The sequence below is a fragment of the Carcharodon carcharias genome, chromosome 16, assembly GCF_017639515.1.
Source record: "Carcharodon carcharias isolate sCarCar2 chromosome 16, sCarCar2.pri, whole genome shotgun sequence".
Classification (NCBI taxonomy): domain Eukaryota; kingdom Metazoa; phylum Chordata; class Chondrichthyes; order Lamniformes; family Lamnidae; genus Carcharodon; species Carcharodon carcharias.
The window spans coordinates 85,754,693-85,898,871 of NC_054482.1; the positions used below are offsets into that span (position 1 = coordinate 85,754,693).

The following is a 144,179-nucleotide window of genomic DNA, read 5'->3' on the forward strand; positions in this document are numbered from 1 at the left end:
TTCTTTCCCCCTTGTTTTCAATACTTTATATCCTGTGAAGAGAAATGTTCAAAGAAAATTTAAATAAGTCTTTTTTAATGTCTTGATTTTTTTTCAGGATTGCACATAGGAGTGTCCTGGAGATTGATCTTCAATCCCTGGAAACTCCAGTTCAATCCTGGAGGGTTGGCAATCCTAGGTCTTTGTAGATCAAGTGATTATTTACATATATATTTAATATAGTCTCAATCTTTGTATTGACAGGCTGAATCTCTTCTCTTGAGAAAAGGTGCCTCGGGGTGACATTTAAATTATGAAAGGTGAGTGATAGAGTGGATACAGAGCGATTTCCTCTTCTGGGGAAGAACATAACCAGAGCCCATCGATATAAGATAGTCACCAAGAAAACCGATGGGGAACTCAGAAGAAACTTCTTCACCAAGAGCGGTGAGAATGTGGAATTCACTACCACAGGGAATGGTTCAAGTGAATAGTGTAGATGCATTTAAGGGGAAACTAGACAAGCATGTGAGGGAGAAGGGAATAGATGATTACGATGGTAGATTTAAATGAGAAAAGGTGAATGGAGGTTCACTCAAATGGAGCATAAACACCAGCATGGACTGCTGAACCAAATAGCCTGTTTCTGTGCTGTATATCCTCTGCAATGTAATTACTTGATATAGTATACATACATGATTATTAATCATCCGCCCCATTTTGGAGGCATTCTTTTCATCAATTTCAGGAAAAATTCAGGAATATACATTGCAATCTTGTAACCACTCTTAGGTATTCATCATTTCCTTTCAAATTAATTTTTAAATAGCAGGAATAACTAAAGTTAATCTGTAATGTTCTGCAATTGTAATGAATTTTTGGAGACACTCCCTAGGAGTAGACTGTAGCCTCTTCAAAAGTATGAGAGTTAGTGTCAATGTTTCTTTAAGTGCCATGAATTTGCAGAGAAAGTTTATTTATGAAACAGAACATTGGAGACAAATTGGTAGAGAGCAGCATGAACGTGCAGGAGTCAGTGGTTAGGCTTGACTGCTCTATGTGGGTGGGCTGCTGGTTCATCCACACTGATTTCCCTGTGCATAGTGAATGACCCTGACTTATAATCTCTATGTCCTTAATGCTCTCTTATTTACATGTGTAGTTTGCCCCCCACCCCCCACTCCCTCATTTGCTTTTCATTTGTATGGCTTTTGGCTTCACTGACCATCAGGACAAGACAGAAACATACTTTGTTCATTCTCTTCTGTTTCTCTGGGAGAATTCCAATAGTGGTGACCCATCAAAACAAATGTTAACAAAGAAGAAAAATTAAAAGGGAAATGTAATCAGTTAAATTACCCTCTATCCTAATGGTTATTAAATAGAATGATTCTGAAGCTCAATGTTTCTTAGTTACCATTTCTTATATGTCTTAACCTTTAATCTGCCAGTTAAAGGCAGATTGAGAGGAGACATTTATGTGGAATTCTCCACTGCTAGGATACTAATTGGGCCTGGATTTCCCTCTGCGATGGGACTTGCATTGGGGTGGATCTTCTGCCTGCCAATGTGAATCATGCTCAGACCCCTACATATTTTCCAGGACCAGTATTAATCTGATATTCAGGATGACCTCCCAGTATCATTGGTTTCCTTATTGGAAGGGGCAGGGCTGCTGTTGCTGCTTTTAAATGGATTGTAAATTTGCAAGCAATTGTTATGGTGTTGCAAAAAAGTATTGCCTTATGATTGATAGCATGGCACAGCCTTAAATGTTTTCTGTCTATGCTCTGGCAGTTTTATTTGTTCAAATAAGGGAAAGGAGGAAACTGATATTTGAGACAGGGGTAAGCAAAACTAAAAGTGGAAAAGAACAGGCACACAGAGATGGCCTTAACCTTCAAGAAGTGTAATTAGTCTTCAGCAGTAGCGCAAAACAGGCAATAATGAATCGACAACCAGTTTTACCCTGATCTGCCTGATCATCTTTTCCAAAGAAGGCACTATATATTTGTGCCCAATGGCTACTCAGCTGTACATCAGAGCTCTGAGCACAGGCAAGCAGGCAGAGACCAGTCCCTTCTGAGTGGCTAAATAGGAACATTAATTGTAAAACGTAATGGAAAATGGATGAGCAACCCCCTCAGTTAGAATGCGATGTCATCCTGTCTGCAAAATGGACAGGGGCCAACCAAAAAATTGGGTGGTATAACAGAAAAGTGTAGTTTCATGCGTTATTCTAACATGCAGTGAGCAATACTGTTAATCCTCAAGTGGAAGATGGAATTCCTGTAATAGCCTGGCCTCCATGATTGTGAACCTCTCACTTGGTCAGCAGATGGGGAAGACTTCATCCTAAGTGTTGGAGACTTCTACGGTGTGTTAATATTGTTTCCAAAAATACACTTTCAACCGATCTGTAATTAAAAAATACAAAGTTAAGTGACATCCATTAAAACTTCCTATATCATCTCTATACTGCTCAATACATAGAAAACTGTCCCAGCGCAGGGCAGTCGATTGAACAGGAAAGTGAATTTCAGAAAGGAATAAAAACAGGTGGATCTTAAGGAAATTTTTGAAGGCAGGGAAGGAGGTGGCGAGGGTGAGATATTGAGAGAGATGCCTTAGGGTTGAAAGGTGGAAATGAGGGGCTGTTTGAATATTCGGGTGTTAGATCTTATGGAAGTATTCCACCTCCAGTGGAAAAATGCCTTGCAAGTTACCTAGAACTCCGGAATATTGTTAATAAACTTTAACAAGGTTTCCCATATTAACTTTCCATCCATCAATTTCCTGCATCTCAACTTCATGTTTGTTGCATGTCTAGTACAATAGCATTGGTGAGCTGAGCTGGAATAACTGGAAATATATGTAGGATTGCTGACTCTATCTGAAGCGAGCCTTTTTCATTCTACTCATTAAAACTGAAGAAACAAATATAGTAATTATACAATAGTTCTAAACAACTTAAAAACACAGATATTCAGTGGAACCTAAGAACAATAGTTTGATTGAACAATCGCTTGGCAATTGCTGCAATCGCCTGAGCTTTTGGGAAGGTCAACCATTCCCTACAAACAGGCAAGAGAATCATCTTTTTGTTAACCTCTCCAATTGTAAGTTTTACTGCATTAGTAAAAGCTCAAGGGCACCTGACAGTCTTCTTCAATTGTGGAAACATGACAGGAACATAAATAAAACAAACTCCATAAAATAAAACTCTAAGCTAGGAATCAACAGCTCATCATTACTGTTCCAGGCTGCCCACATTTAAAACACTTCTCCCTTCCTCCACACACACACACACACACACTGTTTTACCACTTTTCATGAAAACATGCTCAACAGAGCTGAGAAATCTTGCAAATAGGCCTCATGTGACCTACTCAGAAAGGAGTGATGTGGCATGTCTCCATGGATAAGGTAATCAATAGTATGCTTTACTGGTACTTGGTGAAAAGTCACCTGAAATGTAGGATTAGGAACCAAGTTCAACAAACAAAATCCAATCAGCCAAATCCATGTTAATCATAATAAAGTTGTACATTATAAAGTTATTCATTGAACTTCCAACTGCTACTTGTCTCTCCACTGGTGATTGAATTCAGAAACACTAATTGGAGAACCAGATGATCCCCGGCTACTTTAACTGCTTCCTACGGGGTACAAAGTCACAGCACAAGAATGCCCATAACTTTGGACCAAGCCAGCAAAATAGTTTTTCTCTTGACAAAGACAATCAACACATTGCACCATTAATTGCATTTAACATAGGCTTCCTTGTTTGGGTTCTTGCTTGCATATCTGATATTTTCCCATTAATTGCACATGTTACTTATTGGTCTAGTTAACTAAAGGATCCAAATCCTTCTGAATCTGGTTGCATTATTCCTTGTAACTTATTCCACTATCTGTTTTGGTATCATCTGTAGTTGTGGGAATTTTGCTTATGATTGATTCTTTTGTCACTTATACATATTAAAAATAATAAGGGTCCCAGGGCCAACCTTGGGCACAAGAATAGGGAGATTTCTGTCATTTATTTTACCTAAAATCATATACATAGGATAAATCCTTATTAACCTGCAATCTCTAGGGAAATCCCTTTGTTTTTTTGGCTGCAATGACAAATACACATAACTGGCCCGAGCTAATCAGTGTAATTGTGTCTTTGTTGAGAAATTGACTCAGGAAACTGCATCTGGCATCTTATCTACATAAGTGATAAAAAAGTTAACATTTTTGGCTTGATCATGAAGCAGAAATTTTTTGATCATCAAAGGGAGGGAACAAAAGCAAATAACTGCAAATATTGAAGAACTGCAGAAAGAATTAATGAAAATTTTGGAGACATTCAGCAGGTGAGCTGGCAATTGCGGAGAGAATAAAGAATTTAAAATATTTCAGGTGTAGACCCTTGAGAACTTTCTCATGAAGAGGCTATATTACAAATTATATTGTGTTGATTTTTTCCACAGTTTTCTGCCCTGCTGAGTAGCCCCAATGTTTTTAGTTTAATTAAAGAAATTTGTTTTCAGCATGACTGAGTATCCAGTAAACTGAAGAAAAGTACTGAAAGGCAGGTGTATGAAGATGAATCGACCAAAGACTCAATATATGTATTGTCAATTTGAGCCTAGGGAAGATGATCAGAGTGCAGGTGTAAAGATTATGGATGAAGGCTTGGAGAAAGTGAGTAGTTTCAAGTACTTGAGGTCAGTGGTGGCAGAAGATGCAAGTATAGAAATAGAAATTGAGCAACAGATTAGTTTGGAGTAATTGGAAGAAGTGCAGTGGTGTTGTGTGATAGAAAAATATCACTGAAACTGAAAGGAAGAGTCTACAAAGACAGTTGAAACCAGCCTTGTTATATAGTGCAGAAACTTGGGCAACATTAAGAGAGGAACAATGACTGGATACTAGTGAGATTCAGATGCTGATCTGGCTGTGTGGAGTGATGGGAAAGGACAATACAGGTTGCATATCCTTTATCTCGAATTCTTGGGGCTGATTGTGTTTTGGTTTTCAGATATTTTCGGTTTTCTGATCTATCATATATACGGTAGGCCAAGGCCTACTTACCATCGCCTAAGTCTAGGCTAGCTATAGTCTACAAATAATAGGTTGTTTCTCCATTTGCCAACTCTCATACACACTGCTTCTTACCTGTTAACACTTACTACACCTGTAATATATTACATTGCTTTATTAAAGTACAAATCAACTGCACAGCTGTTCAAAAAAAGTGTAAAGAAAATTCAGATTTTTAAAAAAATCTTATTTCACATTTTTACTAAAATTAAAAATAATGCCAAAGTGGCTGGTGACTTCAGCACCAGTGCAAGACCTATCTCACCCAGCTTTTTAATCACCTCCTCCCTCTCAATCTGCTTATTTTTGGAAGGGAGGGATGGCAGAGGGCCATTACAGGAACCAGTAAACTAGGAGGTCATGAAGATTGTGGGAGCATCAAAGAAGGTATCCAAGAGATTGAAATGGTATGGTCATCTGCTGTGGAGAGAGGGGAAATGTAATGAGGCAATTGATGGAGATGGGACTGCCAGAAAGGCGGCGAAGAGGAAGGCCCAAGACCAGATGGAAGGATGTGGTAGCGAGAGACTTAAACACAGCAGGGTTGGAACAGAAATGGGTAACTGACAGGAGGAGATGGAGATGTGATTAACCAGAAATGTGGCAACCGCAAGTTAAATGGAAGATGTGGGAGAAGAAACTTTTTTTTCAACAACCATATAAAATCAAGGTTGGTCGCTGATTTCCAGTTCCCTGCTTTTCTGTCTCTACGCATTGCTTTTGTGAAATCTTGCTATGACCAAATTGGCTGCTGAATTTCCTACAACAATGGCAACTTAATGACCTTTAAAGTACTTTGGGATATTCTGTGGTTGTGAAAGGACTATATAAATGCAAGTTCTCTGTAGGACAGGACAGTGAGTAGTCAAGAAAGATGCATTGTGATATTTCCCACCATTATTAATGGCTCTCTTCAGTTCCTTGATTTGGTAGCCATATCTAAGAGTGGGGAAAACAACTGAAGTCAACTGAAACGTTTAAAGAACAGGAATCCTCAAAATAGCCTGCTACTCATTATCAACGATGTCAGTGTCCTACAAAGCCTGTATTTGCCTAGTGATGGAAAACTGTACTCGTGCTTAATAAATAACATTACTTATCAGGACTTGACATTATTGAGGGTTACTGAACTCATTTTATTCCGTCAGAGTCAACTTTCTGGTGCTTTATCCAGGCTGTTAATCCTGCGCAAGATGATAGCAGCACCATGGATTTTGCAAATGCTTAAGTATACCTCCTTGTTAATGCTGGGAATGCAAGAGATGTTCTAGCTGCACCTCAGCTTCCGATATCAATGAAAAAAAAAAACAATGCAAAGAGCAAACTTTCCAATGCTACCTCAGACTCTGCTTTTACATACATTAGTTAAATTGAATACTTAACAGTTACAAAACCAGGGTTGGAACATAATTTAGGTTATATTATCCATAGTATAAGCACCCTGTAAGCATTCAAGCCTATGTTCAGCAAGACTATTATTCATTTCATAACACAATTGTCCTTGTGCTAATTGTTTCCAGCTATTGTTATGCTGCTCAACATGCACAAAAAGGCCACGTCAGTGTAAAAATGAAACTATCATACTGATATGTGTTTGGTGCTCTTCAGAATTTGAGATAGAGCAGAAAAGGCAAATCTTTCTAATTCTCTACTTAACCAATCCCTCAATGGGCGAGCAGGATGCTGTCAATGAGCATAGAAACACAAAATAAGTATTAATTCACCAACAAGGGAATCCTTCACCTTAAGTAAAAAATTTACACTTTCATATATAAGAATGCCAAATTTCAAAGAGAGTGACAACTTATACTGCTTGAGAAAAGGGTGCTGATTTGTTTGCAAGTCAACTCTGATTGGAGGAGGTATTGCCATGGAGAACTATTGCTCCCCCACATTTTTGTTTAATTCAAAAAAGGTGCAATGCCTAGTCCCTTTTACCTGCAGAAGGAAAGTCCCTGCATATGAATATATGCAGCTTCTATAAAGCATGGGAGACAATAGTTCTCTGGTGTATTCTCCATGGCAACATCTAGACCAATCAGGGTAGACTTGCCAACCAATTAGCCTTTTCTCAGACAGTACAAACTGTTGCTTCCTTTGAAATCTGGCATTCTTACGTCTGTCCTGATGAGTGCAAGATGAAAAGCTTCAACAGCGTGTCTCTTTTTCAGCAATACTTCCATTCATGTATGTAACAAGCACTTGTTTTAATTATCACATTAAAACCTTTTCTCCAAACATAATCTTCAAGAATCTTTATCCAGAGTCTGTTCTGTTGTGAAAGGCCAGTGTGCAACAGTTGCATTTTGTCATCAAAAGATGCCATAATTGTAACATCTAAAAGCACTTGGGCAATTCCAAAGCAAGTACAAACATTTTCTCATTTTAGGAATAATGCATGATTCAAGACTCAACTAGGAGAATGGGTGGGCCATTTGGGCAGTTCTTTTGAAGCTTTATAAACTACTAATATTTTTATCCAAATGGTTTATAAATAGCTATTCATTATTTTATCAATACAACAGCCAAACCCCTTGATTAGGTAACTACTAGTTATCCTTTAGCGAAAGATCAAAACCATGACATTCTTTCACCTTAGAGGGATAAAATTCTAATCATACTTTGCACAATTCTAAGATACAAGTTTTCATTGAATTATATTGGTTTCAGTTGGTCGTTTCAGTGACCCACTGAATTTTTGGCAATAATTCTTTTCTGGACCAACATCATGCTGATATAAAAATGTTTTGCAATGTGTCTTTGGGATATCCTGTAAATTGTATATATTACAAATCAAAGCAAACACCAAGCTGTAAACAGGTCTTTCTTTTATTGAGATAAATACAGGCAAGCTGTAGGAACCTTATAAATCTGTAATGTCAGGATTCGGGATGAGCAATAGGTTAAGATTTCATAGGCTTCTTTAGGGGAAGCTATTTTTAGTATTTTCTTGAAGTAGCCCATTCAAATGAAGAAAAATTATACCTGAATTTGTCTGTGAGATTAAGTAAATTGTAACATGGATAAATATTTGGTAACACGCTAAATGGCAGATACAGAAATTTTACTGAATCATTACTCATTTTCATACATGACATGTTAACAGGAGTAAAAATTGGAAGAAGACTGACAGGTTTAACAATTAAGTATCTTTACCATATTGTTCAAGTTCAATTAGCAGCACTGTCCTAATATTTAAACTTGATTGCCATGCAATAGGCAAGGTTCTACAAACTCTTGGGTAGGTTTGGTAATGGGTAAGCTTTACAATGATAAGAGTCATAACTCTGGTGTTGGGAAAGAGACCCATTCCACACGCCCCCCACCCTGCTTAGCATAATCCAGGTAGGTGAATATGGTGCAGCACTATTTGTGGAGAAATCTGGAGTTCAGATGATTCTACCTGGGGTCATGTTGCTTCACCCACTAGCCTCACTGGTTTTGCTTCCCATTGATTCTTGCAAACTTAAATGTAATATAATTTTTTTGGTTTACTTTCCCCTAATACTTGGCACCATTAACTAGGGAGGAAGTTAGATTTCTGAACCCCCTCACAACTTGACCAATGCTAAAAGACCATCAGATAATTTACCTGTTAATTTTCTTTCTTTCTGTACATACTTTACTTTTGTTAAGTGCCTTCTCCGGCAACAGATACAAACCCATCTCCTATCTCTCTAGAGCGAAGCACATTAATGTTAATGTGCTGACTTAATTCCTGCTGATACTCCTGCAAGACTAATAGATTCATATAATGATTCTGTACTCATGAGAAAGAAATTATGAATCAGAGAACACAACTTCAAAGCATGAGAATCTCGTTGACATGTCAACCACCTTCTCAAAGTTATTAGTGCATAAAATATTTTAATACTCTGATCATTTAGGGTTGTTTCAAAAGTAGAATTTTCATACTTTTTTTAAAAAAAGGAAAATATCTGCCATCCTCACTGATCTTAAATAGGTGCTATGTGAACTGGGGTCAGTAAGCCATTTATTAATAAGTCATTTTTGGCATTTCTCTAAGAAAACGACATCATCTTTTAGATGCCTGACAAATGGCTTTCCAAAAGACTCCGACATTAATCAACATCTTAGACAATAGAAATTTGCTTGTAAAGGGGCACAATCAATTCAAACCTAATGCCCATTCCTATTCAGCATTTAATATGCCTTGCGATGATCCAAGGAAGCTGTTCCATGCCTGATGATGTCCAGGTGAAGAACAACTACAATGATTCCAGGACATCAGGAAAATTATATCTCCATCAAGCTATCATTGCCTACTATCACTTCATTCACGTGTTTTGCTGCAAGAACAAAGAGAAGAAATATTGAGAATGAGAGGAAAATTTAAACTAGCAAGAATTTTATGTAATGATATTAACAGTAAGTGGTAACCCTTGTACTTGTCTGAAATTTCACCTCTGCTGTTACTGGTTGAAGACACGATATAATGTAACACATTTTTTAATGTAACGGTTTTCCAAATCAATATCATACCAAGGATAGTCTAGGTTTTCATTTTCAATTGAAATCAAATCACACCAGAGAGCTGAAAGCTGAATATGCAAGGACTGTTAAACAAACACTGATAATTAATGAGTGATTAATGAAGCACATTACAGACTAAAAGGTTGGAAGGCCACCTTTGATGTGGGAGTTTTAATCCCTTTTGGACACCTTCCTTTTCTAGGTAAAATATTTAGTCAGAGGCTTCCTTTGAGAATAATTTATTTTAACTCCACTTTAAAAATACTTTCAGCCATTTAGGTTCTGATTCCCTATACCAAGCACTATTCCCTAACCAAGATTAGTGACAGTCATTGAGGTATGTGTGTACAGTATTTATTCCTGCATCATGGGACTAAAATTACACTGGTAAAGGACCTGATGCTGAATTGCTTTGTTAAAAAGTATAAAGAAAGAGCATTTTTAGCCTTCTGTTGATAAGTCCAAGGAAATAATATTCCCCTGAGCTAGAGAGTTTTGTAGGCTTTCAGCTCAATTGCAGTGATACCAAAACAAACAGTAAATTTCAGTAATTAAGCTATTTAAATGTCACAAATAGCTTTATTACTGCCATAGTCAAACTCAACTGTAAACAGTTAAATGTGGCATTGACTTTTCTCCCCGTCGGACGGGCTGGGCGAGTTCAGGAGGGCAGCCAATTGGCTGCGCACCGCCATTTTACGTGAGCGGCCGATTAAGGTCCGCCCAGCGTGACGCGCAGCTGCAAGTGCTCAGTGCTCCCAGTGCGGGCGGGAGGAGGAGGGAGGGTTGGGGCCTGCGCGCAGAAATCCCCCTGAGGCACAGAGCTGCCTCAGAGAGATTTATTTCATTATGAAAACTTGAAAAAAATAGAAAAAATTATTCAGACATGCTCTCATGTGACAGTGTTACATGAGCTAGGACATGTCAATGAATTTTAATTAAAAATTTTACTTAATTTATAAACCTTTCATGAAACTTCATCCCGCCCGTGGATGAGGTTTCATGAAAAATGCGAAGGCCGCCTGGGCTCTTCGCCTACCTGCCAACCTTAAGGCTGGTGGGCAGCCTAGACAATCAGTTTAATTAGTTGATAAATGGCTTTAATAGGTTTTTGACAACTCGGCGCGCGCGCGCAGCTGATTCTGGTGCGTGCCCACTGAACTGAAGATCGGAATGACGCGCGGTGATGTCAGGACGCACGTCCGACGTCACTGTGCATCATTTTACACGTCGGCATGCGGGGCCCACCCCCGCACGTCGACCAGAAGATTCTGCCCGTGATTTCACTGGAAAAGAAAAAAAAGAAAAGTAATTTCTTTGCTCTTTTATTACTTGCCCTATTCTCAGTAGAAAATGGTAGAATTCATATGAAGTTGTAAACATGAGGTCAAACAGCATTTGGAAAAAAGAGGCAAAATGTTAATTTTTCCCCTTTCTGATGCAGGTTGACTTGCTGTGACTTTCTATTTTTATTTAAAAATGGGTTTTAATTGGTTATCAAGGAGCTGTGAATGATGTTTCATCTTAGCCCACTGAAAACCAAAGTGAGATGATTAATATGTTGCATATCAATTTGTAATGTTTTCACATGTCAAAACAATAAGGGTCTGCCAATGAACTGATGCACTCATCTGTAGCTCACAGAACAGTGCGCCTAAATAAATGGTTAAAATTAGCAGAAATAGATGTGTGAAAATTACATTCAGTGCTGCACCATCAGGAGTTCTGCCATTTTGATAACACGCTAATTAGGTGGATCCAAAAGATCCCATACCACTATTTTGAATCTCCTGGCCAATATTTATCTCTCAACCAACAACTTTTTCAAAGAAAGAAACTATCTGACCATTATCTTAGTTGCTGCTCGTCACACCTTTGTGTGTGCAAATTGGCTGCCATGTTTCGACCAACATCGATCCATCCATTACAACAGTGACTATATCGCTAAAGTACTTCATTGGCTGTAAAGTGTTTTGGGTCACCCATGATTGTAAAAGGTACCATATAAATATAATTTTTTTCTTATTTAAATAATTCATAGCATATACAATTTGACTTTTTGAAGGTGACACCTTTAAAAAGGATCTAAATCCGTACTGTTGGTTGACCTTAGCAACTACCATTGTATGCTGCAGTGAATGGAAACAATTTTGTTCATGGGCAATGATATTAGCCATTTTACATCAATTGAAAGTTTTTTTAAGCTCTTCATTTTTATTTTTTCCAAATTATTTAAAAAATTAAATAAATATACAAAGCAACAAATAACGCTTGACCAGCTATGTAGGCTGTCATTGTTCCTAACCTTCAACTTTGCTTGGAATTACACTAGAAATCAATCTTTCAGTAATCATTTAATATATAACAAAAGGAAATTATATTGCTCATTTCTCCTTCAAGGGTGAATGAATGACCGTCAAAAAGCATTAATTAAAAATGCATGGAATTTATTTGGCTGGTGAGCTCAATTATCAGTCTTTCAAACTTAACCTGCCATGCCAAGCTGTTATCCTCAATCAACTTCTCCTAAAGTAAAGGTGTACCTTGATTGATAATGACTGGGTTAATGACTTACAAAATTTTTCTTTTAAGGTGTAAATGGAGCTGCTGTGAGTTAATCATTGAGAGAGAGGGGGAAGATAGATTGTAGGAGAAACCTATGAATAATTCAAACCTAGTTGAGCTGGTGAATAACATTAATTAACAGTTGCTATAGGTTTAAAGGTGGGGGAGTTGTCGATGTTATCACAACGCGTCTAAGTCTTACCTTTATAATAAGTATAATTTTCATGTAATGACATAGAGATCTTCAGTATAAAGTCAAGGTACTTTACTGAATTTATCCTATGGGACTGAATAATTTTGTTGGCCTGCAGAGACATATATTTTCTGAATGTATGGATGTTCAAACAATAAACTTGGTCTCTGCAAGCCGATGAAAAACAGCATTTATATATATATCCTTTAAGAAAACTTAATTATGCAAAACTGCTTCTCCACTATCCTATGAAGTATTGTAAATCATTAATAAAAAATGCACTGTTTTACAAGAAAATCCCCTTGTAAAAGTCACTAAGTCAGCCTGAAATCCTGTTGTTCGACCCTGTAAAGGATAAAGGCCTTGTAGCTTTTGCCAGAATGGACACTGTTCCTGACAGATGTTAAGCTCATCTCGCGATGGATCGCGCTGGCTCAGGACAATGACCCTTTTGTATGAGATTCAAATGTCAAGACAACAGAAAGCTTAGTGTAAAGCCAACTTCCCTTTACTTGGGGTGGGGAGGAAGAGAAATCTGTTTGCAAGCTCAAGGATAAATTGTCGCTGCCTATGATAGCTTTTAGTGTAAAAGGTTAGTTCCTAGGCCAAGACCACCAAGGAACTCATTCCCCCAGGAATAATTGTTGCAGGTTGGCTTATGAGATTATACTGATTTTTGTGTATACAGCAAAAATAATAACAAAACATTGTCAGAAATAAAAATGATAATTTATCCAAATTTTTCAAGAGAAAAGGAATGACCAATAATTACATTCAATATTAGCAAAAGAATTTAAATGATAAAATATTCTATTATGACTGTATCGTACTGTTATATATTTTCAATTTTGAAAAGGATAACTTTTTATTACTCTGCTCACCTATCCTCATTTGTATTCTTCCACCATAATATACCCAATTTTGTACTAAGAAAAGGAAGGCAACCCATTTCTATGTTTCTGTTCACTGTTGTAGTGTAACCATCTACTTGAGGTGGTGACATGGTTAGACATGTATTCCAAGTTCCCCTCTCTCACCTCCCTCTTGGGGAAATCAGATTTTAAAGCAGTACTTTTAATCATTTTATAATTTGTTAGAGGTGTTATAAACTTGCTGTGAAATTAGTTCGTGTGGTGTTGCTTCTAGTAGCACTACAGAGACTTACATCAATTCCCCAGCAGAAGGTAGCACTGCAGGCTGCTACCCATGTGGAGTTCTTTATTGATATAATTGCATTTATGTGGATAATCCCGTTAAATTTCTGGTCAATGGTAATCCCCAGCATGTTGATGGTGGGGGATTCAGCAATGTCAATGCTGTTGAATGTCAAGGGGAAGCGGTTAGATTCTCTCTTATAGGAGATGGTCATTGTTACTTGACGCTTACCAGTCCAAGCCTGAATTTTGTCTATGTCTTGTATGATTCCTTATTCTGAGCGGCTTCAACCTGCACATGAATTTGCCCTGAACCACACCTGATTTCCCTGCCCCCCCCCCCCCCCCCCTTTTCATCAATCTCAAATTTTCACCTAGATTCATGACAACCTTCTTTAGCTTGCTGTCATGAAGCTTCACAAACTCCAAGGCTATTGTTTGGGTCATCTCTAATCACTCTTTTGCAAATGGACATACAGATTAAGAACAAGAGTAGGCCTTTTGGCCCCTTGAGTCTGCTCTGCCATTCCATAAGATCATGGCTGATCTGAGTGTGGTCTCAACTCCACATTCCCATCTACCCCTGATAACCTTTGACTCCCTTGTTAGTTAAGAATCTGCCTTAAAAATATTTAATGACCCTGCCTCTTCCACTCTCTGGGGAAGAGAGCTCCAAAGACTCATGACCCTCTAGAGAAAAAATTTCTCCACATCTCTATTTCAAATGGGAGACCCCTTATTGTTAAACTGTGTCCCCTAGTTCTAGTCTACTCCTCAAGGGCAAACATCTTTTCAGCGTTCATCCTGTCAAGCCCCTTCAGGATCGTGTAAAGAACATAGATTCTTATTTCTGTTGGACTGTTGATTAAAATTACAATGGCTGCAGTTTGAAAAACATGTCTACTGGAACAGTATGAGGGATATATACAATGTTGCTGTCCTGGAACAGAGTATGCCATGAAATACAGGATGGTGCCGAGGAGGAGTCTGGTCTAAAGGGGAACTGCCTGGCAACAACATTTTAATTGGCTCCTGACCAGGTGACCAGGGTTTATGTGAGAACAGTGTAGCAGAATAGCTCCTAGCCTGAAGGGAAAAAGACCTCTCCTGTGTGTGTCAAATTTCAGTAATTCTACAATAATAGCTAACTGGCTTTCTTCCTCATATCTCTATAACCTGCTCTCTTTCTCTGAAAACCCCTGTCAAGAGGCAAATATGAAAATCACTGTTAGAGACATTGAAAGGCAAGTGCTCAACCAGTGAACTAAAGACTAAAAGTGCTGGAAGACCACCTTGTGTCATCAACAAAGAACTGAAAGGAATTTGGAAAGCATCAATCTAAATGAACCCATCAAATCCTATACTCTTGAACCGTTTTATCCTAAAAATCCATGTTTTTGTGTGTCTTATGAATATTATATGTGTATGTATAGGGATTTAAGGAGGGGTAGAGTTTAGGTTATAGAGTTAGAAATTAGCAGTTCATACTTCTTTCTTTTGCTCCTGGTTGAAGACAATTTGTTCAATAAACAGTTATTTACTCTTGGGGGAGAATTTTCTCCCCATTGGGTGGGGGGGGGTTGTACGGGGGCAGGCTGATGCGCAGCCGATTGGCGCCCCCAATTGGCTGGGAGCCGCCATTTTGTGTGGGCAGGCCAATTAAGGCCCGCCCAGCATGACACGTGTCCAGAAGCACTGAGCGCTCCCTGTGCAGACGGGGGGAGTAGGTTGAGTCGGGGAGTGTGCTCTTTCGCGCATGAGCATGAAAGAGCGCAGAAATCTCCCTGAGGTACAGAGGTGCCTCGGAGATTAGTTTCATGTATAAAACATCGAATAAAGGGGGAACAAAGCTTTAAGGACATGTCCCCTCATGTGAAACTGTCACATGAGCTGGGACATGTCCATTAACGTTAATAAAAATTTTTTCCAACACTTTAAAAACGTTCATGAAACCTCATCCCGCTCGTGGATGAGGTTCCATTAAAAATGTGAAGGCTGCCAATTTTAAGGTTGGACAGGCAGCTCAGGTCAATGATTTAATTGATTGTTAAATGGCCTTAATAGGCTTTTGACAGTTTGGCGGGTGCGGAGCCGACTCGTCTGTGTGCCCACCAAACTGAAAATCTGAATGACGCGTGGTGACGTCGGGATGCATGCCATTTTATGCCTCAGCGAGTGGGAGCAGGGCCATTAAATTTACTAACCTGGTGTTTGTATTCTGTTAACCTAAATTAAACAATTAGGTGGGTTGATCAAACTTATCACATTTGTCGTGGCTTGGGGAGCAGTGATGCCTAATGGCCTGATATTGCAGTGCACTATCCCCATTGAGTCGTAACAATCTTATATGTTTCAATAAGGTCATTTTTCATTCTTCTAAACTCCAATGAATACAGGCCTAACCTGTTCAACCATTCCTCATAAGATAACTCCCCCATCCCAGGTATCAGTCGAGTAAACCTTCCCTGAACTGCTTCCAACACATTTACATCCTTTCTTAAATAAGGGGATGGTTATAAGATTAGAATATATTCAAGAGGTCTGAATGATGTGTCTCTCCCTCTCTGTCATTACTGGACTACAGACTAATGAGCATGCTGAAGTTACTGCCAGATTCTTCTAGTCATTTCAGGCAAGTGTATTTTTCCACAGCCTACTATAGCTTCTCTCATCTTTCATTCCCCCCCAAAAAAAAGCAGTGTGCTATTTTGTACTAAAATAATCTGCAGTCTCAACAGTTCCAGTAATCCTAGGCCACATAAATATCTAGAGAACAAATATGGTTAACCTACAGTAGCTAAATATTAGATTGGTCCCAGTGTTTTATATTAGCTCTGGGACAAGAAAAATTATACAGAGCTTTTCCCTTCTTGCAGATTATACTTCGGATTATTCAACTTGTTCAAAAAGGTAGGTGGAAGTCCAACACCACCTTCTCGAAGACAATCAGGGATGGGCAATAAATGCTAGCCATCCCTCCAATACCTACATCTCATGAAAGAATGAACAAAATCAGGCGAACTGGTCTGAACAGCTATTTTCAATTAGTCTTCCTGGGCCTTTTAGTCAGCACCAGCACTATCGCTAAGGCTCTTGGATCAACTTCTGATTGTTCTCTCTAAAAGTGTAATAAATCTTACACAAATAATCGTCTGAACACACGCATCATGCTTATCAAAAGATTTAACCTGCTGAAAACAGTAGGGATACAATCAAAGACTTTCTATAAAAAGGATACTAGTCAAGGCAAGACAATTGAGAGCGAGAAGCACGCAAGAGAGAAATTTTATTGCTCTTTGGGCTGCCTGAAGAATGTGGTAATGGCAACTCTGCCAGCTGTCAAATGTATTTACTGTAAACCAAATGTTTAATTGAAAAAGTTAAATGCCCTGAAAATGTTTTATACTGCAATGTTTAAACTAATAAAGGATGTTTAAAACAATAAAGCTTTGAATATTGTCTTTAAGTTGTAATTATTTGTATAATAAAATGCAACACATTTTCAATTAAACTAAAGTGTTTATGTGTTGGTAATGTTATTGGCAACATAGTAGACTATGTGGTAAATATGCAGTAGAATAATACAACGTTTTAATTGCACTATTAAACATGCAACAAAGAGATACATATTCGACAGCTGGCAGGATGTCAAGCCCCATTCTTTGGCAACTAGATGGGAAAGAAAGCAATATCAAAACATTTAGTGCACTATTTAATTTAAATTGAAAAATCAAATGACTGAGTGCCTAATCTCAGTGAGGGCCTTGAGCAGAGTGCCGAATGGAGGCGAGGCACTTTGCTATAGAACGAGAAAAGGAAGAACAAGCCAAGGTTCACTCAAACAGTTGCATTGTCAGAGACTTGGTATCAAGTTCTCTTAGCTATATTGTATGGTTCTCGGGAGGGAGTGCGCTTAAAAATAAAAGAATGCACAGAAGAATATTTTTTTTTAAGTCTTAAAGGCACACAGTCTACACAATGTTTTAATTTCTAGAGTAACACTTCACAAGTTTAATTATTAATTTATTATTTAATTATTTAAGCTACTTTCAACTTATGCAGAGTGTTAATTTAATGCAACAGTTTTAAGCAAGAGTCAACAGTTGCCTTCAACTGAATAGAAATTCAATGCCACAAAGAGAGCTGAGAGAAATGTCCTTGGGAGTAGAATTTAAAATTTTAAGGAAAGCAGCTCATAAGCTCGACAATATGTTCCGAATCTCAGCTGTGTCACCATAACTGGAATTATGGCCACTCCAGACCTAGAAACAGATCACCAGGCTATAGTTTTGATTATGGAAAGGCCAGATGAGAGAGAAGAAAAGTAACTAAAAATATTTTTAAAAATTAGGTAATTTTACACATTTACAATTAACAATGAATATTAATAAAATTGCTTACATTTAGCATCAACAGACTGCGTACTTCCCACCAGACAATCCTTGAGGTCAGCCCCTTTCTCAATGACTGCTCCATTGCAAATAATGCTACCCTGTATGCAGCATCTAGAAATAAAAAAAGTGTTTAAAAATCATTTTATTTTGATGGTCTACAGGTTTGCAATCACAATCCATATCAGTCATACATTCTTGAAAGAAGTGTTGAACAGAAGCCAGTAAAGGTTATGGGTCCTGACAACATCCCAGCAGTAATACGGAATATTTGTGCTCCAGAACTAGCTACACCCCTAGCCAAGCTGTTTCACTACAGCTTCAACACTGGCATATAGCCAACAATGCAGAAAATTGCTCATGAATGCCCAATCCACAAAAAAAGCGAGACAATTCCAATCCAACCAATTACTGTCCCATCATCATCTATAAAGTGATGGAAGGTGTCACTGACGGCGCTATCAAGTGGCACTTACACAGAAATAACTCGCTTACCGATGCTTAGTTTGAGTTCTGCCATGGCCACTCGGCTCCAGACCTCATTACAACCCTGGTCCAAACATGGACAGAAGAGCTCAATTCAAGAGGTGCGGTGAGAGTTGACATCAAAGCAGCATTTGACAATGTCAAGGAGCCATCGTAAAATCAAAGTCAAAAGGAATCAGGGGGAAAACTCTCCACTGGTTGGAGTCATACCTAGCACAAAGAAAGATGATTGTGGTTGTTAGAGGCCAAACATCTCAGTCCCAAGACATCGCTGCAGGAATTCCTCAGGGTAGTGCCCAACCATCTCTGCTGCATCATCAATGCTCTCTCCATCACAAGGTTAGAAGTGAGGATGTTTACTGATGATGGCACAGTGTTCAGTTCCACTTGCGACTTTCAGATACTGAAGCAGTTTGTGCCTGCATACAGTTAGACCTGAACAACATTCAGGCTTGGGCTGGTTAAATAGCAGGTGACAGTCGCTCCACACAAGTGCAGGCAATGACCATCTCCAGTAAGGGAGAATCTAAACATCTCCTCATGACACTCTGTGGCATTACCATTGCTGAAGTCCTGACTATCAACATCCTGGGGGGGGTTACCATTGACCAGAAGCTGAATTGGACCAGCCATATAAATACTGTGGCTACAAGGGATCAGAGGCTGGGAATTCGGAGGTGAGTAACTCATCTCGACTCTCCAAAGTCTGTCCACCATCTACAAGGCACAAGTCAGAAGTGTGATAGAATACTCTTCACTTGCTTGGATGAGTGCAACTCCAACAGCATTCAAGAAGCTTGACACCATCCAGGACAAAACAGCTGGCTTGATTGGCACTCAATCCGCAAACATTCACTCCCTCCGTCACTGATGCACAGTGGCAGCAGTATGCTCCATCTACAAGAAGCACTGCAGCAACTCACCAAGACTCCTGCGGCAGCAACTTCAAACTCACTATCACCTCAAAGGACAAGGGCAGAAGACACATGGGAAAACCACCACCTGTAAGTTCCTTTCCAAACTACACACCACCCTGTCTTTTGTTGCCTTCACTGTCACTGGGCCAAAAACCTGGAGCTATCTTCCTAATAGCACTGTGGATGTACCTACACTAAATGGAGTAGAAGGTTCACCACCACCTTCTCAAGGTCAATTAGGGATGGGCAACAAATGCTGGTCTTGCCAGCAATGCTCACACCCACAGAAAGAATTTTTTTTTAAATAGAGGGAAATAGATGCTTAAAATTAGCAGGCAAAACGTCTTATCCAATACTGCACACCTCCTGGTGCCTCAATTTGGATTTCGTCCTCAAGTAATGTCCATCCTAAAAGGTTAACCAGTTTTTTCCTTTCAGATGCTAGCATGTTATGTATATATTGCATTTTAAGTGACCTCAGCTTTCACGCTTTCTAATCCTTTGTCAGAATTCAACAATTATGCCTCAAAGGTTAACATTTTTCATTTCTTTACAGATGCTGCCTGATCTGCTGAATATTTCTAGCATTTTCTGTTTTTGTTCATTTTGTCCATTCCAAATTATTCAACAAAAACAGCTGCTCTATAAAACAGTTCCATGCATCATCAGCTCACTCAACTAATTACCTTTACTGAATAATCCATAAACTTTCAGCTATGTGTCATACTCTTGAGCAAAATACAGATGAAGCATATATACAATTTAATAAAGGCCTTAAAAAGCTTATATTAAAAAGTAATTGCTTCCATCCCTAGTCTTTACTATAACATATGGTAGATACATCTTTAATACATTTAAAGGGAGTGTCACCATCACTCATTTTACTCGAATCCATTTTTAAAAATCCTATGCTCTTATGCAGTAACCCTGATTGCAACAAACCTGAATGGTGTGCAAAAGACAAGGCTGAGATTTTTGCAACCATCAACTGCTAAAAGTGCCAAGTAGATGACCCTTCTTAGCCTCCTGTTGAACTTCCACCATCACAGCCATTTTAATTCACTTCTGGTGACATCAAGAAACACAGAGTGCATTGAAGGGAATGATCTCTTAGTTGATCATGGGATTCCGTAGTTGGCATCTATGAACTTTGTACACATGAACACTTGCAATTTAAAATTACCCACAATTTAGCATGGAATTGCAAACTCAAGCAACAACTTCCATTCATATAGTATCTCTAAAGAATAAAGCATCATAGGAACCTCAGATAGAAATTTGACACCAAGTCAAAGATGGAGATATATAGGGTGAGTTACAAAGTTGGTCAAATGGAATTTAACAAGCATCTTAAAGGAGGAGAGAGAGGAGATTTAGTGAGAGAAATCCAAAGCTTGGGCTCTACACATTTTAAGGCAGAGTTGGCAACATTGGGGGCAAAGAAATTGGGCAATGCACAAGAGGTCAGAGTTGAAGGAATGCAGAGTTCTAAGAGAATAGTAGGGCTGGAGGAGATTAAAGATAAGGAGAAGTGAAAAGTGTAGAAGTGCATGCTCAGAGCAGCGCCAGACATACGTGAAAATCAGGTGCCAACCTGGTGAAGCACAATGCAAGAATACATGCATTCTAAGCAGCTAAAGCAGCACATTAGAGAGATAAATGATGCCATACTCAATGGTTCAGGTCAAAACTCTGCACATGTAGTCATAAATTGTGGTGGACAATTAACCTACAGATGAGGAAGTTCCATGAATATCCCAATTCTCAATGGTGTGCAAAAGACAAGGCTGAGATTTTTGCAACCATCGGCTGCCAGAGTTGCCAAGCAGATGACCCTTCTTAGCCTCCTCTTGAAGTTCCACCATCACAGCCATTTTAATTCACTTCTGGTGACACCAAGAAACGTGGATTGCATTGAACACTGCAACAACTACATACAACAACAACATTCAGCTGTAGCACTAAAACCTGTGCTCCAAAATTAGGCATCCTGTCCACTAAAGGCAGGGCAAATCCAACCTAACTAATTACCACCTAATGAGCCTAGTACCAATTATTAGCAAAGTGATGGAAGGAGTTGTCAAGAATGGTATCAAGCATCACTTACCCAGCAATAACTCTCTAATCAATGTTCAGTTTGGGTCCACCAAGCACCACACCTCATTACAATCTTGGGGCAACCAAGGACACACAAGCTAAATTCCAAAGTGACTACCCTTGACTTCAAGTGTGACATTAAGCATCCTGAGTAAAACTGCAGTTAGTTTTGATGCCAGCAGTAATCTAGTTAACAGGTTGGCACTGTTGACAAAATAACTCTAATTGGAAAATTCAGGGTAATAACTTGTGGATCTTAGTATTTTTATTTCTTTGAGCTTTCTTGCCTAATTAATGCATTATATTTGTTATTGCATACTTATAAAAGTATTTTCGACAATATCTAATTTTTCTTTGGGTAATTTCAAAATTAGAATTGGGTCGCCCAGGAATGTGTCAATGTTTGCTGGGAGGGGCCTGTTGTAGAGGAAGGTTTGATGCCACCACTTATCTTGACCAGCAAATAAATCAATAAAAAATTTTGGTTCCCTTTCAAACATTTTATGTAGACTTCAAGTACATTTGTAAAAATTATTGCTAAGTTAACGTAAGCCAAGTTAAAACTAGTGCTAGTTTTCAGTAAACAATTCATAAAATTATAAGCAAAATTACCCACGTGTGCAGATGTTACCATTATTTATTCTGTCTTGGTCCCAGGCAGCCTGATTCCTTGCTGCACCAACAACAGCTGATGAATAGTTTACTTTGGCACTTCTGCTAAGTGGAAAACTCAGCCTTTTAGGTGCCAGTTTCTCAGATGGGATCACAGAGATTGATGTCTGAACTGTGGACCACCAAATATGCCAAATACCAAACGCCCCCACCCCCCACCTAATTACCAGTGGTATATGCTCTCCTGCTTCCCATATAAACAAACGATTTTGGTAAAGCTCAGAGCCACAGTACATGAGCATGTCTCTGCCTCGACTTCCTCACACTTGGGTAGCTGCATTATCTACTTATCATTTGACAAGTTCTGGATTGAAGAGTGAAAAACACAATACCAATTTTTCAGAGCTTTCCAAAGGAAAAACCAAACTCAAAGCTTTTTTAAAGCTCTATAATATATGTGACTATTTTTATTTGTGAGCTTTATTTAAAGTCTGGTGACAGAATTGTGTATAAAACAGGTGATATATATGTCAACTTAAGTAAATTAACTGCAAAATGTCAAACCATTCTAGAAATGAACTTAATATTAAACTTCAAGATGCAGCTTCCTTGAAGGCCTAGTGTAAAGTAGCATGCATGTCATAAAGACCAGAAAGTCCTAGGTTCAATTCCAGATCAACACTGACTTATCTGATTCCAGCTGCTGCATCCCTGAGCTAGGGAGGAAAAATGACTCAAGATTCCCACTCCTGATCACTATGAACCTTGGTGGAAGGATTGTGTGAGACATTAGATTCAGAAGCAAACACTCTTCATGATTGAGCTGACACTCATTATTTCACCTCATACATAATAAGCTATTTGGGTGAGGCCTTCGAGGCTGCTGCCAACCAATGAAACTATATTCCTGCAAGAAACAGTAGCTTCACTGGAGAGGGAGGAGAAATTTAGAAAAACAAAAAGCTTCCCCATAAAATTTACAAAAATAATCTGTGAATTACTGCCTAATACTGCAATATTATAAACTGTTAATCCTTTTAGCACACCATCAGCATGGAAAGTATTGAGGCCCATCATTAACAAAAAATGGATTCAAGACCAAAGTTCATAATTTATTTAAAAAAGATATCATAGAATAGTCTCATGGCAGTAATGCCACCATATGTTCTGCCTTTTGATTCCTTCCTATTCTTCCATTCAGTATTTATGATGTTACAGGAGTAGCCCATGAGTATGTAATTTTATTGCACTGACACCTATATATCAGTGACACTGAATACATACAATATCATTTTCAGGCTATTGGTAGTTACTTACTTTCTCTTTTGTTAGTGTTTAACCCCATAAAGGCTCAAGGTATGCCCCAAATCATATCAGTGACATTTCTATTTCCAGTAACAGTGTGGCTTCTCGAAGGCTAAATTTTATGTCCACTAAATTTTGCACCAAGGTTGTTTTGTGTAAGGGCAGATGACCGATTCCTTCCCCAAATGGCATTTATGGGATTCAAAAATGACAAAGACAGTCCACTCAACAAAGGATTAAGTTCTCAGACACGAAGCTGAAATTTAATGCTTCCCCACTGACTGGTTTGAAGGCCAGTTTGGGCAGGGGGGTGCATTTTAAATCCAGTGGGCGGCCTGCTGCTGCCTATCTGTCCACCCCTGGCTCCACCGCAATTATATCAGTGATGGGGTTGACATCAGACAACCTGCCCACCAGTGGACCAATTGAGGCCCTTAAGTAGGAAATTTGTGCCCATTTAAGGGCCTCATCCTACTACCGCCAGCAGTGGGAGAAGCCCACACCAAGTGACCAGCATGGCAGGTTTCCTATGTGGGCTGGTGCTGGGCAAGGGAATGGTCCCTTCTTTATTGGCCCCCTGGGCCCATCGGAGGGTCACAAGGTCTAAACCTCCCCCAGGTTCCCCTCCCCGCATGGTCTCTCAAATCCCAGCCCCCAACCCCCACACACTTACAAAGTTTGGATCCATCACAACTCGCCCTCTTATCACCTGAATGGCCAGCACTCCTGTTGGTGCTACAGGTACCTTGAGAGCTGCCAACCCCTGACTGGTCAGCAGCTCTCTGATGTGAAATGTCTTGTCCCTGAGGGGTGGTAAACCTGTCTCCAGCCTATAACAGCCAATTGCTGTTAAGTGATCGCAGAGCAGTCATTCTTCCCCTGTGCAGCTCCACCCCTGACTTTCTATCTGGGAGGTGGATATCTCAGTGCCATGTTTAATTCAGCCTACAGTGGCAGACCTCAACTAAAATTAATTAATTTGTTGGAGGAGATCTGGTATTTCCTAGGCACTAGGATTAGACAATTAGAATAACTCAGATGTTACATCACACAGTTGTATTTACAATATCATCCATTAAGTCCCATTTGCCATTAATTTTGTTATGTAACTAATCACGATGGTGCAATCAGAAGTGTCTATCCCAACATTTTTTTTAGTCCTGCACATTCCTATGTTTCTTAATTGTTTACTGAAAGGAATGTGACACACAGTAACAGTTTTAAACAGACTTCACCATTCAATTTTCACAACTCTCTTCAAATAATGAGAAAAATATAATAAACCATGCACTCTATCACTTCTGTGAGCTGCCTTTTGGTATTAACTTTCTTTCTAGACAACATCTGCAAAAAACAGAACTTCTATTTCTTAACTTCCATTTCTAGTTCAAAGCTATACTTTTTAAAAAATCTGAGTGCTTACATGTCCTATTTTACTGGCAATCCTGATCCCTAATGCAATAGTCAATTTATAATCATTTGGTAGTACAGAACTTGAGCATTGCTGAAAGAAGACATGTTGTTGAAGCTTGCACTCATCAGGACAGATTTGCAAGAATAATAAATGTAAAGAAACCAAGAATTTATACTGCATTAGAAGAGAGTGCTGCTGGTTGGCAAGTGGACTCTGATTGGTGAAGGCATTGCCAAAGAGAATGCACCATTTGAGGTTGTTGTTCCCTTTACATTTGGTATTCTTGCAAATTGTCCTGATGAATGCAAGACAAAAAGCTTCAAAAACATGTCTTTTTTCAGCAAATAGCCAATTTCAGAATTTATGCAGTTAGAAATCAGTTTTGATCTATACATCACAATAACGACAGTACTTTGTTAGTTCTAGAGTGCGCTGAGACATCCTGAGGTTGAGAAAGGTACTATCGAAATGTAAGCTTTTCTTTCTTTGGTTACGAATATCTAGTTCATGGTTCATGTTAATACTTTAGAGGTAATGTTTAATTCTGGGAATATTGTTGTTATGAAAGTAAGGTAACTAAAATACTGGGCTTTAGAGATTGCCAGAATATTTAAAAGAAAATGGCAGTTTAGAAGATTACCCATGTTTGTTTAATAGAGTCAGAATAGAAGTGATGGAGCCAAGGAAAAAGTAGGTGGGCTTACTTAGCTGGAAAATGAAGATGCAATGTTTACACTGCTTGCAAAGAAGTGCACTCCAGAGAGATGATATGTTTTGGGAGTTAGAGCTAAATTAACTCAAAAGCATTCAGTGAATCCTGAAAGGCTACGTCGTCATGGAGATGGATGGAGCTTAAGAGGGTTCTCTGGTTTCAATTTATCTGCATGTTTGTTCGGAGAGCTCTGTTAATTGCAGCTTGGACCTTGTATGATTTGCAGTGCACAGAGAAGCCCTGGGAGTTATTACTCGGCTCCAGGCTGTTAGGGCTCAGGGGAAGTCCTGGGGAGCTGAGAAGGTCACTGGTTCCACAATCGAAACAATTAGGGCTCAGAGAAGCCCTGGGAGACATTTATAGCTCAGTGTAGCCGGGAGACTGGATTTTGGAGAAACCCTGGTGCAGTACCAGCTTTGAAGCTATCTAGCTTGTGAAAATGTTGCCAGCAATTAGAGGGAGTGTGGCTTTGTGAATCCTGTGGAATGCATTTTCAGGAGAAGTGACTGAACCATCGGGAGGTGAGCAGTTGTTGAGGCAGACCAAGTCAGAGTGGCTTTTGAGAGAATTCAGAGGTTAGATCTTTGAAAGTGAAGAGTTGAAATCCCTTGTGAGGGATAAGTTTTAAAGAGATATTGTGACTCACAGTGGTCTTTAACATCTGGATAGGTTGCTGAAAAATTCATGGGATCTGTCTTGATCACATCTGCCATTTAATGTGCAGTGTGGTGTGTTCAACCACAGTTTGCCTGTTAGTTCATATTTATTTCAGGTTGATTCTGAATGTTAGAGTATAAGATAGATATTGTAAATTGTTTAACTTTTCTCACTTTGTATAGTAAAGTTTATTTTTGTTTAAAACCGTGGCACCTTGTGGCTTTATTCTCCTAGTGGGCACCTGAGATTTCAAACCTTGCTTACTTTAAACAAAAGTTACTGCTGCCTAACTGGATTGTAACACTTTATAAACTACATAGCCAAGTGGCAAGAGCCACTATGATTTGCCTAATTCAAATTTTTATGTACTGATTATTTCTCCCAGATATCTTTCCTTTTAACAATAATTAGGCACTTAAGTTACAGGTTAATTTTTCTACTGCGTAGGGAACTATGTACTGGGTATCTGATGGTCAGTGGGACATAGACAGAAAAAAAGTTTCAGATGGTAAAATGTGGATAGAGAATGAGAGGGACTAACAAATGAATAATCATCAAGAGATGGCGCAGGGGAGGAGAGAAGAAAAAGAACAAAATAATGAGACAGGGTGAGGGAGAAAATGTTTTTTTAAAACAATAGTTTCTAACACCAATTCATGAATACTACCTTCCTCTACAATTACTTGATGCCTGTGTGTGTGTTTGGAGTCTCAAAGATAGAGATTCCATTGTTTTTAAAGTTAGCTTTTAAATTATTTTAGCATTTTCAAAAATGTTACAGTGGATCAGATAATCTCAACAGCGAAAGGAATACCCAATATCCAGGACGAATGACCTGACATAATAACTACTTTTTCTTAAAACTACTGCATCGGAAGGACCTCCCTGGACACAAAGTTTCTTTTTAAACTCGCACAGCAGAACACAACTAAGGCCTGCTTTTTAGCTCAAAGACTACTTGCACAACAGCACTGAGTGGGAACTCTGCCCGGTAGAAATGTGATGAAAGGGAATGTAGCAGCTAAATTAAATTCAAGATACAAAGTAAACTCAGTACAAGCTGAAGGCAGAAGTCCTAAAGCACTGAAATCAACTGCTCTCACCCCCCAATATCTCACTTTCCTTTCTCTGTATATTACTTATAGACATTGGACAGTGGGTATCCCCAATTAAGCAAAAGTGGTGAGAGACGTTGAGTGCAGGCAAGAGGTCTTCATGCACATAGGATACAGTAAAGCGTTGGGCAAATGAGAGCATGTGTTAGGTGCAACTCATGAAACCAGTGAGAAGATGATTGAGTTTGGGTTAATGAGGGAAGCAGCAATAGGGGTGAGATAAGAGCCCAGAAATCCAATTGTGCTATTAATATTACTAGAAATGCGCTTACTAGGACTTCCATACTGCTAATCCTGTCTCAAACCCTGAGATTTACACTGACAGTGGTTTAAGAGAGGCGTTCCTCTCAAGTTGTCTGTAGAAACATGGAGCAGCACCCTACCATTTCAAGATGGGGGCAAAGGCGTCATTCAGGTCAAAAGAGGCAATATAAAATAAATAATCTTTGGAGACCCTCTATATCTGATTCCTGTTGCAAGGCCAATCGATTTATAATGCCACAGTGTTACATCAGGATCATAATAGGGTCAACTAACAGGAGGAAATACCTGTGTGCATTGCCAATCTGGTATACAAATCAATAAATTTTACATCATTTTATACCACCTTATGAATATAATTATTAAAGTTAGAGCAAACTTTAAAAAGCAATATGTAGCAGAGAAAGTATATTAAAGGGGAAATACAACATAGTGAAATGAATTCTAAAGCTATGAATTATAAAGCAAGTGAAAGAAAGCATGGAATATAAAAGAGTGTGCTAATTACTACTTTAAAAGTTATAATTTCCTTTTCTGATCTTTTCCTGGTAAAGGCTGTTTATACAAGAAAAGGTGCACTTCAATGAAATAATTTGAATTAATTAGACATCTAAGCATTTCTTTAAACATGTTAGTCCATGGTTCTACAATTCTTTGTGATCAAACACAGCCACTATGGAGACTTTTCTTTGAATACAGCCAAGCAGGCTTGTATGACTCTTTGCAAGTTACACATTGTTTATTGATCCTCCTTTTAAACAGTAATTATGGCTGTGGGTGGGCTAGTGCAGAAGATGTAATTATGATAGTGAACTGCAGTATATTACAGGAAACCTTTTTTTGTAGTTTTGGCACTGATAGTGTGCAAAGTTCTGTTTGGATAACATATTAACAAAATCAACTATCTGAACAATGTGCATATACTTTAAATTAAATTGTAAGTTGCTTCTTTGTGTTTTTTTAAATGCATGATTTCCTCTCCAAAATTAAGCGTACAAAAATCTGATTAATGTTGACTTGCACATAAAAGGCAATTTTCTGAACTTGTTTGTTAACTGCTTCTCTAGTAAGGAGATCAGAACTGGAGATGTCAATATTGAGAATTTTAAAGAGTGGGTAAATAATATCAATATTAAGTGGATATGTTCAAATTGTTCGCTAGGGAGCTCCAGGATTCTGACTCAACGAAAATGAAGATATGATGATATACATCCAAGTCAGAATGGTGCGACCTGGGGGGAACTTGCATGTGATCGTGTTTCTGTGCACCTGCTGATCTTATTCTTCCTAAATGTTGGAGTCACAGGGAGGTACCTTGGGGAGTTGCTGTAGTACATTTTGTAGATAGTACATACTGCAGTTACAGTGCTTCAGTGGCAGGGTACAGATCATACTCAATCAGCCTGCAAAACCTGAAACAAAATGTCTACTGTTGCATGTCATTTCGGGATTGGGCAGCACTTGCTGAACAATCCTGAGTGCATTAAAAGCTACACTAACAACCAATTTGAGATAATCAGCCAAGCTCATAATGTGGCTCATTTACACTTGCCAGTAGTGACATACAATCATATGCAAAGACCCATTCCCTGCAAACAAAAATAATATGTTCACGGCTTGCACCTTTATTGAATTTCTCCAGAACTTAGAGAGCATATAGTTCCCTGTTGCTTTGTTCATGGTGACAGCTTGGCTGATCAAAGTAGGCTTGCCAATCAATCAGCGCCCTTTTCTCGTGTAACATAAATTGTGATTGTTTGAAATTTGGCATTTTTGTCTTTGGCCTGACGAGTGCAAGACAAAAAGCTTCAGCAAAATGTCTCTCTTTTTAGCAATATAAAAGCAAAATACTGCAAACATAAGAAATCTGAAACAAAGAAAAAATGCTGGAACACTCTCAGGGTCAGGCAGCATCTGTGGAGGGGAAAAAACAGAGACAATCTCAGAAATTAAAAGTTATCTCTTTTTCTCTCTCCACCAATATTGCCTGACGTCTGGAGTGCTTTCCAACTTGTTCTGTTTTTATTTCAAAAGTACTTCATTGGCTGTGGAATGCTTTGGGACATCTTGAGGTTGCAAAAGGCGCTAGCAATAGAATCTGACTAAATGGAGTTAAGATACAGTTCAGTCACGATCTAACTGAATAGTGGAATAGGCTCAAGGGGCTGATTAGACTATTGTTCCTATATATGTGAGTTTTTTCTTTAATAATGGAACAAAAAAAGAAAGCTGCTTTGTTTTTTTTAAAACTGCAAAATTATCAGTGAACATTTTTGGTACACCCCGATGATATAGATGATGGTCAGAAAATAATCGACTAAGTTGGAAGATATTGAATTCTGCTACTGAACACCATCACATTTGTTCTCCAATTCTCCTGAAATGGCGGAATGAATCATCCACACTTCTCCAGAGCAGAATAGTTAAAAATTGAAAAAAAAAAGGACTTTATCCACCTGAAACTGAAAAGCTATTGAATAGTATGGACATTCTTGGTTTCAGAATCAGTGCAGAAACTATTCAGTCTGTTTGAGACATCGGTGAAAGTTAGAATAGCTTCCATAGGTCAAGAGCAAAGGCGCATTATGAACATCACCGGCAATGGGGTTAAACCTGAATAATTATCAATACACCCTTCATGTTCCTTTTCCTTTTGAGCCTCAAAAGGGCATTTCAGATTCCTATTGTACCAACTGAATAAATACTCCATTTATTTGATTATTCCCTCCACTACTGAAGAGGTGCAGAGGCTCGCCCATTAGTATGTAAACACTCAAAAACTAATGGATGGATTTCAATGAAATTTGGTAACAAAATCAGAGCACCCGCCTCATCAAACGCTACCTGCCCCACCTGTGGCAGAGTTCGTAGATCCAGCATTGGACTTATTAGTCACCTCAGGACCCACAACCCCAGGGTGGAAGAAAGTCATCCTCGATCCTGAAGTACCGCCTTAGAAGAAGGTGGTACATACATAGAGTATGGGCCAAGGAAGAACTGATTAGTTTTTGGCAAAGCGGCAGGTTTACATTCGGATCCTGGATTTTTTTAAAGGATTCGTTAACATTGGGAGATAGGGAGCCCAGTCTTACTTCTAAGAATGTTATTTATACTTTTAGAATATTGTAGATTGTTTCAGCTGCTGTGGTGGAATTTGTTACAGCTGTCAAAATGTGAGCAGAGTTTTCACAGCAGGCTGTTGGGCGTGGATTGGCCTGAAGCCTCCTCAATGAGACGGAAGCTCTTAATAAATAAGATTTATTTTTTTAAACTTTGTAGTTACAGAGCATCAATCCGACAGGGAAAAGTCTTAAGGAAAAGCTTTGAAATTGGAATTCCCTTGAGTTAACACAGCATGGCGGAGGTATGCGCTCGACTGAGTGCCCTCTTAACTTATTCAGTTCTCAACCCAATCTAATGATTTTTCTTCCATCATTTCTGTAACCAATTTTTATTTAAACACTGTAACCATATATATTGTAAAGATACCTAATAACAAGAAAACTATCAAAAGATGGCCAGGAGTTCAAAAAAATGGCCAAAGCACAAAAAGCTAACAACTTCAAAATAACACAAATATAAATCTAGGAAATACAAAAGGAAGTAATTATACTGAAAGTGCAGTGGGATATCACCTTGCAGCTTAACCTGTTATTGCACTTTTACTCATATTGTGGGGGTGGTAGCGGGGGGGTCATTGCTAGTGAACAGAGTTACACAAAAGCTTGAAAGCAAGATGGGCAAAAAAGTTTTCTTTTCCAAAGTTGTGATAGCAGGGATGTTGTTTTGATTTTTTACTTTGGGCACTATCATTTTAAATTCTACAATAAACATGGGACCTGCATTTTATTCATCTGAAACAAAAATTGCCATTTTACGGAGTATAACTTTCCATTTTACTATTTTGGGCGTTCATTATTGTTCTTTACATTTTAGAGCTTCTTTTTCCCAGTAGCAAGATAATCCACTACTTGGAGAAAATAATTGTGGTCAATTTTCTTCTTAAAAATGTCTGATATCAGATAAAGATACAACTTGGTCTGTTTGAGCATTAGTCAGGGCTATAAATGCCAAGTGTGGAATTGTACACTTTCAAATACTGCCAATTGGCAATGTGTTTCAAAGGAACTGCAGGATGGTGGATGAGTATTGTGGCAGATCCCTATTATTTTTTCACCCCTACAATCATCACACAGGGCAAGAGTGCAATGTTCTCAGATCCCCAGTGCTGGAGGCTTCATGACAACAAAAGCTCAATGCATGTAGCAAGATGCGTTGTTTATTCAGAGGATGACGAGTGTGGCCGTGATACAGGATAAATATGAATGCTTTTTCCAAGCTAAATTATGTGAAACACTCTGTGGTATGATAACGGACTTAAACCGTCACATTTTTAAAACCCATATTCAGAAATTTTCTCTGCATTAGTGCAACTTCACTCACCCTTCTTCAATAGTGACATTGTGCATGATTATGGAGTTGGCAATTTTTACTTTCTCTTTGACTGTGCAGGAGGCCCCGATGATTGACCGCTTGATTGAGGTCTTCTCTGCGACTTTAGTCATATATCCAATCATACTGTCAACACCAACCTGAGTGGAGAAAACTACATGTTAAAATGAAAATGTATGTCTGAGTTGCTACATGTATTATTAATGAGATAATTATGTATTTTCTGATTAGAAGATGTAACTAAGCTAAATGGTGAAGAAACAAAGCACTGATTTTCCAAGAATCTGCCTGCAGTATGGAGCCTAAATATCCTAACTTCAGGTGAGGCTCCACACAGGGCCTATTGCACCCATTTAAATGTATTTTGAATTCTTTGTCCAGCTGATACTTCTTTATTCCTAGTTACTGCTGGGATTTAAACTGCAAAATACAATGTGATGACGATCAGTAATCCTTTGGGAATTCTGAACGTAATACAAGAGCAATGGCAAGAAATTTTTTGCTAATGCTCATCACCATACTGGGAACTGCATTGATAGAATCTGTTCAAAACTACCTGGTCATGCCCTTTAAGAGAGACTGACTCAGTTGTACAATCTGCTCCACAAGGAGATACAGACAACATTAGACAGAGGGCTGTCTCTTCCCATAGAAGGGAAAGATGGTATAGCATGAAGTTTTCATACTACTGCATCTCCCAATTCATCACATGGCAGGTCTACAACATCAGGTAGCTCACAAAGCACATTTGTGTGAAGCAATTGGAAAATGCTATATTTTCAGGAACTAAAATTAATTTCTGTTGTCGGGGGGCTAAGAATATATATAAATAAAAATCTCCTCCTTAATTTCTAAAAGTTAAAAAGCTGGACAATGGCCTTTTAAAAAAGCTGAAGCTATGTCTGTGACCCTGAACAAAAGGCTGTATCGAAGATATTTGCACCTTGTTATCTCTGAAGAGACTCTAATGACCCCTTGTGAGCTGCAGAGAACAAATTCAAAGGGAACTATACAGGAGCCATCTGCATTTCATTACCCAGGCCTGGCCAACCAGTGCCAATGTGTCTGCTAGGACAAGGGACCCTACAATCTCCCTTTAAGACTTAATGGCTGGAACAATAGCAATTTCAGGGACCCGGACAAAGGGATACACACCCTTTGTCAAAGCCAAATTGGAGAGGTGGGAGTCATATGACATGGCCCCTAGCTGGTGGAACCAGTAATATTGCCTTGTGGTACTAAGAAACCTCAGTCTGCCACCTTTCCATCTACCTAGCAGCAGCTCACAAAAGGGGCTTTGCCCGGGCTGAATACCTGGCCCCATCTACAATGTTTCTACTAGAACTTCTGGAGCATTGCCTACAAGACTACATCTCTGCTTGCTCATCTCATTGTGGAAGTCAACTCTACTGGAAAAGTGAATTATCCAGCATCAGTTCAGCCTGCTGACCTCTGTGGAAGAAAACACCATTGGGCTTTGATTCTTGACACACATGAGACAATAATTCTTTTCTTTGTGGTCTTTGCCCTGTAAATCTTTCTTTCTCTATCCCTCTTTTACTGAGTGAAAAGGAAGCAACATTGCTACCCTCCTCCTGCATTTGAATGTGTGCAAATAAACTAACCTCTGAGTTCATCCTACCACGAGTTTGCTGTAAGATTATTAATAGAAATTGGATCGCATTAAAATTGAGGGGTTAGGAAACAAACCACTGCTTATAAAGGGGGAGGCAAATCAAAAACACTTTTGTTGTTTATAGACAGGTGAGAGGAGAAATTAGGGCTGTTTAAATTAACCCCCACCTCCAGTACGTAACACTGTGGAAAGAAGGCGCCAGGTAGTCAAATACAATTTTCACAAGGTAGCTTTCAATGATTATCAGCTAGGAAGCAGCCACAATTTCTTCACTACAGCAATCTACATTATGTATATTGGTGGAAGAACCAACACTTGGAAATGATTCTTAGGAGGGCAAGAATATATATTTATGGCAGCTGATCCCGCTAAGGGGTCTTGTCTGCCTTTGGTGTACCTCCTGCAGCAAATGGTGCAGTGAAATGTCTCAACTGCATAACTGCAAACATTGGTGAACTTTTCTGTCACCAAAATTTGCTCTTTAAGAGCCAGTACACTGGCTAGGGAATGCAAAATGTGCCAATGGTGATACAGGCCAAGCTCTCTGGGAAAGCTTTTTTATCTGCCAGTAATCTATTCAAATTATGAGAAGGATTCCTTTCAAAAGATTTTGTCAAAGTGCGTAATGAGCTCTCAGTGTAGGCGAATCTGCACCATGCACAAGCCCATTTTTGATGGAGGTGAAAAACTTGGGTTTTAATGTAAGCATTACAGTGTTAAGGTACAAAATGTACAGAGCTGGTATAGTGATAAACCAGTGTAGAAAACTTTGCCAATGATAAGTGACAGAGAGAGGGAGATGCAAAATAGAGTCAGAGAAACAACAACATTGAGGGGATGCATTTTTCTACATTTTTTACAAAGTGCTTTTCGAGAAGAGGGTAATCAAAATGAATCTTCTGTGAACTGTTGTGAAAATATTGATGACTGTGGATGGCTCTTCTGTAAAGACAATTACACACCAGGACCACATGTAACATTAATATAAATAGTATATCTGAATTGCAGTCTTGAAAAGTGAGTGAAATAGTGAAAATTACAATACACATTGATGCTTCTGATCCTTTAAGCTCTCTCAAATATACTAACAGTCTCATTGAAAAATAAAAAGCAAAATTTAGATATTTAACTAATCTGTGATCCAAATGAACAGAAGGAATAGCCTTATAATAAAACAGGAGGTCTGTCTGAAGCTCTGCCTATAATTACAACCTACTGTACTCCAGTGCATCCTCTATTGCCTAACTCTGTGTGTGGGCTGACGGGTTACTTACTATAGTCAATGTTTGTTTTGTCCAGCTGAGCAATGCTTCTGGTGTTAAGATACACAAAGCCCACCCAGGGTTTTGAAAAGCAGCCCATCCTCCCCTTTTTATGTGAGATTGATGTGTCTAAGGACAGGAAGTTCCTGTTACAAATCTAGTTCCAAATATTTTCCTCATTTCTTTATCCAGAAAATCCTCCCATAAAGCTACGCATACAAAGAAAATTACTTGAAACACAGAAAATTATTAGAACAGAAATGTTCTATACATCATTAAATTACCACCACTTAAAGGAAAACAAAATGATGGTAATTGCTTTAGAAAATCCTGAGTCATCTGCCATTAGTTTTTGGTTCAAGTATCATCATTCAGCTGGACAGACAGACAAAACTTCCTTTACTGTATGTCCTATATTTATTGTGGCACAGCAATTTGGTGTGTTAAGACTCATGAACACAAGCCTTTAGTTTCTCTCAGAAAAATTCTCAACTCATCTGTGTCAACCAGGTGAAACTACAAAGGAAGATGGGGAAGAATAAACAAAGAAAATCAGTCATCTTAGAATTCTCTGACTTCTGATCACCTTATTAAAGAGCAGCTCTGGCACAGTACACTGAAATTCTCCAAAGGAGGAATGGAACCATTCTATATTGAAAAGCACTCAAAATGACAATAGAAAGAAAATAAATTTCAACCGAAAACCCATTAAATTTCTTTACGCCTGCCAGACCAACAAATAGCAGAGGTCATAAAACAATCTCACTGTGGATCTCCTTAACAATTTTGTTATTCAGATGATGTATTCAAGTAGCACCAAAAGATAAAAAAGCCAGATTGGAATTGTACCCTTGGCTGGTACTCAAGATTTCTAGGTTCAACTGAAACCCAACTAGTATTCAATTGGAAAAGAATCCTGTGTTACTCCTCATTGCACTATTTATTAATAGAGCTTTAGCATGATCAGAGTGATTATAGAAGCAAAATAAAGGGTGGCTATCTGCAGAGATGAGAAAGTTATATTTAATTAAAAACACCACGGTAAGTGACATTGGTAGAGGTAATTTTACAAAATCATGCACCTGGACCTGCTGCTCCTGGGGATTTGGTCAGAAATGATCCCCATGATTATTCATCCATTAGTTTTAATGGACGGAAAATCATGGGACGAGTGCATCCAAATTCCTGAGATCAAGGCTGCATTTCTATTTATATTTATGCTTTTCGGTGAATTCTGATCGACTTGAGTACAATAGAATTGACTGTGTTTAACTAGAAGGCACAAGGTTCAGTGGTATTATTTGCACTTCTCACTACTCACCGTATATTTGTCAGTAATTTGTGCTGAAGGATGGATTAGTGATTCTTCTTGGGATAAAGCAGACATTAACTTAGGGGCCTGGAAGATAAAAATACAAGCAAGCTAGCCACCACTATCTATATTATGCTGTGTGGAAAAACTAAAATAATCAAACTGCATTCACTTCCACAAAGAATAAACATAGGATGTTGTATGATTGATTTTACCCAGTTATGCACTCACTGCTCCTACATAACAGATAGAAAAAGTGCACATTGGGGCATTATTCATCATCAGAGTCACAAACTCATCCATGTTTTAAGGCTGAAGGTTCAAATTCAATGAAACAGGACTAAACTCTGTTGGTAAATTTCAGATGTGCAGCTTCCTCTTCATTGCCAAAGCAACTATTTTGGAAGATATGCCACGTGTTAGAAGAAGCCACCATATATATTCTAAGACTAATAAAAATGATTTACATATAATGAAACAGTAATCTTCACCACTTTGTCTTTCTGTAATTCTATTTATATTTATACCCAGATGTTGTTTTTGTTTTCTGTTCATTATGCATCAATTAGATGCAAGTGTCTGCCTAAAAACCTCAGGATGTCCCAGCCATTTCACAGCCATGAAATAACTTGTCATTGTTGTAATGTACAGAAAAGCAGCAAACAATTCTCACACAAGTCCCTCAAACAGCAATAAGAAAAAAATATCGGATACTCCACTTTCATGGTGTTTGCCAAGGGACAAATGTTGTCCCAATCACCCGAGCAAACTCCCCTGCCCTTTTTGAGATAGTGCCATGATATTACATATTCATCCAAGAGAGCAGACAAGACCTTGCTTTAAAGTCTCGTCCAAAAACTGCCACCTCCATCAGGACTGAACTTAAGAGTGAGGCTTTAAACCAAGGCCTTCTGACTCAAGAGCTGAGAGGACTACCACTGAAGCAAGGCTGATATTCATACTGTATAGTCCATACAGAGCAATGTAGAGTCCACAGAGAATAGTAAATGCCAGGGGGTAATTGCAAAAGAGCCATTTCAAAAAGTTCAGATATTATTATTCACTGTCAATAGAGGGATTGAGATTGATTGCTTGATGTCCAGAATTTGATTACAACAACTGGCATTTAAATAGAGCCATTAATACAGAAATTGGAGGGCAGAGGGTTGGAGAGTTCGACTGGCTGGCAAGTGTATAGCAAAGGTGGGTGAATGAATTTTTGAACTCAGTCATGGATTTTATGCATCACTGGAAGGCCAGCAGTTATTGTCCATCCCTGTTGGTGAATAGATGGTCTCGATCTTACCGACAAACGAGCCCATGAGCTTCTCACATTGTTTGAGGGCCCATGGGAAGGGTTTTTAAGAAGACTGTCAGTGGTAGAGAAAAGAACGTGGAGTCATCTTTGTTGTTCTGAATAGTCCTGGAGCAGTGGGTTGTTTTGGGCGGGGAGAGTGAAACCCTATAAAGCTTAATAGTCCAGTTAAATCTGATGACTATTTAAACCAATATAAAATCATACTTTAAATAATACCCATGTACAAGTTAATTATAAAATTACAGAATGGAACTTATATTTAATTTGACCTCATTTTTGTCTTTTTTGCTGTGGTAAACAGACAATAACTAGTTCAATTCCTGCAAATGTGACTTAAAGATAAGCGATTGTAACAGAATCATTGCTAATTGATCTACTAATCCAGTTAATTGCCAAAATAATGCAGTTGTTTCAGAAATAATGCAATTAATGCATGGTTGGTTGCTTAGTAATTTACTATCAGCACCAGTCATGATGCCCTAAACTTCACACACCAATTTAAACTCTTTACCAATATCTTTACAATGTGCAGTAATCACTGCATAATACTAGTGAAATTAAAAATGAATGATATTAACTTAGAAACATATGTAAAGAACAAATTATTGTCTGTTTCCCACCCTTGGTTCATGATGTCTTCAAAAAAAAACTGGATGTTATTATGACTCAGCTAGCTGCTTCTTATCCCACAACTTTAACACTGCTCATCAATCTTAAGGGAAAAAAAGTCTGCATGTGTTGAGAAAAACTGAACTGGATACATCTATGCATCATGTTTCAAACAAAATGTTAATAAAAAGCCAGCTGTATTTATGGAATGTGTTAATTTGTAAGCACTAATTTCTCTGCAAAATATTATTCTTACAGTACAAAGACATTCTTATTGCAGATGGTTATCCCCATCATAAGATAATACATGTCAACAACTCCAGTCTGACTATGACACTCATTTTCCTTTGCTGCAGTCACACCTTTCTACTTACGCAAACGGTTTCTCCAACTTTCCAAGTATGAAAGAAGATAGGTATGATTATTGGTTCAAAGCAAACATTTTAAAAATAAGTTTTCCTCTTCCATTGTTTGAACTAAAGTTTAGCATTATTGTGTTTTAAGGAGGAGGTTAGTTATGCATAATACAATCTTATTTCTTACGTGAAACGTTTAAATCAAGATTTGTATCCTATGTTCTGCAGTGAAGAACAGCTCATAAAAATGCTTCAACTAAGTTCTTTGCTTGAACTTTGCACCTGACCTACTGAAAGTACAAATAAATAAATAGTGCATCCTTCAAGCTGAAATATTTCAAATCCTTTCATACAATGAATTACTTTCTAAACAGTAAGTTATTTCATGCCTCATTGCTATCAGAAGCAAAATATGTTCAACATAGTTCAGGCAAAAGTGAATGTGCTTGTTTATCCAACTTAAAACTAGGTACTCTTTTTTGCCACCCAATTCATGTACCTATTGAAAAGGTATCCCTATCATTTTGATCCCTATCTAATCTGTATTTGAAAGGCAGAGAGGAGCAGAAATTTATTTTTAAGTTGTTTTAAAATTAACAGGCATAAGTTACCGCATGCTAGCAAATGGTGATGTTGAAGAGGGGCAGGAACTAATCAGTTACCATCAATGTAGCTCTGTACTTTGGAAGATGTTGTAGCGTGGGTAGTCATGCCACGCTCTTCTTGCGAGTCAGTTCTGAAAGTGAAGAAATAAATGACAATGCTGGCCAATAGTTTAGTTGTTTTATAAATTTAAGAGCAGCACAAGGCCGACACTGTTGGATGCAAAGGTAATTGTCCCTGGCAGTGCCAGCCCTATAGTGCAGGTTGGTTGCACATCCCAGCAGCAGATGGTAAGGCCAAACATAGTCTCCCTTTTGACAAGAAGTCTTTGGAAGCCATTTCTTAATGGTCATTGCAAGGAAAGTATATCAGAGCCTTTAGGTATGTATTGCTGATCTTCTGGTTAACATGCTCTGCTGTACACAATCATATATTACTCAAATTATGAAAATATTTTGGGATGTGGTCCAAACATCTGCACAGTGGCTTCTCCTCATCTTTGGCCTGTGAATCCACAGTGCTATCTTTCCAAGCTCTGTTGAGCTGCATCCTTTAAAATGTATGTACCTGTGCCAGTGATTGCAGAAGTTGGAGAGCATTGTCTTGTTCTGGCTGACTGGCAGGCTGCCATTTCTGGCCTTCCATGGCTAATGTTACATTGTGGTTTACAGCAGAAAGCTTCAAACTTAGGCATTAAAGTCCTGAAATGCAGACCACTACATGATACATGTCACTTAATGACACCCAAGATGTACAACATTGGTGACTAGCTATCACTGTACTCACATTCCTTTAACTTTCAATATGTCAAGATTACTAGATGACAAATATTATATAGGAACAGACCAGAACAAGAAAAAGGAGCTTGGATTACATGACATTTCCTGTTTATACTGCCTATATGGCTGCGTGCGTGGCTGAGAGTGAGTAAGAGGCCAGCGAGACCCAAGAACTTGAAGAGGCTTACCCATAGATTCAAGAAAGTTTGCAGTTTTACCCTCTCTTACCAGCCCCTCTCCCTCCTATGCAGTTGTATGAAAGGTTATCCAAAGTAGCAGCCTTGAAGAAAGGCAATGGTTTCTAATTTATAAACCTTTTTCTTGTTCTGGTCTGTTCCTATATAATATTTGCCATCTATTAATCTTGACATATTGAAAATTAAAGGAATGTGAGTACAGTGATAGCTAGTCACCAATGTTGTACATCTTGGGTGTCATTAAGTGACATGTATCATGTAGTGGTCTGCATTACAGGACTTTAATGCCTAAGTTCGAAGCTTTCTGCTGTAAATTAGTTATAATGTATTCCCTAGAGGTATGTATGGCTATCAATAAAATAGCTCTAAAGTTCTGACAGGGTTTAACATAGGTCAGCAATAAACATGCCTGGCCACACTCTGGCATGCATATTGGGGCAATGTATGTGACAAATGGAACAGTGTCTTATTTTGACAACTTCCTTAATGAGCACCATCTCTTTGTATGTTTGTTCCCAGGTTTTAAGCGCTGAGTTTAGCCGCCATCTTGTGGTAGGCATGCTGCCCTGTTGCAATCTGGTGAGGGTACACTGGAGCAGCAAACAAGGTAATGCTTCAAGTACCCTCTTGCAACAGCACCTCCATGTCACCGTTAGATATGGAAATGGTGGAAATTACAACAGAGAACGCCATTTATTCCATTTGCTAGCTACTCAGTGTAGTGCAAGCCCTATCAAAGACATTCAATTTGCTTCAAAACATGGGGCAGAATGTTCCGCTCTGAAGTCTAAGTTCGGTGGCGGGCCATTCCTTCACTGTCGGTGGGTCAAAATCCTGGAACTCCCTTCCTAACAGCACTGTTAGTGTACCTACACCACATGGACTGCAGCAGTTCAAGAAGGTAGCTCACCACTGCCTTCTCAAGACTAACCAGGGATGGGCAATAAATCAACACTCACATCCCATGAAGGAATTTAAAAAAACACCGTTAATCGTGGAGGCAGTCTACCTCATCAGGTGCACAGCACTTATGTGCAGTCGTAAAGCTGAATGTTCTAACTTAATTTGACTGGGGAACTTAAAAAAGCATGCACAGCCAGAGTGAGTGTGGGTATTGGCAATTTGGTGCACAGTGGGAATTGAACTGGTAAGTCTTTCGCTTTAATTCTTGTAAGTTCAGTAGTCGAGTTAAAAGGTTGGTACCCCCTGCCTGAAGATCAGCAGGCCCCCCACCCACTGTACTTTTTCAAGAACCAGAGACACCCGAGCCTGAACTTGCTCATTTTCCCTCCTGTGCCTCCCTGCTCTTTACTCCTCTCCCTCACTGTCAAAAAGGGGGGAGGTTATTTCTACCTCTCTCCCCCCCTCCCCTCCATAGAGAGGGACTTTAGAAATATATTAAAAGGTCGGTAAGGTAGCTGACTCAGCTGACTGTGTGACAGTTAATTGTCAATCACCTGAAGCCTGTTTAGGGCCTTAGTAGGTGTTGATTACTATTTGAAGCTTAACTAGTGTGAGTCATCACAGCTCTATTTAAGAAAGGGTCCATTTAGAAGCACACAATAGTGTGCTTGTACATGAACAGGGGAGAGGGCTCATCGTGAGTGAGACACAGCCAAAGTGAGTGTGGGTTTGGGCAATTTGGTGCACAGTGGGATTCGGTGCATAGGGGAAGAGGTGCTCTTAGCATTTTTTTCCTTACTATACAATTTCTTAAATCTTCAGAGTGGTCTTGCCCTGCTGCAGCAGTAGAGGCTACAAGGGAAAGGAATGACTGGTAAGTAGTGGGTAAGGTCAGGTAAGTATTTACGACTTTCATTGCTTATAGGTTAAGGTCTTTTTGTGGTTTACAGTTTGTATGTTCTGTGGTAACGAGGATCAGGAAAGAAGGGCCCTAGAGTAATTGATTTAACAGGCTTAATTTAAAGGGATAAGTCATGGCAGGAGAGCTCCAAACCATGTTGTGCTCTTCATGCTCCATGTGGGAAGCTGGGGACGTTTCCAGTGCCCGGGTCCAGCATATGTGCAGGAAATGTGTCCAGCTGCAGCTCCTGGAAGCTCGGGTTTCAGAGCTGGAACGGTGGCTGGGGACACTGTGGAGCATCCGCGAGTCTGAGAGCATCATGGATAGCACGTTTAGAGAGCTGGTCACACCGCAGATGAAGGGACTTGAGGAAGGAAGGGTATGGGTGACCACCAGGCAGTCCAAGAGAAACAGGCAGGTAGTTCAGGAGTCCCCTGGGGTCCTGCTCGCAAATCAGTATTCCATTTTGGAGGCTGATGAGGGCACTGCTTCCTCCAGGGAATGCAGACAGAGCCAAGCTTCTGGCACCACAATCAGCCTGTCTGTACAGGAGAGGAAGAAGGGAGGAAGAACAATAGTAATAGAGGATTCTATAGTCAGGGGAACAGGTAGGCGCTACTGTGACTGTCAACATGTCTCCAGGATGCCAGGATCCGGGATGTCACTGAACGGCTGCAGGGCATCCAGAAGGGGGAGGGTGATAAGGTAGAGGTCATGGTACATGTTGGTACCAATGACTTAAGTAGAAAGAGGGATGAAGTCCTGCATCAAGAATTCAGGAGTTAGGCAGTAGACTAAAAGGCAAGACCGCTCGGGTTGTAATCTCTGGATTACTGCCAGTGCCACATGCTAGCGAGCACTGAAATAGGAGAATATCGCAGATGAATACGTGGCTTAAGAGTTGATGCAGGAGGGAGGGTTTTAGATTCCTGGATCACTGGGACCGTTTCTGGGGAAGGTGGGACCTGTACAAGTGGGACGGTCGACATCTGAACCAGAGCGGGACTAAGATCCTTGAGGGCGGGTTTGCTAGTGCTGTTGGGAGGAGTTTAAACTAATTTGGCAGGGGAGGGGGACACAGAATGTTAGCAGAATAGGGACACATCATAATACAGTAAAACAATCAAGTCAGAGGGAGTACAGCTGCATTAAGTTTCAAGGGAGTAAGGCAAGGCTGGATGGCCTCTACTTTAATGCCAGGAGTATTACAGGTAAAATAATGAGTTAGGGGTGAGAATTGACATGTGGAATTGTGATATAGTAAGCATCACTGAGATGTGATTGAGGGAGGGTCAGGATTGGCAGCTCAACATTCCGGGATATAGAATCTTCAGGCGAAACAGGGGCGGGGGTAAAAGAGGAGGAGGCATTGTATTATTAGTTAAGGAGTCGGTTACTGCAGTAAGAAGAGATGATATCTTGGAGGGCGCATCGAATGAAGCTTTGTGGGTAGAGCTTAGGAATAAAAAAGGGGCAGCCACATTATTAGGTGTTTATTATGGACTCCCAGATAGTCAGCGGGAAATTGAGGAGCAAATATGTGCACAATTCACCGAGGTGTGTAAAAACAATAACAATAGTGTTATATTATATTAGGTGATTTCAGCCTTCCCAACATTAATTGGGATAGACATAGTGCTAAGGGCTTGGATGGAGTGGATTTCTTGAAATGTGTGCAGGAGAACATTTTAGGTCAATATCTAGAGGGTCCAACAAGGGAGGGTGCAGTGCTGGACCTAATTCTGGGGGATGAAGCTGAGGTGGTGGTGGGGGAGCATTTTAGTGATAGTGACCACAACATGGTACAATTTAAGCTTCTTACGGACAAAGAAATAGACAAGTAGCAAAAAAATGTTTTGGATTGGGGGAGAGTGGATTTTAATAAAATAAGGCAGGGTCTGGCCAAGGTTGACTGGGAATAGCTACTCATGGGGGAAATCTACAAAGGAGCGGGGTGGGGGGGTGGGGGCGTTCTGAAAGGAAATGGGGAGGATACAGGCTCAACATGTTCCCTCTAGGGTGATAGGAAGAGTAACAAGCCCAGAGAACCATGGATGACCAGAGATATTTAGTGGAGAGGCTTTTAGCAGGTACAAGGGGAGCAAATCAATGGAAGCATCAGTGGAACACAAAGTGCAGGGTGGAGCTTAAGAAAGCAATTAGGAGAGCAAAGAGGGGATATGAGAAAGCTCTGGCTGGTAAAAGTAGGGAAAATCCCAAGATATTCTATAAGTATATCAATGGGAAGCGGATAACCAGGGAAAGAGTAGGGCCCATTAGGGACCAAGGGGGCAATGTATGGGTGGAGCCAGAGGACAGAGGTAGAGTGTTGAACGAATACTTCACATCAGTCTTCACCCAAGAGAATTAGGATGAAGGTATCGAACTCTGGGAGAGAGACTGCAAGGTTCTTGAGCAAATTGATATAGGGAGTGACAAAATATTGCAGGTGTTGGCAGGCTTAAAAGTGGACAAATCTCCAAGTCCAGATGATTTGTGTCCCAGACTGCTGAGGGAGGCAAGGGAGGAGATCGCAGGTGCTCTGACCCAAATTTTGAATTCCTCTCTGGCCATGGGGTAGGTGCCAGAGGACTGGAGAACAACTAATGTGGTTCCACTATTTAAGAAGGGCTGTAGAGATAAGCCAGGGAACTACAGGCCAGTGAGTCTCACGTCAGAGGTAGGGAAACTATTAGAGAAAATTCTGAAGGAGAGTATCTAACTCCACTTGGATAGTTAGCATGGCTTTGTCAGAGGGAGGTCATGCCTAACAAATTTGATTGAATTTTTTGAGGAGGTGACCAGGTGTGTAGATGAGGGTAGTGCAGTTGATGTAGTTTATATGGATTTCAGCAAAGTCTTTGACAAGGTCCCACATGGGAGACTTATAAAGAAGGCAAATGCACATGGGATACAGGGTAATTTGATAAGGTGGATTCAAAATTGGCTTAGGTGTAGGAGACAGAGGGTGATGACAGAAAGATGCTTTAGTGACTGGAAGCCAGTGTCCAGTGGTATACTGCAGGGATCTGTGCTGGGTCCCCTATTATTCTTTATTGATATAAACGACATAGATGATTAGGATTAGTAAGCTTGCAGATGACAAAGATTGGCTGGGTGGTTAACGGTGAGGTTGAGTGTCTTGGACTACAGGAAGATATAAATGGGATGGTCAAATGGGCAGATAAGTGGCAGATGGAGTTTAACCCTGAAAAGTGTGAGGTGATACGCTTTGGAAGGAGTAATTTGACAAGGAAGTATTCAATGAACGGCATGACACTAGGAAGTTCTGAGGAACAAAGGGACCTTGGCCTGTGTGTCCATAGATCTCTGAAGGCGGAGGGGCATGTTAGTGGGGTGGTGGAAAAGACATATGGGACACTTGCCTTTATCAACCGAGGCATAGATTACAAAAGTAGGGAGGTCATATTAGCGTTGTGTAGAACCTTGGTGAGGCCACAGCTGGAGTAGTGTGCAGTTCTGGTCGCCACATTATAGGAAGGATGTGATGGCACTAGAGGGGGTGCAGAGGAGATTCACCAGGATGTTGTCTGGGATGAAACAATTAACTTATGAAGAGAGGTTGGATAGACTTGGGTTGTTTTTGTTGGAGCAGAGAAGACTGAGGGGCAGCCTGATCGAGGTGTACAAGATTGAGGGGCATGGACAGGGAGCAACTGTTCCCTTTAATTGAAGGGTCATTCATGAGGGGACACAAGTTCAAGGTGAGGGGCAGGAGGTTTGGGGGGATGTTAGGAAAAACTTTTTTACTCGGGTTGATGGGAGGGTGGTGGAGGTGGGTTAGCTCACATTTTAAAGAAGTACCTGTATGAGCACTTGGCATATGATAACATTCAAAGCCTATGGGCCAAGTGCTGGTAAATGGGATTAGGTAGGTATGTCAGGTGTTTCTCACATGTCGGTGCAGCCTCGATGGGCCTCTTCTGCACTGAGATTCTGCATGACGTGCTAATGCACGCAAAGGCGCTACCTGACATTTTCTGTTGGGAAGTTCAACCTGCCTTTAAAGTCCCAAGAACAGAGTTTCAAAAATTCACCCCGACATCAGGAAACTGGTTTTTGGCCACACGCCAAATTAAATTCCCTCACCTGTCATGCTTCCTACTGCTAGCATGACTGGAAGATTCCACCCATGGCGTTTGTCTCAACAGTGACTTGTGGTAAAGCATTCTATATTCTAAGAATACTCAATGTCAAAAACGTCTTCGAACCTGCTCTTTCATTCTGCTAGTGATAATCTTGAAGCTAGTGCTCATTATTGATTCACAACCAATGGGAAGAAACTTTCACTATTTGTCCTCCAAAATCTTTGATAATTTTCAAAACCTCCATTAGATTCCTCAGTAACATTTCTGTTCCAGTGGAAAACCAACATTTAACCATAAATTCTCATTCTTGATTTGTTCAATTACCACCATCTCTGTAACCGCTCCTTGGCTCTTAACGTCCTTCCTATAATGGAGTGTTCAGAACTACATGCAATACTCCAATCTTTGCCTGGCCAACACTTTGCAGAAATTCAACATTACCTCCTTGTTTTATATTCTGTGACCAAAGTTTCATTTGGCCATTTAATGCTTTTTCTACTTTAAAAGATCTATATAATTTCTAGATCTCTCTGCTCTGCTACTCTACTAAAATTCATATGCTATTCAGTTCATTTCTCTTCCCTTTTTAAAAAAATGTATTATTTGACACTTTACTGCATTGAACTTCATTTACTAGTCTGAGAATTTATATCCTCTTGCCACTTCCTGTCTTATTTCTGTTTGTCAGGTCAAAAATTTGGTATCAGCAGACTAATTCCATTCCTCTGTGCCAATGTCCAAATTATTTATATAAAAATGGGGAAAAAAAAGTTTTGAGCACAGATAACTGCTCATACTCTGCCAAACCAAAACCATCCATTTCCCTTTCTGATTTGCTTTGTGTCCGCTCGCCACCTCTACATTTATGTAGCTATATTCCTTTTTAATATCATGTGGCACAACAATTATATTATGTGACACCTTATCAAACAGATTTTGAAAATCCATATAATCACTGGGTATTTCCAATTTTGTTCTGCAAACACACAACTATTCAATATGCCTTTGAAATATTTACAGCTTTCAAAGGCTTAATCCAATTTTTGGCCCAAACGCAGGTTGTAAAAGAAATAACTTGAAGTTATGAAATGCCCAAATTAATGCAATACCTCCCAAAGTCCTTCACAGCCAATAAAGTATTTGTGAAATGTAGTTCTTATAGTTAAAAGAACCATGGTGCACAATCTGCATGCAGTCACATACAGCAATAAGATAAGTGACTGTACAATCTGTTTTAGTAATGTCAATTGAATGACAAATATTGGCCAGGATAAACTTCCCTATTCTTCTTTGAATAGTGCCATTGGAATTTTTATATCCACATGACAGAGCAAGTGGGACTTCAGTTTAACTCTTCCTACAAAAGATGGCACCTTTGACAGTTCAGCAGTTTTTCAGTAAATAAAAACAGCAAAATGCTCAAGTCCTGCAGTGCAGCTTTAACCCATAACCTGCTCAGTCAGATTACTACTATTGAGCCACGACTGACACCTAACTGGCTGCATCTCTTTCAAAGTCAGAAGCTGTTTAAGGATTGCTAATACACATTGGGGGGGCTCGGTGGGGTGGCAGGTTACTTCAGTTAGCTAGGCTGCTAGCAGGTGGATCAGATTAACGCCAACAGCATGGGGTTCCATCCCCATTCAAGCTGAGGTAGACTGGGCACCTACCTCCTCACCCTACCCGTGGTGAAAGAAATCACAGCACTTTGCTGTGGTTTGGCGAATAATTGCGAAGGACTTGCAATCCAGCAGAGAACTCATGAAGATAAAGAACAATAAATGCTAACCCTCCTTTTCCCATACCAGCTGAATGAGGGCGGGGAGCATAATGGTTATATTACTGAATTAGTAATCCAGAGGCCTGGATTAGTGATGTGATGCCATAAATTCATGATAGTTGGGGAATTTAAATTAATTAGTTAATTAAATTAAATAAGATAAAATCTGGAACAAGAAGTATCAGTAATGGTAACCATGGAACTACTGGATTGTCATAAAAAACCATCTGGTTCTCCAATGTCCTTTAGGGAAGGAATTCTGCTGCTGTTAACGTGGTCTATGTGTGTCTCCAGATCCACAGCAATGTGGTTGACTTTTAACTGCTCTCTGCAATGGCCTAGCAAGCCACTCAGTTGTATCAAATTGCTACAAAAACTAAGAATAAAAGTGGATGGACCACCTGGCAAAAACCTAGGTATCAGGCATGGCAAAGGCACATCCAGCCAAGTTAACCCTGTAAAGTCGTCCTTCATTATCATCTAGGGACTTATGCCAAAATTGGGGAGCTGTCCCACAGACTAGTCAACCAACAGCCTGAGTCATATGCGCAGTACGATACCGTTCAGCCTATGTTCCAGACTCTACATCCGTATCCCTAACTATGTCTCGTTTCACAAGCAGGAGATTCCGAGATGGCAACACAGTGGTATACAGTTGGGAGGGAATGGCCCTGGGAGTCATCAACATTAACTTCAAGCCTCAAAGACTAATGCCATGAGGTCAAATATGAGCAAGGAAATCTCCTGCTAGTTAGCAACTACTGCCCTTTCTCAGCTGATCAATCAGTACTCCTCCATGTTGAGCACTGCTTGGAAGAAGCAGTGAGGCTAGGAAGAATACAGTAGTAACCTAGGTGGGGGATCTCCATGCCCATGACAAAGAATGGCTTATAGTCGCACAACTACTGACTGAAGTGGCTGAGTCTTGAAGTACAAAGCTGCAAGATTGGGGCTGCGGCAGGTGATGGGAACACCAAAAGGAGAGAAACACCTATTTGATCTCACCCTCACCAATCTACCTGTTGCAGATGCATCTGACTTTGATGATACTTGTAGAAGTGACTACCACACAATCCTTATGGAGACAAAGTTCTGTCTTTACACAGAGGACACTCTCCATTGTGTTGTGTGGTCTACCATTGTGACAAATGGAAGAGGTTCAGCAATTCAAAACTGAATATCCATGTAACCACACGGCTCAATCCACCATTGCCCTCTCTCTACCATTATCTTCAAACCAGGGGACCTACTTCAGTTCAATGTGGAGTGTATAAGAGCATGCCAGAACCAAACCAGGCATACCTAAAAATGAGGTGCCAATCTGGTGAACCTTCAGCACAGGAAGCAACATGCTACAGCCGGAGCTAAACAATCCCACAATCGATCAATCTGATCAAAGCTCGCAATCCTGCATATCCATTAATGAAGATGGTGGATAATTAAACTGCCAATGGTGGGGAGAAGGCTCCAGGAACAATAATGGCGGAGCTCAGCGTGTGACTGCATAAGACAAGGCTGAAGCATTTGCAACCAAGTTCAGATAGAAGTGCCAAGTAAACGATCCATCTTGATCTTCTCAAGTTCCCAGCATCACAGCTGCCAAGCCTTTCACAATTTGGTTCAATCCACGTGTTATCTAGAAATAGCTAAGGACACTTCCAACATTCTGGTTATAGAGCTGAAAACTTGTACTTTGGAACTAGACACACTTCTAGTCAAGCTGTTCCAGTACAGCTACAACAATGGCATCTACCTGACAAAGTGGAAAATTGCCCAGCTATGTCCTGTCCACAAAAAGCAGGACAAATCTAATCCAGCCACTTAAAGCCCCACTGGTCTACTCTCAATCATCAGTAAAGTGATGGATGGAGGCATTGACAGTTCTATCAAGTGGCACTTGCTCATCAATAACCTGATCACTGATGCTCGGTTTGAGTTCCGCCAGGACCACTTGTTTCCAGACATCATTGCGTTCCTGGCCCAAATACGGACAGAAGGGCTGAATATCAGAAATGAGACGAAAACAACTGTTGTTGACTGAGTGTGGCATCAAGAGGCCCCAGTAAAATTAAGTCAATGGGAATCAGAGGAAAACTCTCCACTGGCTGAAATCATAATTAGCACAAAGGAAAATGATTGTGGTTAGAAGTGGTCAATCACCTCAGCGCCAGGATAATGCTGCAGTAATTCTTCAGGGTAGCATCCTAGGCCCAAATATATCTTCAACTGCTTCATCAATGATCGCCTCTCCATCATAAGGTCTGAAATGGGGATATTCATTAATGACTGTATAGTGTTCAGTTCCATCGCAACTCCTTGGATAACGGAAAAGTACATTTCTGCATACAGCAAGAACTGGATAACATTTAGGCTTCATCGCCAGATTCTCTACTAACACCACCTTTGGGTGGCGGGGTGCTCATCGTTGAGCAGAAACTTAACTGGACCAGCCAGAGAAATATTGTGGCTACAATAGCAGGTCAGAGGTTGTGTATTCTGCAGCAGGTAACTCACCTCCTGACTCTCCAAAGCCTTTGGTACCGTCTACAAGTGGCAAGTCAGGAGTGTGATAGAATACTCTCCACTTGCCTGGATGTTTGCAGCTCCAACATCCATAAAGTTTGAGATGCAGGACAAAGCAGCCGAGTTGATTGGCACACCATCCACCATCTTAAATATTCAATTTCGTTACCACTAGCAAACTGCAGATGCAGTATACACTACCTACAAGGTGCCCTGCAGCAACTTAAGGCTTCTTAGACAGCCCATTCCAAACACGTGACTCGGGAAGAACAAGGGCAGTAACTGCATGGGAACACCACCACCGCCTGAAAGATCCCCTCCAAGTCACACACCATCCTACTTGGAAATATATCAGTTACATCATTGCAGCTGTGTCAAAATCCTGCAACTTTCTACTTAACAGCATGGTGGGAGTATCTTTAGCACGTGGACCGCAGAAGCTGAAGAAGGTGCCTCAACACCACCTTAAGGGGAATTAGGGATGGGCAAAAAATGCTGGCTTTGCCACCAATGCTCAAATTCAATGAATGAATTAAAAAACAGCTCCCCAGGTCAAGATCAGTAAGGGCTGGGGCCTCACTTATATAATTAAGCTAAAGATATACGTTCTAAACACTGCCCTGTTCCAATCAGGCAGGTACAAATCCCATTGTGCTCACTTCTTGCTGAGACAAGGCATGAACCTAAAGACTGTGCTACTCCGTTGGGTAGCTTACAGGGCCTGAATCAGTATATACACAGTTAAAATTACAAGATCAATGAAGTACTCTGGTTATGGCTCTATACCTTCTAAGTAAATTTTCACATTGCTGAGTTTAGTTATTTTCATCATCTCCACGTTGAAACCCATATTCACGGTTAAAAATATATTTTCAATATTTCACATCCCTCCACCCCTAACAATGATCAGCAATTTGCAGCAATAAATAAAAAGGATGTTATTCACAACAATTGTTTAAATGATCAATTTTGATCCTCCTCATGGATAGACAGCTACTTAAATAAAAATAGTGATTGCAGTATTAAGATACACCTCTTACCTGTCGGTTAGCTTCAATATATGAAGCTAGAGTATTTACACGATAGCATACCCCTTCCTTCATAATATGAACATAGCAACGAAGTTTGGTTCCATGATATGGATCATTCATATCCCCATGGTGATCATTCCAAAATGATTTTTCTCTGGCTAAATTCAGAAGTTCATCCTCTTTTGCATAACTGAATATATCTTGAACAAACACACAAACAAACCTGTAAGCACAATTAATGCTGAGCAAAATGACTGCAAAGTGAATTAACAAATAGAACAAAAGATCATGCAACAATGAGGACTCACAATAGCAGTGAAATTTTGGCATGAATTAAAGTTCTAAAACTGGCGTCTTTGAATAGGACTGACAATTCTCTACCAATTTTAGCTACATTATGATCAGATTCGCACCAATTAAGAACAGGGTTGAAGCTGACCAATTACATTTGACATCGACTTGTCAGAGAGACTTTCATCCGAATCCAGGTTCCATAGGCAAAATGAGACATGGTGTTACATCCCCTAAATATACATGATCAAATTAAATACTTACAAACTGTGCAGATATCAAACAGAGTTCCAAACTCCAATGACAGCTTATTGATAATGTGGCAGGAAACCAAAGTGAAGAGACATTTTGTTATGTCTTGCATTTATAAAAAAATGTTCCATTTTAAAGGAATTTAAAAAACATACATAACATGGTTCTTAACTCTAATAATGCCCTTCCAATTTCACCTTGGGGATTTTGCATTCATTCATTTCCCTCAGAGCACCAGTCTTGAAGACTATATATAAACTGAACAAAAATTTACCTCTCCCAAAAATGCCTGAAAAAAAAGTTTACAAAATACAATGCTACAACTAGTCATAATTCTCAAGTTGCTTTTTCTTTTAGAAAAATCTAGTGACCGATGCTTGATTTCCTTTAAGGGTGGATGATATAGCTCCCCAACTCCATCCTGCCTCCAGATTAATAGTATGAAACAATAAGCCTACTGCAACTCTCCCAGGTTTTATGTGGGGCAAGAGGTTCAGGCAACAAGTGGATTACATGAAAGACCACTGCTGCAGCGTGTTCAATTCGAATGGATTCAAAATACTGGCCCTGGTCTGTTAGGTTGAGTCTATTGCAGACTTCATCTCTCTGGATGCAGAATATTTGACCTGATGGGGTGGGAAGAGTCCTGATTGGATTTTTAAAAATAATTACAGTAGCATTAAGGATTTTACCATTTACTGCAGTGTACTTAAGTTAGTGTGAAGGAAACACACTAAGGTTTCAGCTTTTAAAATAGAGATGTAATTGGCTCACTCTGTGCCATACAACACAACTGTGGACAACAAAACAAATGGAACACAAGGCTGTTGCAAGGGAATGACCCATCCTAAGGGGGAAAAAAATGCCTGCCTTATGTTGCCCACTATTGAATGACTGGCATCAGGAATTCACTATGCCAACGTAAGATAAGGTTATAATACTCCAATTCTGCTCTTTGGAGTTTCTACTGATAACCTCATTAAAATAGTGATCTAGGATCAGGAGAACTGACTTAATGTAATCACAACTGGTCAAAGACCCTGTGAGACATGTCAGTCAGGCCACATGATGTATAGTTTCTATATGGAACAAAAGGGAAGCCCCTCTGCTTAAAGCTGTTAAATTATTGCATAAATATGCTAAGCAGACCTGGACAGTAGATTTTAGTTTAACTCAACCATTTACAGGGAAGTTTTGACATGATATTAGTGTAGTAAGCTAACAAGTTCAAGACGCCATCTTGTACTAACAATGGGCCAAAGAAGCTACTTTTGTACTCCGCACTTTATAGTCATTCGCTTTTTTAATTAATTAATGTATGATAGCAACCAGGTAGCAACAGATGATCGAATAAGTAGTGAGCTTCAATGTATAATTGAAGGAAAAGTAATTAATGAAGCACTTATTAAAAGGTTGGATAATGTGTTGTTTGAAGTTTATATATTAATTCGCTGCCGCAGCACTATCTGTTGGAACACACAGCATGCAGTGCCACTGCCCTTGACTGTCTGAAGCGGGTACAAGAGAATGAATGTTCAAACTTGTTCAAACTCAGATGAAAGAAAGACCATGAAATGTCCCATTGTTCTTTTCCATGGAACAATGTGCATAAATGGCCAAATCCAATAAAATTAAATCAGTAACAAAAATGGCCAATTGCATAATTACAACAGAACTGATTTGAGGGTTAAAAGTGGGTTTTGAGAACCATCTTGCTGTTTGCAAGTTCAGCTAGAGTCGTGGAGGTACTGGGTGTTTCTTGGGCAGGATTTGTGAGAAATCGCTGCTAGCAAGGGAACCTTTACACTTCTAGCTGGGGTAATCGTCCAAATCGAAGGTGTAAAAGTCTGTTGCGAATCAATAAGTATATCTTTTCCTTTCTCTTTAATAAACTGACAGTTCTTAGCAATTGCGAAGGGACAAGACTAAAAGGCCGGACACCTGATTGGCAAAAATATCAGAAGTGGAAGTTAGGTCCCATAAGGTTAACAGCTCGAGCTAGGAATGGTTATATGGACAAATACGGACCAAATGATAGCCATGAAGACTATATCCTCACATTACAAAGAAAAGCACAGCACAGGAACAGGCCCTTCGGCCCTCCAAGCCTGTGCCGATCATATTGCCTGTCAAACTAAAACGTTTTGCACTTCCGGGATCCGTATCCCTCTAATCCCAGCCTATTCATGTATTTGTCAAGCTGCCTCTTAAACACTATCGAACCTGCTTCCACCACCTCCTCTGGCAGAGAATTCCAGACACTCACTACTCTCTGTGTAAAAAACTTGTCCCGCACATCTCCTCTAAAGTTTTCTCCTCTCACCTTAAATCTATGTCCCCTAGTAATTGACTCTTCCACCCTAGGAAAATGCTTCTATCTATTCTGTCCATGCCACTCATTATTGTGTAAACTTCTATCAAGTAGCCCCTCAATCTCCGTCGCTCTAGTGAGAACAATCCAAGTTTCTCCAACCTCTCCTCATAGCTAATAACCTCCAGACCAGGCAGCATCCTGGTAAACCTCCTCTGCACCCTCTCCAACGCCTCCATATCCTTCTGGCAATGTGGCGACTAGAACTGCACGCAATATTCCAAGTGTGGCCTAACCAAGGTTTTATACAGCTGCAGCATGACTTCCCAGCTTTTATACTCAATACCCCTGCCGATGAAGGTAAGTATGCCCTCCTGACTACCTTATCCACCTGCGTTGCCACTTTCAGTGACCTGTGGATCTACACCCAGATCCCTCTGCCCGTCAATGCATTTAAGGGTTCTGCCATTTACTGTATAATTCCTACCTTTCATTATTAGACCTTCCAAAATGCATTACCTTGCATTTGTCCGGATTAAACACCATCTGCCATTTCTCCGCCCAAGTCTCCAACGATCTATATCCCATTATATCCTTTGAGACTCCTCTTCACTATCTGCAACTCCTCCAACCTTAGTGTCATCTGCAAATTTATTAATTAGCCCAGTTACATTTTCCTCCAAATCATTTATGTATACTACAAACAGCAAAGGTCCCAGTACTGATCCCTGCGGAACACCACTAGTCACAGCTCTCCATTCAGAAAAGCACCCTGCCACTGCTACCCCCTGTTTTCTATGAGCAAGCCAATTCTGTATCCACCTTACCAGTTCACCTCTGATCCCGTGCAACTTTACCTTCTGTACCAGTCTGCCATGAGGGACCTTGTCAAAGGCCTTACTGAAATCCATGTAGATAACATCCACTGCCCTTCCATTGTCGATCATCTTTGTCACTTCCTCGAAAAACTCGATCAAGTTAGTGAGACACGACGTCCCCTTTACAAAACCATGCTGCCTCTCACTAATACACCCATTTGCTTCCAAATGGTAGTAAATCCTGTCACGAAGAATCTTCTCCAATAATTTCCCTACCATTGACGTAAGGCTCACCGGCCTGTATTTCCCTGGATTATCCCTGCTACCCTTCTTAAACAATGGAACAACTTTGGCCATTCTCCAGTCCTCTGGTACCTCACCCATAGCCAGTGAGGATACAAAGATTTCTGTCAAGGCCCCAGCAATCTCCACCCTTGCCTCCCTCAGTACTCTGGGGTAGATCCCATCTGGCCCTGGGGACTTATCCACCTTAATATTCTTCAAGACGCCTAACACCTCTTTTTTGATCTCAACATGATCCAGGCCATTTACACACTCTTCCCTAGTCAAATCGACCGCTAAGTCCTTCTCTTTGGTGAAACTGATGAGAAGTACTCATTTATTATCTCTCCCATTTCTTCTGGCTCCACACACAGATTCCCACCTCTGTCCCTGAGTGGGCCTACCCTTTCCATGGCTACCCTCTTGCTTTTTACATATGTATAAAAGGCCTTGGGATTTTCCTTAATCCTGGTTGCCAATGACTTTTCATGACCCCTTTTAGCCCTCCTGACTACTTGCTTATGTTTCTTCCTACTATCTTTATATCTCCACAGGCTTCATCTGTTCCTAGCCTACTAGCCCTTACGAATGCTTCCCTTTTCTTTTTGACTAATCTCACAATATCCTTCGTTATCTAAGGTTCCTGAAACTTGCCATGCTTACCCTTCATCCTAGCAGGAACATGCCGGTCCTGAATTCTTATCAACTGACGTTTGAAAGCTCCCATGTCAGTTGTTGATTTGCCCTCAAACATCCGCCTCCAGTCTAGATTCCTCAGTTCCTGCCTAATATTGTTATAATTAGCCTTCTCCTAATTAAGCACCTTAATCCGATGACTCCTATCATCCTTATCCACCAGTACCTTGAAACTTACTGAATTATGGTCACTTTTCCCGAATGCTCCCCTACTGAAACTTCAACCACCTGTCCGGATTCATTCCCTAATATCAGGTCCAGTATTGCCCCTTCCCGAGTCGGACTGTCTACATATTGTCTCAGGAAGCCCTCCTGGATGCACCTACAAATTCTGCACCATCCAAACCCCTAGCACTAAGTGATTCCCAGTCAATATAACGAAAGTTAAAATCACCCACCACAACAACCCTATTGCTTTTACATCTTTCCAAAATGTGCCTACATAACTGTTCCTCAATCTCCCGCTGGCAAATGGGAGGCCTATAGTAAACCCCCAACATTGTGACTGCGCCCTTACTATTCCGGAGCTCTACCCATATTGCCTCGCTGCATGAGCCCCCCGAGGTGTCCTCCTGTCGTACAGCTGTGATATTCTCCTTAACCAGCAGTGCAACTCCCCCACCTCTTCTACATCCCTCTCTATCCTGCCGGAAACATCTAAATCCTGGACCGTTTGCCAATTGCCAATCCTGTCCATCCTTCAACCAAGTCTCTGTAATAGCAATAACATCATAGTCCCAAGTACTAATCCAAGCTCTAAGCTCATCTGTCTTGCCTGTTATACTTCTCGCATTTCAGATCCCCAGTCCCACTGTGTTCAGTAATTTCTCCCTGCCTGCTCTTCCTCTTGGTCCTACTGGCCATATTCACTACATGGGGAAACTTGACGGCATCTCCAGCGAAGAGTGCCAAACGTTACAGGCCAAATGTTTGGTGAACAAGACTAAATGTGCTTTCAGTACATTGCTACCTTTATCGATGGTTAGGTGGACAACAAAGAGTGGAAGCCAGCGAAAGGTAGAGGCCTTCTGGTGTACAGTGTATACTATTGTGCACTGTGAGGTGGTGAAGCCATACAGGAGATGGAAAAAGAGAACAGCTGTTAGAAGAAGAAAAGGAGCTCCACAGGAAAGAAACAGCTAATCTACATTTCTATCCAAGACCTTGAGCTGATTATACAACATTGATGTTGCATCAACAAAGTTATGTAAGCATGACAGCCAGCATGCCTAACGCTGAGGCAAAGGAGTACAGACAAAACTTACAAACATACGAAGGAGGAGGAGTAGGCCATTCGGCCCATCGAGCCTGCTCCGCCATTTAATAAGACCATGGCTGATCTGATAGTAACTTCAAATCTGCATCCTGCCTACCCCTGATAACCTATCACCCTCTTGCTCATCAAGAATCTGTCCACCTCTGCCTTAAAAATATTCAGACAGTGCTTCCACCATCTTTTTTCAGGATGAGAGTTCCAAAGACTCACAATCCTCAGAAAAAAGTTTGCCTCATCTCTGTTTTAAATGGGTGACCCCTTATGTTTAAACAGTGACTCCTAGTTCCAGATTCTCCCACAAGAGGAAATATCCTCTCCACATCCATCCTGTCAAGAACCCTCAGGATCTTATACATTTCAATCAAATCGCCTCATACTCTTCTAAACTTCAGTGGCACCAGCCTAGCCTGTCCAACCTTACCCCATAAGACAACCTGCCAATTCCAGGTATTAGTCTGTTAAAACATTCTCAAACTGCTTCCAATGCATTTACATGCTTCCTTAAACAAGGTGACCAATACTGTACACAGTATTCCAGATGTGGTCTCACTAGTGCTCTGTATAACTGAAGCATAACCTCCTTACTATTGTATTCAATTCCCCTTCCAATAAATGATAACATTCTATTAGCTTTCTTAATTACTTGCTGTACCTACATACTAGCCTTTTGTGATTCTTGCATTAAGATACCCAGATCCCTCCGTATCTCAAAGCTGTTTCTCTCACCATTTAGATAATATGCTTTTCTTTTATTCTTCCTGTCAAAATGAACAATTTTACATTTTCCCACATTATACTCCATTTGCCAGATCTTTGCCCACTCACTTAACCTATCTATATCTTTTTGTAGCCTCCTTAAGTCCTCTTCGCAACTTACTTTCTTACTTATCGTTGTGTCATCAGCAAATTTGGCAACCATCCCATTCATCCCTTCATCCAATTTAAAAAAAATTGTGAACAGTTGAAGCCCCAGCACTGATCCCTGTGGCACCCACTTGTTCCATCTTGACAACCTGAAAAAGACCCATTTATGTCTACTCTCTGCTTCCAGTTAGCCAGCCAATCTTCTGTCCATACCAATATGTTACCCCCTACACCATGAGCTTTTATTTTTCGCAATAATCTCTGATGTGGCGCTTTATCAAATGTCTTCTGGAAATCTAAGTACAGTATATCCACCGGTTCCGCTTTATCCACGGAATGCACACAAGAGAATGATACCTTTAGATAAGAGTTGCAAGATGCTAGAGGTACTTTGAGAGAGTATATTAATGAGCAAAAGCCAACAGAAGACCAATCTCGTTGCCAACTCAAAACACACGCATTGGAAAGAAGGTTGAAAAGGCAGAATGCATTTGTTTCTACAGTGGCAAGGGGAAAACCTACCATAGACCTAACTCCATATTCAGAACCAGAACCCTGCCTGCAAGAGATGTATGTCAGATTAGGAATGGTCAGAATCACCCTCAATGATAGAGGTGGTTAAACAAAGGGATCCCTACCCCACTCTGCACCAACTAGTGTCACCCCTCAGGCTCAACAGGTCCTTATGCATCCTTTCCTTCCTCCTAAATCTAAAACAGTTTAAAGAGTTATTTCAAGCTGAATAATTAGGCGCATGCAACTAAATTAAACTGAATCTAAATTTAAATTAAATCCCTCCTTAAAACTGACAATATATAGCATCAATGTACACTCTTGTAAATGCTGTGCTGGGAATATAAATTAATATTGTATCAGTGTGAAATTTAGCATATATTGAGTGTCCAAGGGCAGAATTTTAAATCCTGAGAGGCGGCAGTGCGCCCGCTGACAATTAAGAGGCCTATTAAGGCCATTGAAGTATTAGCAGTGAATTTTTGCTGCCTGTCCAACCTTACGGTTGGTGGGTGGGTGAATAGGAGGCCTTTGCGTTTTTCAGGAAACCTCATCCAAGGGCGGGTGAGGTTTTCGAATTACATGTAAAAAAATAAAAATGGGCAGAAATTTTATCATGCACATGTTTAGGTGAGTGAGTCTGATGTATGGATATTTTTTTCTGCATTTATAAATTTTTAGTTGATGGTTTTATATTCTTCAGCTTCCCGAGGCAGCTCTCAGCCTACAGGGAGCTTTCACTGCGTGCTCCCAGCTCCTGCGCTGACTTCAGCACTGGCCGTTAATTGGCCAGCTAGTGTGAAATCACTGCCAGGGACTGGTCGCGGGTGGCAGGCCATTTCCCGGCTGCTCCCGGGCTTACCCAGCGTACGCACCCAATGACCCAAAAATCCTGCCCAAAGTTTTTAAATTAAAATAGCTCATATTTGAACAACTAGCTTAAACTTGTAAATCTATTTTAAAATATTTAGTCTCTTGAGGTAAGGGAAAAGTAAAGCGGGACCCCCGATCAGGGTATTCCTAGAGGGAAACCAGTACGCTTTCTCATAATGAAAAATTAGAAACACTTTTACTTTTCAAATTCATAAGAGATGTGATCTCCAAATGGAAAATACTCCCCTGTATGAATATATTATGTTCTTAGAATAAAGTAAAAAAAATTAATCAAATCTATTTTTGATTTTTCGTAGGCTAAGACTGCAGTCCTGCCATGATTATAATGCTCATTAAGTCCAACACAGCTCACTGGACTAACCTATAGATTTGGAGTTTCCCTTCTGATCTTCATTGGCATCAGCTTTAGAAAGTTGAGAAGAGTTAGGAGCAGCAAACTGCTTTCGGACCAGATACGGAATCAGCTCACCCCGGATTGACATGAAAGACCTTTGAAGAAGAAACATCATTACTGATAAATAACAGCGCTCTGCACGGTTATGGGCTGTTGCCATAGTACAATTAGGTGGTGTGCAAGAAGTCAAGATGTAGCCTATTCAATGCAATATTCCTGCAAAGAATGCCTCACTGATGGGCTGCTGAGGTAAAGCAGCAAAGAGGGCAAGTTGATGAAGGTACTTTCTTATATGGTCAATGCCAGCCATTCCCTCATAACTTACTGTTGCATCAAGTATTGGAAATAGTCTGACACAAAGTTGGGTAATAAACAAAGCAGAATGAAACAGGTCTTCACAGTAATCTAATAAAAATAATATGGATAAAAACTTAAGATAGTTAGTAAAGAATAGAACAGAATACTGGAGACAAGCTTTTACTTGTAGATACACATTGCACAGTTGCAACAGTACAGCCCTCTTTCAACCTGCGGCCATATAAGAACACAGGTGAGTCACCAATTAATACCCAACACCTGAATACAATCAATACATCTTACATATTCCTTGAAAGCCAAATATAGAATATATTGTATTAATCAGGTAAAATACAATTAGGTAACTTTTGCATCAGTAAACAGGCATGTCTTGTGATAAAGGGATCATATAGTCATACGAACATATGAATTAGGATCAGGAGTAGGCCATTAATAGTCATTAAACCACTCTGACAAACAGAAGCAGCCATTAATAAAGCATCCTTTTTACCATTCTGGTATATATCGACACTTTATCATGAGCAATGATTGGCCCTGATTTAAGTATACTGCTCAGTTTTAAGTGGTTAACAATCAGACCAAATCCTTAAAAAATTGTAACTTTCTAGCAGCACAAAATTTTTGTGGATCATATTATTTAAGGAGAGAACTTGCATTTACATAGCAACTTTTATCTCCAACAATGCAGCATACCCTCATTACAACATCAAAGTGACAATCTAGATAATATGCTCTAGTAATGGTCAGAGGCTTGAACTCAAAAGAATGCTACTACTGGGGTTAGCTGCCCTTGTACAACCATCCAAAGCTCCAAGTAACAATCTTGGTGTATGTGGGGAACATTCTAATGGTAGCATAAAAATCGCGGTAAAATTGAAATGAAACAAATGTGGGGTGGAAATGAAAGGAATAGATAATTAAAAAGGAATGACAGAACAGAGGGGCTAAAAAATCTAAGGTAAAGGCAAAATACTGCGGATGCTGGAAATCTGAAACTGAAACAAAAACAAAAAATGCTGGAAAAACTCAGCTGGTCTGACAGCACCTGTGGAGAGAAAGACAGGGATGACGTTTCCAGTCCGTATGACTTCTTCGGAGCTAAGAGAAGTAACAATTTGGTGAAATTTATACTGATTAAGGGGAGTGGAGCAGGTGAAGCTGGGTAGAAGGCAGGCAAAGGAGAGATTGCCAAAGATGTCATAAACAAAAGGTCAAAGGGGTGCTACTGGTGGTGGTACTGGCTGCGGAAAGTGCTAATGGTGACATTAAGAATATAAAGCAGAGTGTGATAATAGCCGGACAAGGGTAAGCACTCTGGAAAGAACGAACAACATGAGGAAGTGACGGTTGTGTGTGTGTGTGTGGGGTGGGGGGAAGACACGGGACGACGACTGACGGTGGTGGGAAAAAGATTGAAAGATCGAAAATAGGCTAAAAGGTGGTAGGCTACAAGTCTGATATTATGGCCACACTTGGAAATTGTACTAATCCTCAACCAAAGCAGGATGCATTCGCATGTTTCTAACAACCTGGCAGATGGGCATATGATAATGTTGGTGCAGCATAATCTGCCTAGCATTGCTTTGCTGGTCCTGGTCTTCTTGCTCATCCCTCTTCAAAAAGCCACAATGTATAGGGTTGCCTAATAGAAGATTTTTTGATGACAATTTTGGAGATATAGAAGAAAATAAAAACAAAATAATTACCAAAAGATGGCAGCAGGGGAAAATTCAAAAATTAAGCAAGTTCTAAGAAATGGCTTTAAAAGCACTTCTCTAACACGGGAACCAAAATGAAGTTCCGTAACAACTATAAATATGCATTGTACATGGTATAATATGCACAAATAACAAAATAGTGTGAAAGACGAAATCACATATGCCATTGTTTTAATATTATGATGCCGTTCCTGTCTGTCTCATCTAATAGTTTCCTGCCCATACGAAATATCTCCATAAATCTGTAGGATGCACAAAAAGGATGGAGATCAGGACCCATGAGTCTTCATACCTATTTCTGGTCCATTACACCTCATAAATTATTTAAGCTGTGTATTACAAATACAAATGCAACCTTTATTTTACTTTCAGAACTATTTTTTTTTGCACAAGCACAATAAAAACATTCAATATGATCAGGCTTTGTGCTTCCACAATGGTGTGAATTTATCAAGTGAGTGGTGAGCCTTGAAGATCGAGAAGGTCTGAGGTTTGAACCCTATGTGCTGCTGAATTTGCTAATCTGAGCTGGGGTAATGGTAGGGAACTACTTCAGTGTTAGCATTCTTGGATTAGGTAGTAGAATTTTAGCTGGAGTTGATCTTTATTTATAGCTTCTTCTGGTTATTTCTTGGGGTCCAATATGATGTCAGCACTCACTGTTGAGGGTTATAGAATATCAGAAAGCGTTGTGCAGTTGTTCTAAAACACCAAATCTACGTGTTTAGCAAAGGAGAGGAAGGAAGCTTGGTAATTTATCAATGAAGGAGAATCATAAGCATGAACCTTGAGTCTACGTATTTGTGGACAACCATTTTTGAAAATCTAAGCAGCCAAGTGGTTCCTTGAAAAATTAATTGGAGTGGGCCAAAAAGTAAAAGAAAGCTCATGTACGTCAAGGGTGATGATGTTCAGACTGAATTTTCAATAATAATCAAATCTAGGCCCAACAGTAAAGGCATACAAAACATAACATGCTGGAAATACTTAGCATGTCTGGCAGCATCTGTGGATAGAGAAACAGAGTTATTATTTCAGGTTGGTGACCTCTCAACAGAATGTTCTAATGAAAGGTCGCAGACCTGAAACGTTAACTCAGTTTCTCTCTCCACAGATGCTGCCAGACCTGAGTTTTTCTAGCATTTTCATGTCAGATTTCCAATGCCTGCAGTATTTTGATTTAGTTGTAGTAAAGGAATACAACCACCTTGGTCTTTTGCCTCACTGCAGTACTGAGTAGATGGAGTTATAATTTCTATGTGAATTAAGGCCTGAAATTTAGTCTGCATTTTTTTGGCACACAAAGGCCACTTGCGAACAGCCAAATTCAAAACTCAAATGGGGCAGGGATTATGCAGATTATATTTTTATATCTGGAAATATGAAATATCAATAAGGGTTGATTGAAAAACTCAGGAGGTAAACAACAGAGCAAAGTTCCAATAAAGTAAGAAAGCGAATGAAAAGATTTAATGCCAACACTACATACTTAATTTCTTACATACACTGCAAGAGAAGATTTGCCAAACTACTTCTTTATTCTTTTCTTACATCTGTTATATCTAAACGCAGGGCTTATAACATAAATTTGTACATGTCTGTATTAAGCAGATGTCAGAAAGTTATGGTTACTTATACACTGCAGAAAATAGCAAGTATATTTGTAAATCAAAGGACTGAATTAAAAATATATGATGTTATCATGTGCAGGTGTAGAATTCAGCAACTTTCAGGTAGGGTACAAACTGCATATTTAAAAGGATACTGCTCATACTGGATGAAATTGGTCTTCACCTGTACTTTAAAATAAGTTTCTCTTTTCCTTTAACTAATCCGCTGCTTTTAATTTCTTTACTAAAACTATTTAGGTAGACAAGCCATTTCAACTAATTGACAACTTGTGAATGAATACTGATCTAATGCAACTGTGAAAGCTGAAGTTGTTTACAACTTATTGACCCAGTATAATTTCAAAAGAAGTGGATTATATTTCTACTGGACCTATTTACCTTAAAATTAATATTCAAAAGAACTCCATGTTTAAGATTTCACTGATTAGTAGGGAAGCTAGAGCAGGGACGCCAGACCGAGGTATATTTCACACTGTAAGAAGTGAACTTTAGAAGTACATCTACCCTTCCACCAATCTCACATTTTCCACACTAGGTATTCTTATAGTCTGAGTGAAATGGCCAATTTTAATGCAGATTCAAGCTGTTGCTTTACTCATTTTCATTTTCTACCCTGCTTCTGCTCCACTCTGCTTCTCTCCAAAACAATCTTTTTGATTGCCTCTTGCCTCCAGTTCTATGGTCTAACTTGCCTTGTTTTAAAAAAAAAATAGGAAGGTTGGCTGACCTTTCTTCATATTAAATCTACTTACAGCAATGTTTTATAAAATCATATCATCCATATGAAAAAACCTGCAACTCGCTGAACCAGCATCAGCCATGGTTTTAATGACAAATCAATTATATGTGCATAACCTATTTATTGTACTTTTATTGCTAGCCGAAGTTATATAGATTTAAGCAGCTTATACATTGAAAGGCACTGACACCTTAATTGGGGTAGCGTTCCATATGTTATCTGACTCTTCCCCCAAGTGGATATTATTTGAGTCAAGTGAGTACCAGTATCTAGCTCACTGAAGGACATCGCACACTACTTCAATCTTCTTGTAACCCATATTTGCACACATGCAGTTCCAACAGTTTGCATTACATTATGGAAGATACAGCAGAGCAAAAGGGCATTTGGCCCAACTAGTCCATGCTGAAATTTATACTCCGCATTAAGTTTCTTCCAATTCTACCATCTTAATCTCAATCTTTCAAAGTATCTTTCTATTCTTTTTTCCCTATGTATTTAGATACTTTCAAAAGGAACCTAAACAAATGATTTGCCTCAACCACTTCCTGAGATGCTGAATTCCACATTCTAAGCACTCTGAGTAAAGAAATTTCTCCTTTTTCTTCCTTCTTGGATTTATTAGTAATTAGCTTGTATTTATGGCCCCATTGTTGTAAATCTTTTTTGCATTTTCTCCAGGGCTTTTATGTCCTTTTTGTGCTATGGAGACCAAAACTGTTCATAACACTTAAGTGCGGACTGACCAGGGTCATGCACAAGTTTAATAGAACCTCACTACTTTTGAACTCTATATCACTAAAAATAAAAACCAGTGCTTTGTTAGCATTCGGAAATGTTTTGCTAATCTGAGATGCAGCTTTCAGTGGTTTGTTCATTTGTATCCCTATGATCTCTGTGAACTTCTACTCTGTTCAGTTTCTTATTTTCTAAGGTGTAGGTGATATTTGTATTTTTCTACCAAAGTGCATCTCCCCACATTTATCTATGTTCAAGACCATTTGCCACTTTATTGGCCAGTTTGCAAATTTTCTAATGTTCTGTATTGAGTTGCAATCTTTGTCAGTGTTAGCTATACACCTTTTTAGCCAATTTGCTTTCCATTCAGCTATTTGTCCTGACTCCACATGCCTTTATTTTTGTCATGAACCTACCATGTCTTAGTTTATCAAAGGTTTTTTTTTTAAAATCTAAGTATACAACATCTACATTAGCCTTGTCTACTCTTTCTGTTAACTTTTCAAAGAACTCTATCAGGTTCGTTAAGCATGACTTAGTTTTGCAGAATTCACATGGGGTATTTTTCTAAATTATATTTTCTGTCTGCACATGCTCTATCACTTATTTTAATGTAGATTAAGCTGACTAGTGTATGGTTCCCAGGATTTGTTCCATCTCCCTTAGCAACAGCATTAGTTGTATGCCAGTTCTCCAGCACTGTCCCCACTTCTATGGACTCCATCTATCTAACTAATCTCTTTGTTGTCTCATCCCTAGTTTCCTTGTCTTTGCTTAGTAACCGAAGTGAGAACCCTGGGTAATTTGCAGTGGACTAAATGAACGCTAATGCAGCACAGATTAGAGGCCAAATAAATGATGTCTAATAGTAATGGCTCAGATGGAGACTTTAAAAGCAATGCCTTTAATTACCTACAGACATTGGTTTTCAATATTTTAAACTCAATATTAAAATCACCAGAAACTATCACAAACACAGTGAAAGAACAACCTGACATTTTAGTGGTAATTTCTTAGTTTAAAAATGAAAGACTAATCACTTTGTATTGCATTTGCCATTTATATACCCAATCTAAGAGTTATCCTACAGGTACAAAAGTACAAATGTATATCAACAATATACACAATGTTACTAATACATAATGTTCATATTTTCCAAACAACCTGTCTCTGTCAGAGGCACATCATTGTGAGTGAGTGAAAGATTTGCAAGCCCTCCTGAATATGTGTTTCATGCAAATCTAACATCTTTTATGCATGCTCTGCAGGTCTGTGCTTCACTGCGTGAATGCCTTACAAGGAGGCTCTGTTAAATTTATATTAGGGTGGAGTACAATTAAACTATTAACTTTTACCTGGGTGCTCCTTTATACCACAAATGTCACATAGGTTTCCTGGCATGGTCCTTAAGCCCAGGAGGGCCTGGCAAAATCTGATGCTGGACCTGGTTGTCCAAATACAGCTATCTGAAAGATGCATTTCAAGAAATAATAAAAACAAATTTCTAAAAAGGGCTGAGCGTTTAGGCCATGAATACCTACCTGCCATCTGCATACCGTATGTTTGGTCTTATTAAAGAGATATTTCATTCTGACTGCTTTTATTGTTACTAAAAACTTGGAATTTAAATAAATATTTGTATAGTTAAGTTTATTTCCTTACAATTTTACATTAACAGCAAAAAAAACTTGGAAAGATACTTTACTGGATAGTTTCAAAGAGACAGGAACCCTTTTGTAAGACTAAGTAAACCTGTTTAAGAAAATAGTATACAGTTTGTAAAAAAAAATTAAATAAAGTTTAACAGTGTTCGTCTGTGCTCTCTCAGCAATGTGCTTTTTATAGCAACGATGGTAATATGATTCTGTTTTCATTATGTTTATTTGGGAATGGGTACAGAAATATATGCATAGGCAGTCAAATCTCATTATTACAAACATTTTGGAACTGGCAAAGTCTTTATTCCATAATCTTGAAATTTTGTGATGTTACCATACTGAAGCGAGTAATATGCTCCAATGTACAACTACATGAGTCTCAGGAGAGTGACAGGATTGATGGATATAGGGAGCAGGTGGGGGGTTGAGATCATGCAAAGTGACTGATTTATTGACCCAAACACCCATTCTCTGTTCTTAAACTTTATGTTACTAGCACATTTCCTGTTGCACTGTTCAAAATAAAGGATGTGCTGTTTACTGAGGACAGAAGCATTATACCACATCATACACAATGCATTATTTTGTTGCTAATGGAAAGCTGAGTGCAATCTGACATTTGCCTTTAAAGCCACAGGATATGACTGCGGCAAAAACACACACGTAAGATCAATTAGATATTTTTACCTCTGTTGTGAATGCTTCTACGAAGGCAAAATGGAAATTACTTCCTTTTTTTAATCCTTTTCTTCTGCAAGCATGGCATAAAAATTTAGATTTGTCACATAGTGTGATCGACATAGCTCAAATCTTTCATGTATATAGCTTGTGTTAAGGGATTGCCTAAATGAGGTCCATACTGCTTCACTGAATGTAACTGAGATTGTGAAAACTGTTATTACAAAAGGTCTGTAACAATAAACACTCTTTTGTATGCTTCTGTAAGTTCGTGGGCTGAAATGTATTTTTGTTCATACACAGAAAGAATATGTACATATGGCTTACCTTGGAGCAATGCTCATCTACTTGGGAGTGTTATTACATGGCTGAAGAGCTAGAACTAACTTGCTGGATGGTTGAAGCTTACACCTTTAGATTACAACAGTGAGCTGTAAGAGGTGTTACACAAATGCAAGTTCTTTCTTTTCATCTTTCAGATGAAACCTTAAACTGAGGCCCCACTGCCTTCTCAGGTGGATGTAAAAGATGCTATAGCACTATTTCCAAGAAGGGCAGGGGAGTTATCCTCAGTTTCCTGGGCAATATTTATCCATCACTCAACATTACAAAAACAGGCTATCTGGTCATTCTCACATTGTTGTTTGTGGGACTTTGCTGCGCACAAGTTGGCTGCTGTGGTTCCTATATTACAACAATGACTGCACTTCAAACGTACTTAATTGGCCACAAAATGTATTGAGACATTAAGTGGTCATGAAAAGTGCTACATAATGCAAGTCTTCACTTTTTTTAAATTGACTATCTTAGGTTATTGTCATCTGCATCACTATTTATCTGTTCCAGCTAAATTAGACTGTGGTAATGTCACATTTTTCATGTTTTGCACTAGTATTCTCTTGGATTCAGCATCACCAGTCGTTGTCCTAAGTTATTGCTCGCATTTACCACTAACCGCACTTTTTCCTATCCAATAATTAAATGATAGTATAGCACCTTTATTTGTTAACGTTATATTAATTGTATTGTTAAGGTTTACAGGTGGAGAGTATCAACCAATTAACTATCTTGAGCACATATGAAAAGGGACTTCCCCACGTCTCAAAACCACCCTTGGGAACCTCAGCCCCATTATTTGAGCTATCTTGTTGAAATTCCCCCCGTACCTTTCCGTTCTGCATGGAGGAGTTTTCCTGCATGGACTGCTTTTGCACACCCTTCACTTCCTCTCCCTTGTCAACCATCTGGACACAGCATGGCGTCCGTCCTGCTGTCTGCAGGTGGTGGGAGCCCCCAGTGGCGGGCTCTCTATGTGAGAGTCCTATCCTTTACTATCGGGGATTTGGCGTGAAGGGTGTTGCACGCAGCAGTCCTGTGTAATAAAAGGTTAAGGTGGTTCACAGGTTCCCAGGCCGCCTATATTTTCTGCAGCCTCGAGGAGTCCGCATTCCATATGTGTACAGGTTGCCAGAGATTGCAAACCAGACCCCCTATCTCTCTTCCATGTCTACGTTCATGTCCAGTGTCCCTGGAGAGGGGATACATGAGGTCCACTGGTATGCTTGAGGCCGTCGGCAACCATTGGGCACCAATGAGGCTGGAGTGCATTATCTCCCCTCAAAATATTACTTTAATTTAACTTGTTACTTTTAAAGTTTTGTTTCTGTTACAGTGCCCCTTTACAGGCTGTTAGTTAATTTGCTTTGATTGACATACTCAAGAGTAGAGAAAAAGGACAGTTGGGACACTGGGAGTTAGTATGTAGGAGGCAGACATATGTAATGCTGCATTTTGTAAATAAACCTACTACCAAGAAAAGGATCTGCATCTAGTTTCATACTTCATCATCTGGTTTGGATCCAATTAACATTATTCATGAAAGAAATATAACAACTTGCATTTAAATAGTGTTACGATCCAGTTGGGGACCTTTAATGTTTAGAGAAGAAATCTGAACAACCAGCAATTAACTGACAGAACTATACTACAAGATTTTACATTTTCAACTAAAAACAAACTTTATTGTGTATCAAAATGAATTAGACAAAGTAAGCTTTATTAACTTAATGCTAAAGCTTATAAAGACTTATGCTATAAACTCAGTTCTACTTTCTATTTCCTAAGGGCTCCCTTATCTTACAAAATCTTTAATATTCATGCACTTTTCCTGCATCATGAACGACGGATTTAATATTACTCTGCTTCAGACGTCGGTCTGGCTTTATTTCTCGACTTCCAAGAAGCTACAAGCTACATTAGACCCAAAGCTGACAGTCTCTTCGTTGCTTCTCTCAACAGTCTTGCCTGCTGGCTATGCCCTAACTGAATTTACAGAGATAGCTCAAAACAAAGAATCTCACTAAGCTCCATCCATCTCCATGGCAGTATGACACACACAGCCTGTTCCCAGGTAAAAATCCAAATTAATTACCTTTTAATTCCAAAACTTTCCTTAATTCTGGGAAACTAAATCCTTTACTGGAATAATTGTAGATGCCATGTCTCCAGTTCCTTAGCTAAGTAAGGCCACCTGTAATTTTATGATTCTCACCCTTTTAGTCTAACTTTATCCAGCAAACACAAGTTACCTTCCGAATTGTCATTGTCTTAAGTCTTTGTGGTTTTCACGCCTCTAGATGCTTACCAGGACTTTTAGCCCCACTGAACTTGTATTTAAAATTCAATTTTTAAAACCAAAAAGCTAAACCTTTAAAACATTTGAACTGTGACATGAGGCATACGTAATAATAGCACCTTTAATGTAGTAAATTGTACCAAGGCACTTCACAGGAACATTGTAAAAACAAAGTTTGATATCAAGCAACACAAGATATTAAGTCAAATTATCAAAGCTTGGCGAAAGAGGTAGATTTTAAGAAGCATCGCAAAAAGAGAAAAGACCAAAAGGGAGGAAGAAGAACAGAGCCATTTAGGAACAGAATTTCAGAGTTTAAAGCCGAGGCAGCTAAAAGCATTGCTGCCAAAATTGGAGTGTTAAAATAAGGGATGCTCAAGAGGATAGAATTGGAGGAGCGTAGATATCTAAGGTTCAAGGAGATTACAGATATAGAGGGGAGGGCCCATGGAGGGATGTGAAAACAAGGATTAGAATTTTTTAAAAATCAAGACTGTATGTCAGTGAGTACTGGGGTGATAGCAGAATGGGACTTGATGCGATTTAGGACACAGGTAGCAAAGTTTTAGATGGTCTTTGGGGAATGGGGAGGAGAGATAGTGAGAATGTGGGAGACCAACCAGGAGTGCATTAGAATAGTCAAGTTGCAGGATAACAACGGCATCAATGAGGATTTCAGCAACAGATGAACTAAGCAGAGTCAGGAGATGTTATGGAGGTAGAAGTAGATGTCTTATTGATAGTTTGGATGTCTGGTTAGGGTCAAATATGACACCAAGGCTGTGAATAGTCTGGTTCAGCCCCAGATGGTTGTCAGGGGGAGGACTGGATTCAGTGGCTAGATAACTGAATTTGTGGCAGGAAATGAAAACAGTGGCTTCAAACTGCCTAGTACTGCAGTAAATTTCTGCTTATCCAGTACTGGATGTCAGACAAGCATACTGATAATTTAGACATAGTGGAGAGGGTCACGATAAGTGGTGGTGAGGTAGAACTAGGTCAGCATACATGTAGGAATTGCGGCTGCATTTCTAGATGATGTCACCGAGGGGCATATGAGTATATGAAGAGACCTAGGATAGACTCTTGGGCAACAGAGGTATAAGTGCAGGAGCAGAAAGAGAAGCTACTTCAGGTGATTCTCTGGCTACAATTGGACAGATAAGAATGGAACCAGGAGAGTTCAGTCCCCCTCAGCTAGAAGAAGATAGAGAGGCTTTAGAGCAAGTTGGAACGCTCACTGTGTCAAAGGTTGCAGACAGGTCCAGAAGGAAGAGGGGTGATAGTTTGCCTTTGTCACATTCAAATAAGATGTCATTTGTGGCTTTGGGAAGAACTGCAGTGGCAGACATGCATGGATGGAAACCTGAATAGAGGCATTCAAACATGGCGTTCTGGGAAATATGGGCATGGATTTGGGAGAAAACAGCACAATCCAAAAAATTTGAAGAGGAAAGGGAGATTGAATATGGGGTGGTAGTTTGCAAAGGTGATGGTCAAGGTTGATTTTTGAGGAGAGAGATGATGACAGTAACAGATTAGAAGGAGAGGCAGACAGTATACCTGAGGGAAGAGAGCCCTTAACATATCAGCTAACATTAAAGTTGGGTGGCCAGCAGTTTAGTGGGAATAGAATCAAGGGAGCAGGATGTAAGTCTCAAGCTGAGCTCAGGGGGCATGATGGGAGATAGCAAAGAAATTAAAGAAAAAAGTGAGTTCAGGGCTAGGGCAGGTTTGAACCTTAGACGTGGTTTGGTCCCATGGCCAGGGCAAGGGTGGAAAGAGGCTGAGGCAGCTGATTGGGTGGTCTCAGTCATACTGTCAAAGAAGTTTGTGAACGTCTTGGACTTTTTATTAGGGGTGAGAGTGGAGGAGGCAGAAGAGAGATTAAGACGATGATTTGCAGTAGAGAGAAGAAGCCAAGAGTTATTCTGGTATACCAGAATAATTCCGGAATAGTGAGTAGTTTCAGCAGACAAGAGTAGAACTCAAAAGTGCTTTATGTGGTCCAGCCAGGTCTGGCTTTGGATGGCTAAACCAATTGTATGCTTCGCCTCCGTCGCATCTGTTCCGATGATGCTACCTTCAAAAACAGTTCCTCTGACATGTCCTCCTTCTTCCTTAACCAAGGTTTTCCACCCACGGTCGTTGACAGGGCCCTCAAACGTGTCCGGCCCATCTCTTGCGCATCCGCCCTCACGCCTTCTCCTCCCTCACAGAAACATGATAGGGTCCCCCTTGTCCTCACTTATCACCCCACCAGCCTCTGCATTCAAAGGATCATCCTCCGCCATTTCCGCTAACTCCAGCATGATGCCACCACCAAACACTTCTTCCCTTCATCCCCCCTGTCGGCATTCCGTAGGGATCGTTCCCTCCGGGACACCCTGGTCCACTCCTCCATCACCCCCTACTCCTCAACCCCCACCTATGGCACATCCCCATGCCCACGCAAAAGATGTAACACCTGCCCCTTCACTTCCTCTCTCCTTACCGTCCAAGGGCCCAAACACTCCTTTCAAGTGAAGCAGCATTTCACTTGCATTTCCCCCAACTTAGTCTACTGTATTCGTTGCTGCCAATGCAGTCTCCTCTACATTGGAGAGACCAAACGTAAACTGGGCGACCGCTTTGCAGAACACCTGCGGTCTGTCCGCAAGAATGACCCAAACCTCCCTGTCACTTGCCATTTTAACACTCCACCCTGCTCTATTGCCCACATGTCTGTCCTTGGCCTGCTGCATTGTTCCAGTGAAGCTCAACGCAAACTGGAGGAACAGCACCTCATCTTCCGACTAGGTACTTTACAGCCTTCCGGACTGAATATTGAATTCAACAACTTTAGGTCTTGAGCTCCCTCCTCCATCCCCACCCCCTTTCTGTTTCTTCCCCCTTCCTTTTGTTTTTTTTCCAATAATTTATATAGATTTTTCTTTTCCCACCTATTTCCATTATTTTTAAATCTTTTATGCTCCCCTACCCCCACTAGAGCTATACCTTGAGTGCCCTACCATCCATTCTTAATTAGCACATTCGTTTAGATAATATCACCAACTTCAACACCTCTGTGTTCTTTTGTCTGTGACATCTTTTGATGATCTGTTCCTATCCTAACACCCCCCACTCCACTTCTCTCACACCCACCCCCCCCAACCCCGGCCACCTTAAACCAGCTTATATTTCCCTCTCCTTGTAAAGAAAGATCAGTTCTATTGAAAGGTCATGAGGACTTGAAACGTCAACTCTTTTCTTCTCCACCGATGCTGCCAGACCTGCTGAGTTTTTCCAGGTAATTCTGTTTTTGTTTCAGTTGTATGCCATATCTATACAAATCTGTGTCCCCTAGGCTAAAGGAAGCAGAGATGAGGGGCATACAAAGGAAAGGGTCAAGATGAAATGGAGAGAGTAATGGCTTAAATGGGAGCTGGGGCATCGCGTATTTTCCCATCTGCATTTCCCTTGTTTAACAGAAGGCAGAATAAAAAGACTTCTGTCGGGACAAGGGTTGGTTTCAAAATATCACACTAGTTAATTTTACATTGAATGCAGGAAAGCACTGATTAGTTTCATAGTGGGCAGGATTTTCCCCCCATTGGGGGCGAAGCTGAATTGCGGGTGCAATTAAGGCCCGCCCAGCGCGATGTCTGCATGGAAGAGCTATGCGCTCCCTGTGTGGACGGGGTGGGGAAATCCCTAAATTGAGTGCGTGTTCTTTCGCGCATGCGCACGAAAGAGGGCACTCATCTCCTGAGGCTAAGTGCTGCCTCAGGGACATCGGCTGTTCTGTGACAAATATTAAAAATAGAAAAAAAAATTCCTGACATGTCCCCCCATGTGACACTGTCACATGAGTTGGGACATGTCCATAATTTTTACAAAAACTTTAATAAAATTTTTAAAAACCTACATGAAACCTCATCCTGCCCGTGGATGAGGTTTCATTCTTTTCCTAATTCCCCTGGGGCTCCTGGCCTGCCCGCCAACATTAAGGTTGGACGGGCAGGTCTATTAATTAGCTAAATGACTCTGTCAATGGCCTCAATTTTTGCTGCACCCCTCGCCTACTGGTAAATTTAAATGGGGCGCGGTGACGTCGGGAGTTCCGCCCCACGTCACTGCGTGTCATTTTACGGGTCGGCAAGCGGGCCCTGCACCCTGCTCGCCGATGGGAAAATCCTGCTTAATTCCCTACACTCTTGGCTTTTATGAAAATAATAAATACCCACTCATCAAGTCCCTGGGTATAAATATTTTTCAAACTACGCTATTCTAAAGCTACCTAGTTCCAAATTGCTCTTACTGGCAACCAGGACACTTTTGCCCTTCTCTGATACTACATGTCTGTTTGATCAAGGTTTTGCCCACTGAGCTTTTAACCACATAAGGTCCCGGGTTGGACTCACCCTTAAATCCTGTGGATTAACAAAGTGTTGTCTATTGTTCATTTATTTAACACAAAGAGCTAGTTCTCAACAGTGACAGAAAATAATCTTTGCTGATAGCTAAAGATGCCTGTCAAAGACTGGCCCATCTCAACTGACTGATCATCTGGGGTCTTTCACTTAGTTCAAGGCTACAGAAGTTTGCACAAATAAACAGTATAGATACCAGTGTTCTCAGTTATGACTGCTGAAAGTAGCTAATTACTACAATTAATTAAAAAAAAATGTAACTGGATCTTTTATGCCCACCCAAACAGTCTGATAAGTCATTGGTATAACAACACCTCCCATGGGTGCAGCACTCCTTCAGTGCTGTTCAGCAGCATGTGTATAGATTATGCAATCAAGCCATAGAATGGGGCTTGAATCCATAAACTTCTGAACTGGAAGCTGAAGTGTCTTTTTAGTATCATTGTGCAAAGCTACTTATGACATTATTACTATAATATTAGTGTTTACTTCGATGTCCTGGTACATGAGTTGAAAATTTAACTGGTCTGGCAAGGCAGCACACAATTTCCCAGAGCTACTGGAAAACTAATGATTTACACAACTTTTAGTAAGAATGAACATTCCCTCACTATATTAAAATCTATTTTAGACCATAATTTCAAGCTAGATATTTAAAATCTATTCCTGCCCCTGATCTTCTGTTATGAGCATACTTTCAATATCAGGGAAATTTATACCCAATTTTCAGAGCATATCACAGAGTTATTTGTGCAATAATGGTATTATAATCCCTTACTTGTTTTCCACCAGGAAATCCAGAACCCACTTTTTCATGCAGTACAGATGGGCGTCCACAAGCGCAGTTTTTATGTGCATTCTAGGATATCTGAAAAAGAAAATCAGCAATTACTACTCTATGTTCATGAACCATTTGTTGGCACCTCATTGTAACATGGTTCCACAAAATTAAGAATCGGCCACAAAATTCAAACCTTATTCCATCGCACAGTGTTACCAAGCCACAAAGTACTCTGAGATCCTTGGGCCAACCTCAGCTAAACTTGGTAGACTGGTACCTTGGACCAAGAGGCATGTGGCAGGAGAGTTGACATCAAACTGCCCCCATCTGGAGGGCTTTGGCCTCCTAGCAGGGGATCTTGTGGCTCTGCCTACACAATATCCCCACTGACATTGTAACTCAGACATGCTTTAACCAACCGTAAGCATCTTTTCCAAGAAAGAATATGATGAATTTATGTCTCAAATCTTTCTTTAATATTTCTTTTTTTTCTTTTTATTTGTTTCACGTAAGTTATGATTCGAGCCACTACAATTTATTACTTAGTAAGGAAAATTGTCATGCGGCATGCAGAGCAGGGGAAGATGAAGAGGCCACAATAAAAGTTGACAGAAAGTGAGAGGCAGCAATTAGAGAAAAGGAAGATGAAGAGGCTAGAGCAAGAAGGTGAGGAGTTGGCAAAGAGCAACAGGATGCAAGAACCACCAATGCTGCAAGTACGAGACCAAGACTCTTTAAGGAAGCTTTCATCCATCACCTTATCATAATTATGATTCAGACTCAGAATATGATATTGGCAGTAGATCAGAGTTATGTGAATATTATGGTGCAACAAAGTGGAAAAAAGAGTCACTTTCAATGTTTTGCACAGATGGTAAAGTACAATTGCCACCCTTAAGTGAACCACCTGACCCACTGAATATTTTTCTTACAGAAACAACATAATCAAAACACCTCTTGGAAAAAAAACACAAAATATAACAGCTGATTAGGATCATCTAGAAATCTCTATTCTGGTTTAAAAAGAAAGAACTTCTAATGTGATCTACCATGAAATATCTAATGTTTCAAAAAACACTGAAAATATAGACAGTGACACTGAACATGTACAGACTGATACCATAGATGTTGCCTTTGACACTGATAAAATATTCAGAGTATTAACAAACATTGAGGAAATAGGTGTAAATGTAGATTTTGATCCTGAGGATTTTGAGAATGACACAGAGTGTAGAGAATGATTACTGGAAATCATATAGTAAAAACTGAAAATTTAATTAAACTGAAGTCAATCCAAGTATAGTAAAATGAAAGTAAATTCATTGTGAAAATAAATATTTTTTGGCAAATAATGTTTTTGAGTATAATAGTGTGAATCTGGGTATGTGTTTCATATTTGTGGGATCAAAATTGCTAATTAAAATAATTGTGTGATTTGTTGAATGAAATCTGTTGGATATATGAGATGCTTTTTTGTGAGATGCTTTTCAGCTTTAATACCCATCTCATTGAGCCCATAATGCGAATGTCTCAGCTTATTACTTCACAAAGACAATTTCTCTTATTTTTTAAATCTTATTTTTAAACTTTCATTACTTTTTCCCCCTGATATAGGACAGGTAGACTACCTTGTCTGAAACAAAAACACAAAATGTTGGAAAAACTCAGCAGGTCAGGCAGCATCTGCAGAGAGAAACAAAATCAACATTTCAGATCGGTCACTATTCATCAGATCTGTTCTGAAGGCAGCTCACTAACCTGAAACATTAATTTTGCTTCTCTGGACCATCTTCTAGCTTATGGTTGTCCAACATACGGCCCACCAAAGGTTTCTATCTGGCCCGCCAACCAGTGTTCATAACACACTTAAGTACAAGTAGATAGAAGTGACAGATTCTGTAAGGTGCTGCTTGTCCAATCACAGGCTGTTTCTCACCCGTGTTTGCTGTTGATAGGCTCACTAGTGCACTAGTGAATGCAGGAGAGGAACAGTCTATGATTGGATGAGCAGCAAGTGGTGGGAAGGTAAGAAGCATCAGCCAGAGTTTCCTGAGGACTGGAGCAGCAGTAATGATTCTGTGGGGGTGGGGAGGGGCTGCTACACTGGCAAATGAGGCTGGGGGGGGGGGGGGGGAGAAGGTGAGGATGGGGGGAGGCAGCTGAGGGAGGAAAGGCAAGAAGGGAGTGGCTGTGTGCAAAGATGGGGGATGGGGTGAGGCTACACTGAGGGAAAGGTGGCAAGGGAGTGGCTGTCTGCAAGGGGTGGGGAATGGGGATGGGGTGAGGCCACAGTGGGGGAGAGGCATCAAAGGAGCGCTGTCTGCGAGGAGCAGAGGGTTGAGGGAAGGCTAAAGTGGGGGTGAGGTGCTAGGGAAGAGGCTCTCACCACCCCATAGCCTGTCATGCACCCCCTGCCAATCTATGCCCCCTACCCACCATCGGTCCTCAGACCTTCCATGCCAACCTATGTCCCCCTACCCACTCCCAATTTATAGCCTTTATGCCAAATAAGTGAAACTCATGCTCCCACGCATCATCCTTTTCCCTTACACCTACCATGCCAACTCACCATGAGAAGACCTTAGGCAGGACCCATGCTGAGATTAAATAAAATAAAGCTTTAAGTGTTTATTGCAGACTTTATTTCATAAAAATACTCACATTCATAAAAATCCCTTCATCACATTCCTTCAATTACATCCTTATAAAAACAAACATTTCATACAAGCACTTAATCTCTTATAAAAACACACATTGGAATTCATAGTCCCACTTCAAAGAGTCTGTAACCACTTGGAGCTGTTAATCAATCTGTGAAATGGAAGGCACCTTACTGTGATAATGGAAGGTTGTGAAATCAGTCGTGCATCACCAATCCAGTAATGGTAACTCTCAGGTTTATGTCAACAGACAGAGCGGAATAGCAATCAAAGATGTTTTCAAACACTTTTGATTTTTTTCCCAAAGATTTAAAGGGCAGGAGTTTTAAATGTTTTGGCTGTTGCTTCTGACAGTTGCCTTTGACAGTTCATTTTCACACTTGTCAGTTCCAATGAGCTTGACAGTTAATGAGTTTATGCACTTTTATGCACATTCATGCCTAATTTAACAATCCCAAGGAGCACCTCACCTCTCCCAAGGGGCATCTGACCTCCCCCAAAGGTGTCACTGGACCATATCCAAGGGGGCTTTCTATTTCTCCAGACTCCACAAAGTTCAGACCGTCTCCTACCAGGGCTAACTTGTGCATATCATGTTTCCCACAACTGGAACATGAATGGAGGCACTGATTCAGGCTTCTGAAAACCAGTTTAAGCTGGCTAGCTAATTAACTAGATGCAGCTGCTCTCAGGGAGCTTGTATACCCCTGTTTAAGGCTGGGATAAAACTTAACCTCTCATAAATTAATTTTTACGGGCAGCTGCCTCTTGAAAATACGCATGCGCAAATCCTAACCTGGCTCCATTCCTTCCCCCACAAAAATGGTAGGCGCTGTGTTCAGAGGTGAGGCTTCAGATTTTTAGCCTCTTCTGCCATTTCTGCAGCGATGGGGAGATTCTCTGTCATTCCGAAAATCCAGGCCAAAAATGTAAAATGTTACTGGTCTTTTCTATGCCTTTATCTTCTTGCACTCGCAGCTTCAGGGAATTATGTATGCGAACACCTAGGTTTCTCTGCTTATCAATGCCTTGCAGCATCTTTGCGAGTTATATATACTCCCATTCTGTATTTTTCCCTCCCAAAATATTTCATCCCACACGTTTATATTCTGCCATTTGTTTGCTGAATGATTTAGGCCAAGTGGACCAAATGTCAGCAGGGGAACATTTGGGGGACAGTGATCACAGTATTTTAAATTAGCTATGGAAGCGGACATGGAGCAAGCCATGTAAAAGTAGTTAATTTGGGGAGGGCCAATTTCAGTGGGGTAAGAATGGATCTGGCCCAGGTAAACTGGAATCAAATATTGGCAGGCAAAACTATGATGGTAACCCATTATTCTGTTAAAGCGGATGTAGTTCAGGTACAGTCAAGGTACATTCCCATGAAGGGGACAGATAGGGCAATCAAAGCCAGAGTTTCTTGGATGATGAAAGAGTTCAAGCGTAAGATGAAGCAGTAAAAGGCTGAATATGACAAGTGTCAGGTTTATGATACAAATGAGAACTAGGCTGAATATAAAAGTTTAGAGGGGAGGTAAAAAAGAAATAAGAGAAAAAAAGGTAGAGTATGGGAAAAGACTAGCAACTCACATAAAAGGGACTCCAAAAGTCTTCTATATGTGTATAAACAGTAAAAGGGTAGTAAAAGGAGGGGTGGGCCTGGGAATATATGTGCACAAACTGTTGAAGGTAGCAGGGCAGGTTTTGAAAGTAATTAATAAAGCATACAAGACCCTGGACTTTACAAAAATAAAGCACAAAAGCAAGGAAGTTATGGTGAACCTTTAGAAAACACCGATTTGGCTTCAAGAGGAGTATTGTATCCAATTCTGGGCATCACACTTTAGGAAGGATGTGAAGGACGTGGATGAGAGGGTGCAGAAAAAAAATCATGTAAATAGTTCCAGGCATGAGGAACTTCTGTTATGTGAATAGATTGGAGAAGCTGAGATTGTTCTCTTTAGAGGAGAGGAAGACAGGGCATTCAAAATCTTGAGGGGTCTGGTTAGACCAGGGAGAAAAGGAAGAAGGATCGAGAACCAGAGCATACTAATTTAAGGTGAATGGAAAAGAACCAAAGCTGACATGAGGAAAAATATTTTTTTAAAAATGCAGTCTGTGGTTAGGGTCTGGAATGCACTGCCTGAGAGTGTGGTGGAGGCAGGTTCAATTGTGGCTTTTGAAAGGGAATTGGATAATTAGAAAAGATAAAAATTGATGGGCTATGGAGACAGGGCGCAGGAGGGTGACTAGCTGAGTTGCAGGGAACCGGCATGAACAAGACAGGCCAAATGGCTACCTTCTGTGCTGTAAACATTTTATGATTCAAATATGTTTCCGTAAGTCTTCAATAGTCCAAAGATGTTCTCAATTCTGCTTTCAATCTAAATATCAAGATGTACCGTATAGTGGACCTGTCTAACATTGCAACAAGATTAAGAAACCTAGAAAAAGTAAAAACAAAAGTGTATCACAGATGAATTAGAGCTAAAGTAATTAATGATGAACTACTGGAACTCTGAATAAGACAGATGCTATAACTTGTTCAGTTTGGAACCTCAAATTGAAGGACTTCCAATGAACAATAGCCCAGATGGAAAAATATATACACTGCTTCTATCTGTACCACAATTAATTCTTACCAAGATGATCTCCTGTTCTAGGCTACATCAGGGAAACAGCATGAGTTAGTTGTAACAGCCCCCATTTGATATTAATACTGCAGACTTAATGGAAGCCAAAGGCCTAACCAAGCACAATAAAACTAAAAAGAAAAAGTGACAGCTAAAGGTAAAAAAAGTAGACCCGCTTCGCTATGAGAGAAAGAACTGTAAAACTATGACCACAATTATTATACAGTGCTTATTCTTGTTCTGATGAAGCTTTCCATCTTATGGCCTGAATTTTCCCATTGGCGATTTGGGGGCGGGGCCTGCTTGCCGACAGTAAAATGACACAGAATGACGTCGGGAGGGACCCCCCGACGTCATCCCGGTCCCTTTAAATTTTTATGAAGGTGGACGGACAGCGAAATCAGCTGTTCGCCCGCCGACCTGTCAATGGCCAATTGAGGCCATTGACAGGTTAATGAAGATAACTAAAGACCTGCCTGTCCCACTTGAAGGCTGGCGGGCAGGCCAGGAGCCCCAGCGGGCTTCTGATAACGCACGAAACCTCATCCACTGGCAGGATTCTAAAGCCGTTTCTAAAAGGTGAAATAAAATTTATGTCCTTTTTATTAACATATCCCATCTCATGTGACATTGTCACATGAGGGGGACATGTTAATACATTTTTAATTTTTCTATTTTTAAAGTTTTTTACATTGTCAGTAATCTCCCTGAGACAGTACTTTGTCTCAGGGAAAAGTGTGCTCTTTCGCGCACATGCGTGAAAGAGCGCACTTTGACAGATGGGGAATCCCTCCCACCCCGCACACGAAGCGCATAGCGCTTCCTGTCGAGCAGGCCGCTGGACGGGCCTTAATTGGCCCGCCCACTCAAAATGGCTGTCTGCCTGCCGCTGAGCTGGTGGGGCCCGCACGCCCAACAAAGGCAAAATTCTGCCCTATATCTTTTTTCAGACACTACCAGAGCTGCTGTGCATTTCCAATTACTTGTGATGTAATTACTTATTTCTGATTTGTGCAGTGTGCTATAATTCAGGGCACTGGACCATATTCTTCTTTGAATCAGGGATATATTAAAACTTATATTAAAACAATTTTGTATACCAAATTTTTAAAAAAATCAATAAAAAGATCAAGGTGATGTGATGGTTTGCGGATACAGTGCATCAGAGACAATTGGTTGACTGTGCACGCTAGCTCATAGTTCCCATATGGTAAGTTCCTTGATCTCAACCAGGCTGTCTGGGGCAGGGGTAATGAGCAGAAGTAATGCATTACCATGCATGAACTGCAATGCAAAACGCTTAACAGGCAATGCTGCTTTAGATCTGGGAATATTCTTGCTTGTAATCTCATTGAGGAATGCTAAGTGTTACAGATGGAACATGAAGGTGATGCTTGTATAAAATAGCATAAAAATTGATAAAGATAAACCCAAAACTGATCACCAGCCATGACATATCAATGCAATATAGTTCTCCCCAAAGGGCTACAGAACAAAGATAAACAGATTTGTTACTAATAAGTTTGACATTTTATTAATTTTAGTTAAAAGGATTGAAGCACAAGAATGTCATAAGGAAAAAAGAATTGTCAGCTGGAAGGGAAAACTCTGCAGGTCTTTAAAGATTACGTAATTTTATACATACTCTGATGACTAACATGTGTACCATCAGGCATGTGGTATGCATGTTTCTCATAAACACTGATAACCTCTCCAGCAAAACCATCTATTTGATCTGAGCTTACCATGTAGCCATACTAAATTTTCTATCTGCATTTTAAAAAATATAATTAATGGAAAGACATTAAAAACAAGCTTCATTATATATGTCAAAAAGATGTGCTTTAGTTTTACTTTTTTCATTAGTAATAAGATAGGAATATAGTTTGCAAACAATGTGTGTGCTACATACATAAACGAACCCCTTGATGTAGACAACTGTCAATCCATAGTTGCTGCCTTTATTTTAAGGAACAGACTATCGGGCCATTAAGTTCTGGGGTAATCACACTATCAAACTGAAATTACATGCACAATTGAAAAAGGCAGATCAGAATTTACTGTTGTTGGCAAACAAACAGCACCTACCGTTTGTTAAAATTTGCTCTTGCCCATTTAATTTCTGTCAACTTTTGCATGGCAAGTTGTTACAAGTGGGAAATGGGAAACAGTGCAGCATCTTGGATCTGTTTGGCATCTGTGTGTCTCCTTAACCAGACTGCAGTATTGTTAATGAACAGCGCAGAGTTGGATGAATGTCAAACCAGATACAAAAAGTAAAATTAAAAGAGGGGAAAAAAATTGAATTAAGAATAAAACAAAATTAAGAAGTTTAAAAATAGCATTTTTTAAAATCTCCAATAACAATTAAAACCTGAAGGAATGAGAGCCTGCAATGGTAAAAATTAATTTTCGGTGTCAGAGATGTTATTAGATAGTAATTCAGACTTCTTATGCCATTATAAATGGTACGACTTAAATAGCTAAAGCCCTAACTTTCTATGGTGAGTTTATTTTCTATCTGTTGTGCAAGCATAGAAACTTCATACCATTCAATGGATTTGAATTGAGTCAGACAACAAGATGCTGTTTTTGGGAAGCTACTGGCAGAATAGTGCACCTTGGATAGAAAGTGTAGATATTTTGGTTTAACCATGCATTTACCCCTGTCAAAAGTTGCTGTACAATCTTCCCTTTAATAACGGCAATGCTGTGAGCCTCGACATTATTTTGGTAGTAAATTCTCATACGCAGAGAGCTGATTAAGAGACATAGATAAGCTGGATGTCACCTCACAGTTAGCCTTTCCAATAGTGTATAGTGTATTAACCCTTTCCAATTGCCAGCTCTGTTCTCTCTTCATTTCTACATGTAACATATATTGATCTTATAATGCATCTTGAGACTCTGCAGGACATCCAGCAGTGTATATTTTTTTTATAAAAGATACTTTACTTTCTTTAATGAATTGCCATACTAAGATTAGTTTCAAAATAATTAAGACATTATAGGATCTAATGGGAAGTAATAAAAGGGCTTTTCATTCTTATAAACATAAAAGCAAATTTTAACAAATTTAAAAATTCTTTCAAGACCGTCTTAAACATGTATTAAATGCAATGATTTTTTTTTTGAGACAGGCATAGCTGGCAACATGGGGGCCCAGCTTTGGTCCATAGCTCTTGATATCCTTAGCTAACAAATATTTATCAATCTCAGTCTTGAAGATTTCAACTGACCCAGTATTCAGACTATTGGCAGACCTCAACCTTTATAAATGAAATAGCGCTTTTTCAATTCACTCTTAAATGGCTCAGCTCTAATTTTAACATTATGCACACTTGTTCTGGATTTCTCACAAAGAGAGTTTCTCAGTATCCATCTTATTGAATTCCTTTATAATTTAAAACGCCTCTATGTTGGCAAAGTGAGATGAAGCATAAACACCGGCAATAACCTGTTAGGTCGAATGGCTTATTTCTGTATTGCAAAGTTCTAATTAATTCTACATAAATAATGCAGTGAGATCACTTCCAACCATCCCAACTCAAAAGAACAGCCTTTTTCTTTTATATCTGTCCGATGGTTTAGTGTCCAAAATTGAATGTAGTACTCCAGATGGGGACTGGCTAAGGCTCTGTACAACTGAAGCATCATTCCTAACTTTTCAGTTCTGATGTGTTTGACATAAATGCCAACATCCCATTAACCTTTTTTATTTACTTTTTGTACCTGTGCACTCGCTTTTAGTGATTCATGTACATTAACACGTAAATCCCTTTACTCTTCCATAGTCCCTAGTCTCCCACTATTAAAGACAGCATTTCCCTTTACCTTTCTTGGATCTCATACTTTCCCACATTGAAATCTGTCTGCGATAGTTCAGTTCATTCATTGTGTAACTTTCTGCTCCCAACACAATAACTTAGCATGTCTTCTAACTTGGTACCGTCTGCAAACTTATATATATGACTTTGTATTCCATTGTCCAAATCATTCACGAATATAATGAAAAGCTGAGACCCCACTACAAATCCTTGGAGGAACACCACTTGTCACATCATGAGTGCATTCCCTTCATCTCTACTCTACGGGCAGAATATTGCTGTCAGTGTGTGGGAGCGGGCCCAATACACCGACGCGCAAAATGACGCAAGATGACGTCGAGCGTGCGTCCCAATGTTATTGCACGCCATTTTGATATTGCGCTCGGCGGGCGCGCACCAGAGGCAACTGCGCACCCACTGAACTTCAATGGCCTATTAAGGCCATTAAGAAAGCAATTTACCTTATTAACAATGCTGCCCGTCCAACCTTAATGTTTTCCAGGAAACCTCATCCACGGGCAGGATGAGGTTTCCTGAAGGTTTTATAAAATTAATAAATTTTGTCAACTTCACAAACATGTTCCAGCTCATGTGACACTGTCACATCAGGGGACATGTTTAAATAATTTTTTACTTTATTTTTAAAAAGCTTTTATTACCCACTTAATCTCCCTGAGGCATGTGCATGCGCGCAAAAGAGCGCGGGTCCCGACTCCCTCCTCCCATCCCCCCCACCTGCCCGTACAAAATGGTGGTGCTCAGCCAATTGTGGGTGGCGATCAGCTCTGCGCCTGCCCCTGCCCACTCCCGCCCAGCCCGCCCGTCACAGGTAAGATTCGACCCTAAGTTTCCTACCTCCCAACTAATTGCCAAACCATGTAAGAAGGTTATCTCCAATTCATGTGCTCTCATTTTCACTACTAGTCTCTTGTGCTGAATCTTATCGTCAATTACCTTCTGGAAGTCCATGTAGACAACATCCATTGAGCAGCCCCTCTCTTATCCACCATGCTATTAACAATCTCAAAAAGTTCAACTGTATTAGTCAGACACAAAGTCTTCCACAAATCCATGCTGATTCTCTCTGTTCAACTATTAATTATCCTACCACTCTTGTCACTCTAGTCTCCAATGATAGTTTAACATTAATTGGGAGCAAGTTACTTAATCTAACAGGTTAATGGTCAACTGATTTCTCTCTCCCTTCCTTCTTAAATAACAGCGGTAATCCCAATTTTCCAACTCAAAAGCACAACTCCTGAATCTAGAGTGCTTAGGAAAATGACAACTAATGGAGCAGTAATTTCCTCACCTCTGTTTTAATACCATGGGATGGAAACTATTAGGCCTTGGAGACTCATCTATCTTAAATCCCAATGTTTTCCATTACTATTTTTAAAAAACTTATATTTAATCCACTAAATGCCTCCCCTTGACTTATTTTTCAGTTCTCTTGTTTTACTGGTATTCTGTCCTCTTCCTCCACTGTGAAAATGGATACAAGGTAGTCACTTAATGCCTTCTTTTTATTTCTTATAGTATCACCTGTAACAGTCTTTAATGATTCACATGCAGCTTTACCACTATCTTTCTCCTAATATATTTGTAAACATTTTTACTGCTAGCTTTGTTATCTCTTGCAATTTTTTCTCATATTTTCACTTTTGCACTTTATTAATTTCTTTATATCATTTTTTTATAGCTCTCCCAGTCTACTGTATTCCCACTTTTCCTTGTACATGGGAAAGTTTTTTTGAGCTTGATGTACATTGCCTCATCTGTTGACCACAATTGTTTAACTACACAGCACAGCCTACTTGTTTTGTAATGTAGCAAAGAGTTATTTGAATGTTTCCACTGTTTATCTATTAACAGTTCAATCAAGTTTACTGTTTATTTCTCATCTCATCAAAGTCTGCCTCATTTAAATTTAAAACTTTGTTTAATTAATTTTATCTGGTATGGGCATGATGAGTTGAACGATCTCCTTCCTCGATTAAATTTTCTATGATTCGCCTTGCTCTCCCTCAACTCAAATGTTGAATTTCATCATATTACTGTCACTATTTGCAAGATGCTGCCTTTCCATAGATTGTCAACTAATTCTGGTTTGTTACTCATTGCCTCATTTGGCTTGTTCCCTTGTCAGTTCAAAAGAACAAGGGTTCTGCATACATTCTAGAGTTTCACTGCCTTTACTAATAAGCTGTTCTGCTTCTCCCATCTATGTTAAAATTAAAATCTCCCATTAAAATCACTTTGTTTTCTAGTACATGCTTTACTGATCTCTGTATTTCCCACCCCTTCACTACATCACTATTAGGAGGCCTGTGGACAACTCCTACCAGAATCTTTCAACCATTTCTGTTCCTTAAAGGTTTATTGCAGTGACAAAAGTAGGAACATAGGAACAGGAATAGGCCATTCAGTCCACTGAGCCTGCTCTGCCATTCAACATGATCATGGCTAATTATCCACTTCAATGCCTTTTTCTCCCACTATCCCCATATCCCTTTATGTCATTGGTATTTAGAAATCTGTCAATCTCTACTTTAAACATACTCAATAACTGAGCTTCCACAATCCTCTGGGGTAGAGAATTCCAAAGATTCACAACCCTCCGAGTAAAAAAAATTCTCCTCATCTCACCTAAGTGGTTTCCCTTTTATTTTGAAATTGAGTTCCCTGGTTCTAGTAGGCAGCAAATCACGCTCCTACTGCGACAGGAAAGCTCAGCTTTTGCATGGTTACACACAAGTACAGAGGTCCAGATCATTGAGAACTTTTAAACTCAGCTGGGCACGACACTTGAGTTATACTCTTGTATGGTGCCAAATTATAGTATTGTGAGATAGTCTCCCCAAAGTGGTCTCACCCCACCGTATTTTGAAGTCAGTTTAGAATCTGATTATAAAGCTATGCTACTAATTTTGTGTGGTTGGAAAAATAGTAACCTCAAATTATTTAAAATGGGCTCATTCTTTTGCTTGTGAGCAAGTTTGTTTAAGTAGGGAGGATGACACCATGGTGGGCTTGAAAACAAGGTTAAAATTAAAGCAGTGGAGTTTGGCAAGCAGAGAGAAACAGAGCACATACAATCTAATTTGCCTTTGATAAGTATGGGGCTTGGTTAGCTCAGTTGGCTAAACAGCTAGTGTGTGAGTCAGATTAATGCTAATAGCATGGGGTTCAATCCCCGTTCTGACTGCCCTACCTACACCCTACCTCTGGTTAAATAAAGGCACTTGCCACAGTTTGGCAAATAAATGCCAAGGACCTGCTTTTGGACCCAGAATTCAAGAAGAAGACTACAGTATACAGGAGTGGAGATGCGAGAAAGACATTCAATCCTTGACTTGTTGAAGGCTTTGATTTGGATTATAGTGACTGTATAGGAAAGATGAAGCTAAGTGAGTATGTTCCAGAAACAGTAAAGTACATTATTTGCACATGAGCAGGTCAAACCAGATACTAAGTTTGAGGATCATTTGATCCAGCCAACATGAACAATTAGAGATGTCAATGGAAGGCACCTAGCTGATACTTGTGTTGTTGATACTAAACTTGCAGATATAGCAAGTTGATATGTTAATTTGATTCGACATGATGGCAGACTCAGTACATTAACAGCTTTGCAGCCAGTGGTGGAGGCAGAGAGGTAGAGTTGGGAAGTTTAGAATTAGTGTAACCACGTGCCTGTGGGTGATGTAACTGAAGGGTAGCACTAAGCTGGTAAAAAGGAGGGAACTGTGGCACAATGCACCCTCAAATCAACAGCAAAAACATGGAAAATCTGCGGTGTACCATCCATATAACCCATGTTAAAACCTTACGGTATTCACATACTCGGAGATCTTAAGATAGGCTAAAATCCTAAAGCACTCAATCATACCCAATACCTTGTTCTAGATAACAATCTAGTTAAAAAAATTGGAGGCTTCCACACAGCAAAATTGATACATTAAAATGACCAAACCTGAAAATCTAACCTAATATTGTATGTCACGTCAAGAACCCTCATGACAGAGCCATACAAAGTTTGGATAAGCAGCAAAATGTATGCTGTTATCACAGTAAATACATGCAACCATGGAAGAAAGAGCTTCACGGATCAGCATTTGCATATCTACACTTGAGTTCTTGGGCACTAGGGGTTAGAAAGTTGGATAACAAAATAGCTACAATAAGTCTCTGAGCAGCAACTCAGGATTGAATGGTTAATGGTCAGATAAATTGTTTCTTTTTTTGAGGCTCAATACTAACAGGTCCATACTTGAGCCTTGACGGAAAAAGTGGGCAGCAGGAAACTCGAGACATTTCTCATTCTCTACACAGAAGTTGGAAGCAAGAAAGACAGCACATGGAGGAAGAACCAATGCTAGATTAACATTTGGACTTCCAGTAAGAATTGGTCTGTTCTGAACCCAACCACTTACACTTACGAGCCCAGGTAGGTTAACTTGGGGTGATGACGAATTGACATAGCATGACTTACAACTCACACAGAAGCTAGGAGTTGAGGTGCTCGAGGCAAAGCATGATGAAGCAGAAGAAAAATTTGCAGGGCTACGGGGAACAGGTGAGGGAGTGACATAGGTTTATTGCTCTTGCAGAAGTGGCAGAGACACGGCGGGCCAAATGACTTCCTTCTGTGCTGTAACCATTCTATCATTCCATGTGCTTGGAGATTTAAAATATCTAAGACCTTGGCTGAAGAGCATATGGACCTCAGGGACCATACCATGAAAAGGTAAATGCATGCAGAGCATTTGAGCCAGATGAAGCTACTGCAAACACTCTCCAAAGATGTGACAGTTGTCAGGATAGCAGCAGAATCCAATATCATACTTAAGGTAAAATCGGAAGAGGGTTTCGTTACAATGTAGAGCACCCTCTAACAAATAGCAGCTCAGTGAATTGTGCGCACATCCCACAGATGCTTCCTGACACATATCTCAATGAAGGTATCTTCTGGGACAAAAAATTTTGGTAGTTCGGTACAGTAGTAAAATTTTATTTTACCAGACCAGTAATCCAGAGGGTTGGACTAATAACTAGAAAATGAGAGTTTAAATTCAGAAAATTTGATTTAGCTCAAAAGATCTAGAAATAAAAAGCTGGTATCAATAAAAGGGTTCACAAAGCTATCAGGTTGTCACAAAAACTCAACACTACTGACCTCTAGATAAGGAAACCTACTGTTCGTATCAGTATGGTTAACTCTTAAGTGACCTCTGACCTTGTACGCTGTTACTTACTGACAGCAACTGAACCATGTTTTGCACCTTTTGACAACAGCATGAAAGATAAGTGGTTACTTGTTCATCATTCTTGAATGGTACCATGAGGCTGTGAAGTGTCAGAACTATCGCTCCAAAGCCAAAGTTATCTTGCATTCAAAGTAATAATCCAGTAAGAATGATAAATTATTTTGTCCGTTTTTAAAAAAAACTTGTGTATATATTCTATATATTAAAACATAAATATTTGTAATATGTAGGATGTGGATCCTCCATAACTGCCTTTAATAAAAATAATATATGGGCAGATATATGGCCAATATTATTCCATCTGGAAAAGCAAACATGTACCTCTGAAAACACTACGACAGTTTTTTTGCTCTTTAAAACCTGTGAATGAACTAGTTTATAAAAAGCTTGTAAAAATATGGATGGTCATGCATGGATTTAGGGGAACAAAGCTGTATTCAGGCTGGCACTGCTGACCTACACTACTCATTTGTAAATGCTATTCTTCATTCACAATGCACCTAGCCTGCCACAGAAGGATATTTATGAAGCAATGTCAGAAAAGTGTACCACCAATAGTTTAGTTATGGGAACAAAACTTATTTGAGACAACTTCCCTGATACTCAACTGGTCAATATTACTCCAACTGACAGAATGAAAATGATGAACTGTCAATAAATCTATCCTGCTTCACAAAGCAGTCTCTCTGCCCAGAGTCAGGCAGCAGGACTTCAGCAAGAAATTCAATCTAATAAACCTATCTATTGACCTGAAGATATTAAATAACAAAATACAGTGTGCATCAGATATCAGTTCCCTATTTAGAGACTTCTTGCTCTCAGTCACACAATTGGGGCAGAAGAGAGGAGGAAGAAACTAATTTTTGTATCATAGAACTACTAGCCGTAGAACTATGTTGCTTAATGGGAGGTGATCAAGTCATTAAAAGATTTATGTAGAATTACAATTTCCCAGATGGAAGAAATTAAAACATTTCTTGCCTGCACATAACAGTCTCCAGACAAGTCACACTTCTTATTGCTCTTTAAGTTTACATTTATTTGAACCTATTAGTACTTGGTTTGGAGAAACAAAGAAAGGGAATAGAAAAAGTAATTACTCACTTCTGCATCAAGGACTTCCTAATGACAAGCTCATCATCCAAGTCAGCTTCATTAGCCATGAAAAGTAGACGTTTGCATGTGTCATCAACTCCGACAAAGTCCCTTTGTTCAGCTGCACACATCAACCAAAAAAATTATTAAAAAATTGTCATTTCAGCCATGTCAATCAAGACTTCTGGGTGATACAGAGGCTTTAGAAATGGTTCAGATGAGGGCTAGAAGAATGATTCCCAGCTTTAACAACCCTTGTTACTCAGATAGTCTTAAAAAAACTGGGTATATTCACATTAGAAAAGTGTAAATTTCAGGGTGATCTGATAGAAGTTTAAAATAGTTAAATGACTAGATTGTGTTCCTAGTGATAGATTATTTAATATGGGAAAGTCCAGAGGTCAGGCGTATAAGTTTCGCAAAAGTAGGGCTAGGTTAGAAGTTAAGCAGTTCTTTTCTCAGAGGGCTGTAGATCTACAGAACAAATTTTCAGTTCATATGGTGAATGATGACTCTCTAAATAATACAAGGTAATATATAATGGTCAATGCAGGCTCCTGGGCTAGCTTCGATCACCTAGGCAGGTCAGAGACAAATATACCAGATGTTTTTCCTGGCCTAATTATCCTTAGGTTTTAAGTATGTTTTTGCCTTTCCCAAGAGATTATGTGGCATCAAAACTGTGTAGAACAGGCTTGATGGATCATATGGTCTTTTCCTGTCCATTATTTTCTTACGCTCCAAGAATAAAAAGTGAAGTCATCCAAATTAATGCATTCAAGTGATATAAAGGGAGATTTCTACACAAATATTAATGTGTGCTATAAAACAATTGATTAACAGTTTACAGGTATTTTATGTTCTATGTCATGCAACAGAGACATCATGAGTGTGAACTGTGGGCAATACTCCTTATTCCTGTAAGAAAGTAATCTGATCCTCAACTGGGATTTTCAGACTGGAACAAGGGAGGGCTCAAGAGCAGCAGTAAAAGTAAACGCCTCCGTTATAATTTTAGAAATATAACACATGGAACATATAAAGCAGTAATCTTGAGAGGCTCCGCTTCCAGATGGAGCTGCAATCGAATGGTCCAATTTAGGGCTATAACTGTAGTGGATCAATTCTACCAAAGACCAAGGGCCAGCTTTATTACTTAAAAGGGTTACTTTCATAAAATAAAGGAACAATGTAACCAAATTGATTGGAATAGAATTCAGATTAGATTCAGTAGAGGACATTAGAACAACTTTAAAGGCAGAATTCTAAACATTCAGATAAACATATAACTAAAAGCAAGCCCTTTCTGTGGCCCTAAATAGATAGATAAACGAGAATAAAAATGACCTACAGATTCTGTAGGAAGCAGATTAGAAGCAAAGCATGTTCAAGTGCAGCAAGACCTGCACAATATCCAGGCTTGGGCTAACAAGTGGCAAGTAACATTGGCACCACACAAGTGCTGGGCAATGGCCATCTCCAACAAGGGAATCTAACCATTGCCCTTTGACATTCAATGGCATTACCATCGCTGAATCCCCCACTATCAACATCCTGGGGCTTACCATTGACCAGAAACTGAACGGCACTAGCCATATAAATACTGTGGCTACAAGAGCAGGTCAGAGGCTAGGAATCTTACAGCTAATAACTCACCTCCTGACTCCCAAAAGCCTGTCCACCATCTACAAGGCACAAGTGAGGAGTGTGATGAAATACTCTCCACTTGCCTGGATGAGGCAGCTCCAACAACAGTCAAGAAGCTTAATACCATCCAGGACAAAGCAGCCCGCTTGATTGGCACCGCATCCACAACATTCACTCCCCCCACCACCGACGCACAGTGGCAGCAGTGTGTACTATCTACAAGATGCACTGCATAAACTCACCAAGGCTCCTTAGGTAACACCTTCCAAACCCATGACCGCTACCATCTAGAAGGACAAGGGCAGTAGACACATGGGAACACCACCACCTGGAAATTCCACTCACCAATGGGCAGAACAATGGGAGCTTAAGTTTAATGCAGGCAAATGTAAAGTGCTAAACTTTGGAAGGATAAGTGGGTAGCACACATACTTAATGGTGTTGAAATAGCCATGCACAAAGTTGAAGAATCCCTATACGTCTCAGTCAACTCAGCACTCAGAATGTCTAATCAATAGAGCTGAAAAAAACAAGGCCAATGGAAAGTTGAACTATACAGCCAAAACAATGGAGCTGAATTTTAGGAAGTTGTGATAAACTTGAACAATCCTCTGATTAGGCCACACCATAACAAGTACATCCAGTTCAGGTCACATAGACATCAAGAAGACACTCGAACATCTGGGTCAGTTCAGGAAAAATCTACATGGTTGAGATCCAGTCTTAGAGGTTTTACTCAAATAGAAAGCTTGTGCTCTTCAGCCTTGAAAGAATACATCTGAAAGGTGAGCATGTAAGTATATAAGATTGTAACAGCTTAAATAAAGCAAATCTGGAAATTACTTTAAATTAACAGGTACAAGCTAGGAAAAGATATTAGCCATTTCTTTACACAAAGTGATCAACACATGTAATTAGCTCGCAGAAGCAATATTAGAAACAAAAACCCTGAAATCATTTATAAACCAATTGAGTGTTATAATGCAGGAGTTTAACATCTCTGAATTGAAAAGTGGAGATGAGCCAAATGGCCTGCCTCATCCATAATTGTCAGCCTTTGCTCACTGGTAACACTCTCAGCTCTGAGTCAGTAGGTCCTGAGTTCAAGTTCCATTGCATAGACTAGAACACATAATCTAAGGTGACACTTCAATGCAGTACTTAGGGAGTGTTGTACTATTGGAAGTGACATCTTTCAGATGAGTCACTAAAACGAGGCTCCATTTACCTTCTGATGGATGTAAAAGATCTCATGGTACTACTTGGGAGGGCAGAGGAGTCTCCCAGTTCCCTGGTAAGCATTATCCAACAACATCACCAAAATTGATTATCTGGTCAATTATTTCACTGCTGTTTGTTGGACCTTGCAGTATGCAAACTGACTGTTGCATTTAACGACATTACATTAGTGATTCTGAATTTGAACACATAGCAGCTGTTTCATGCTGCTATGACCCAAGTGGTATTTTCCACTAACAGGGTGCTACCGTAAGTTCAAAAACATGTAATGCCTACCACACAATTGAGCAACATAATGCCTGTACAATGCCAGGTATGTAGGTCATGCTTCGCAGCGATTAGCTGATCAAATCAAACACGTTCCTCCTGTTTGTAGTAGTCAGAGGACAGGTCATACTCAACCAGTCAGCGCTTGCAAAACCCAAAACAAAACGTCTAGCATCACAAGTGATTCTGCAATTGGGCAGCACTTGCTGAACAATCCTGGGAACGCTAATAGCTACACGAACAACCAATTTAAGATCATCTTTCATTCTCACAATTTGGCTCATTTATGCTTGCTAGAAGCAAAATACATTCATATGTAGGAGCCCATTCTCTGCAAACAAATGGAATAATGTTCGAGCCTTGCACCTTTTTTGAATCACCTGGAAGCAATATAGTTCCCCAATGCTTTCTCTATGGCAAAACCTTAGCCAGATTTGACATGTCAACCAATCAGCACTCCTTTTCTCCTGTAGTTTAAATTGTTGTGATTATTTAAAATTTGGCATTCTTGCGTCTGTCTTGATGAGTGCAAGATGGAAAGCTTCAGCAACATGTCTCCCTTTTCAACAGTTTTAGTGACTTGGTTCCAAAAGTGCTTCATTAACAGCAAAATAGTTTTGAGGTCATGGAATAGGAAGCTCTTTTTACTATTTTTCTGGAGACATCTTTTTGGGGCATATTATAGCAGATGCAATTAATAAGAAAACAATTTGAGGGATTAAATTTAGAGTGCATCATGCATATTTTCTACAGTGCATTGATCTCAATATGCTAAATAAACCTGGTGACAACATTGTACAATGTTACTATCAAGTCATCAGCTCAAATTGAGAGACCTGTAACCACTAGTATATCACACCAGTCTAAGATAGTTAAAATCTTCTCCTCTGACACAGCTCACACCATAGGACAACAGCTGTAATTGTGCCGCTAGGTGATTTTACACAACTTGTAGTGAATACAAAATTTTCATACATGTGTAATTATACTTAAAAAAATTAGTGACAACACCATGTTTTATTTGAATATGCTGATATGGATAGTACATTTTGATATTGACATTTTTCATTGCAATTTAATTGTTTTAAAGCCTTCTTGGCTTTCTAAATAACAAAATAAATGATATAGATTCTCTATAACACGCACAATAATCTCTGATGTAATCGAAATAGGCAGGACATGAAATCAGGGCTCCATACTTTTTGCAGGACCCTGGTGCAACTTTGGCATCCCACTGGCTGGCATGTTGAGCAACCAAACAAGCCAGCCTTAAAAAGGACTGCTGCAGGCTGCTCCAGAAACAGCAAGCAAAAATTGCTGTTGCAATGATCTTTACTGGGCCACAAGGAGCACAGAATGAATGAATCTTTCCAACTGTTGTCAGTCCCTTTGTTTTCAATTAGCCACAACCCATCCTTGTCCACCTGGATTGTCACTCTTTCCAAACCCCCTATCTTTCTGATGTATCACTTCAGGGCTCAGCTCTGCAGAGGAGACACAAGATGCCCGCTCATGCAATTGATCTGTCAGCTGTCTAGCAGTGCTCATTCAGATCTGGCAGATTAAATTATTATAATGAGGCTCTACGATGAAAATTAATTGGGCGTTGTATTGAATCCAACAGGTGGATGGCTGGTTTGCAGGTACATGCCTTTTGCCCAATGAAAGTGGAGAGATGAAAATTTATTCTTAATTTCTTCTCCCACTAAAAGGGTGAGGATAGATTTTCAACTTGCCAACCCAGTGAAAATCTGGTGTAACAGATGGACAACCGATTATACAGGCTGACAGATTTACATCACCACTGATTTCAATGGACATGGATGGTTAAATCCACACCACTAGTTTTGCACCAGGTGGTAAGATGAAAATTTAGCCCATTGTCTCCATCAGTGTAAAGACAACACTTGTGCAACATTGAAGAGACTTCCATAAGGAGTTTGCGATCTACTGTTAGATTGTCTGCTGATACTTAAAGAATCAATTGCTCATGTTTTTTCCCTCCTAGGAAAACTTTACCTTCTTTATTTTTTCCTTTCTGGCCTGGCACAGGTTCAGTAAAATCATGCGCCTTACGCATTAGCATTGACAATGTGGCATCATGTGCACGGAACAGGTCTATTACTTCGTGCAGAGCTGCGTCAGTGATGAGGTCACAACTGACCACCAAAACATCTGTCTGTGAAAAGAAAAACAATTTTCAATTTTTATGCATTTCAATTTTTAATACAACATGAACGTTTTGCCTAGAACTTGGCCCTTTTGGAATAGAAATGAGAAAGGAACAAAGGAAGAAAAAGGACAAAAAAATGCTGAGGTTATATAGTTAAAAGCAAAATACTGCTGCTGCTGGAAATCTGAAACAAACAAAAAAATTCCTGGAAAAACGCAGCAGATCTGACAACAACTGTGGAGAGAAAGACAAAGTTAACGTTTCGAGTCCGTATGACTCTTCATCAGAACTAAAGAGAAATAGAAATGTGGTGAAAAATAAGCTGTTAAAGGGGGGTGGGACAGGTGGAGCTGGATAGAGGGCCAGTGATAGATGGAGGCAAAGGAGAGATTGCCAAAGATGTCATAAAAAGGTCAAAGGGGTGTTGACGGTGGTGATATTAGCTAATGGTGACATTAAGGGTAGAATGCAGGATGAGCAAGTGACAGATGGCCCTAGTGGGGGTGGGGTGGGGGGAAGGGGTCGAAATAGGCTAGAAGGTGGAGATAAAACAATGGATGGGAATAAATTTTAAAAATAATAATAAATATGTGGGAAAAGAAAAATATATCCATAAAAAATGCATAATAATTATTAGAAAAAAGGGGATCAAAAAGGGGGTGAGGATGGAAGAGAGAGTTCATGATCTGAACAATATTGTTGAACTCAATGTTAAGTCCAAAAGGCTGTAAAATGCCTAATCGGAAGATGAGGTGCTGTTCCTCCAGTTTGCGTTGAGCTTCACTGGAACATTGCAGCAGGCCAAGGACAGACATGTGGGCATCAGAACAGGGTGGTATGTTGAAACGGCAAGCGACAGGAAGGTCTGGGTCATGCTGGTGGATAGACCGAATGCCAATAGTGGGGTGAAGGGAAGATGTGTTTGGTGGTGGCATCATGCTGGAGTTGGCGGAAATGGCTATTGAATTCAATTCCTTTGAATGCGGAGGCTGGTGGGGTAAATGAGGACAAGGGGGACCCTATCATGGTTCTGGGAGGGAGTGGAAGGTGTAAGGGCGGATGCCCGGGAGATGGGCCAGACACGGTTGAGCGCCCTGTAATCACCGTGGGTGGAAAACCTTGGTTAAGAAAGAAGGAAGATATGTCAAAAGAACTGTTTTGGAAGGTGACATCATAGAAGGACTCCATCCCATTCTCTTAGTTCCTTCGCCTCCATCGCATCTGTTCTGATGATGCCACTTCACCCCACCGTCAGCATTCCGTAGGGACCGTTCCCTCCAGGACACCCTGGTCCACTCCTCCATCACCTCTTACACCACAACCCCTTCCCAAGGAACCTTTTCATGCAACCGCAGAAGGTACAATACCTGCCCCTTTACTTCCCTCCTCCTCACCGTCCAAGGGCCCAAACACTCCTTTCAAGTGAAGCAGCATTTCACTTGCACGTCCCTCAATTTAGTCTACTGCATTCACTACTCCCGATGCGGAGTACTCTACATTGGAGAGACCAAACGCAGACTGGGTGACCGCTTTGTGGAACACCTTCGGTCTGTCCGCAAGTATGACCCAGACCTTCCTGTCACTTGCCTTTTTAACACACCACCCTGCTCTCACGCCCACATGTCCATCCTTAGCCTGCTGCAATGTTCCAGTGAAGCTCAGTGCAAACTGGAGGAACAATACCTCATCTTCCAATTAGGCACTTTACAGCCTTCTGGACTTAACATGGAGTTCAACAACTTCAGATCAGGAACTCTCTCCTCCATCCTCACCTCCTTTTTGATCCCCTTTTTTTCCTAATAATTATTATATTTTTCTTTTCCCACCTATTTCTATTATTATTTTTAAAATGTATTCCCATCCATTGTTTTATCTCCATCTTTTAACCTATTTCAATACCTTCCCCCCACCCCACCCCCACTAGGGCCATTTGTCACTTGCTCATCCTGCTTTCCACTATTAATGACACCATTAGCATCCTTTAGCTAATATCACTACCGTCAACACCCCTTTGACCCTTTGTTTATGGCATCTTTGGCAATCTCTCCCTTGCCCCCAACAGCTTATATTTCACCACATTTCTAGTTCTCTTTAGTTCTGATGAAGAGTCATACGGACTCGAAACGTTAACTGTCTTCCTCTCCACAGATGCTGTCAGACCTGCTGAGTTTTTCTAGCAACTTTTGTTTTTGTTTGAGGTTATATAGTGCCTTTCAAATCAGAATGTGCCACCGTACTTCACAGGTCACTAAGCCCTAATTGTTTTTTTGTAGTCAAATCTAGCAGCCAACTTGAACACATCAGATCTCAAAAGGAGCAAATGAGATAAAATAACCAGGCATCTATTCTTGATTATACTGATTGAGAGATACATAATGGCCAGGAGACCCCCCCACCCTTCCTTAGATTGTGGCATCATATCTTTTATGCCATCTGGACATATTAAAGTCTCATCTAAAAGACAAGGATAATGAAACATTCCCTCAGTGTGCACTGCAGTGTCACCCTAGTTTGTGCACTCAGTTCCCAGTGTTGAGCTTGAACCCTTAATACACTTACTTAGAGGAATGCTATACTAGTGCAACAAGGCATTTGTAAAATATGCTTTAGGCATAAATTAGGGTATCATAACCAAAATGTACCTTAATGATTTGATCAACAATGCATATTGTAGATAATTAATGCACCTTGACCTGAAGACAGAAGTGTAGATTGTCAACAAGTTTCAAAATGGAAAAAGGGTCACTCCAGCCTGCTCGGATGCAGTGACAATTTTTTAGCCTTTGGTAATATGTACGAAAACCAGATCTACAATCTTATACCCGGTACACAGAAATATAGAAAATTGGAGCAGGAGTAGGTCATTCAGCCCTTGAAGCTTTTAGAGTCTCAAAATCTATTTCTTTCTTGAATATGTTCAGTAACTTGGCTTCCACAACCTTCTGTGTTAGAGAATTCCACAGATTCACCACCCTCCGAATGAAGTTTCTCCTCATCTCAATGGCCTGCCCCATATCCTGAGATTGTGACACCTTGTTCCCTGTCAGGACATTTTACGTTTCAATAAGATCCCCTCTTATTCTTCTAAACTCCAGTGAATACAGACCTACTGGATTCAATCTCTCCTCATACGACAATCCTGCCATCCCAGTAATCAGTCTGGTGAACCTTCGCCGCAAGCCCATGTAAAGTATATCCTTTCTTGGGTAAAGAGACCAAAACTGCACTCCATGCTCCAGGTGTGGTCTCACCGAGGCCCTGTACAGCTGCAGTAAGACATCTTTGCTCCTGCATTCAAGTCCTTTCGCAATGAAGGCCAACATGCCATCTGTTTGCTGCACCTGCATGCTTGCTTTCAGTGACTGGTGTACAAGGACACCCAGGTCCCTTTGTACATCAATATTTCCCAATCTGTCACCATGTAAATAATACTCTGCCATTCTGAGTTTCCCACCGAAGCGAATAACTTCACACTTATCCACATTACACTGCATCTGCCATGTATGTGCCCACTCACTCAACCTGTCTAAATCGCCTTGAAGCCTCTTAACACCCTCCTCACTGGTCACATTCCCACCAAGTTTCATGTTGCCAGCGAACTTGGAGATATTACATTTGGTTCCCTCATCCAAATCATTGATATATATTGTGAATAGCTAGGGCCCAAGCACTGATCCATGCGGTGCCTCACTAGTCACTGCCTGCCACTCTGAGAAAGACCCATTTATTCCTATTCTCTGTTTCCTGTCTGTTAACCAATTCTTAATCCATGCCACTATATTACCCCTAATCCCACATGCTTTAATTTTGCACACTAACCTCTTATGTGGGACTTTATCAAAAACCAAAATACACCACATCCACTGGTTCTCCCTTACCTATTCTGCTAGTTACATCTTCAAAAAAACTCCAATAGGTTTGTCAAACATGATTTTGCTTTCATAAATCCATGTTGACTTTGTCTAATCCTGCTGATTCTTTTCCAGGCTTCCTGTTATTACATCCTTTCTAATAGACTCTAGCATTTTACCTACTACTGATGTTGGGCTAACCAGTCTGTAATTCCCTGTTTTCCCCCTCCCTCCTTCTTTAAGTAGTGGGGCTACATTTGCCATCCTCCAATTTGTCAGAACTGTTCCAGAATCAACAGAATTTTGGATGATGACAAACAACTCATTCACTACTTCCATGGTCAGCTCCTTTAGTACCCTGGGATGCAGACTATCAGGCCCTGGGGATTTATTGGCTTTCGGTCCCATTAATTTCCCCAGCACTATTTTTTTTACTAATACTAATTTCCTTCAATTCCTCCTTCTCAATAAGCCCTTGGTTCCCTAGCATTTCTGGGAAGTTATTTGCGTCTTCCTCTGTGAAGACAAAGCTAAAGTAGTTGTTTAATTGCTCGGCCATTTCCTTGTTCTCTATTATAATTCTCCCGTTTCGGACATTTGTCTTCACTAATCTTTTTCTTTTTACATACTGATAGAAGTTTTTATGTTCCTTGCAAGTTTACTCTCATAATCTATTGTTCCCCTCAATCAATCTCTTGGTCCTCCTTTGCTGAATTCTAAACTGCTCCCAACCCTCAGGTTTGCTACTTTTTCTAGCAACTTTATATGGCTTCTCTTTGCTTCTAATGCTATCCTTAATGTATTTCGTTAGCCATGGTTGGGCCGCATTTCCTGTTGTGTTTTTGTAGCAGAAAGGAATGTGTAATTATTGCTATTCATACATTTGTTCCTTAAATATTAGCCATTGCCCATCCACCATCATGCCTTTTAATGAAGTTCTCCAAACATCTTAGCCAACTTGTGCCTCATACCTTTGTAGTTTCCTTTGTTTATATTTAGGACCCTAGTTTTGCACCAGATACTTCATTTTCCATCCTCATGAAGAATTCTATCATGCTATAATCACTGTTCCCTAAAGGACCCCGCACAAGATTATTAATTAACCCCTTCCCATTGCATAACACAAAATCTAGGTTAGCCTGTTCCCTAGTTGGCTCCCCGACTATTGGTCTCCTAAAAATATCCAGGGATACACACTCCAGGGATTCATCCATTATAGTATTGTTGCTAATTTGGTTTGTCCAGTCCATATGTAGATTAAAGTCAAGATTGCTATAGCATCCTTGTTACGTGCATCTCTAATTTCCTGTTTAAAGCCGTCCCCTACCTTATCACTACTGTTTGGAGGCCTAAAGACAACTCCCACCAATTCCCACCCCTTGTTGCTTCTTAGCGGCACCCAGATGGATTCTACATCTAGATTTTCAGAGCCAATATCCTCTCTCACTATTGCACTAATTTCATCCTCAACTAATAATGCCACCCCACCTCCTTTCCCCTTTTGCCTGTTCTTCCTAAATATCGAGTACCTTTGGATATTCAGTTCCCAGCCTTGGTCACCCCACAGCCATGTCTCCGTAATCACAATCATATTGTACACATTTGCATCTTTTTGTGTTTTTAATTTGTCTACCTTATTGCAAACGCTCCGTGCATTCAGATACAATGCCTTTAGAATTGTTTTTTCAACATTTTTACATATCTAGAGGCAACACATTAAACTAATATTGGCTACAATAGCAACAGGTTTGAATGATTTATCAGCACCATCTACCATTTTTGTGGGGTTTTAACTCCTATTTTTATCCTTGTCTTTTCTCCTCAGTAATAGGAAAACGAACAGCAACTTTAACTGTATGTAGACATTGCATAATCCAATGAAGCAGTTACTAAAAGATCAAGACTGTTAGAAGTTTTATTGGGACGATGAATGTCTATCACGAGCTCAGATAAATTGATATTTCTCTTCAGAGTTATTGCATGTTGCACAAATGTGTTGCCCCATGCGAGACACCAATTTGCTCATCATCAATTCATGCAAAGCCTTTCTCAGGTTAAGTAATACTGTATAGTTCCAATTCCTGCACCATCAGCTTTGGCATTGTTTATTTGCACAGATCATTTCGACACCATGGCCAAGATATTCTGAGGAGCAGCAATTATCGCCAGATTGCCACCTGCTTGAACTTTCCCTCAACTCGACCCTGCTCCGCATTTCTGGCCAGGTCTTCTGAGCCAGCTTTATCAGAAATGTGGAGTGCAGCGTACCCTGGAAAGCTCTGTTGCAGCGAAGAAGAATCAGGGATAGACAGGACATGCCCTTTTTTAATAGCACTAGCTCTAATCGGAGACATTTGCAGAGGGTCTCAGCGAACTGGAGAATTCCCCTTTGGAAATTGAAACTTCCTGGGCAATTCTCATGTAGGTCAGTGCATCAGAACTTCTGCAGGGTCATCTGCAGTTGTACCAGAGACCAAAAGATTTGGGCCCATATGTCACAAAATTCATTTTAAAAGCTATAAAAAGTGATGAGTATGAGTTATATACTGACAAAAAAGCTTGTTAAATAAACATTTTAAAATAAATACAAAGGTCCAACAGCAGTGGAATATATTGGAGCACCAATATATGCACCATAGGTAGCTTGGATGTTTAAGCTTCTGTTGCTACATATACTGCATTATGCAACTGTGTTGCCAGAGACAGAGGGTTACTCTGTACTACTCATGTGAATTTTTTTTTTTAAGGAAGCAGCTTCCAAATGGCAGCTATCTCCAGAACCTGTGGTCTCTGCTGGGATTATATCAGGAGACCAGGAAGAGTTAAGGGAACTAATATTATTCAACAAAGGTAAGAAAAAATATGAACAAAATAATGGTATCAATGTAGAGAGTCCCTCTTTAAAGCATTTGAGTTATTTATTTGGTAACTGAGAAGGATTTCACATTATCCAAACCACATTACAGTGCATCATTTAGAAATTGTATTTAATGAGCAATTACATTTTTTTTCAAGCTACACTTTATAAGCAGAGTAAAATACTGTGTAATTTAACTGGATGAAGACAAGTTAAGTTTTCATTAAATTAAATGAAGCAGCAGAATCAGCCATTCAAAGCTAAACAGATCAGTAATTCTCAATGGCATAATGAAGAAAATAAATCACAGTGTAGGCACTCCATAAACATCAGAACGTCACATTATCTCTCGTCAGCTGGTGCATTGTATCAGTCACACTGAAAACAAAAGTAGTCTTTTAAAATGTTAAATTAAGACTGGATCAACATTTTCAAAAAAAAACAACTTTAGAAAAAATATATTCCTTTTAACTTCCTTTCCACTGCTTCAGAGACATGTCTTTTCAGGTTAGGAAGTCCAGTGAATTAGCACTGATAAACATCACTTTCAGCCTGGATACAAATCCGGAGGCATTGATCATTTTGAAGTTCACTACTTACTAACTGATTACTTCTGTGCATTCTTCTTCCCTTTAGTGATATTTTATATTAACCATCAAAAAAATCAAGAAACCTTGTCCCAAGACCTTTGTATCCCATACTTATAAAAAAGTCACATAGCTACAGAAATTACACTGTCTACAGCATTAAAATGAATGTATATATTAAATCAAATGAGAAAAACTAATGCGTCAAAAATGTTTCTAGCATTTTCAATTCTGATGAAAGGTCATTGATCTCTAAAGCTAACTTTGTCTCTTTCTCTCCACAGATGCTGCCTGACCTGAGTATCTCCAGCATTTTCTGCTTTTCTTTCTTAATTGATCCTATCCTTACAATAAGACTCCACATTTATAGATGCTCCAAGTTCCAATGCAATTCGTTTACAAGTTTTCAGAGATATTAAGTTATATGTATACAGGCTAGGAGTTCTGCGGCGAGTAACTCACCTCCTGACTACCCAAAGCTTGTCCACCATCTACAAGACACAAATCTTGACAAGAAAGCTTGACGTCATCCAGGACAAAGCAGCCCGCTTGACTGGCACCCTTTCCACAAACATTCACTCCCTCCACCACCAACTAACAGTGGCAGCAGTGTGTACCATGTACAAGGTGCAGAAACTCACCAAGGCTCCTTAGGCAGCACCTTCCAAACCCAGGACTGCTGCCATCTAGAAGGACAAGGGCAGCAGGTACATGGAAACACTACCACTTGGAAGTTCCCCCCAAGACACTCCTCATTCTGACTTGGAAATATATCGCTGTTCCTTCACTGTTGCTTGGTCAAAATCCTGGAACTCCTTCCCTAACAGCACGGGGACTGCAGCGGTTCAAGAAAGCAGCTCACCACCACCTTCTCAAGGGCAATTACGGATGGGCAAGAAATACTGGCCTAGCCAGCGATGCCCATATCCCGTAAATGAATAAAAAAAAATCTAATACCTAGAATGTTTCAGTTTGAGTTATTTCAATAAAGTCAAGCTTTATTACATTTTTAAGATTAGACTTGAAAGTACTACCACTCCTGCCCCGCCCCCAACTACTAACCACATTTACCAAAGTAAACATTTGCCGGTGCCCCTCCATGAGCAATGACTAACAGGTGCACAAAAGACTTCCTCTGGTTATCCTTGTACCTAGCCTCCACTCAGCATCTCAACTCACACATTGCTTGTCATGTGAATAATCCCTCTTATGCAAACTTTTATAGTTGGTTAAAAGGAAGTCGTAGAGAAATATTGCAATGAGTTCAGTAGGCACCATTCCACTCCTTAATTATTAAAATACAAGACGGCTGCATTCTATTATTACTTGTATGTCACTGCAATTTAGCAGATTATTAATCTAATTATTCAATACATCATACAGAAGGCTAACAAAGTGGAATATGGGATACAAACAAGACAAAAAGTGCAACTTTTTCATGAACAAGAATAAACAGTGAAAATTAGTCCACTAAACCGGAGTGACTACACAGGATGCAGATATCATCAAGGTATCCAATGTTCAACTTCTATATACTTAATAGAAATATTTATCTATCAAGAATTTAATTGGACTTAAATAAACAAGTTTTAGCTATGGGATGGAGAGAAAGCATCTTTAATTGCATAATTGTAAAGTGTACACAGGAGGGCCGGGATGAAGTGACAGTTTAATGTTCTGCTTGCACACATACAAGCCAATACAAACAGCAAGGTTGCCTGATTAAAGTTGCAGAAATGAAGAAGGGACAAAATCAGTCACCATTCACAAAGGTATTTGTTGTAACAATTCTTGTGTCTGTCTGATACATCAAGTCAATTAATGTCATGATTATCAAGTTACTCATCGGTATCGAGTCAGTTTTTTTCCTTCCTTATTGAATAAAGCCTAAGTCGTAGTGGTTTTTCCATTGTTAACAGTCCCCATTGTTTACAATGGGTGTATTAGTGTTAAGGCAATTTGCAACACACGGTGGAAGGAGTCATCAAAAGATTTGCCTCCGTCTAAAGGTAAAGCCCATGAGAACGCAAGAAAGACTACCAAAGTAGGTAAATACAACTGATCATGTCAGGGTTGGCGCCCCAGTTGACTAAGCCACCGTTCCAGAACCTGATAGCAGAGATTCTGGAGAAGGGACACAACACAATACAGGGGAACAAATTACTGCCCTTCATCCACCACCACCTGTACTCACCATCTATAAAGAGGAAAGCTCAATAGGCTGCAGGTGATATCACCATCATCCACTGGATCAGCCTGCACTACATCTGAACTGAAGATGGTTGATGAGAAGAAACCAGCTCCCAAGAAGGGAGCCAAGAAAGCCTTAAAGAAACCGTCAACAAAGGGTGGCAAGAAGCGGCGATGGTCGAGGGAGGAGAGTTACTCCATCTATATCTACAAAGTGATTAAGCAGGTTCACGCCAACACCGGCATCTCCTCCAAGGCCGTGAGGATCATGAACTCGTTTGTGAATGTTATTTTTGAGCACATCATGGGTGAGGTTTCCTGCCTGGCCCATTACAACAAGCGCAGCACCATCAGCTACCGGGAGATCCAGACCGCCATGCGCCTGCTGCTGCCCGGGGAACTAGCCAAGCACGCCATGTCGGAAGGGACAAAGGTGGTGACCAAGTACACCAGCTCCAAGTAAAACTCCACAATGGACTGAAAAACACATAATCCAGTCTCAGTAAACTGGTCCTACCCTGGCCATGGTAGCCGCAAGCTCACTGTTAAGAAGGACTTTGTAGCAGTTCCAGGAGTTTTTAAAAAGGTCCAGAGAGAAGGAGTGAGGGACTGAAAGCTACAGGCTGCCTGATTAAAGTGCAGAAATGATGAAGGGACAAAAACAATCACCATTTACACACAGACACCATCTACACACAGACGCTTTGCTAAAATAATGAGTTTTGATGAAGGGCATCAACCTGAAATGTTATCTCTGTTTCTCTCACCATAAATGCTACCAGACCTGAGTATTTCCAGCATTTTCTGTTTCTATTTCAGATTTCCAACATCCACAGTATTTTGCTTGTGTACTAAAAAAAGCATTTAAATGAGGTGCAAATAGCTGATTGAAACTGAATTACCCAAAATAGTCAGCAAAATTAATGTTTTAAGTGGTGCCTATGTACTTGACTTCTAAAGTAATGGAATATAGTTACTGCTATTTACTCTTTATAGACATCTGCTTATGATCAACGTGGATGGTCTAGGTGGTGAGGGTTACAGTTTTTTTTTACTTTTATTGCCCAATCATATTACACAAACTTATATTCTCAATCACATTTGATAAAAAAATTTCTATCTACTCACAGTCCAGTAAAAACAATTTGCTGAAACACAGCTCCCATAGCAGCTTCTCACCTATTCCATTCTCGACCCAAAAAATGTAAATGACCAAAAACCAGAAAAAACAATCCCCAAAATTGGCTTTAATAAAACCTATCCTCCAAAAGATTACTCTCTAGTACTTCCTTGTGCGCTCCAGCTTCATTAGTCAATGACTTGCTTGTGGAAGAGGAAAAGGAAGGTGAAATGAAGGAAGAAACCACAGAATGGCAAAGAGGTGACAAACTGGAGTTAGAGGCGTAAAAGGAAGGGAGGAGAAAAAAACTAAGTGTGAGGAGTGAGAAAGTTAGAAGCTAAGGAGGAAAAAAGTAAAGAAGGAAAAGTGAAGAAACCACACAAAATGAATCAAAGCAAGAGCGAACAAATGAACAGTCTGTCGTTTTTTTCCAGGCTTTCTGGAGGGACACAAGAAGCTATGAGAATTTTTGTGGGCTCAGCCAAAGCATTTTTCCAACCACTGGATGAACAACAGCCCCAATATGCACAAGTACAAGAATCTTTCTGCAATTAAAATAATCCCCGTTTTACTAATTTAGTTCAGCTGGAGGCTGGGAAACAGCAGACTGAAATCTGCACACAGATTGGGTGAGAAAATAATGACACGTCGACATGAGAAACGCCGAGAAGTCTTTTAAACAACAATTTAGTTGCACTCAAGTACTAAGATGGTTGGGAGAAAGTCTGAAGAAGCTAGAAAGCTACAAACAAAGGTCGGCAAAATAAGACATAGTGAAGATTGCACAAATTGATAGGGGTTACAGAATAGTTCATTATCTAAATGATAAAGAAAATATTAAAGAAACTGCAAAACTGGGAAAGAAACAAACAATTAGGGAAAGAGAAATTTATTGCAGAAACACAGCAAGAGAGGCAGAGACACATGTACTCAAAGAGAAGTAAGTATAATATATTAAAAAATTAATTGTATTCTTTTGGGGAGGGACATAAGCAAGCATTCTCTCATACTCTTAAAAACATGATAGTAACTGGTGGCTCCTTAGAATAATGCACTACCTTAATTTTTTCATGTATCTGTCGTAAGGAGTCTGCAGTTCCCATGTCAGTGTCCTCAGGAATACATACTGTATCCAATTTCATTTTGGTGTCCATTTGTGGTAGCTGTTTTTGTACTTCTCTTGTTGTAACCACTATTACTTCTGGAAAAGAAAGAAAATCCTTTACAGTACAGCCATTCCTATTGGAAATGTATACATTGAGCACAGAACTTTCAAGTAATCAATCACCTATTCTTTTATAATTAATAACCTTACAATTGTTGAGAAGGCTTAGCCGAAATCATAGAGAAATCGGAACAGTTTATGAACATGATGTTACATGATACTGCAGGTTTCACCACTGATTTTGATGTGGTCTCAAAACCACTCTTTCCCACATAGCTCAAGTGAGATGATGGTATTGATGCTAAGCTTATGGAGTGTCTGACATGCAGAGTGTGGTCCTCAGTTGCTTCCCAAAATAATCAGAAGTGTGCTTTGTAAATCAACAAACAAACTGCCAAGCTTGAAGACCTACTAACTAAACTGTACACAATGCACAGGGAGGAAGGCCACCTGGAATACACTTGCCATGTCAATGCCTGATAGGGTGAGACAAGAGGTAATTAGTGTACAGAAAGGCAAGACGGTTGCTGTGGTAATTAAAGCCTTTAGAGAGAGTAAGAAGAAACAGAGGAACATGTGAAACTAAAGTAGACCAACAGCACTGGATACACATAAGGAAAGAACTGCAATATATAATAAACACAAGCAAGCAATTGTACATGCAAGCAAGTGATTGCTTAAGGTGAATAGGGAACAGTTAAAATTAATGGTAACAATGTATTTGTTGGAGATTCCAGAGGAAAATGGATTGCTAGGATCTCCTGCAAGCACAAGTTGGAGCACCATATTGTATACTGCTTTCCAGATGTCCAAATGTAGAACTTAAGTGAACAGGTAGATACAATCCTCCATTATTGTTATCTCAATTTTTTTAAACTCAACTCTTCTCTGGACTCTTGTTGGGCCTGTAGAGTAAAGGGTTAACATCAGAAGCACCTGATATTGATGTAACTATAATGCAATGTCACATGATTAAGGATCTGGTGGGATGCAGAAATACAACTTCGCGTAGCTGGGCCTAAATAGCCAAGTGGTTATGGCACTGGGCTTGTAACCCCAAGATCAAGAGTTCAAATCTCACAATGGCAAACTATGAAACAATGTAACTTCATCTGAAACAGATGGAAACGGGTTTGTACTCGAAAGAGTTACAACTTCACGTAGAGTACTAAGGTGTACATAGATCTGTAAATAAACAAGCATTTTTTTTTTTTACAAATAACGGGCTATGGTATATTTCCTAACGTAACAAGCAAACCCTATCTAGACCCAGAAAGTAAGATGAAACATGGTGGCAGCAGACCGAGCGTAAAGATCCAGAAAAACTCCAAGTGAAGGCTGCAAACTTGAAAGAGATACAAATCCATGGAAAAAAGACAAGAAAAAAGATTGAAGACTCACCTGAGAATACCATGACTACAGCAGATGCAAGCTGACACAAAGACCCAGAGTCCAGTTAAAAGTCAACCACATTGCTGTGGGTCTGGAGTTACATATAGGCCAGACCCAGTTAAGTATGGCAGATGTCCTTCCCTAAAGGACATTAGTGAACTAGATGGGGTTTTACAACAATTGATGATAGTTGTCATGGTCACCCTTACTGAGACCAGCTTTATATTCTAGATTAATTAATTGAATTGAAATTGCACCATCTGCTATGGTGAGATTGAACCTGTGTTCCCAGAGCATTAGCTCAGGCCTCTGGATTACTAGGAAGAGTGACATTACCGCTACACCACTGGCTCCCCAAGCACAAGTTATGCTGGAATAAGAGAATCAAGGTTAAGTTTATCCACTTGACTGCAACTAGTTAAACAATATATATTATAATTTATCCTGCTGCCTACTTGACTGTCCTGCTCAAACAGATTTACCTGAATGAGAGAAACTCAAAATATCCTTGATTCTGTCAATATAGAATGCCAAAGTTCAAACATTAATGTGCCAATTTTTTCCAATTGTGATGACAGATAAAATTTAAGGTTTAAACGAACTGTAAAGTTAATGTTCTCCTTAAGGTTGGTATATGCAGCTGGTCTGTATCATCACCTAACTGGCCACTTGTTTACATAAGCCTACATGGTGAAAATAGGCAACCTACCCATGCCTGGAGCAGCATGTCTAAACATATTCGGTCCTCATCTGATCCTCTTTCATTCACATTGCTTAACAGGCTGTACTCAGTAATGATCAAGAACAGAAACCCGTGTATGATATCTTTGCTCTCTAATCCAAAAGGCACTGGAGTAATTTGTACTAGCTCCAATGCAATCCTGGTCGAGATCAGTTAACTCAGCACAGAAAAAGAATCAGAGCTGGTATCTTTTAGCTTGTTTGTCTCAATTAAATCGTGGTTTTACGACCTGAGTCATTAAGAGAGTCCAAAACTTAAATAGTGATTTCAGAACTAATATAACATAGACATGAAACAAAAATATTGATCTGGTAGTAGGATCACCATAACTGGCAAAAACAAAAGAGCCTGTTCACTTCAAAGCACAAATTTTAGTTAGCTGACGTGAAAATAAAGGAAAAGGTTTTAAAACAACGAACTTACAATCAAACCACAATGGAAGGTCCAACACTGCTTGATTTTACAACAGGCTGGTTCACCATTGTGTATAAACCCAGGGAGAGAGGGGAAGAGATAAATCAATGATAGCCTCCGTATCAGAAACTACCTTAAGCAGGAATGGAGACTTTCGTTGAACCTTTGCAGCTGCAATAAGTCAGCCATAGGCCTGAGGCAGGGAGCTTTTCAGGCAATAAATTCTTTAATGTACAGTAAAAATCTCGATGAGTCGAATGGCAGGGGATCCACCCACAAATGTGTGTTAAGCGGAGCTTTGTGATAGCCAAGGATGCCTCATTCCCACATGAATGTACCTACAAACACGGTCTATGTCAGAAACAACAGATTCAAATGCCAAATTAACAGTAAAGAGCGAAAAAGTCTTTATTCAATTTGTTCACACCTTACAGTAGCCTGACCTCATAAAAAGCTGGAGCCCTGCATTGAAAAACGTCAGGAATTAGCGTCAGGAAAAATGCCATAATCTTTTTCTGCTCAGGCGAGCATCCATCAGACTCTTGGGGTCATCAGCTTCCTCAGTTGAAGAACGAACTGCATCTACAATTGCAGCATCTGTCAGTTCCCTCAAGCAGCTTACAGCATCACCCACCTCTGCATAAACTTCCATGGTTGTCTCTGCTGGAATTTCCATGCTAGCCTCCTGCAGGCAAGCGAAAAGTGCCTCATCATTGGGTTGGCTGATCTCATCCTCAATCTTGACATCTTGTTCAGTTATAACCTATTTGAACCTGATCTCCAATCGATAACACTTTTAACTTTCTCACAATGTTGCCATATTCACAGGTTTTTCATGGAGATCTTGATATCAAATAAAGGCTTGCCCAGCGCTCCATGATTTCACGTCTTGTGTGGTCTAACTCTGCTCTGATTGGTCAGCGTGGTCATATGATAAAACAAAAACAGAATTACCTGGAAAAACTCAGCAGATCTGGCAGCATCGGCGGAGAAGAAAAGAGTTCTGTTGAAGGGTCATGAGGACTCGAAACGTCAACTCTTTTCTGCTCCGCTGATGCTGCCAGACCTGCTGAGTTTTTCCACGGAATTCTGTTTTTGTTTTGGATTTCCAGCATCCGCAGTTTTTTGTTTTTATCTCTGGTCATATGATAAGCTTGGCTAATCTGGAGTTACCAGTGTAGAATTTCGGCTCATCACGGGCACAGTTCCATGAGATTTGCTATTCCGCTGGCGGGAATGGTTGACGACTTCGACATAACCAGAGTTTTGTGTCATTTGAGTTTGACTCATCGCAATTTCACTATATTAAGTGAAGATGCTTTTTCAGTAGAGGGTACTCCCCATAGAATTCCAACACCCAAAGTATGAAGCGACAACAGATCAGATATCTATGAGGTGTCAAAAGCTGACCAATGAATAAAGGAATAAAGTGGACCAAATCATTCAAAATATGCTTTCAAAATTCTTTGGGCTCCAAATCAGAAATTGTATATTTCTTCCTCAATAATTGAAATCTCTAATGTTGAACATAAGGTTTTAAGCATAATTATATATTTCACAATATCTGTAAAACCATAAAACTTTATTTCATGTCTTGACGAGATTCAGTTAACAGTATTACTTGGAGGCCTCAGCCTCTTTCAAAAGTTCAAGCTTTAACTTTCTTTCCAAAGTCATCACTATCAACTAAGTTACCAATTAAAACAAAAACCAAAATACTGCTTAGCAAGTTAGGCAGCATCTGTAAAGAGAAATGGTCAACGTTTCAGGTCAATGACCTTTCATCAGAACAGGGTCTGATGAAAGGTCACTGACCCGAAACATTAACTCTATTTAAATGCTTGCACTTGCATTCCTAAGATGTCACAGTCTGAACCATATACTCTGAAGAGTTTCAAAGTATGATTTCAAATTAGTGAATCTGGGACTAAGCTTTCCATCATACAGGAATAGGATTTTTGAGTTTGTTTTTCCAAATAATTTGAAAAATCTGCAGAATACATTCTAAAAGCTTATTTCAAAAAAGATAGAAGTTTAATATTTAAATGACCAAGGACTTATTCTTACTTCCAAAAGAGCTTGCATGCTAAACCCTGTTCATTGGCCTTGTGCCCTTGTAGTTTAACGGAAATGCTCAGGAGAGTGTGAAGTATCTGATTTTTTCCTCATTATAACATAACGATGAACTATGAATCTTTTATCAAAAGGTAAATTATATTTACCCAAGGAAAAATAAATTTTAATGATTATTTATAAGTGCTGGCTCCTCATTCCTTTTTCCAAGAAACTGAAAGTTCCCAAGAGGATAAAAACAGAGAACCATTTCTGGTTGCAATGCCATAGGACAACAACTAGCAACATATTAAAATAATGCGTCCTAGCAAACAGAAACCTATTGCAGACATTCACAGGACAGATATACTTATCTACCTGTGATAGTTGTTTATTGAGTTGCAGTAGATTAAAAAAAAACACTAAACCCCCAGTCCACCATCACCGCTTTCCGGCGAAAACATTAATCCCAGGAATAAGGCTATTTTAAAATGCAGAGTAGACAGTCAGTACCTGTAGAGTGGTCCAATGACCTGCCTTGGAAAAGGTTCCAGTGAGTCAGAGAAGCACTTCATAATTCCATCAGAGAAAGCCAAAGCCCTTATAATGTCAAAGATTGGGATGTGAATTTGTCTGCACAGACCCAGTGGCCAATTTATGAATGGAACATATTTCTGCTTGGCAGAATTCCTAAGGTAGTCCTGGAACATGTGCCCAAGCTGGTGGATGATGTGTGAGAGCAGGACGATAACTTGCTTACACCAATCAGAATTTGGGAAACAGCAATCACATTTTCAAAATTGCCATCATGAATTCAAAACTATGTTGGTAGGTAAATAATGAAAATAAGGTTTACAACATAAAATACACATTAAAAAATTAAGTTTAATTAAACGCCACCACTTTGTTTCAAGCATTTCGGCCGTGCATTGTTTAGTAATGGAGAGCTAAGCGAAAAGGCTCAACTTGAACTTCATAAGAATTGCCAGAGCTATCATGCTCAGCTGAAAAGACTCAGCAGGTTTTAGCTCCCTGCATTTTTGCTTATGGCTTGCAGATCTGTCATTGACAGAGTATGACTAGACTGGCTCATTCTAAGCCCCAAGTCTTGTCCAAACTCTATTTCAAAGGAAATAGTGCAGATAATCTTTAGGGAAGTCATTTTTAGAATCAGTTAAGGAAATTTGTACATCATAAAGCAAAGCCTGATTCTTCCGTCAGATTGCCGCTCTGACTGTACTTTTCTGTGTCCTGATGCAGCTCCGCATTTCTGGCCAGGTTTGCCAAGCCCAGCTTCTCCTGAAATGCGGAGCATAAAGTCCATCGGTTAACTCCATCGCAGCAGGGTAGTGTCAGGAGAAGGATGGGACATGCCCTCTTTTTACAGCACTAACTACCATAAGGGAAGTGTAAATGTCCAGTGTAAACGTTGGTGAATGGGTAAGGTGGTTAAGGTGCCAGGTGGATGAGGTGGCTAGGGGGAAGCTGGGTCGGGAGGATGGAGGGCTAGTCAAGAAGGTAGCAGTGCGGGGGGAAGGGGTGTGTTCATGTCAGATTGGGAGGGATGGTTGGGTTGGGGTCGAGCGGGATAGTCAAAGTGTCAGGAAGGTAATCGTGGGGGATTAAGGGGGAAGTTGAGGGGGATATCATAGTTACCCAGGAGTTAGACGGATTTTTCTAACATTTCCTAGGTGCTATCCAGATAAGTAAAGTGGAACTGTCCAAAGTCTGCAAATCTAGCTCAGAGTTGGAGACTTTCACAGAGGGTCCTGGGGAGCAGGAGAATTCCCCATTGGAAGTTGAAATTTCCTGGGCAATTCCCATGGAGATCAGCAATTCAAGACTTGCGCAGGGTCCCGATGTGCATCTTGGGTCATACATCTGGTCTCTGATGATTCAGGGACCAGAAGATTTGGGCCCATGTTTTCTGGAGCTGCCTTGAAAGGAAAAATGGTGCTACACTGTTTGCCAGCTCACCCGTCAAGTCTAGTTAGCAAGTTCATTTTTTAAAATTTATTTTACAAATTTGTTTTATTCATTTATGGGTTGTGGGCATTGCTGGCTAGGCCAGCATTTATTGCCCACCCTTAATTGCCCTCAAAAAGGTAATGGTGAGCTACCTTCTTGAACTGCTGCAGTCCAAGTGGTGTAGGTACACCCACACTGCTGTTAGGGAGGGAGTTCCAAGATTTTGACCTAGCGACAGTTAAGGAATGGCGATATATTTCTAAGTCAGGGTGGTGAGTGGCTTGGAGGGGAACTTCCAGGTGGTGGTGTTCCCATGTGTCTGCTGCACCTGTCCTTCTAGATGGTCGCAGTCGTGGGTTTGGAAGATACTGCCTAAGGAGCCTTGGTAATGCTTGCATTGCATCTAGTAGATGGTAAACACTGCTGCCACTGTTCGTCGGTGGTGGTGCAGGGAGTGAATGTTTGTGGAAGAGGTGCCAATCAAGCGGACTGCTTTGTCCTAGGTGGTGTCGAGCTCCTTAAGTGTTGTGGGAGCTGCATTCAACCAGGCAAGTGGAGAGTATTCCATCACGCCCCTGACTTGTGCCTTGTAGATGGTGGACAGGCTTTGCGGAGTCAGGAAGTGAGTTACTTGTTGCAGGATTCCTAGCCTCTGACCTGCTCTTGTAGCCACAGAATTTATACGGCTAGATTAGTTTAGTTTCTGGTCAATGGTAACCCCCATGGATGTTGATAGTAGGGGGATTCAGCAATGGTAATGCCATTGAATGTCAAGGGCAATGGTTAGATTCTCTCTTGTTGGAGATGGTCATTGCCTGGCACTTGTGTGGCACAAATGTTACTTGCCACTCATCAGCCCAAGTCCAGATATTGTCCAGGTCTTGCTGCAGTAAGACATGAGCTGCTTCAGTATCTGAGGAGTTGCAAATGGTAGACATTGCACAATCAGCAGCGAACATCCCCACTTCTGACCTTATGACGGAAGGGAGGCCATTGATGCAGTGATGTCCTGGAACTGAGATGATCAACCTCTAACAACCACAACCATCTTCCTTTGTGTTAGGTGTGCCTCCAAACAGTGGAGAGTTTTTCCTGATTCCCCTTGATTCGAGTTTTGCTAGGGCATCTTGATGTCACACACAGTCAAATGTAGCCTTGACGTTACTCTCACCTTGGGAGTTCAGTTCTTTTGTCCATGTTTGGACCAAGGTTGTAATGAGATCGGGAGCTGAGTGACCCTGGCAGAACACACTAGTAAGCAGGTTATTGCTAAACAAGTGTCACTTGATAACACTGTTATGACCCGTTCTATCACATTACTGATGATCGAGAGTAGGCCAATGAAGCAGTAATTGGCCAGGTTGGATTTGTCCTACTTTTGTGTACAGGGCATACCTGGGCAATTGTCCACAATTCTGGGCAGATGCCAGTGTTGTAGCTTTAATAGAACAGCATGGCTAGGGGCACACCAAGTTCTGGAGTAAAAGTCCTCAGTGCTTTTGCCAGAGTATTGTCAGGGCCCATGGCCTTTGCAGTATCCAGTGTCTTCAGCCGTTTCTTGATATCACGTGGAGTGAATTGAATTGGCTGAACACTGGCATCTGTGATGCTGGGGACCTCCTCCGGAGGAAGCCGAGATAGATCTTCCACACGGCACTTCTGGCTGAAGATCGTTGCAAATGCTTCAGCCTTTTCTTTTGCGCTGATGTGCTGGGCTCCTCCATCATTCAGGATGGGGATATTTGGAGTTGTTTAATTGTCCACTACCATTCACAACTGGATGTGGCAGGACTGTGGAGCTTAGATCTGATCCGTTGGTTGTGGAATCGCTTAGCTCTATCACTTGCTGCTTATGCTATTTGGCACGCAAGTAGTCCTGTGTTGTAGCTTCACCAGGTTGACACCTCATTCTTATGTCTGGTGCTGTGCTTGGCATGCCCTTCTGCACTCTTCATTGAACCAGGGTTGATCCCATAGCTTGGTGATAATAGTAGAATGGGGGACATCCGGGGCCATGAGGTGACAGATTGTGGTTGTGTACAATTTTGCTGCTGCTGATGGCTCACAGAGCCTCATGGTTGTCCAGTTTTGAGCTTGCCAGGTCTGTTCAAAATCTATCCCATTTAGCAAGGTGGTTGTACCACACAACACAATGGAGGATATCCTCAATGTGAAGATGGGACTTCGGTGATCACTCCTGATACTGTTATGGACAGGTGCATCTGCAACAGGCAGGTTGTGAAGATGATGTCAAGTATGTTTTTCCCTCTTATTGGAACCTTCACCACCTGCTGCAGTCCTAGTCTAGTAGCTATGTCCTTTAGGACTTCGCCAGCTCAAACAAATTCAGATGAGAGGAAAGGAAAAAACAAGCAGACAATCTTGCATGTATATAGCACCTTTCACTTTCTTGGAATGCCTCCAAAACACCTCACTGCCAATGAGTTACTTTGGAAGGGTAGTTATTTTATTGGTAAGCATGGCTGCCAAGTTGTTAGAGCAGATTTTCATGTTTTGCAATACATTCCACATGCACCAGGGGCATTCATTTATTTATCTCAGAACTCAAAACCAGCCATTGGTCTTGAAAACAAGACCAAGTTCTTGAAGGGTTTGCTATTATTCACGTTCGGAGGTAGGGTCAGAATAAAAGTGCTGATTTAAACATATATATTCAAGTAGCGCCTATTTTAAATATTAAATTATGCTGCAGACATATCTAAAGAGGCAAATAAGTTTAATCCTTTTCTCAAACTTTCGGTCATTGCCATAAAAATCCAGACCTTAGATAGATAGATAGTAAAGGTAAGGAAGGAGCTGGTCTTCCATCTTAGAGACTTCTTTATTTACATAAATGAAATAAAGTCAACAGTACTTCCCAGGAACGAGTCAAAATACACTCAAAAGTATTGGCTCCGTGGAGATTTTTCTCAAACGTCTTTCTAAATTCTTGTGATGATGATGTGCAGCCCTCCCCACTTCCACATTCCAGCATTCCCCATTACAACAGCCAAAGTACTGACTCACTGTGGGCAATGCTGAGGGAGCTCTGCATGCAATTACAAAAAAAACACAATTATTCTGTAGAGGAAAATTGGCTCGGTATAAAAATGTATAATGTTTCTCTATTTTGTGTGGTTTCATCCATGGGAGGTGCTGTTCAAGTCCACATCATCAAACTTTCATGAAGGTTTATGATGCTGAAATTGCCCTCTGACAGCAAATTTTGCTGAAGGACGGACTTAATCAGGTTTAACCTAATTCCCAATTCTCTCCAAGTCAAGGTCATTTTGACTTCAAAAAAATGCAATTCTGGACACAATTTGTTTGAACTGAAAGTATCTACCATGCAGAAGTGTAACTTTTCAGCATGTGACTGATGGAGAAAAAATGTCTACAGTATTAGAACCAACTCTGGGAAACCACTTGCAAATAAGATACCAGTAAAAGGACAAATGGAAAACATTCTTAGAATATTGTTGTGCAATAGCAAGCTTGATTAAATGTTCATGAGCAGCAAATTTTCTACAGTATAGTCTCAGTTCCAACATGGAGTGCTGGCATATCAATTGAGTCTTATACTCTGGTGTGATTCACAACACTCCTATCTCATTGGAATCTCCCTTCTCTCAGCAATGCCAACTTCATTTTGTTCTTATTAACAAAGGACTTGTGTGTAAAGGAATGTTAAAGCTTCTGTCATCAGGAGCTTCTGGCTTGTAGGATCAAAAATAATGTGGGTACATTTCTGGTCTACTTACATACTACCATACAATATCATCTGTAACAACTTAGGGTGAAATTAGGTATCCTTGAAATCAGGAGGCCACTCATGTTAAAGGAACATGACTTGAGAATGATTGAGATATTTTTTGAAAATTATAAAGACACTTAAAAGTGAATAACTATGAAGTTAAACATTGCAGAGTCAGCTGTGGATCGATAGGATATAGTGCTGAAATGCAACGACGTAAAGATTCGAATTTTGTAATTCATTAATTGCTGGAGCTTCTTCGATGTCCTGATGGTCAAGGCTGTGCCTTTTTTGAGTACATGCAATCTATCTGTATTTGTTTCTTTTGATTACATGGGAACTTGGATCACACACATGCTGATATAGCCATCAGCTGTGGTACATGTGGTAGCACTCTCAGCTCCAAGTTACAAGTTTCCCTGTTCCAAGTCCCACTGCAGGATTTGAGCTGACACCCCAGTGCTGTAGAGGAAGTCCTGCACTGTCTTTCAGGTGAGAAGTTACACCCAGGCCCCATTAGCCTGTTCAGGTGAATGTAAAAGATCCCATGCCATTATTTCAAAGAAGAACAGAGGAGTTGTCCAGGCCAATATTTCTCCCTCAATCAACATCACAAAATCAGATTTTCTAGTCACTACCACATTGCTGTTTGTAGGAGCTTGGTGTGTGCAACTTGGCTGCCACATTTTCTACATTACAACTGTGATTATACTTCAAAAGTACTTCACTGGCTGTAAAGCACGTTGTGACAGCAGATAGTTGTGAAAGGCTTTATATAAATGCAACTCATGTGCAGTACTAAGGGAACACTGTACTGTCAGAGATGCTGTCTTTCTGATGAGATGTTAAACCGAGACTCCATCTGCTAGTTTAAGTGAATGTAAAAGATCCCATGGCATTATTTCGAAGAGGAGTTATCCTCAGCGTCCTGGCCAATATTTATCACTCAATCAACACCACAAAAGACAGGTTATTTGGTCATTAGCACACTGCTGTTTGTTGGAGCTTACTGAGCTCCCACATTTCCTATATAAAAAGTAACTCCACTTCAAAAAATACTTCATTGACTGAAAAGCACTTGGGATGTCTGGCGGTGGTGAAAAGTGATATGTAAACACAAGTGTTTCTTTTTTTAAAAAATCTGCATTCTGTTCAAAATACAATCTGAAAAATCACATATGCTATTATCTCATAGCTAAATAAGGCAGCCTGTAAGGTCATACAGATTTTATACTCAAGTATCTGTCTCAAATAGCTGTGTGGAAATTATCCCACAACTGCCTTCTGATCAGAGTGCACCTTCAACTCCCAGTACCACCCCTACTTCATGAAACACAAGAAACAATGAAAGGTGCTGAAAGTCAAGCTTGAAAACTGAGATATATTATACTTCAAGGCAAATCATAGAAATACCACAAGAATTGTATTTCTAATTGAGGGGACAACCAATGCTTAGAAAGTTTCTCTTTAATAAGATTTAGTATTTGTATGTCAGTTCCTGACATGATTTGAACAAAAGTGCAAAACTAAATCTGACAATTGGAGATGGTAGGTTTGATAGTTATGCTGAAGGTACAAAATGCTAGTGGAGGAAAGAGGAATAAACAGCTGGGCTTGGAAAAGTTGCTCGGTAGAAATGAAGCTGCGGTGGCAACTGGTTGACAAAAGGAAATGATGAAAAGAGATTTCAGTAATGAGGTGTGCACATTAAAGCTTAGAGTGATCAGGTGCAAGCAGGAAAGGATGTTGCTCTGACAGAATAACGACAAGCGTTAATGCCTGTAATGATGCCATTCATTTCTATAATTCGTAAAGGAATGATGCAAGGGGTGATCACAACGGTGGAAATGTTTAATGTTAAGTAAATCGGTTTGTTCTCAGAAGCTAAGCAGATTTAGGCATGATTAGTTGTAGGATTTTAACATTGTGACTAGTAAACACCACAAACATTGGGGTGCACAGTGGACACAAGTTTATACATTTCCTTTGTTCTAATTTAAGATTTAGTTCTTTATTAGTTGCACGTCTCTAAAGAGCAGGTACTTTTGCTCAGTTATTGTTCAATGCTGGCTTTTTAGAAAAGGCATCTATGAAGAGAACAGATAAGTTGACATTTCCGGTGCAGGCCCTCTTCAGAGGTCAACTGTTAGATAACCATATTTTAACAGTTAGTCTCTAAACACAGTAATTCCACTTCAATGAAGCAGATGTAAAACAAGAGAGTTACTGTGCCTTGGTATCACTCACGGGTCTGCTCCACTGAAACTTCAACAGGCAGGAACCCAAAGGAGGACTGCAAATGTTATATGAGAAAAGCAAGTTATTTTGGGTTTATACATGGTTTGCCATTCGTTGTAACTATCCCTTTAAGTGTAGATGACATTGCTTACCTTCAAACCCAAGTCTTTCCATAAGATTTAGAGGATACCATATCAGTGGCTTGTTTCCAACGAGTAGGAGGGGTTTTGGAATATTGGCAGTAAGATCCATCATGCGGGAACCCCCACCTGCTGCCATCAACACCGCCTGGAACTCCATTTTATGGTTTTCTATAACATACATATTTAATTCACATATTAGATTTTAATGTACTGAAGGTGTCATACAATTTTTAATTGAGACATTCAATTTAATAAGGCATAGCATTGACTCATAAAGGTGAAAAATCTGACTATAAAAATAGTGCAATATGACTGTCAAAAACATCATGAAGATAATTAAAAACAAAATACTGCGGAAGCTGGAAATCTGAAACAAAAGCAAAAATTGCTGGAAAAACTCAGCAGGTCTGACAGCATCTGTGGAGAGGAGCACAGAGCTAACGTTTCGAGTCCGTATGACCCGTCATCAGAACTGATGAAGATAATTAACACTAGTCAATAACTCCACCCTTTCATCGGCCGCTCACTCTGACTTAATCAGGACTTGCAGAACTTTGCAATCCTGTTGCCAAGCTTTGTATCCCATGTTATATTGTTGGTGAAGGGTTAGGAACCGTACAGTTTTGAGCATGTTCAGTATGTCACATCACTCAGTATTGCACTCCAGTGTCAGGTCTGGAGCAATCTATCAGTGCACAGCACATGGCAAGATCTGAGAAATAACACTGGTAGCTCCAATATTTTAATCTAAAAGTGTGATTATTTCAAACTTCTGGGGACCACAGGGCGTAACAGCCCATAACACTGCTTAGACCTAATCATCCCTAATTCCCTCTTTCATCCGATGTTCCAGTGTTCCCGACCGCCTGGTGTGTGGCCACAGTCAGCACGCCCCCCGCACCCCCGGCCCCGGATCCCTCTTCCTCTCCGGGCTCTCCTCCAGCCCCTCTCCCCGGCTTCCCCTGCTCCCCGGCCTCCGCTTTACCTTCTCGCTCTTTCTATGGCGCCTCCTGGCTCTGCTCCCGGAACACGGCGGAGCTTCCACCGGTATTGCAGAAACTAACCGGCAGCCGCAGAAAGCCCTCCGGCCTGGGGGTGGGGTGGGGTGGGATAGGTTCAGTGTGAGTTTGTCTTAAGGTTGTGAATCGGTTTAAAACAGGCGCTGTCCCCTCACATCCAACATGTTGTGCGCTCGGCGTGCGGGTCAATAGTGTCCGCTTTCAACCTGAGGAACTGTTCCCGCAGAACAAGGTTCCGAGGCACCCAGAGTACCTGCTCACCCCACAGCTCAAAAACAAAGCAAAGGCACACCTCATAGACTAAAACAAACCTCTGATCCAGTCCACTCTTTAAAGGTTATTGCAGCTAAAACTCTTCTTATTTCACTGAATCACAAGATTTTTATTAGTGGTTTGGGTTCATATTCTCTCTTTACAGATGCTGCCACACCTGCTGATTATTTCCAGCATTTTCTGTTTTTATTGTAGCTAGTTATGTTTATTGAACTTTTTTTCTGGCTTTGCCAGGCTGCGCATGGAGTGATAGGGTTGGCACTCACTACTGCGAATGTTTTGTTTATAGACCCTCTAGGCAGTATTCCTTGGGTCCCTGCAGTGTTCAGGCACAAGAGTGTCGACCTTTTCTGTCCAACATCCTGTCACAGTGTTGCCACCACCAATCAGAGAACCCCTTGCTGACCTGTAAGTCATTCGACAAGTGCAAGAACAGTAATCATGAATCCTACTCCTTTAAGCTGTAGACAGCTTTTAAATCCTGCAACAGTACACTGTTTCCTGCTATGACCAATAAATTCTGAATCCAAGTTTTTTTTTAACACCGAGACGCCCAAAAAATATATGGGGTCGTAATTTGCTGTCAAGGTAACTGTGAGACCACTTACCATTATATATGTGCAACTGCAGCAGCAACCTCAGATAAGATCAACCACACAATTAAATGCAGAAATCAAAAGTTGGTGACTGGGTTGTGCTCCTTTGTGCAAATGGCATTTCATTGTTTGACTTATTGAAATGCATTAAGTTGATCTACTTACATGGTAAACACTAATTAACTCTCCACTGAAAGTTAAATCTTGCCTATTTCAGTCCAAGTACCCAACAATGTTATAAATATTAACTATTGCCATTCAGCCATTCTGGCACTGAAAATGAACTATTACAAATATAGAGTTTCATTCCTGTAGGTATTAATTGTTGTTGGATTAAATATCAAAAGAGCAGTGGTCCTATATTGAACCCTGTGGAATACCACTAGATATTTCCCTCTGGTCAAAAAAAAACTGCTCACCAGTGCTCTCTTTTTCTTACCCACTTTGCTATTCATACTGTCACTGTCCCTTTAATTCCACCAACAAATCACAGAATCACAGAATCTCACAGTGCAAAAGAGGCCCTTCGGCCTATCGAGTCTGCACCGACACGTGAGAAACACCTGACCTACCTACCTAATCCCATTTACCAGCACTTGGCCCATAGCCTTGAATATTATGACGTGCCAAGTGCTCATCCAGGTACTTTTTAAAGGATGTGAGGCAACCTGCCTCGACCACCCTCCCAGGCAGTGCATTCCAGATCGTCACTACCCTCTGGGTAAAAAAGTTTTTCCTCACATCCCCCTAAACCTCCTGCACCTCAACTTGAACTTGTGTCCCCTCGTGACTGACCCTTCAACTAAGGGGAACAGCTGGTCCTTCTCCACCCTGTCCTTGCCCCTCATAATCTTGTACACCTTGATCAGGTTGCCCCTCAGTCTTCTCTGTTCCAACAAAAACAACCCATGTCTATCCAACCTCTCTTCATAACTTAAATGTTTCATCCCAGGCAACATCCTGGTGAATCTCCTCTGCACCTTGTCCAGTGCAATCGCATCCTTCCTATAATGTGGCGAGCAGAACTGCACACACTACTCCAGCTGTGGCCTCACCAAGGTTCTATACAACTCCAGCATGACCTCCCTACTTTTGTAATCTATACCTCGATTGATAAAGGCAAGTGTCCCATATGCCTTTTTCACCACCCCACAAACATGCCCCTCCACCTTCAGAGATCTATGGACACACACGTCAAGGTCCCTTTGTTCCTCAGAACTTCCTAGTGTCATGCCATTCATTGAATACTTCCTTGTCAAATTACTCCTTCCAAAGCGTATCACCTCACACTTTTCAGGGTTAAACTCCATCTGCCACTTATCTGCCCATTTGACCATCCCGTTTATATCTTCCTGTAGCCCAAGACGCTCAACCTCACTGTTAACCATCCGGCTAATCTTTGTGTCATCTGCAAATTTACTAATCCCATCCCCCACATAACCATCCATGTCATTTATATCAATGGCGAATAATAGGGAACCCAGCACAGATCCCTGTGGTATGCCACTGGACACAGGCTTCCTGTCACTAAAGCAGCCTTCTGTCATCACCCTCTGTCTCCTATAACTAAGACAATTTTGAATCTGCCTTATCAAATTACCCTTTATCCCATTTGCATTTGCCTTCTTTATAAGTCTCCCATATGGGACCTTGTCAAAAGCTTTGCTGAAATCCATATAAACTGTATCAACTACACTACCCTTATCAACACACATGGTCACCTCCTCAAAAAATTCAAACAAATTTGTTAGTCATGACCTCCCTCTGACAAAGCCATGCTGACTATCCCTGATCAAACCTTGCCTCTCCAAGTGGGGATAGATTCTCTCCTTCAGAATTTTTCCAATAGTTTCCTTACCACTGACGCGAGACTCACTGGCCTGTAGTTCCCTGGCTTTTCTTTACAACTCTTCTTAACTAGCGGAACCACATTAGCTGTTCTCCAGTCCTCTGGCACCTCCCCCTTGGCCAGAGAGGAATTAAAATTTGGGTCAGAGCCCCTGCAATCTCCTCCCTTGCCTCTCTCAGCAGTCTGAGACACAAATAATCTGGACCTGGAGATTTGTCCACTTTTAAGCCTGCCAATACGTTGTCACTCCCTATATCAATTTGCTCAAGAATCTCGCAGTCTCTCTCCCCGAGTTCGATACCTTCCTTCTCATTCTCTTGGATGAAGACGGATGTGAAGTATTCTTTCATCACTCTACCGATGTCCTCTGACTCCACCCATAGATTGCCCCCTTGGTCCCTAATGGGTCCTACTCTTTCCCTGGTTATCCTCTTCCCATTGATATACTTATAGAATATCTTGGGGTTTTCCCTAGTTTTACCAGCCAGAGCTTTCTCATATCCCCTCTTTGCTCTCCTAATTGCTTTCTTAAGCTCCACCCTGCACTGTCTGTACTCCACTAATGCCTCCGCTGATTTGCTCCCCTTGTAGCTGCTAAAAGCCTCTCTTTTACTTCTCCGTATCCTGAATATCTCTGGTCATCCATGGTCTCTGGGCTTGTTACTCCTTCCTGTCACCCTAGAGGGAACATGTTGAGCCTGTACCCTCCCCATTTCCTTTTTAAATGCCCCCCAATGCTCTTCTGTACATTTCCCCACAAGTAGCTGTTCCCAGTCTATCTTGGCCAGATCCTGACATGTTGTGGTCGCTATCAGTAAAATGCCCCCCCATAACCACCTCAGCCACCTGTCCAGCTTCATTGCCCAGAATTAGGTCCAGCACTGCGCTGTCCCTTGTTGGACCCTCTATATATTGACCTAAAAAGTTCTTCTGTACACATTTCAAGAAATCCACTCCATCCAAGCCCTTAACCCTACGTCTATCCCAATTAATGTTGGAAGAGTTGAAATCACCTAATATAATTACCCTATTGTTATTGTTTTTACACACTTCCATGAATTGTGCACATATTTGCTCCTCAATTTCCCGCTGACTATCTGGGAGTCTATAATAAACACCTAACAATGTGGCTGCCCCTTTTTTATTCCTAAGCTCTACCCACAAAGCTTCATTCGATGCCCCCTCCAAGATATCATCTCTCCTTACTGCAGTAACTGATTCCTTAATTAATAATGCAATGCCTCCTCCTCTTTTACCCCCACCCCTGTCTCACCTGAAGATTCTATATCCGGGAATATTGAGCTGCCAAACCTGCCCTTCCCTCAACCACGTCTCTGTGATGGCTACTATATCATAATTCCACATGTCAATCCTCACCATTAACTCATCCGTTTTACCTATAATACTCCTGGCATTAAAGTAGAGGTCATCCAGCCTTGCCTTACTCCCTTGAAACTTAATGCAGCTGTACTCCCTCTGACTTGACATTAAACATTACTGTATTATGATGTGTCCCTATTCTGATAACATTCTGTGTCCCCTCCCCAGCCAAATTAGTTTGAACACCTTCCAACAGCACTAACAAGCCTGCCCACAAGGATGTTGGTCACACTCTGATTCAGATGTAGACCATCCCATTTGTACAGGTCCCACCTTCCCCAGAAACGGCCCCAGTGATCCAGAAATCTAAAACCCTCCCTCCTGCACCAACTCTTAGGCCACGTATTCATCTGCGCTATTCTCCTATTTCTGTGCTCGCTAGCATGTGGCACTGGGAGTAATCCAGAGATTCCAACCCGAGAGGCCCTGCCTTTTAGTCCACTGCCTAACTTCCTGAATTATTGATGCAAGACCTCATCCCTCTTTCTATCTATGTCATTGGTACCAACATGTACCATGACCCTTGACTTATCGCCCTCCCCCTTCAGGAAGCCCTGCAGCCATTCAGTGACATCACGGACCCTGGCACCAGGGAGGCAACACACCATCGTGAAGTCACGTTGACGGCCACAGTAGCGCCTACCTGTTCCCCTGACTATAGAATCCCCTGTTACTATTGCTTTTCTTCTCTTCCTCCCTTCTTGTGTCAGACAGGCTGCTTGTGGTGCCAGAAGCTTGGCTCTGTCTGCACTCCCTGGAGGAACCAGCACCCTCATCAGCCTCCAGAATGGAAAACAGGGGACTCCTGAACTACCTGTCTGTTTCTCTTGGACTGCCTGGTGGTCACCCATTCCCTTCCTTCCTCAAGTCCCTTCAGCTGCAGTGTGACCACCTCTCTAAACATGCTATCCCAATGCTCTCAGACTCAGACTCAGCTGCTGTTCCAGCTCTGAAACCCAAGCTTCCAGGAGCTGCAGCTGGACACAATTCCTGCACACATGCTGGTCCCAGGCCTGGAAATGTTCCCGGCTTCCCACATGGAGCACACCACTGTTTTGAGCTCTCCTGGCATGACTTATCCCTTTAAATTAAACATTTTAAATCAATTACTCTAGGGCCCTTCTTTTCTGATCCTCGTTACTACAGAATATACAAACTATAAACCACAAAAGGGCCTTAAACTGTAAGCGATAAAAGAAGTAAATACTTACCCGACCTTACCCACTACTTACCAGTCATTCCTCTCCCTTGTAGACTCTACTACTGCAGCAGGGCAAAACCACTCTTTGAAGATTTAAGAAGTTGGATAGCATAGAAAAAATAGAAATAGCACCTCTTCCATCTGCACCTAATTCCCACTGTGTACCAAATTGCCAATATCCACACTCACTCTGGCTGTGTCTCACTCAGGATGAGGCCTCTCTCCTGGTGCAAGCACACTGTTCAACTACATGGTACTTTGTCAGGCATCTTTTGAAAGTCCATGTACACATTAACCAAACTACCCGCATCGGGTAGAATTTAATGCTGACAATGAGAATCTGGAGAACCAGCAGGAGCTGCACATCATCTCCATTGGAAAAGGCCTGCCGGAATTAAGTGCTTAATAGGCACTTAACTGTCAACAGAATTTAGGACCTCAGAAGCAGAAATCCTATTCTCCCGAGATATACCAGCATTGCCACTGGGAGCGATGACAGCCATTGGTAAAGCACCCACCAGAGGTCTTGGATTGATGAGGGACCCAGGCCACAGGTGAGTGAGGATGGGATAGATGATTGCAGGGAGGAGGCTGCTGGCTGGAGTGGAGGTCAGAAGGGAGGGGGTGGCTCTCAGCATGCACTATCCCCGCCCCACCCCCATTCCATTCCCAATGCCAGGTACCTCGATCAGGCACTGAGTGCCTTTGTACAAAAGACCTCCTGGAAGCCCACCAGCAAACATGACAGGGTCTTGCTTTTCCGCCTCCCTGTATGGCAACTCCCCCACCCACCACTGGGTTGAATACCAGTCGTGGCAATGAGGCCTTTAAGTGGGCATTAGGGCCTTAATTAGCATTCGGGCAGGAAGGCTGTCCACACAGCTTCCAATCCACCTTGCTCAGATTCCTTTTCAACTTACTGAAGTATTTTAATATTTGATTGTTCCTTGTCATTTTCCATAACAGTTTTAAACTTGATGATATTATGATCACTGTTCCCCAAATATTCCCCGACTGAACATGCTCCACTTGCCCAACTTTATTTTCCAGAACTGGATTCAGCACTGCTTCCCTCTTTGTTGGGCTGGAAAAATATTGATCATGAAGGTTCTTTCATGCACATTTCAGGAATTCTTCCCCCTATTGCCCTTTACAGTGTTATTATATCAATCTATGTTAGGATGATTTATGTTCCCCATCATGATTACCCTGTGGTTCTTGCATCTTTCTGTAATTTGATTGCATATTAGCTCTTCTATCTCCTTCTCACTATTTGCTTGCCTATAATAAACAGCCAACAACAAAATAACTCCTCTATCATTCCTTAATCCCAATCAAATATATTCTGCCTTTGTCCCCCTCAACTATATCATCATTTGCCAGTGCTATACCAGTTTACTTGAGCAATACGAACACGCCCTCCTTTTTTCTCTTCTCTATTTTTCTTGAATATCTTAGCAAGAAATATTAAGTTCTCAATCCTTCCCTTCTTTGAGCCAGCCCTCTGTTATTGCTACTATATCAGTTCCATGTGGTGACTTGTGCCTGCAGCTCACCAACCCTATCTATCATGCGACGTGCACTTATACACATGCACTCAGAACCTATGTTAGACTGCCTTGCCTTCCTTTGCCTTCCTTTCAACCCTCCTGTTTCTGAACAATTATTTACACAAGCACCATTTGGCTCTCCCAATCTTCTTTGCACCTAGTTTCTCCTGTCTAATGTTTCAGCCTGGTGCCCATCCCCCACCAAATTAATTTAAACCTGTTTTGAGACAGACTTAGGGCATATGGTTCATTGGGAGCTAAAAATAAGTTCTTAGGAAGGGTTTAGAATTAGATTTTTTTGATAGAGAGAACAGGAAATGGATAACTGAGGTCCAGTGCACCATATTCCCACAGAGAATAATAATGAGGTACTGAATGCAGTAACTGTTCATGTCACTTTATTATCGTGCCTGATCTGCATTCCCTCCCATAGAAAGTCAGTGTTTACAGGCCATTTATAGTGAATTAGTGCCAAGGTATCAGATCTACAGAATGCCAAAATAAGTGAAGTGCAATTATGGGAAGTACAGGTTTCAGGAGGGGAATAAATGTAAAATGTTTTCAGGCTAATTTTTTGTAATGTTCTGAAATTGTTGCCATCCTCAGCAAGACAAATCACTGGGAACAATGTTGCAATTAAATGGCAAGAAAAGGGTCATGTGACGTTGCACCTTAATGTAATGGCAATGTGAGGAAGGGAGCTGGTGCCCACAGTTATTCCTTACTCAATAAATTTCCTGAACTTTTTTCACATAACTGGGCAGGACACTGAGCATTTAGACTAGGTATGCATTCCATTAGACAATGATAAAAAGACATTGCTGCTGTATGGTGTTGGATACAGTTCAGTAGATCTGAAATAATCTTTATAGTCATACATAGATTAACTGTAAGTCTTTACTGACTCATAACTATTTACCAATATACAGTAAAGGGTACAAACTAGGAGCTGTCTTCATTTTTGCTGGTACACATGGCTCTGCCCAACACAAAGCTGACCATGGGTGTGGGTCATGTGCCCTCTTACATGTGTGGACAGTACTGTACTCAGTCCCAAATTAACCTTATATGTGCCAGACCCTTCTGCACCTCCCCCCAAGTCTTTATAGCAATGTATTTTAAGTGAATATAGTTTATCTTATGTCTTACATCATTATTACTACATTATCACTACCCCATCTCCCCCCTTCCAGTCCTTGAACTCAAAGATCCAGGCAGTCTTGGAGGCCTTATAACCCTTCCATATCTTGGTCGCACTGGTCAGAAGAATGGTAGGCTTTCTCACTGCTGGTTCTCTCAGTTGACTTGGAGGTTGTTCTGGCATCTGGGTATTTTTGCATCCTTTTCTTCCGTTCTTTCATGTTGAATTGCTCTTGATTGGTCCATCTATTGCAGTGGGTGCTACTCTAACTTATTTCTTGCAGGGTGAATGAACATTGTGCTCATCTCCTTGTCGCTGTTTTTGCTTCTTCCATTGTCATGTGGGTTGTCACAATGTATGTGGAAGTTTCAGTTTCAAAAATGAAACCCTCGTTCCTACTTGTTTCACAATTTTATCCAAATATTTGAGTACTTTCTTCTTTTCCAGTTGTTTTTCGAGCAGATGAATCTTTTTATTCAGCTCAGCAACTATTCTGGTAAATTAAGTTGTCTTTGTTTGATTTATCTGCATAACTCTTATATAAGTTTGACAACTTCACCTGAGCATTCAGTACTGTTCGGAATCTTTTTCCATTGTCACTGACTGCTCCTTGGACTCTTTCAATTTACCTGTTAGATTATCTTATCTGCTTTCAAAGTCTGGATTTGTTCTTCCATATTGTGTATCTCAACATTCATGTTGTTCAGACTGGACTGAAGTTCAAGAAGTTAATCAGCTTTTGTTGTTAATTCAGCTTTCAAGCAACTGTTCTGATGCATCAGCTGTTCTTTTTCTGGTTCCAGGCATTTTGCATGATGCTTACTAGAACGTCTGATGCTTAAAGTTCATCCAATTTTAACTGAAGATCTATGTTGTTGAATTTGCTTACACAAGTTTGTCATTTAAGTGTTTCCAGTCCTCTTTCAAGTGTTCTACTTCCTGTGAGCGACACTCCCATGTTCTCATCAGTTCTCGTTTTTCCTTTACAAATTCATCTTTCATACGCAAAAGTTGGTTCTCTACACTGATCAGTTTTTCTTTAGCAGAGCATAATTTCTCTGTGCTATCCGTCAAGCTTACATTCTGGAATTGCACTTCTGCCAATTGTTTCTGAGACTCTTCATGTTCTTTTGCGAGTTCTACTTGCTCTTGCCATCCTAGGTTCTTAATTTTCATCTCTTCCTATATATCTTTGGAAATGTAACATGTTCCCAAGTTTTCATCCAACTGTGCAACCATTTCTTCAGCACTACAGTCTCTTTCTTGTGCCACTTGGCTTCCCCCTGGAACACAGAACATTCATTAGTCTTCTCTGCCAACTGGTTTTTTAGTTCTTTCAAGGCCTCAAATTCTTTGAGTGCATTTTCTGCCTGCTGTTGTACCTGGCTGTATTTCTGGTTGAGTTTTCCCAACTCCCATTTCTATTTGTGAACAACGAATTTCAGAGTTATTATTTCCTCCTGGTACCTTTGTGACACCTCAGAAATTTGTTTGTTCAGATCTTGAACAGTTTGGTTCATTGAAGGTGTTAGTTTATCATACATTTTCAAAGCTTTCAATGTGAATTTTGTCTTTTAAATCTTCCAATTCAGCTTTGATGCAAACATTTTCCAAAATTATTTCATTTTCCTTTTGCAGGGTTTGAGTATTTTGGACTCCATCAGATAGCTTTCCTTCATTCACAATCAGCTGCCCACTCCACAGTGCCACTTGCTATTGTAGTTCAGGCAATGTGCTGGAGTTTCCAAAGAGATATATTTTTGGGACTTTTTAAAATTCATTTACAGGATGTGGGCATTGCTGGCTAAGCCAGCATTTATTACCCATCCCTAATTGCCAATGAGAAGGTGCTGGTGAGCTGCCTTCTTGAACTGCTGCAGTCCCTGCAGATGTAAATACACCGAGAATGCTGTTGGGGAGGGATTTCCAGGATTTTGACCCAGTGGTAGTAAAGGAGCGGCGATATATTTCCAAGGCAGGATGGTGATTGGCTTGGAGGGGAACTTCCAGGCGGTGGTGTTACTTTGTATCTGCTGCCCTTGTCCTTCTAGATGGCAGCAATCATAGGTTTGGAAGATGCTATCCAAGGAACCTTGGTGAGTTTCTGCAGTGCATCTTGTAGATGGTACAGACTGCTGCCATTGTGCGTCGGTGGTGGAGGGCATGAATGCTTGTGGAAGGAGTGCGAATCAAGTGGGCTGCTTTGTCCTGGATGGTGTGGAGCATCTTGAATGTTGTTGGAGCTGCACTCATCCATGCAAGTGGAGAGTATTCCATCACACTCCTGACTTGTGCCTTGTAAATGGTGGACAGGGTTTGGAAAATCAGGAAGTGAGTTACTCGCCGCAGGACTCCTAACCTCTGACCTGCTCTTGTAGCCACTGGATTTATGTGGCTAGTCCAGTTCAGTTTCTGGATAGTGGGGGATTCAACAATGGTAATGCCATTGAATGTCAAGGGGTAATGGTTAGAGTATCTCTTATTGGAGATGGTCATTGCCTGGCACTTGTGAGGCGTGAATGTTACTTGCCACTTGTTAGCCCAAGCATGGATATTGTGCAGGTCTTGCTGCATTTGTACATGGACTGCTTCAGTATCTGAGGAGTCGTGAATAGTGTTGAACGTTGTGCAATCATTAGCGAACATCCCCACTTCTGACCTTATGATGGAAGGAAGGTTATTGATGAAGCAGCTGAAGATGATTGGGCCTAGGGCACTATCCTGAAGAACTCTTGCAGTGATGGCCTGGAACTAATATGATTGACCTCCAACAACTACAACCATCTTCCTTTATGCTAAGTATGACTCCAACCAGAGGAGAATTTTCCCCTGATTCCCATTGACTCCAGTTTTGTTAGGGCTCCTTGATGCCACACTCAGTCAAATGATGCCTTGATGTCAAGGGCAGTCACTCTCACCTCACCTCAGGTCAGAAGCTGAGTGACGCTGGCAGAACCCAAACTAAGCATCAGTGAGCAGGTTATTGTTAAGCAAGTGTTTCTTGATAGCACTGTTGATGACCCCTTCTTCCATCACTTTACTGATGATCGAGAGTTGACTGATGGGGCAGTAACTGGCCTGGTTGGATTTTCTCTGCTTTTTGTGTAGAGGACATACTTGGGCAATTTTTCACATTGCTGGGTGGATGCCAGCATTGTAGCTGTACTGGAACAGCTTGCCTAGGTGCGTGGCGAGTTCTGGAGCACAAGTCTTCAGTCCTATTGCTGGAATATTGTCAGGGCCCATAGCCTTTGCAGTATCCAGTGCCTGCAGCCATTTCTTGATATCATGTGGAGTGAATCGAATTGGCTGAAGACTGGCATCCATGATGTTGGAGACCTCTGGATGAGACTGAGATGGATAATCCACTCGGCACTTCTGGCTAAAGTGTTTGCGAATACTTCAGTCTTATATTTTGCACTGATGTGCTGGTCTCCCCTATCATTGAGTATGGGGAAATTTATAGAGCCTCCTACCCCAGTGAGTAGTTTAATTGTCCACCACCATTCACGGCTGGGTGTGGCAGGACTGCAGAGCTTAGATCTGATCTGTTGGTCAAAGCAACTCAGAAGGGGATCGAGGAGAAGGAACCTTGCACTCAACAGGATGAAGCGGGTGGTAGTGAGAAGTGACTGAGAAGCATTCTGGGAGAAGTCAGCACAGTCACCACAACTCAGTAGGGGATCGAGGAGGACACACTGTCATAGAACGGAATAGCCCCAAATATTATATTGCTGTAGTGTTTTCATCCCTCCCTCCTCCTCAAACCAAAAAAAAAGAGAGGGAAAGGGAGAGGCAGTACCTTCAGGAGTGCACCAGACCCGCGAGGGACACTCTTCTGAAAGTGGATTTTTAAAAAAGCAGCTGATTGGTGAGTAAATCCTGGTGAGTTTTTTTTTTTCAATCTATTACAGTAATTCATTGCTTAATACTGAGGTAGGAGCTAAAAAAAAGTATAGAGTAGTACTGTACAAGTATAAGTAGTCAAGAAACAAGGTTCCTAGCTAACATAAATAAGGCCCCGAGCTAGCGTATTTTTTAATGGAGTAACTAGCTTAATCGAGAGAGATGTCTTGGCAAGAGAAATCAGACCCGTGATATGCTCCTCCTGCAGGATGTGGGAAATAAGGGTCTCTTCCAGCATCCCTGGTGACCATGTGTGCGGAAGGTGTGTCCAAATGCAGCTTCTATCTAATCGGATTTTGGAGCTGGAGCTGCAGGTAGAATCATTGTGGAGCATCCGCGATGCTGAACAAGTCATCGGTAGCACGTTTAGCAAGGTGGTCACACCACAGGTGAAGATTACACAGGCAGAAAGAGACCATCAGGAACAGTAAAAGACTCAGGAAGGTAGTGCAGGAGTCCCTTGTGGTCATCCACCTCTCTAACAGATATACTGCTCTGGATACTGTTGAGGGGGGCGCGGCCTCTCAGGGGAAAGCAGCAACAGCCAAGTTCACGGCACCATGGGTGGCTCTGCTGCTCAGAGAGATGGGAGGAAAACAAGTGGCAGGGCTATAGTGATAGAGGATTCAATAGTTAGGGGCACAGACAGATGCTTCTGTGGCCGCAAACGTGAATCAGGGATGGTATGTTGCCTCCCTGGTGCCAGGGTCCAGGATGTCACAGAGCGGCTGCAGGACATTCTGGGGAGGGTAGGTAAACAGCCAGTGGTCGTGGTACACATTGGTACCAACAACATAGGTAAACTAAGGGATGAGGACCTGCAAGCTCAGCACAGGAAATTAGGAGATAAATTAAAATGCAGGATCTCAAATGTAGTAATCTCAGGATTACTCCTAGTTACATGTGCTAGCAAGAGCAGGAATAAGAGGGTAGGCCAAATGAATACGTGGCTGGAGAGATGGTGTAGCTGGGAGGGTTTCAGATTCTTGAGGCACTGGGACCGGTTCTGGGGAAGGTGGGACCTGTACAAACCGGACAGGCTGCACGCAGGCAGAGCTGGGATCTGTGTCCTTGCGGGGGCTTTTGCTAGTTCTGTTGGGGAGTATTTAAACTAGTGTGGCAGGAGGATAGGATCCCAGGAGTAGGATCAGATAGGTCAGGTTCAGATCAGAAAAATGGAGGTAGAACATTAGCTAGGGACGTTGTGATAGACATGGAGTTACAGGAGAAGCAAAGTTAATAAAGTGTCCAGTAAGGGAAATTGACGGGGTTAATCTGTTTATACTTCACTGCAAGGAGTATTACAAACAAGGTAGATGAGTTAAGGGCACAGGTAGACACATAGCAGCAGGACGTCATTGCTATAATGGAAACCTGGCTAAGGAGGGACAAAACTGGGAGCTTGATATCCCTGGTTATAGAGTCTTCAGACACGATAAAGTAAGAGATAAAAAAGGAGGGAGGGTAGCACTAATGGTTAAAGAATCAATTCCAGTTGCGAGAAGGGATGATATACTAAATGGGTCAACAAACGAGGCTTTATGGATTGAGCTTAGAAATAAAAAAGGGGCAGTCACACTACTGGGAGTATACTACAGGCCCCCAAATAGTGAAAGGGAGATAGAAGAACAAATATGTAGGCACATTTCTGCTTGTAAGAACAAGAGGGCAATAATAGTAGGAGACTTCAACTATCCTAATATCAACTGGGATTCAAACAATATAAGGGCACTGAGGGAGAAAAATTCATGCAGTGTGTCCAGGAAAAATTTTCAACCAATTAGTGACAAACCTAATGAGAGGAGATGCAATTCTAGACTTAGTCTTGGGGAATGAAGAAAGGCAAGTGGGTGAAGTGACAGTTGGCGACCATATTGGGGACAGTGATCACGATTCAGCTAGATTTAGCATTACTATGGAAAAGGACAGAGATAAGGCAGGAGTAAAAGTCTTGAACTGGGGGAAGGCAAATTTTGCAGAAATGAGAAGGGACTTGGCTGAGGTGGACTGGACAGCACTGCTGGAGGATAAAACAGTGGAAAACCAATGGGAAGCACTAAAAAGCGAGATCCTAATTGTACAAAGTAGACATGTCCCCTACAAAAATAAGAGTGGTACTGCCAAATCTAGACCCCCCCTGGTGTGTAGAGGAAGATCAAACAGAAAAAGAAAGCATACAATCGGCACAAAGGACTAAGCACTGCAGATAGCCTAGATGAATATAGGAAATGCAGGGACAAAGTAAAAAAGGAAATAAGGAAATCAAAGAGAGGGCATGAAAAAAGATTAGCAAGTAAAGTTAAAGATAACCCAAATATGTTTTACCAATACATTAATGCTAAAAGGTTACTTAAGGAAAAAGTGGAACCTATCAGAGAAGAAGATGGAAACTTGCGTGTAGATGCAGAGGCCGTGGGAAGGGTTTTGAATGAATATTTTGTCTCCGTGTTTACAAAAGAAAGGGGGGATGTAGATATAGTAGTCCAGGAGGAAAACTGTGAGATATTGGACGGGATAGTCGTAAAGAGAGAGGAAATTCTCAAAGGGTTGAAATCCTTGAAAGTTGATACGTCATCAGGGCCAGATGAATTGTTTCTGGGGCTGCTGAAGGAAGTCAGGGAGGAGATAGCATATGCTCTGAAGATGATTTTCCAATCTTCACTAGATACAGGGGAGGTACTGGAGGACTGGAGAAATGCAAACATAATTCCATTGTTTAAAAAGGGATCAAAGGAAATGCCAAACAATTATAGGCCAGTTAGTCTTACGTCGGTGGTGAGCAAATTAGTAGAATCAATCCTGAGAGATAGGATTAACTGGCATGTGGAAAGGCATGGACTAGTCAGGGATGGTCAGCATGGATTTGTTAAAGGAAGGTCTTGCCTCACAAATTTGATTGAATACTTTGAGGAAGTGACAAGCAGGGTTGATGAAGGTAGTGCAGTGGATGTTGTGTACATAGATTTTGGCAAGGCATTTGACAAGGTCCCACATGGCAGATTGGTCAAGAAAGTAAAAGCCCATGGGATTCAGGGTAATGTGGCAAACTGGATAAAAGGTTGGCTTTGTAACAGGAAACAAAGGGTAATGGTCGATGGATGCCCTTGCGAATGGAAAGTTATCTCAAGTGGTGTTCCACAGGCCTCGGTGTGGGACCCTTGCTGTTTGTGTTATACATTAACGATTTGGACATGAATGTGGGGGGCACGATTGGGAAATTTGCATATGACACAAAGATTGGCCGAGTAGTGGATAATGTATACGATAGCCATAATCTCCAAAACGATATAGATGGGTTGGTGGAGTGGGCGGTAAAGTGGCAGATGGATTTTAACATAGAGAAGTGTGAGGTCATACATTTAGGGAGGTCAAACAGTTACAGGGATTACACAATAAATGGGAATATACTAAGAGGGGTAGATGTTGTGAGAGATCTTGGCGTACAAGTACACAGGTCCCTGAAGGCAGCAGTTCAAGTGGACAAGGTTGTAAAGAAGGCATATGGAATGCTGTCCTTCACTGACAGAGGTATAGAATATAAAAGTAAGGATATAATGTTGGAATTGTATAAAATACTGGTGAGGCTACAACTGGAGTATTGTGTGCAGTTCTGGTCACCACATTACAGGAAGGACAAAATAGCACTGGAGAGAGTGCAGAGGAGGTTTACAAGAACTTTGCCAGAGTTAGAAAAGTGTAGCTACGAGGAGAGATTGGATAGGTTGAGGTTATTTTCCTTAGAGCAAAGGAGGCTGAGAGGTATACAAAATTATGAGGGGAATAGTTAGAGTGGACAGGATAAAATTGTTTCCCTTGGTGGAGAATTCTAGAACCAGGGGACATAGATTCAAGGTAAGTGGCAGAAGGTGTAGGGGGGACATGAGGAAGAACATTTTTACTCAGAGGGTAGTGGGTGTCTGTAATTTGCTGCCCATGTTGGTGGTAGAGGCAGAAACTTTAAACTCTTTTAAAAAGTACCTGGATCTGCACCTTAAGTGCTGTAAGCTCTATGGACCGGGTGCAGGAAGCTGGGATTAGAAAGGGCGCCTGGGTGTCCTCGGGCTGGTATGGACAAGATGAGCCAAATGGCCTCCTTCTGTGCTGTAACTTTTCTCTGGTTCTATGGTTGTGGAATTGCTTGGCTCTGCCTAATGCTTGCTGCTTATGCTGTTTGGCATGCAAGTAGTCCTGTGTTTTAGCTTCACCAGGTTGACACCTCAGTCTTAGGTATACCTGCTCCTGGCATGCCCTCCTGCACTCTTCATTGAACCAGGGTCGATCTCCTGGCTTGGTGGTAATGGTAGAATGGGGGGACATTCCAAGCCATATGGTTACAGATTGTGGTTGAGTACAATTCTGCTGCTGCTGATGGTCCACAGCGCTTCTTTTGCACCCTTGTCAGTTCTCCTTGGTAATGTCTTTTTTCTTTCTGGAGGTTTTCTATCTCTCTTTTTAAGCTCTATGTGTTCCACAACTTGAAGAGTAAAGTATTTGCCAAATGTTTTTAATATTTAATCGAAGCTGGTTAAGGACTCATCAATGCACTGCATCAGGATTACTTCATCAACAAGTTCATCAAACGAGTGTAAAAACATATTACTTTGTACTTTTTCTGATTCCTGACTTAATCCTGATGTACTCTTATAATCTAAAAATTTCTTCTCCAAGATGCCCAATTTAAGGCCTAGCTTGGCCCTTGCCTTCGTCTAAATTCTTCTGGAGGTGGAAGTCTGATCAATTGTTAAAAAATCAAAAGTGTAGGTCCTGATTTAAGAACTTGCTGAATTTGAAGATGGCATCACTGTTCACTTGGAGACAAAAGGATTTCCCGTGCTTGCCAGTTTTGGGGGCTCTGCTACAATGGTGTTTGTGCTCAGCTTGGCTGCCTGGATCGAGTACCTTCAGAGTTCTCTTGCTCAGCGTTTTACTTGAAAGTCATGAATTTGTTGGCTTTTGCTTGCTCGCAGCTTTTTTAAAATTCATTCATGGGATGTAGGCATTGCTGGCTACATCAGCAGTTATTTCCCATCCCTAATTGCCCTTGAAATGGCGGAGTTTCAAAGCCACGATTCTCCCAGATGATTTAATTAATTATTCTTTCCGTTTTGGAGTGAGCTTGGATGCTATGTTCAGGTGCCAGCTCATGAATCGCGTTTTAGCAATGGGTTTTTTAAAGCTGCACTTCAGACTCTAAATTATTTAAAGTTTTCTCAGGACTTGCTGTAGCTCGGAGTTTTAAAAGATTAAGCCTCACCCCTGCTAGATCTGCTGACCCTGCACTTTGGAATTTGAAGCTGGACTCCCAAAGGAGATCCAATGGAGTCTTCTACCACAGTAAAAAAAACTTAGATTTCTGCCTTCAGGCCAGAAGTCTTTCTTTGGAGATTTTTCATTAGCACCTCTGCTTCTGGAGCTTCTTTTAAGGTCAGAGTTCTTTGCTGAATTTTTTTTTCAGTCTTCCAGCATTTTAGTTTTTCCCTACATTTTCTGTGAGGTCTTGGATTTTAAGCTGCCACCATCTTGTAGGGTGTTGGATACAGTTTGGTAGCGCTGAAGAAGTCTGTAATCATACATAGGTTAAATGTAAGTCCTTATTCACTCTTAGAACTATTAACAAATATACAAAAAAGGGTATAAGGTAGGAGCTGTCTCCATGCTTGTTGGTACACATGGCTCCGTCCAACATTAGACTGACCCAGGATGTGGGTCATGTGCTGTCTTATATCACTGTGTGGGCAGTTCTGTGCTCTGTCCTACGTAAACATTATATGTGCCAGAACCTTATACTACAATTGCCAGAGGCATAGTAAAAGAGAACTTGTTCGTCCCCTCAGCTTCATGAAGCTACTCTCCTATCAAGACCTAAAGAAAGGAAAAAAAACTGAACTAAATCTTAAAACACCAAATTAAACAATTCATCCCCTTTAGGCTATTCTGTTATCATTCTGCCATTCTGGTATCGTAAGAAAATTACTTTATCATGGTTTGCACCTCACGATCCATCTTATTCCTCACTCCAGTATAAAACCAGGAGATCAATCTTCGCGGAGTTTTTAAAAAATTCTTCCATGGGATGTGAACGTTACTTTCTAGGCCACGATTTGTTGCCCAGCACCTTGAGAAGGTGATGATGAGCTGCCTTCTTGAACCGCTGCAGTCCATCTAATGTAGGTACACCAACAGTGCTATTAGGAAGGGAGGCCCAGGATTTGACCCATCGAAGGTGAAGGAATAGTGATTTAGTTCTAATTCAGGATGGTGTGTGGCTTAGAGACGAACTTGCAAGTTGTGGTTTTTCCAGGCACCTGCTGCCCTGATCCTTCGAGGTGATAGTAATTTCAGGTTTGGAAGGTGCTGTCAAAGGAGGCTTGGTGAGTTGCTGCAGTGAAACTTGTAGATGATACACACTGCTGTCACTGTGCACCGATGGTGCAGAGACTGAAGGTTTAAGGTGGTGCATGGGTTGCTGATCAAGCCTGTTGCTTTGTACTGGAAGGAATCAAGCTTCTTAACTGTTGTTGGAGCTGCACTCATCTAGGCAAGTGGAGGGTCTTCCATCACGCTCCTGACTTGTGCTTCAGATGGAGGACAGGCTTTAGAAAGTCAGGACGTGAGTTACTCACTCCAGAATTCCCAGCCTCTGACCTGTTTACAATATTTATAAGCTGTTCCAGTTCAATTTCTGGTCAATGGAAACCCCAGGATGTTGATAGTGGGGGAATTCAGTGATGGTAATGCCATTGAATGTCAAGGGACAATGGTTAGATTCTCTCTTTTTGGAGATGGTCATTTCCTGGCATTTGTGTGGAATGAATGTTACTTGCCATTTATCAGCCCAAGTCATAATGTTGTCCAGGTCACGCTGCATTTGGGCACAGACTGCTTTAGTATTTGAGGAGCTGTGCATGGTACTGAACACTGTGTAATGATCAGCAAATAGCCCCACTTCTGACCTTATGATAGAGGGAAAGCCATTGATGAGGCAGCTGAAGATGGTTGGGCCGGGGACACTACCCTGAGGAACTCCTGCAGTGATGTCCTTGGGCTGAGATGATTGACCTCCAATAACCACAATCAACTTCCTTTGTGCTAGGTCTGTTTCCAATTGGTAGTGTGATTTCCTCAGATTCCCATTGATTTCAGTTTTGCTAGAGTTCCTTGATGACGCACTTGGTCAAATGCCTTGATGTCAAGGGCAGTCCCTCTCACCCCACCTCTTGAGTTCAGCTGTTCCATCCATGTTTGGACCAAGGTTATGATGAGGTCAGGAGATGAGTGGTCCTAGTGGAATCCAGTAGAGAAAACCATTAGAATGAGGCATGGATCCCAGCAAAGCTACAGCACAGGGCTGTCTACCTGCTAATCACTGAAAGAAGAAGTTATAGACAGAGGTTAGCGGTCCCCCTACTAACTGATCAGAGCAAAGTTTGGCAGTCAGGAAGCCAGTGAACAATCAGGCAACAAACAGTAATCTACTCAGCCTCTTCCCAAGGATGCACCAAAGCTAACATTAGCAAATTAACTGCAATGAAGAGGATAATGGCATTAAGAGTGGCAAATCCCCAGGACCAGATACTTTCCATTCCAGGATTTTAAAGGAAGTAATTGAGAATATTGCAGAAGTCCTAATTGTAATCTCCACAGTTGTCTCAATTCAGGAAACTTTCCTTTAGATTGGAAAATTGTGCATGTAACTCTGACATATTAAGAAAGATGAGAGCAGGAAACCAGGAAATTATAGCCTAGTTAGCCTAACATCTGTTATTGGGAAATTATACACAAGTTTATATTAAGGATAGGGTGATTGAACACCTTGAAAAATTTCAACTGATCAGAGAGCCATCATGGATTTATAAAGGCGAATTTGTACCTGCTAAACCTGATTAAATTTTTTGAAGAGATGACTAATGACAGGGGAAGATCTATGGATATTATTTTTATGGACTTCCAGAAGGCATTTGATAATGTTGCTCATAAGAGACTTCTAGATAAGTTTGAAGCGGATGGAATTGAAGGCAAATTAATGACCCAGTTAGGAAATTGGTTGAGTGGCAGGAGATAGAAAGCAGGGATAATGGGCAGGTACTCTAATTGGCAGGATCTGACTAGTAGTATCTCACAACGATCTGGGTTGGGGTTCTCAACTATTTATCATATTTATTAATGATTTAGATTATAGGATAGAAAGCCATATATCCAAATTTGATGGTGACACAAAAATAAGCAGCATTGTAACCAGAGTGAACAGGAGTGTAACATTAAAAAGAGAAATTGATAGATTAAGTGAATGGACAAAACTGTAGAAAATGGATTTCAATGTAGCTATGTGTGAGGTCATCCTTTTTGGATCTAAAAAAGATAGAACAGTGGTACTTTCTAAATGGTGATTAGCTGGGAACAGTGCAGGTCCAAAAAGACTTGAATGTCCAGATACATAGATCATTAAAATATCATGAACAGATTCAGAAGTTAATTGGAAAGCTGGTTTTTATTTCTGCAGGACCTGAATACAAGGGAGTGGAAGTCATACTTCAGCTATATAAAACCCTGCTCAGACCACACCTGGAGTTCTGTGAGCAATTCTGGCCACCACAATGAAGGAAGGATATATTGGTCCTGGAGGGTCTGCAGTGTATATTTACTAGAATGGTCCCTGGACGCCAATGGTTAAGTTAAGAGGAGAAATTACATAAACTATGGTTGTATTCTCTGGATTTTAGAAGGTTAAGGAGTGATTTCATTGAAATTTTCAAGATATTAAGGGGAACAAATAGGATAGATAGAGAGAAATTATTTCTGCTGGTTGGGGAATTTAGGATGAGGGGGCACCATGTATAACTTAGAGCCAGACCTTTCAGGAGTAAAATTTGGAAACAGTTCTACTTACAAAGGCTGGTAGAATTTTGGAACTCTCTTCCACAAATGGCAACTGATGTTAGATCGATTTTAAAACTGAGATTGATTGATTTTTGTTAATAAAAGGTATCAAGAGATATAGAGAAAAGGCAGGTATATGGAGTTAGGTTGCAGATCAGCTATGATCTCATTGAATCGTGGAATAGGCTCAAGAGGCTAAATGACATAATCCTGTTCCTATGTACTTAAGATTCTGTCACCTGGAATGTGCTGCCCATAAGTCAGTAAATATATGTGCGAAAAGTAAAAGCCAAGTAAAGCCTTTATATTAGACCAAAATTCCACAGTCTTTTCAGGATTAGAACATACAGGTTTGAGACGAAGAATGGAAATCTATACACACCATAAACTCGCTCATGCCAAAAATCTATTAGTTACACATAAATAAACATCGTCACACACACAGTTGTGTTCATGCACCTAATTAAAGGCACAGAGACAGTTATGGCATACATACAATCTTGTACAGTAATGCACATTACAGTTATTTAAACATTGTCAGTAATTAAGCAGGCTCATGTCTGTCCTGCAACCACCAACGAATATCAGCACACGTGCATGTTGATGACATAACGTAAGGTTAGGTGCCGAGCAACAGAGGACAAGCAGGTAGGACAGACATTATTGTGCCCAACAAAAGAAGTATTACCATTTCCTATTTGATACAATATATTCTACAGCGAAGACCAGGAGCAATGGTCGCTAATAGATAAGTTGTTGCACCAATCAGTATTAACAGCAATTAACAAAGCCTTAACTGGCATGTCAGCATTACAATAATGAGAGGATATTAGTATCAATAAATTATTTTTCACAAATCAGAAAACTGAGAACTGTAGTGTGCTGCTGGTAGTTTTTCCTTTATTTCCTGCCCCCTTTAATGAACTCCCAAGGGTACTAGTAACAGAAAGCATATGAATGTACTATGCTTACTAGGATTTTGATGTTATCAGAACAATTTTCAAAAAGGAAATGAATATTTTCCATTCATTAAAGTGAGGGGTACACAGAGTAATGTGGCAAGAATTTAGCGTGGAGTCTTTTAATGCAGGGGGGGCTATTGCACTGCAGCTACCACATAGAAATCCTCCCACTCTTACCACCTACTATAGGTGTATCAGAGAGATTTACAGGTTGATAATCAACTTGTTTGGCCATGGAAGGTGCGCTCATAACAGGATGAATGCACCTTCCATGGCCATCAAGTCCCGGGTGGGATTTGGACCTGGAGCTTCTGGTTCCGAGGTGGAGATGCCACCCACTGTGCCACAAAACTTGCCCCACTGTTTGGTAATAAACTAATAGGTAATAAACCACCCAATCAATGGAGGGGTGGAGGAAGTACAGACCGCTACAAAGTTAATGCAATGCTATAACTTAGATTTTTAAATTCACATTCAATTATAAAAATGAGTACAAGCAAAAGGAAATAATTCATAATTCCAGCAGGTGTCATTGCTGAGCAAAATGATTCCTCATTCTGAGATTGAGACTTTAATGAATGATACAATAATGCCATGCACTTGGGTGATCAATTACATGAGTTACTGTGCTACTCAACATAATAATTTACATGCTTTAGATAGTGTCTGGGAAGAAACTTAAGGAAAGCCTGGCCTTTGACCTTTTAAATGCTCGGGTCTGCTTAAAGTGACAGAGAAAAATTGGAAGCATGCAAAATTGTTACTTGGCAACTTCTCAATTGATGACTAAATAAGCTACATCCGTTGCCTACAGCCACTTTGCCACCCACAATTGCTCACTTGTACTACTCTAGCGTAGCCCAGTAGCACGTACACTAAAGCCAATGTCTGAAGAGTGTAAAGAGGACAGTCAAGGCCAATAGGCCCCTCTAACATTGTCTCCTCTAACCCCCTCTCCTTTTAACAGAGTCAAAACCTAACTCTTTGTGAAAGCTTTTGGTCAGCTGTGCTAATATCTCAAG

General features: G+C 40.5%; 1 protein-coding gene across 2 annotated transcripts; it reads right to left on the bottom strand.

Annotated features, from left to right (window-relative positions):
- Window positions 1-7,884: 7,884 nt before the first annotated feature.
- eif2b3 (eukaryotic translation initiation factor 2B, subunit 3 gamma) lies at window positions 7,885-121,614 on the bottom strand. Of its 2 annotated transcripts, XM_041208857.1 has the most exons (12): window positions 121,389-121,614; window positions 120,413-120,571; window positions 107,594-107,736; window positions 95,777-95,936; window positions 90,614-90,725; window positions 75,114-75,203; window positions 59,776-59,903; window positions 51,227-51,417; window positions 36,118-36,195; window positions 31,890-32,038; window positions 17,881-17,984; window positions 7,885-9,383 (listed from the first exon to the last, which is right to left on the bottom strand). In XM_041208857.1, the coding sequence occupies exons 2-12, from the start codon at window positions 120,558-120,560 to the stop codon at window positions 9,331-9,333; spliced, it is 1,356 nt and encodes a 451-aa protein (XP_041064791.1). In that variant the 5' UTR covers window positions 120,561-120,571; window positions 121,389-121,614; the 3' UTR covers window positions 7,885-9,330. The 2 variants fall into 2 exon arrangements, with proteins under 2 accessions (XP_041064791.1, XP_041064792.1); XM_041208858.1 differs by lacking the exon at window positions 36,118-36,195.
- Window positions 121,615-144,179: the final 22,565 nt, after the last annotated feature.

What these genes read in the sequence shown, in the direction of transcription:
- eif2b3 (XM_041208857.1), bottom strand. Translation starts at nt 120,560, where the DNA reads ATGGAGTTCCAGGCGGTGTTGATGGCAGCAGGTGGGGGTTCCCGCATG. An exon ending in AGGAAGTCCTTGATGCAGAA is followed by an intron (nt 75,204 to 90,613) that starts GTGAGTAATTAC and finishes TTTCTTTTTCAG; the next exon opens with ATATCCTAGAATGCACATAA. An exon ending in ATATTGAAGCTAACCGACAG is followed by an intron (nt 36,196 to 51,226) that starts GTAAGAGGTGTA and finishes TTTATCTTCCAG; the next exon opens with GCCCCTAAGTTAATGTCTGC.